This window comes from Tyto alba, unplaced genomic scaffold (assembly GCF_018691265.1).
Source record: "Tyto alba isolate M040663 unplaced genomic scaffold, T.alba_DEE_v4.0 Super-Scaffold_13, whole genome shotgun sequence".
Taxonomy (NCBI): Eukaryota; Metazoa; Chordata; class Aves; order Strigiformes; family Tytonidae; genus Tyto; species Tyto alba.
The window spans coordinates 16,709,485-16,852,627 of NW_024881275.1; the positions used below are offsets into that span (position 1 = coordinate 16,709,485).

General features: G+C 46.1%; 3 protein-coding genes across 5 annotated transcripts; 1 reads left to right on the forward strand and 2 right to left on the reverse strand.

Annotated features, from left to right (window-relative positions):
• Positions 1–21,050: 21,050 nt before the first annotated feature.
• CORO2A (coronin 2A) lies at positions 21,051–82,900 on the reverse strand. The gene is made up of 12 exons (XM_042788086.1): positions 82,829–82,900; positions 42,994–43,194; positions 37,753–37,869; positions 32,920–33,069; positions 32,208–32,387; positions 31,406–31,522; positions 29,565–29,669; positions 29,122–29,218; positions 27,217–27,329; positions 26,017–26,107; positions 25,430–25,701; positions 21,051–24,095 (listed from the first exon to the last, which is right to left on the reverse strand). The coding sequence occupies exons 2-12, from the start codon at positions 43,192–43,194 to the stop codon at positions 23,964–23,966; spliced, it is 1,575 nt and encodes a 524-aa protein (XP_042644020.1). The 5' UTR covers positions 82,829–82,900; the 3' UTR covers positions 21,051–23,963.
• A 3,687-nt stretch (positions 82,901–86,587) lies between these two features.
• TBC1D2 (TBC1 domain family member 2) lies at positions 86,588–109,408 on the reverse strand. 3 transcript variants are annotated; one of them, XM_042787899.1, is made up of 15 exons: positions 109,360–109,408; positions 107,067–107,235; positions 104,841–105,346; positions 104,111–104,243; positions 103,072–103,210; positions 100,835–100,971; positions 100,027–100,214; positions 98,510–98,896; positions 97,538–97,648; positions 95,723–95,910; positions 94,063–94,533; positions 92,814–92,934; positions 90,619–90,804; positions 89,836–89,957; positions 86,588–89,153 (listed from the first exon to the last, which is right to left on the reverse strand). In XM_042787899.1, the coding sequence occupies exons 3-15, from the start codon at positions 105,246–105,248 to the stop codon at positions 88,952–88,954; spliced, it is 2,793 nt and encodes a 930-aa protein (XP_042643833.1). In that variant the 5' UTR covers positions 105,249–105,346; positions 107,067–107,235; positions 109,360–109,408; the 3' UTR covers positions 86,588–88,951. The 3 variants fall into 3 exon arrangements, with proteins under 3 accessions (XP_042643833.1, XP_032857626.1, XP_042643834.1); XM_033001735.2 differs by lacking the exon at positions 109,360–109,408 and adding an exon at positions 108,857–109,351; XM_042787900.1 differs by lacking the exon at positions 109,360–109,408 and adding an exon at positions 107,598–107,614.
• A 114-nt stretch (positions 109,409–109,522) lies between these two features.
• Positions 109,523–142,878, forward strand: ELP1 (elongator acetyltransferase complex subunit 1). Its single transcript, XM_033001734.2, has 36 exons — positions 109,523–109,736; positions 111,166–111,318; positions 113,039–113,120; positions 115,073–115,153; positions 115,498–115,583; positions 116,850–116,949; positions 117,834–117,924; positions 118,412–118,535; positions 119,174–119,264; positions 119,725–119,955; positions 120,254–120,424; positions 121,067–121,166; positions 121,862–122,044; positions 122,826–122,932; positions 123,431–123,534; positions 124,356–124,409; positions 124,508–124,613; positions 125,283–125,398; positions 126,138–126,211; positions 126,823–126,901; positions 127,144–127,223; positions 128,112–128,252; positions 129,350–129,435; positions 130,011–130,159; positions 130,978–131,101; positions 131,564–131,661; positions 132,867–133,068; positions 135,317–135,378; positions 135,880–135,942; positions 136,068–136,128; positions 138,015–138,128; positions 138,789–138,900; positions 140,034–140,161; positions 140,563–140,717; positions 141,727–141,805; positions 142,739–142,878. The coding sequence occupies exons 1-36, from the start codon at positions 109,587–109,589 to the stop codon at positions 142,804–142,806; spliced, it is 4,005 nt and encodes a 1,334-aa protein (XP_032857625.2). The 5' UTR covers positions 109,523–109,586; the 3' UTR covers positions 142,807–142,878.
• The last annotated feature ends 265 nt before the right edge of the window (positions 142,879–143,143 follow it).

Below are 143,143 nucleotides of genomic sequence, written 5' to 3' on the forward strand. Positions count from 1 at the left end.
AACCATGGCAGACCTGGCCCTGGGAGGGACCTCAGCAGGACAATGGCAGTTTATAACCTTAGTAGCAACTGCTCTGTGACCCTATCTTACTTCAACACTGAACGGAGATGCTAAATTTGGAGCCATATACTTCCATATCACAACCCACCTTCAAAATTTTCTCTCTCTTTGACCTGACTTTAGAGAAAGTACTGAGACTTAAGTCCCAGTTTGGATATCTCAACCCCCTTCCCAGTGTTAGGAATGATGGATCCAAGAAATGGTCTGATCCGTGCCATAGCACTGCAGTTGTGCTAACTGGCCCTTGACCATGCCATACGTACATGTTTTAAGGGAAGGAGATGGTGAAATTATTAACTGACCAAGGTATGTGTTACATGTTGGCAAAGTGCTCACTTAATGTGCATCTTACAAAGCTAGTGTGCTCATTCAATAGTCACTGTAGGGCAACATGCATTTTCACTGTTCGTGTTTTGCCAACACTGGAAATTCAGCATTGTTAATTCATCTCACAGCCACTCAGCTTACATGGGGCCTGATCAGAAAGCAAACCAAAGCTTTGCCTTTGACTTCAGCAGACTTTCATTTGGGTTGTTTCTCTGCTCTGTGCTCCTGGACCAAACTGTCATGCAGCACCTTTCAGACCAGAGTAAATGTTTTTATTGCAGTACTAGATTCTCCAGAGGAACAAGTTCTATAATAAAAGCACTGACACTGACCCTTAACTAAAACACAGCTTTAGATGCTGCTACTGCTCTACCTTAACAAGTCTCCTATCAGCTTCTCAGCAATAAAGAAAAAAAAAAAAAAAAGCCAAGTATTATGGTGCTGTCAGGGAGCATTTCAGTCATGATCTGCAGATACTATTTTTATTCAACCTATCTTTGCCAAATTTTAAAGTCTATTTCACACCCTCTCTGAATACATCTGCTATTGTCATGGTACTATAACTTCACTTGCTCTTTGAGCTACACAAGCCATTAGATTTATATCATCATTAATTTGCCTCTCTGCATACAGCTCAAAGACTGTTTTATAGCTTTAAAATAATTTCTGGTTATCAGCATCTAAGCCAATTTTATTCCAAAAACAAATCACAAAGAAGTCTGGCGTTTTCCTCTGTCCTAGGTAATTCCTATTCATGCCTATATGTGAATTAACTTTGCATAGCTCTGAGTGGCCAGGTCCTGAAGAAGTCTCACTTTCCTCACTTCTGCCACAGGTTTTGTTATTGCATGCATCTGAAAATTAAAGAATTGTGCAGATTTAAGCACATTATCCCTGGTCAAGATCAAGGATCAAGCCTATGATTCAACACACTGCCTGTGCTCGTCCATTATGTAGCACGAATAAAGCATGACAGAGAAGGTAGACTTTGAAAGCTCTGGATTTTTCAAGCATCTCCTGCCAGCCAGACTTCACTGCTGATCAATCATTTCACAGATGAAGCACTGCAGAGAGCTGTCAGTATTGCTATCACTATGATGAATGAGGCCACTAGCTACAACTTTCTCAAACAATATATTGAGTCCATCTATTGTTAGCATTTATAACACCCCTCTCCCAAGGCACTCCTGGGCAGCTACCACTTTACCAGTTGCTTTGTTTAATTGAACTTGCCAGAGGGGTTCTTGAGGTAAACACTTTATGATTGGAAATACAGGGAGTGGCTTATAGATAAGAAAATAGGCATAAGCATTTGTAGCAGTCATACAGCTATATAAAAAGATGCTTGGAGATCACATGCTCAGCTGTTTTAGTCATTGCAAACTCTATTTTAACTATTTTACCCAGTACTTACCTCTGGCATTGCAAAATATGCTAACCATAAAATTATATACATAACCAGGTTTTCTAAACTCCCTCATCATTGTGGTATCTGGTTCTGTGATTTGTTAAATTATTGGCTTCACTCTAGGACATGTTTAAAGTTTTTCCACTAGCTTACTGCTTTCATATGTCCACTTGTGGAATATTTAGTAAACTGGAAGAGCAAACTGATCCCAGTTCAAAACATAGGAGTTACCAAGCTGAAAATAATAATTGGACATTGGGGGCAGTTTCATATACATTTGTCCTGTGCCTATTTTCCTCTACACATCTGGTTTTGTCTACTACTGAAGACAAAACACTGCAATAAATAGACCTTTTGTCTGGTTCATTATGACCATATTTATAGTCTTCACAGTGAAGAGAATTATCTGCGCCCTTGCACACTTACACACTAGCTTGTGAGGTATATGTGTATGTTTATATAGTTTTATGGTGTTGTCAGCTGACATGCTGAAGCACTGATAAACTGATCACTATGGCTGAAATATTGAAGAGCTTTGAGCTTATGTGAACAGATACTTATTTCAATAAATTAATTTCTGCATATGTTGGTCCCTGAATATTTGTTGCAAGATATTTTGTTCAGGTAAGCGCAGTAAACACGTATTTATTACTTCTGTTTATAAATAACTTGCTTCAGAAAGAAACCTGAAATCGTTTAATGATATAATTCCAACTACAGAATAATAATATGTTGCATAATCCTAGGAGCTCAATGGCATAGCTCAGATCCCTTGACTCCACTGTAATGATCTCCCACAGCTGCTTTCAAATGCAGCCGTTAATCAGCAAGTACAAAATGTTAAGTGATGTATTTTGTCTTTTCTGTGGTTAAATGAGAGACAGAAAAAAAGGAAACTGCTCAACAGAAGGCTTGATTTACTAGTTATGAAGATAAGACAATGATAAAATTACCAGTAGCCAGCCTTCATTACTGTTCACATTTGTTTTTCAAAGGGAGATCCATAAATCTTCTGCTCCCGTGAATCATGGTACTGAGTACCTCGTTGAAAAACTTTTATGAGTCTGGAGAGGAAACAAGATGGTGACTGTTACCTGACTCACCCTTGTTCAGGCACATGTTTAAGCCACCTCTTCCTTCCCTACCTCAGACTGCATGCATGTTTTGGCCCAAGGAAAATCAAACCATGTAACTGCAAGCAGGAAAATGTATGAAGCCATTCTTCATGGAGAAAGGAAAATAAAAATGGACCAACCTTTTCTAGATCTCTAGAAGGTTATGAAAAGGACTTATGACTAAATACAGCTCAAAAACATGAAAACTTAGTCTGCCTGTATATAAGGTCTGCTCTGTTCAGGCTGGGATCACTGTCATTTTGTTTCAATTTACTGTAATATACCTGCCCCTGACCCTGGGAAAGCAGGTAGAAGACACACTGCCTATTCTCCTACCTCTCCAACTGCTGCTGGCAGCTGAAGGTCACAACATCTTAAACAGCTCTAGCATGAACTGCCAGAACTTCTCCAGAGGCATCCCTAGGACAATAAATTAGGCCTTTTCAAAATGCTAAGGAAAAAACCTCATGTAGCAGGCAAAGAAACACTAATGATGAATAACTGCCATGCTGATGAAATGAGGCCACAGGAATGGATGCCCCAGAAGGTGCTCTAAGGAAATAACAAAAGCCAATTAGCGCTGCATATGTCTTTTCATGGGTTTTTTTGCAAATCTGCAGTACCTATAGTGCCTTATTGTGATCTGTGAGAACCAACAGAGTCTTTGTCCTCAATAACTTCCTTTGAGGTAGGGAAAGAAAACTTCTCCAGTTGTGAGACTCAGACAGATTAGAGCTGAGAGTGATGTATCTAAATGACACCTCTGATGAATCTGTTAGGATCACTGTGACACTGTATTCAGGATCCCTGCACCATGTACAGATTTCATCATTTTGAGAAACCGACTCTTCCTTCCTAAGGCTAAAACCTCCTTCTTTGGAAACGGGATGCTCCTGCACTGACTCCACAGTTGGTGTTTCTTCGGTCTGGAGCTCAACGTATGCACACTAGGTGTCTACAGCTAAACAGGATGAAACCCCATCCCAAAGGCTGGCCCAACGTCACATAGTCACATATCTGTTGGAATAGCAGAGTAGAGAGTGGTGGTACAGCATGATCCTACCTGTTTATTCACTGTCATTCCACCCCAGCAAACACCCTGCCAGTGCTCCAGAATAAAACCCACAGGAGAGGCATGTAAGGTCTCTCCCCACCCACAGAACATTAAGATTTCTCTGAGAAACATTTGGCTAATTTTCCAGCCACCAATACTTTAAATACCCCCATGCCTTTTTAAATGTTCTGAGCGTGACAATTACCCTACAGACCTCATCCACCTGTTTACAGTCACAAGTGCTATTGCCTGCTCTAGTAGACAGGTTGGGTTTTCCTTTTGATGCCCATGGTGTTATCGCCTCAATGCAGTTTTAAAATTGCCAGTACCACTATAGTTCCTGAATAAGCCTAAGCTTGTATGGGTGTTGTCTCTTTTAAAGATCCCAAGGAAACAATATTCACAACCCTTCCTTGAGTCTATTCACTTCTGCCCTGGCTGCAACATGTTCCCTGACACAGTGCTCCTTCAGAGCAATGACAGGAGCTGTCTGTTCCCTCTGTCCTCCCTCATCCCTTGACACTTTGTCCATAAATCTGTTGGGAATTCTGTGCTTTTAGAAGAACATTTGCAATGTATCTTTTACTTTTCACTCTTAAGATTATTCTTTCCCTTTTCTTCCAAGAGTTTATCTGCATTCCACCTGCACTTTCACAAGCTTGCATTGATAGCTGTGCTATGTGTGGTACCTCTTCTAGAGTTAGTACACAACCCACCATCATCTTTTGTGGCAAGATTTACATTAAAACCCCAACAGGTAAGCTTTTTTGCATTTTTCTGATGGAACTTTGGAAAAAAGTTTCTCTGCTGGTCTATTAGAAGTGATTTGTAAAAATGTCCAACTGTTCTCTGATACTTTCCAGCCTTCAGTGGCATAGTGGCTGTTAAGTATATCAGACAGAAAAATAATGACAAGTCTATATATAACACACAGTGATACGCTTTCCTCTCCCATTTATCACCAAAGGGGATACATTTCTTGGTCACTGCCTTAAAGCAAGGAGAGCTGACACACCCTTCAGTGCTCTGCACATGCAGTTTCCCTGAAGTTTATTTCTAGTTGATGTGTTTCTTTCAATCATGTCATTCTTCACTACATGCAACTGAAACTCTAGTAGAAAGAGCTCCAGAAGTTTGCAAAACAGTCCTGCTTCAGGCTCAAACTCTTCTAGCAAGAAGAAAAAGCCCCAAAAGTGTTGCTTTTCCCTAGCACTGTGTTTCTGTCTGTGGCTGCTTGCCACTGACTTACACAAATAACACATCTCCACAGGGTAGTGTCCACCAAGGCAGGTTGGAGCTAGATCTGCCTCTTTTTATGACATGTCCTCTTCTACATCCAGTCTGATTATACTTGCTCTGTGATTCATCCCTTTGAGTCACAAGCACAACATTCGTCTCCCAGCCCCTACATAATATGCCTGGGATGTCTTATACATCCCAAATAACCACCCATCCCACCCTCACAATTCCAATTATTTGAGAAGCTCTCAGGAGCAACAAATAGATGTGTCTTTGGCTGGTATCTGTACTGTGCTTTACATTTGTCTTTTGACTGTCAGCCTCTCAAAGGGCCAGTGAAAGAGTACTGTAAGGTTATAAGTTAATAAGGATGCATAAATATTGTTGCAAGTGTCGATTGTGTTTCACATTTCAAAGAATAAGTCCACATAAGATCTATCTTCTTGTCATAGAGAGTCTGCAGCTTAAGAGTGATTTCTGTGTCTTAAGGAGGAAATAATGTCATATAGACTCTTACAGAACCATCTAAACAGCAGGTCCCCGGTATCCACATCAGCCCTGTCCCCACATCATCCCTGTCCCCATTGAAATAACTCCTATCCTGTGACTAATGCTGTCATTTTTGCATAGGACTAGGTATCCATCACTGTAGAGGAAATCAGTAAGGGTTGAAGACATGCAGTTACTGATGCTAATGTCGATGTGAAAGAGTATAGGTGCCATGAGGTAACCCAGCCAAGCAGCTATTTTGCACTAGTGGAAGGTAACACACACTAACTGCTGCTCGGGTTCAGATTCAAATTCCAGTGAAAGGAGTTAAAGAGGGATCTGATCACAGAAGGTAGAAATCATCTTTTCTCTGTTTGTTGGGACAAGGATAAAACCTGCCAGAAGATGCAGGACTTTGAAGGAGTTTCTGATGCCAAGAAAGCATCCATCTTTCCCTAACAATGTTCTGCATTTCTGTACAAAAAAGCTCACTCACTTGATTCAAAGAAAGGGCAGAAGCATAGGAACCCCCTGTGTTATGCTTTAGATTGCTTTGCTCCTCCTCACACACAATTATGCCAACATGAACAATTTTAATCAAAGGGTCTGACGTAGTTATTTGTTTGAGCTAAGAGATTTAAAGATCAGCTAACAGTCAGCAATTGTCTGAGTAGTCAACCCAACATATATGTTATACTTCTGTTGAATGCTTTGGGGAAACTGGCCTGGACAGTGATCAGAGCAGTGGTGAAGAAGAAAGGGTAGTTGGGACCCACACAGCCAGATGCCATTCTGCTTTAAAGAGGTAAAAAAAAATGCACACCAGCCAGGCTTCTTTGAAAGAAAAAAAAAAAAAAAAAAAAAAGTACAAAACTTCCTGTTGCTGACTGCTTCAGAAACAATGTAAACATGCTCCACTCCACAATGAAAGCAGTCTACTAGCAAGGCACTTACATACACATCAGCAGTAGTACAAGTTAGTGTGTGTGCATGTGCATATGCATGAGAGTATACATACATATGTCTATATGCATAAATTTTTATAGCTTTGTCACCCAATCAAGCATCTGCATTTCTCTGTGTGCTGTTAAGAGAAAGTTGACAAACCCTTGAACTGTATCACAGTAGAACTGTTCCTACACATTGTACAACCTACTGGACAGAGGCAGAATGAGAAGAAGGTAAGAGAACACAGAGATGAGAGGAGGAAAATAAAAACTGACATAACAATACCTCATCACAGTTCTGCAGTCATCAAAGGGATTGAAAGATCCTTCAGAAAGGATCTCACAAAGGGTAAAGATAATGGAGGACTAACACTCCTTAAGAACATGCAAGCCAGTGTCGCATAGACTGGCACCAAAGACTCAGCAGCCCTGCCTTCCCCAAGGCAGGAACTACAAGAATCTGGGCTTCCAGGGCCTATCAGAGTAGCATAAATCCGACGGTAGTTGAGAAGGTCAGCAAGAGCATAGAGAGTTGGAGGTGGACAGGTGGAAGTGAGAGGGCAGGTTACCAACCCTTGAAGAAGCAGACTGGCAAACAAGTCCCACACTGGTGTTACTGGCTCAGATCCTGAGTACATGGAAGTATGTAAACAATTCCTGAATAACGAATCCCCTGAAGGAGGTAAGTGTGATGGCAGTCAAGTGCTGAAGTACATGCTTAGTTCACAGGCATAGTGACTATTTAAGCATTTCCTTCCCTCTGTCCTACAGCATCATTACAAATTAGATTCATGCCCCCGAAACTGAAACAATAAAAGCCTCTGCTTTGCAATGTTATTCCAAGGAAGATGCAGAGAAATGGGTCATGACACCTTCAGCTGCAGAGCTAATCCATCATAACGCACCGTAGCTCCTACAAATTGCTGCCCCAGGCAGATAATGGCAGGCATTTCCAATCATCCCCAGATGGCTAATATGTGGCAATGGTTTGTAACCTGCATATGCTGGACCACCACAGCTGCTCCACTGAGTGATCTTGCAATATTGATGGATGCTCTTTCTGACCCAGAACATTGAACATGTTTAATAGAGAAGTATTGCCACCAAAATCTTTCCCTTCTCTTTCTTTCCTCCACATCCCCGATTCAAAGGTCAGAAGTAAAATCAAGCTCTATCAAAGCTGTCTGGTTTTCTCATTTTTGGAAGAGATATTTGGGCTTTCATCTGACAGCTCAGCTGATATATTCTGTCCTATGCCAATAGAAAGGATGGTTCTGCACATTAACAAGCAGTGCACAAGTGAAATGGCTCTCATACCCCTACCAGAAAGTGTATAGGTTCTCTTTGTGATGAGGTACACGTCTGCTGCTTTCTCTCTCCCCAAACCTAAGATCTGGCTTTTTTCTGAAGTACGAATACGGTTTACTTTTTTTTAAAAAAAAAAAAAAAAAAAAAAAAAAAAGAGTTGCTTCTTAATTTAATCTTTAAGAAAACACAGCTGCACAGAAAACAGCCAATCATTATCACCACACATAGTACTGTGTTATATCTTGTAATGTCTTTCTCTCATGGGCTGAAGTCAACCTCAGTTTCAAGTTCTTCAAAATTATTTAAAACAAAACAAACTTACTCCAATTACTTAAGTGTGTGTGTGTGTGTGTGTGTGTGTGTGTGTGTGTGTATACATATATTGTTGTATATACTCATGGTCACATATGAGTTATGGACAGTTTAAGAGTCCAGCCCATAGAGTTTTTAAATTTAGAGCAATCTTTCATCTGACTCTAGCAGACGGAGTTGAACCTTTAGTTTGTTATTCATCCTCCCCACCTCTAAAAGCCATGTTGCCTACCATTACTGAATTTGACCCACCATCTATGTTCCTTTTTAGCCTCCCTTCCACATTACTTGCCTTTGGTGTTGTTAACAGTCTGTATTCTCACTGATCTTTTGCTCGTTCATTGACTTCAAGGCTGAAGGGACAGTTAAATAGTCTGATTTGATCTCCTACATCACCCAGTCCATAAAATCTTACCCAGGTACTTTCACAATGGGCCCACTGACTCATATTTAGCTAAAATATTATCCAGTAAGCACCTCGTCATAATCTGAAGACATCACAGGACAGAGAATTCACCACGGTCTTTTTGTAATAGTGTCCTTTGGGTGTCTGTATTTTAGAAATGAGAAGGAAGACTTACTTCCATTTTGTTCTTTCCCACCTTCACATTCTGTCAGCACTTTCTGATTTTTCTCCAAAATTTTTGCATATTTGTAGTTTATACTTAATCTTCTTTCTTTTATGCAACTATGTTCAATACTACAGGAACACATAAGACTTTCCGCCTATACTGAAAATTCAAGAAAGGGGTCCCATTATGATGAAGAGATCCCGTTCTATGGTACCCTATATTCAGAGAGATCGTTCTCATACCCTCTACCAGGGAACACAATGTGGAGATATCGTCCTTTTATAAATGATTACAAGGGGATAGGAAGAAAGTAAAGTTTGAACCATATAGGCCTTCACCCAAATCCATGAACAATGTTGTTTTGTATCGTTGAGAAAGAATAACTGGACAGCTATTCATTGATTTCCACTAATAAAGACAGCTGGATTCCCAGCTATTGTTATTCAACATAGCACACTCTAACCTTCGGGAAAAAAATTTTCACCTGATGATTCCTGATGGCACACTGATGAAGTCCAACCTCTCATTCCTTTCTCCTCAGGCTTATTTTTATTCCAAGGTATTTAGAAAATACTTTTAACAAAGACAAGTGAAATACTACACATAGGCAGAAATCAGTACCAGAAAAATACAAGGAGGAAAGCACATAGTGCCTTTACAGGAAGGGAGGTCAGGATTACTGAGAATATATTGAACAAGATTTAATGCATTTCTGTAGGAAAGCATCGTACTTCAAAGGGCTGCAGCCAAGATAACCTGTGAATGCACCCTTGTCCTTTGGGAGTCTGTGTACAGTGTTGCATCACAAGATTTGAACACACCAGATTAAAAGGACCCAGAGTATCAGTGAGATGAATCCAGTGAGGAAGAAAAGAATGAACTGAGTGTAGTTGCACCTACAGAGGAGGAACATAGTGATCTTCAGCAGGGCAAAAATCTATTTCTGGAGAGAAAGGAATAGTCTGTTCTACAATTCCACAAAATAAGACAAAAAGTAACAGCCTTAAATTACTGAAAGGAAAAGCTATGTAAGACATTAGTGTAAATCCTGCTGATGGTGAAGATGGAAAAACATTGGCACAGGCTGCCTGAAGAGGATGCACATCTCCATCACTAGAGGCTTTTAATAGGCTAGACAAACCCCTGCCAGGAATGGTATGGGTGCATCTAATCCTGCACTGAGCAGAAAGATGGATCGATAACTCCTTTAGTCCTTTCTAGCTCTGCTCTATACATAACTGGAATCAAAAAAGCTAGCAAGGAAAAGACATTGGAGTTAACTATACTTAGTCTCCACAGTGAGTTCCAGATCACTTTTCCTTTATTTTGTAGGTCTGAAATGCATTTGTTTGATTGTATAGCAGAAGTATTTTGTACTGATAACTTAAAAAGCATTTCACATCATGGCAAATTACAGCTGTAAATGCAAATACAAGTAATATGTGGAGAAAGATTATAATATAGCCTCAAGCTATCATCTGGAGTCCTATCTGCTTAGCTTATTGACAAAAGATGAGCTACTCTAAACTGTCAGTGAAATGTCTTGCCACCTTAACTGCAAATTAAGCTGTGTTCTTTCTATTTGAAACATCATTGTCAATCATTAAAATTCAAGAGCTGGAATTTTTATTTGTTATTTTTTTGATGGTTCATAGGGCAAACCACCGTAGGTATCTTGTCACTGTGTCACTATTCCTAGGGAATATACAAGGAATGATGAATGAGGAGAAAAACAAAAGACAAAAAACATGTAAAATAGATATTATTATTTAGAAAACACAGAAAGAATAAGAACAAACTCATTACAAGTGGCCAAATTTATTTCTTCCCAGCCACAGACTGTAAAAAACAGTATAGCTCTACTGCAAATTGCAGTGTTGACCTACAGCATCTGAAAACATGTGCCACTGGTTTTATCTGGAGTTACCCAATAAATGAATTTAGCTTGTTGGTGATAACTGGAAGTCATTGTATGGTGTCTTAGCCACACTTAAATATGTTTCATCAGTTTTGGTTTTTGTCAGCAAGATGAACTGGTGGTAGCTATGCAAGAAAGCAGAGAAAGCCATACAAAATAGTTGCCAGCACCGGGCAACAAATTAGCAGGACGAGAGACAAAGCCACAAGGCTGACTTTATTGGTCTGAACGTATTATCTTGCTGTTTAGCAGCAGCAATGAGAATAATGGTGTGGTTTAACTGGCAAACCATTAATTGGAAGTTTATGTTAGCCCTCAGTTCTCTATTCAAATCTAATCACAGATATTTGCTAGTATCATTGTTGACAGTTCAGCAGACTTGCTTTCTCGTACTCACTAGTACTAGGGAGACCATATGAAGATATATTGTCCACATATTGTCCTGAAAAGAGTTAAAATAGCATTCACTCTTTTTTTCAATCCCAGACTATATACTCAGTCCCAGACTCCAAGCAAGTCGATAGTAGTTCGATGGTTTCATGTTGTGCCTTCACTTGGCACTCATTTGCATGATTTTATGCATGATGATAGGAACATGCAAAATATGTCAGGATACAAACATTTCATCTGATGTTGAACATACAGGCTAAAACCAGCATAGCTAAAGATGGAAGCATACCAACATCACTGAGCAGATTTAAGAAAGGAGCCCCTTCTCCAAAGACAAATATTAGCTACAAGAGGACTGGCTGTTAAATTATCTCAGCATATATTTACAAGAACTGAGTAATACAACAATAAATTAAAAAAAAAAAAAAAAATCACTCCCAGTAAGTTATTCTTGAAGAAACTAAGGCATTTATAACACCCAAGTTCTAAGTACCAGAGTGTTCATTTAAAGAAATCCTTGTGGGAAGGAAAACACTCCTCCTTTCTGATTTCTGGCAATGGCTTATAGCAGAAAGCTGCAAATGAAAGGATTCATTTTTTAATAGGGCATTTATTGTTCCCCAGAAAGGCTTAGACATTTAATAGAAAATCAGATTAAACCCAGGTATGCTACCAAAGTAACCTAATTAACATAATTTATCTCACATGCCAGAAAACAAGTAGTATCTCAGGTGTTCCTGTTCTATGATAAACAGTTCAATTTAACCTACATATTTTTACATAAATCACCAATGTAAGGATGCTCTAAAAGCAAAGATAGATGCAATTTGTATGCTCTGATCTTTTGTTGTTTTGTTAAAATCTCTAAACAGCTCAGTTTTCACACCTCTTCCTTCATTATCATTAGATAAGCCCATTTTCATCTCTACCGTAGAAGCTAGAATGTTTTCTAAACTATTTGCTTGGACTTGCCATACATGAAACAATAGTACCCTCTTCTGGACTGAGGTGATGTTGCACTTACTGCAGAGACACCACTGCAGAACAGAATTCCTGTTAATGTTTACTGAGGGTTTGAGGATTTTTCCTAATTAAACAACCTTACAGTAACAAGAAAGGCCTTAAGGTCTATACACAGGGAAGTCAAGCACATAAAGAAACAGGTGAAGTAATCAATGAGGTATTAGATTGTGGGTTTTTGCATTGAATTTCAGCTGAAGGCACTGATAGCTACAACAGCTGTAAGTAAGGATCTGCCACCATTTCAGTAATGAAACATGAATTCGCTGGAATGCATTGACTCCCAAACTCTCAGTGTTTTAAAAAACAACTGTACAAATCACTAAACTGGAAGGAGTTTATTTTAAACAACTGTTTAATTCAAATTCTTGTGCTTTTGGACTGGAGCATGGATTATATAACTAAAAAACAGCTGCAGACTAGATTAGAAATCAACACCCACTGAAGGAAGAAACACCAGACAAAGGAAATAAGGCAGAAAAATCTCAAGGGCCCAAATTCACAAAACAAAATGGCCCCTCAAAGACAGCAGTCCACATCTCCACTTTGGGCAGACCATTAGGAAACACATTTACAAGGGAGCACAAGCGTCTGAAACTAATTTCTGTTCACACCAAAGTTCCAGACCTTCATTTTCAAAACGCAGCACAGAAGAGTAAAGTATGCAATATGGAATAGCTGAAACATCTGAGGCACCTGCAGCTGAAGACAAATGGCAGCTACAGAGTCAATCCTGCAAACAGATGGTACTGAAACCCCCCTTGAACAACACATACAGGGGATTTCACGCTGCCAGCCTCGCTTTGCAGATCTCCATGATTCTTGCCTTGACTGGTAAGGAGACCCTGGGAAACTTGACAGCTTCCACAGATGTCTCCTTGTGCCCTGAGAAAAGTGGAGAACAGGAAGATATTAGAAGCACCACCATGGCTGTCATTCAGCTTCACCTCAGCCTGCTTTCCTCTGAAGGGCAAAGCAGGGAAAGGGTCTCTGGCAGGGACTACCTCTGTGGAGGTGCCAAGCAGCCAGACCCCGGGAGAAAGGCCAGCCAGGTGGCCTCAAAGGTGGGGCCAGCCCCTAGGGAGGGGAGAGCTTTCCACCCAGACTGTGGCAGGGTCTCCAGTGGACCCAGGGTGTGAAGGGACCCTGCTCCCCAAACAGACCTTCCTCCCTCAGGTGGGGGGCAGTGGCGGGGGCGAGGGGGCTTCAGGGTGCACAGACTTATAGGCTGAACTTCTGAAGTGCTCTGGGGGACACCGGGTCCCTGACCACTCCCACCAGCAAGACTCTGCAAAGGAGAAGGGGAGTCTGTCAAACACCACTCCTCTGCTGACAGCCATGCTGCCCCAGTGATGTCAGGGACAACAAAGGGTTGCTGTGGCAGAATTCACCTTCTCCACCTCATTCTCCTCTTCCTCCTTCACTTTCCCCTTCTCATTCCCCTTCTCCTCGACCATGGCCCAGGGAGGCAAGACCTCCTACCTACTCCAACCTGGTGCCTTTGGTTTGCACCAGGTACACAGACTGTGCACCCCCACAGTAAAAAGCCCTCTATCCTCCAGAAGTGGCACAAACAAAGGGTGTGTCACAGCTCAGGCAGCCTCTCTGGTGGCTCTAGTTACTACCTCTCACCCCCAAGGATGCTGCCTAGCACTCTTTCCCTGTGGAAGGTTCGTGAGAAAGCATTGGGGCATTGGGAGACGAGCGAGAGCCATGAGGTGCTGCAGGAGCCCAACAGCAGCCCCGGTGCCCCGCACATGCAGCAGCACTACTCACCTGTCCCGGAGAGCCACCTTCTCCCTGTTGTGTGTGACCAGCTTCATCATCTGGCAGTCGGGTGACGCAGCAGGGGTGCTTCTGGGCACCGCACAAGGGTGCACAGCTCCTGCCTCTCCTCTGGAGAGCAGCAGGGGCAGAGATCCTGCTTGCACTGCCTGCAGCAAAGCCATGGGTTATCCTGCCTGTGGCTGCAAGGAGCTGCAGAGGGACAGGAACTGCAGTGGCAGCGGCATCACCCCGTTCTGACTTGAGCCATCCCATTGCGAATGCTGCCAACCCCCTTCTGACTGCAGCTGAGAGACATGGGAGACATAGGTCTGTGGGTACCAAGAAGACACCATGTGGACTTTGTCCTTGGCAGCCATGGCACTGACAGCAGCTCTTCACCCCGGAGGCCATTACCCTAGGCTCTTGGCCGTGGGCAAAAGGGGATCTCACCCTGCAGAATCAAAACCTCAACCCTCCAACCAGAATCACTCGACAACTCTGCTCATCCACGTGGAAGGCCCACAGCAGAGTTAACGCAGGGTGCTGCCTACAGCCCTCACACATCCCGCACCCCACCACCCACATCCCGCCTCCCATGCCCATGACACCCCTACACCGCACACCCGCTGTCTTGCACCCTTTTCTGCTCCCCCAACACCAGCCTGCCCCTACCCAAGCACACCAGCCTCTTGTCCCTCCTCCTCCTCTATCTCCTGCACTATGCACAGCACCTCCAGCCCCACATCCACCCATCTGTGGCCACCTCCAACTGCACACAGGCAGGACCACCGTGGCCTCTGTCCTTCTGCCATGGTTCCCCATCCGTTGCTTCACTTCCTGACAACTTTTCCTCTGCTGTCAGAGCAGAAGTCCTAGTGCCGCTGCCAGGTGCCTTCTCAGGGCCTTGGAGTGTCACCAACATTACCCCAGGCTTTCTTGTGCTCCCTCGTGCTGCCCTGGTGCCTTTTGGAGACTCCTGCCTCCAAAGCAGCATCCCACTCCACATGGATAGTAAGCCTGTGCATGTCCACTCATCTTTATTCTGCTGCTCTCCTCACAGCCCTTGCTTGCCTACAGCCCAGGAAGACCGCACCTCCTACCTCCTCCAAACCGGTGCCTTTGGTTTGCACCAGGTACATGGACTGTGCACCCCCCAGCAAAAGGCCCTCCATCCTCTGGGTATGGTGGGAGTGGGAGGTGTGTCACAGCTCAGGAGGCCTCTCTGGCAGCTCCAGTCACCACCTTTTGCCCACTCTGCTCCAGGCCTCATCGGTCTTCACAGCATGCAGAGCCCAGTGCCCTCCCAGAAAGCACCTTCTCTTTGAAATAAAAGTACCCTATTGAAAGGGAAGAGTGAGACCCTCTGAAGGTTCACGTGGAGCTGGGGAGAGCAAAAACTGTAAATCCAAGTCCAGCCCCAGAGCCTATAATCCAGCAAATCAGTCTTTGTTAAATAAACATACTGTAAATATGTTGTAAAATATTTTGTAAAATAGAACTAGAAAGTTATATTAAAATATATTGTAAAATAAAACTAGAAAGTTTTATTAAAAACACTGTGAACTCCAAATGTTCACAATGTATTGGAAAACTTGTCCAGAGCCTGGGCAGATGCCAATATGTCCTTCTAGCTAGGCAGGCAAAAAAAGACAGATATACTTGTCTTCCATTTTTATTGTGCTTGATCGGTTTAATAACTAGCTGCAAAAAAACACTGAAAACTTTACCAGGGAACTGGGTGGTGGCCAATGTTTTCTGCTCTGAGGTCTAAAAGATACTGCTCAAAGAGATACCTACTCCCAAAGTTATTAACTCAGTGCTTGCTGCTGGGATAAAAAGCTCATTTCCACACATACAAAGGAGCCTGGGGCTACAACAGACCTGTGAGAAGACCATCTTCTGTAGCAACACAGTCAGTCACCCTTAGCTCACTGAAGAGCAAGGCTCAATTGTCGGGATATTGAGCTGCTCCCTCCTGGTCTTGAATTAAAATGAACAGCCAAACATGTCTGACACAGTTGGCTTCCAATGTGGGGAGAAGCAGATGTTTGGGTCAGGTGTTTCTTTGTATTATACTTCTAGGAAAGGATCTCAGATGCCTGTTCTATCACTGTAAAATGAAGCAGGCTAGAGGCAATGATTTTGCTCTTTTCCAGCAAGCAGTGGAACTAAAACTCAGCTTTTCTTCATCCTATATTATTGGCACTTTCACTGACTGCATCTTATTTTCATAACAGCTTTGTTTTTTTCTTTTTCTTTTTTTTTCCCCCTGAGCCTGTCTTCCTCATTTCCAGAGACTTGCAAAGTTTCCAAAAGAATCATGACATGCCTCTCCCCAAAGGCCAGGGCCAAAAACACTGTTAGTACCTGGGTATGAGCTGCTATGATTCATTTTAATGGCCCTAAAAACAACTAAATCCATTTCCACCACTCTTCTGAGACAAAAGGCAGATATTCTCATCTGCCCCTCACTTTTTCAGGCTCCTTCATCTCCTTAAAAGAGAGTGCTGTATTTAACTTGAGAAGGACTGCACTTTTAACTTCACCACCACCAAAAGCAATTGCAGTGTTGTGGGCAGTCAAAATTTATAGCTGTAGAAAACTGCGCAACACACCTCAGATCTGAGTGTGTCCAAGCCTTAAGAACACCAGTACATTCACAGTGTCTCCCCTGAATCTATTTTCAAGTAGTTTCAGCAGCAGTGGAAAGTAAAATCACCTCCTTATTTTGTAGCTCTCCATAAACACCACTACTTCCACCACTTTCAGACCCCAGCTGGGACAAAGCATCTTTGCTCAGTGTCCTTGTTCATTAAAATAGTGCTTGAGCATAATTTCACTCAAATCTTCCTAAAGAAGCTGCCTCACAAATCACAGTGGGTGTATTAAACGTTCTTTTTGTTAAAGGCTCATATAAACTCACATGAAAAATTCTGCAGGTACATCTTTGTGAAAATTGAAGAGAAGAATTCACAGTCCTGAACCCTGGCAGCAAAAGCTTCCCGCAATGATAAGGTTGAGTTAGAACTCTCCAGACTTATGCACACATGCTAGACTTGCTGCTAAAATGTACGTAAACATTTTGCATCACAAGAAGATACACATAAACTGACATAGAAATTAGTCTTTCCCATCTGCATTGAGTCAAAGAAGCTGATGGATTCTCTAAAGGCTATCAGTAGGGAGTAAGGTTTGATTCCAAACACATTACCTTCACATTTAAGTGATTTTACCCTACAGACTATCTCTCGGGTTTACACACCTGTATTTTCTGTTCCTTACTCAGGTTTGCTCACACGTCCATTTGTGTACTGACTCCTGCTGAGATAGGGAGCCAGTACAAAGATGTTACTTTGGCATGTAAAACATATAGACCTAAAGCTAAGCCAAGGTACTGCTGATATTTTCCCACAGACTTTTCAAGATCTGACCAAATATATCCATGTAGTTCAAGATGTAAGTATAATGCCTCAAATTAAACATAAAGCAGAAATACTCTGTAGCCAGAAGAACAGTCACCCACTATAATCCAGACGGAAGAATGTAACAGGCAACATTTAAAGTAGATGAAGGCCCAAGCTCTCTCCTATTAAAGGAAATAAATATTATACTGACTCAAGCCACCTCAAGTGCCCCTCACCCATGCCTTCCATATCTGATGGCTGAGTACTGGAAAAGATGCAAAACATGGAAAACTCCTTGTGTTGTTAAGCCCTCTCCTCTGTGGATCCTAAGGGGTGTTTGTGGTTGAATCAGAATTTATTGGATGTGCAAATTTCTGCTGAAGAAAAAACATGCAATAACAAGAGGAGATAAAATCAGAAGAGGAGACCATATTGACTTATGCATACACTCATTTTAAGAACTGGCTCGAACAGGTTACTGTGTATCATTTTGTTGCAAATAGGGGCTCAAAAAGAACTGGGCATACTGTTATTAGCCATGTTGTGACTCTTAAAAATGAAATTCAGAGACTTTTCTCCTGTAGTTTTGCACGAGGATCTTATTCAGGAGAGCTTGCTTTGCTGATGGAAGCAGGAATTGTCAGCAGCTCAGAGGAGCAGGGTTTTAACTGTGGTAGCTCCAGCCATGTGGCCTTGGTCCCAGCCTTGTCAGGGCCAACACAAAAGGGCTTCTCTTGTACATGTGAGCCACTCGGAACCACTGGAAGGAAGTGACAAGTGACAAGCAATAGTTAGAGGACACTACTGTAGAAGCCCCATTACCTGCCCACCGGATTTATCATCTACAGAGGTTTGCTGCTTGCCTGGGTTCTTGTTAAGGAGGCTGTGCAGAGGCCATCGCTGGCCCTCTACTACACAGTGCTGCTTTTACATGTGCGCACCAAAGATACTGCCAGGGGTGACCTGAGAAGTGTCAAGTGTGACTAGCAGGTTCTAGGGCAATGCTTAAGGATATGGGCACTGAAGTGTTGGTTTTCTCCTTCGTGCCTGAGGAGGACTCAACAGGCACTGTGTTGAACCACTGGTTGCACAGATGCTGTTCATAGGCAGATTTTGATTTCCACAAGCACAGTAGCCGTGGTGAGAATCTGAAGAGTTTCACATAGAACTAAGGACAGTGAAAGCTGGCAGAGAAAAATGGGTACCTTTGTGGTGGATATCTGTTGTATACCAGATTAGGGAGGACCAGAAGAGGGAGGACCAGGTTAGGGAGTACTTCAACACCCTGGATGTGCACAAATCCTTGGGGGCAGAAGGGTTGCACCCAAGAGAGCTGAGGGAGAAGGGTGATGGCCTTGCAAGGCCACCCTCAATGATCTTTGAAAGGTGGTGGCGACTGGGAAAGGTTGCAGATGATTTGTTCTTAGCCCTGTCTTCAGAACAGGCAAGAAGGAAGATGCGAGAACTACAGGCCAGTCAGCCTCATGCATTCCTTCAGAAGATGGTGGAGAAAATCCTCCTGGAAAGGATTTCCAAAGGCATGAAGAATCAGAAGATGCTCAGGAGTAGCCAGCCTTGATTTCTGAAGGGGAAATCAAAAACTGTTTCCAAAACTAATCCAAAGCTTTTGAAACTGTCCTTAGCAGCCTGCGGGATGGGACAGAGAACACCCTCAAGTTTGCAGAGCCCAGAAAAGTGTGAGGACTGACAGGTCCAGCAGATGGTTGTGCTGCCCTTCAGGGGGAACTCAACAGAAGAAATGCAGAACTGGGCAAGGAGGGAAGTGATGAAGCTCAGCAAGGTCAACTGCACTGTCCTACATCTGGGGAGGAGTAGTCCCATGCACCAGTACACACTGGGGACTGAGCAGCTTGCAGGAGGCTTTGCTCAAAAATTCCTTGAGATTCTGCTGACCAAGCTGAGCTTGAGCCAACAGTGCTGGCTCACTGTAAGAATGGCCAACAGTATCCTGAGATATATTTTAAAAAGCAATGCCAACAGGTTGAGGGAAATCATCCTTCCTCTCCCCTCAGTGCTGCGGAGGCCACATGTGGAGGAGTGCTGAGCCTGGTTCTGAGCTGCCCCGTATGGGCAAGTTGTGGACAGACTGGAGTAACCCCAGCACAGGCTCTGAGCTCCAGCTCCAAAAAGGTGAAGCAGTGTGCCCAAGAGGCTCCCTGCAGCTTGCAGCCACCCTGCCAGGGATGGATGCTGGCCAGTCCAGGGCCAGCAAGAGTGACATGCTGCTTCTCCCTGCAGGGCGAACAAGGGGACCTCACCTCCATGCCTGCTTCTGCTCACAGATCCTTGAGGACACCCACCCCTGGGTGGGAAACAGAATGACAACTATTGCACAGGTTTGAGTGGAGTTTATTTTGCAGTTGTCAGCTGGCCTGGAGTAGGCAGTGAAGATGTGATGTGTCGTGGCTCTAAATCCAACAGGCAAGTAACACTGCAGGGTTGTGTTTTGCTCGCTTTGTGGTTCAGTGGTCATAACCTCAAGACCGCAAAGGTGTTGGAGGATATTCCTCTGCCTCCCACACCAATCTGCCTGCTGCTGTCTCAGCGCCAGAGGAAGGACACAGTGCCCTGGCATGGGTCCCAGGGCAGCACCTGCCCAGCCACCCTCCCCAGCACAAGGTCCCTTATGAGACAGGGAGATCAGGAGGTCACAGTGCCCTGACTGCACAGCTGGTGCACAAAGTTCCCAGCATAGAAGTTCTCCAGTAACTTCCACCTTTTTTTTCCCTAACACTAGCCTAAAATATGTTTTATCAAATAGAAATTACATCCTGAGTGCAGCTGTGAACATTTCCAGGCTCAAAGCTGCGACTGATCAACAGACCCTTACAGTGGAAGGAGGCTCAGAGGAGATGGGCATAGGTGATGTGCTCAAGATTCTCAGGGAATACAGGAAGCCATCACAGTTGTAAAGAAAGCTGTATTTGCCTCGGTAGAGGGTGGCTTTTGTTTTAGATTAATTGCTGTCAGCTGAGTGACCTGAGTTAATCAAAAGGTGTGAATGTCTTCCTGAGTTAGTCAGACCAGCCTGAGGCCTAGCCTATCATAAAGCATAAAAACTGAGTAACAAACAAAACGAGCTTTGAAGAGAGCTAGAGCTACAGGCTTGAGCTGGCATCAACCCATGTATTTCATCCTGGTGATCTGAGATACCCAGCATCCTGATGGTGAGCATATAGAGACCATTAATGGGAATTTCGTTTGTATTGTGAGGATGTTTCAACTGCTATATTGTGATTGTTGCTTCAGTCTGCTAAGTCAAAATCCCATCTAACATAAAGTGTCTTTAAAAATTTGGTAATAACACATTAAACCCACCTTATGTGTAATATCTAAAAGAGCCTGGTCAGAGTGTATTGGACAGGAGAAGTGCTGATTGCAAGGTGAAGAGACACCTCACCATGGAGTATTCATCTCCAGAGGGGCTCGGTTTACTCAAGACAGCATACATGGCAGTGTAACACAGAACAGTTTGAAATGGCCACCCCTTTGTAGCATCAAGGGGAGATGGGAAAGTTGTAAGCAGACCCATGTGCGTAAGACTGTGTACAACCTGCCTACTAATGTAAGACCACAAGTTCATGCAAGCAAAAGAGACAGCAGGTGATACTCCTTTCTGACCTTGATTCAACTTAATTTTTAGTAGTTTTAACGATATAGTAAGAAACCAACAACATTGAATGTATCAGAAAGTATAACTCCAAATATATTTATTATTCAGTTACATTTGCTTTTCATTGCACAAATTTGGTATTTATCCCCATGTTTTACAGTTTTTTACAAAGCTGTTAGTTTCAGAAACTGTTAAAATGATCACTTGAATCTATTTAGGCACAGTTCATTAGCACATAATTCCATTTCCTCCGCTATTTTTCTCCGTGTGAAAGATTTACTGTTGCATTTAAGGTCCAAATTGAAATACATTTCACAGTCTATGCTTTTACAGGCATACTGTCCAAAAAACAACTTCTGATTAAATAGTCTCGCCTTATCAAATGTTGCTAGCAAAGCCTAAATGAAAGCAACTTCTTTTACAGAAATGCTGAAATCAACGCAACTCTAAAATAAGAACCATGGTGGCCAACCATTTTCTATGCTAGTCAGTCATAGGACAACAAATAGTCCTCAAGAGGATTTCAAAATCCCCTGAAAAAAAAATTACTCTAACTTGCAAATAATTTAAATAATTTATTCTGTATGAAAAATAAGCAAAAAAAAATCCAGCAAATAAAACACATATGGTGACAAGAAAGTGTCGTATCCCCTGGACTGCTGAGGCTGTGTCAAGCCCTCTCCCTTCTGATAATAGCTTGAAAACCAGAGTGTCATAACCCTGGGGCTACCCTCTGTGAAAATGGCTTTGAAGTTTGAAGCTGTCAGGCCTGTTTGACATGGCTGAAAAACTGTGAGCTTCTTGATTTCTATGTAGCTCTTCTCTTTGGTGAGAAAGCCTGACCACTTCTGGCGTTAAAATTCATGTGTTTGGATTAAAGCTCTGTACCTGGGGTGAGCTGCTTTTGCATGTAACTGCATACTGCAGAATGTTCCCAGGGCACAGGAAAGTCTTTCCTAGAGGATCTGAAATGAGCAGAAATTTGTCTCAACAACTTTGCTATTAATATATTATTTTTTACAAAAGAAGTAGTGTTAAGTAAGTGACTGATGCTAAAGCACTCTTCCTGAAGAAAATTAACAACTACCCCCTCTCTGTAATGCTGCGGAAAGAAACAGTATTTGTAACTTTTTAGCACCCACATCTGTTGTTGCTATTTAGAAATGAATGAAATATTTTTGAAAGCTGGGTGAAGTCTCTGAAGCAGAGCAAAAGGGATGCCAAAGTCTTTGTGTGATTCTCATATAAGAGTATTTAGTGCCCATGAGCTCCCTGCTGGCTATTGCTTTCAGGGATAACCAGAGGGGCATTTCACGTGAGCACAGGCAGTGCACAGCCTTTAGTTCCCTTGCTAAGGAGTCCTGTTTGAGGGAACTCCTGACTACAGAGATTTAATTTTTTATTTTAAACTTTTAGACTCAAGATCATTAAGCTTCAGCGAACTAGCAGGGCATAGTATTCATTCCTACAGGTGTCACAACAGGTGCAGTTACAGGTTCAACAGCGGTTGCTTGCTCTACTTGGGTTTAAGACATTTCTGTAAGCTCTGCATTTGGGACAAGGAAAAACATTCCCCCTCCAGTGCTGCTGCTGTGCTCAGTCACCAGGGCAGCTGACAGTCCACCCTCTTGCCCCGCACCTCGGAAACAAATGAGAGGAGTCCCCCAGGCAACTACGAGGCACGCCGGGCTGTGCACTCCCCCGGTGCTACTGCTGGCCCAGCTCTGCACATCGCTGGCAGGCTGCATAAAGCTGATCACGGGTGCCAGCCCTTAAAATAAGGATGGGACCTGCACCCTGCAGCTGCTCTTGCCCTAAGAAAAAGGGCTGGGGAAGGCAGTGAGCTGGAGAGCTGGTGCTGAAGGGCACAGATGAGTGTGGCTGCAGAATCTGGGAAGACGGGACAGCCCTGGAGGTTGTGGGAGGCTGGGCAAAACAGCTGGGAAGAGGGAGCCTGTAGCCACATGGGACAAGGCGCTGGCACCTGGGAGCTAAGGAAGCAGAAGCTGCAGGCACAAGGACAAGCAATATTCCAGCAACTAGGGAGGGCTGTTTGTGACTGGTCACAGTTCTGTGATCCTCCTGTGGCCAATACCACAGTGCTAGAACCATTGCTGAATGGTCTGCAGCAGATCGACTGTCCAACTCCTCCCTCGTCCTTTTAATCCCTCTTGGTAAACCACCCACTGCCAACACTGTGCAGCTTTAAATGTTGTCCTCATTTGTCTGATGAGCACCGCAGGACCACGGCCCCCAGTTGGATGCAGCTGGTCTTTGGTAGAAAGAGGGAAAGAAGGCAACTGACTCAAAGGGCCCAGAGACCTCTGCTGCACCTGCAGCTTCTCTGGTGAGAACCAGCCCACACCATCACCCCTTTTAAGCAGGACCCCCAAACACCAACCTTTACCTATCACAAAAGTGCTGGCCCTTAACAGCCCCAGTGCAGCCTCCCACCCAGAGGGGGACTATCCCCAGCACCAGGTCGGGGCAGCCACAGCTTTGCCTAGCCACCCAGCAGCAGGGCCAAGCTGTGAGGCAAGAGGGGTGCATGAGATCACTTTGGAGCTAGAGGTGCATCTGAAGCTCAGCTGCAGAGTAGTCTCCCAGGGCAGGACAGCGGACACAAGAATCCGCACTGCAGGATCCAGGGGTAGGAAAAGCTGGCAGCTGCATTCAGTCTCCCATCCTCATGTCATGTGGAGGGGCAGCGAAACTGTTTGTTCCTAGAGCTTAACAGGTTGCTTCTCCAGGACCAGAAGAGCAAGATTTTCCAAAGTCTCTCACTAGCATTAATGCATGAGCTTCTGACATGAGTGAGCGGGCAAGCAAGGGGAGCCTGAAGAAGCACAGCAAGTCCATCAATAACTGTCTGGTGACAATAAGGGAAATGTGACCGTGACAAGCCAGGGAAGTCCATCCTGCCTGAAGCATCGACCTTTCCCCCAGCAAAACCCTAGGAGGAGTTATCCACAGGAACTGGAGTCTCCAGACCAGCACCCTCAGTAAGTGCCTGTGTCTGTGCAGAGGTTTCTGAGGTCCAGCTCCAGCTGTTTAATTTGGACATCTCTCTGGTTTACTACCTCACGTAGTCTACGGATTTCTTCCTGTTGCCGGTAAAACATCTGCAAAAGCTGTAAGAAAAGTCACATTTTACTTCCTTTACACTAAGAAAACACACACTTAACTTGACAAATGCCACCAGTCCTGTCACATCACTTCTGAGAGAAGGCCTTCAACCAACAGACTGAACATCAGTAGTGCTTCTGCTGTCCACTAGCCTGAGCTGTGAGTGCAGGTGTTTCTCAGCACCATTCAGTGATGCTACATCTGCTTAATTCAATGGAAAAGATCAGAAAAAAATAGTCTTCATAACTCTGATCACTCAAAGAGAGGCTACACACAGCAAGTATTTGAAGTATAAATTCCTAGAACTGCCACATCTCCTGCTCTGTCATTGGGCAAGTCTTTTTACTTCTTTCTTGCTGTTGATCATGATCTACCCTCTCCAGCTGGAACTAACATGGCCTTTCACTGTGCATACAGCAGAGCATCCAGCCATGCAAGGGCTGCTTCTGTGATCTTGGGGTGCCAGCTCAGGAACATGCATAGAATATCCTTTTTCACACCACAGGGAAATTCAGCTGTGGAAATTACTGCCCCATCAAGCTGCAGATGCTAAAATCTTGCAGAGCTAAAAAGGGAACCTGAGCACAACTGTGGGAAGGAAATCCCTCCAGGGTTCCTAAAAGCAAACAAGCTGCATGTACTCAAACGTGTCCCTGAGCTGCCAAGGGGCTTGCAAATCACCACAGAGATCTACCACTGTGCAAGCTGTGGTTACTATACAGGGAGGGGGTTGGCCACAACTGAAGACAGATGATGGAGCTGCGAGGACCTTTTCTAGAGCCATTCCCAGGAGCAGGCTGCAAGCAGCAGCCAGCCTCAATGGCACTGCGCTGCCAAGGCAGGGGCAGAGCCAACCCCCCTTCCCATGTCACTGTCCACAATACAATTAGGTGCTTAATACTATATGGGTGTGCCATGGGCCAAGGGAGCAGGGTACACCCACTCCTTCCACAGATGTCCCTGTTGCCTCACTGGGCTCTCTGAGTGCAGCTCTCATAGAAGGGTTACACTGCAAAACCACCCTTTTCTTCTCCAGAACCTCCTTGTCCCCAGCCAGCCACCCAGCAGGCCTGTGCCACAAGAATGCTTAAGAAGTTGGAATACTGATTGCTCCCTCCCTCCCCGCCTCCTTCAGCTGGGGTGCTGCTGGGCCACATTTCTTCCTCCCGTGTGGCAGACTGGGCATGCAGAACTTCTGCTACCCCAAAGAATGAAAAGTTCATATTGGCCCAGGTCTGCAAAATAAACCCTCCCTGGGTTCTTGTGAACAGCACCCTTTTGTCAGCTGACACTGGGCTTTCTCCCCACAGCCCCAACCCTTCACCCCAGACATTCACACCTCATTTTCAGTTTTTGGTGGTGGACACTCAAATATGTCAAAGCCATTGGAGAGGCACATTTGATCATTTTTCTTCAATTTCTCCTCCACTTTCAGCTGTTTTCTGCTGTCTTCGATCTCAGTTGGCTTCTGCAGGTCCTCCAGTGGCTTCCTTTCTCCCCGACCCTGATGCTGGCTCTGGTCAGTAGTTTTCATGAGTGGCTCTGGCTCAAGACACTGTGGTAAGGAATTCACAGCTCCAGAGCCTGGTCTCAAGGATACTAAGAGAGGCCCTAGGGAAGGAGGCAGGCAGTGGGTTAGCACTTACAAATCACACTCAGAAATCAGCTGTAAGCAATTAATTCAAACAACCTGCAGGCTTAAACATGGAGGCACTTGACTGGAGCGACTTCTAGAATTCACAACAGCGAGTATTTTAGCCACCAAATTATTTTAGCTACTGAATTATTTTAGCTTACAGCCATATTTGTTATGTCTTTTCTTTTCCTGCCTTCCTCTTTCTCTGGCAGTTAACAGGCCAGAGAGCCAGCAACAGCCTGCCCAAACCCTGGGGAGTTGAAGGGCTGGGGACCTCCCCATATGCTGACCTTTGTTAACTCCGTTCAGCCACTCTTGTGCTGTCAGTGCTGGCTGGGCTCCTGTGGTCAAGGGGTAGATGTCTTCCTGGTATGACTCTGACTGCAAGCAAACAGAAGTCCAGAGTCACTATGTCAGTGAGGTTTTGGCTTAGAGGGACCATACTGGATTGTGGTGAAGAAAGAATTGTGTTCCACCTCAGCTCAGGCAGTGTCACGACCACTCACTGGCATGGACATAAAATCTTCTCACCTCACTCTCTCCTTCTCACCCTAGCTCAGAAGAACTGCACACAAAGGCCTATTTTAATTCATGACAGTAAGGTTATTACACATACAGACAGCAGACTGGGGGAGGTTGGTGACACAGGCCAACCCAACTCTCATGAACTCAGCGCTCCTGAGGAGGAAGGAGTGGATATGAAGGATAAACACAAGTCACAAATCATCAGCTGATCATCAGCTGACAGAAATCGGTCAAGGAAGTGATGTTGGAAGAACATGCCTGATTGGTAGTTGCAACAAGCATTAGCTCTGCTGCTTTTCTGAATTCAAGGTACTCATACCTTCCAAAGTTACTGGAAGTACAGGGCACAGTGCTGACACACAGTCACATGGGAGATACCTTGGCTAGCTATAGATTCATGACCTGGGTCATTCTCTAGCCACACCAGCTCTGAGGCTTACTTCTACATCACTCTCAATGCAATGCATTGTCTCTCACATGCTGTAGAACAACTGTCTGTAACACAACTGCACCCACTGGGTAGAAACCTGGGAACTTATTGTTGCCTTTTTCCTGGGGTGATTCTTCCTCCTTCCACGAGGAGATTTTCATGTCACCCAACAAAATCCCCTATATCTCTCTCTTGCTTTTGTCAGTATGTCAAACAGATGCCACAGACTGAAGAAGTTTACAGCCAGCTAGTCGACCTGACAGTCAGAGAGACCTCTTGTTGCACCCAAGCAGAGAAGACCAGTGAGCATGTCTTAGAAAGTTAGCCATTACACAGAGACCCAACTCTTGAGTTACCCAGCCAGGGTTTGTTGGCATAGCTGCCCCACAAACTTACCAGATTTGTCCCTTAGACAAGGAGATAGAAAATCCCTTGTTCTACATACTCTCCTGCCCCCACGAGTCAGAGAGGAGACACTGCCCTCTTTTTCACTGATACTTGTCCCAGACATGAACATGACCTGAGGTTAACTTACCCGTCGAGGCACAATCATGGAGATGGGCTCAATCAGGCTTTTAGTCGGAATCAGCTTGTAGAAACGGAAAATCTCACAAGCTGATACTTCAAGGCCTCTCTTTGGCATCATTCCTGGTGGGACAGTATGAAATAAAAGGGGTAATGTCATCCACCATGGAACAAAGTTCACCAAAAACTAAAAGGAGTCACAGCATCAGCTCCACAGCACCATGGTCTGAAATCTGCACCCAAAACTGGCTCAGTGGCACAAATGACAAGACTAAATATTTTTTTTTCTGTCAGACCACCAAGTTACACATAACATCTGTGGTTTTCATGCTAAGTCTCCTGTTCCTTATTTATTCTCATCAGTTGTAAACAGAGTGACGACTGTGCAGAACTCACAGGTGATGCCACAGGATTTGACTATCGGGATCACCAGGAAGGGATTTCAGGACACCTAAACAACACCAGAATAGCTACATGGATCAGGCTGAAAGCCCTTCCAGCCCAGTATCTTTCCCCCAACACTGTCCCAAAGCAGAATGAAGCATGAGAAAGGTGTGCACATCTACTCTGTCAGACAGCACCATTTGTGTTTGAGGGACTGGCTAAGCCACACAAAGTCTCTAAGTACCCAGTAACCTTAGAGGATTTCTCTCCCATGAGCTTGTACATCCCAAAGCCTACAACCATGTCAATTCCCTTAACAAAAGAGATTGCCTCTCCTTATAGACCTTGCTCCATGGTGTCCTACAGAAGCTTTGTTTTCTGCTAATACCGAATGACTTCATTAAACAGTAGATTCTACGTGAAGGACTATTGCTCCTTACATTATTAATTCACCTAAATGTGAATCCAAACTCCACTCCTCTGGATTGTATTCTGTTTTGGCAATATTGGGTAAGACCTTTTTGTGCAATAATCAGCAGCATGTTTGATGAGCAGAACAGATCAGGTTAGAGAAGTAGATTTGATTCACTCAGGCCTTTTAAAAACACTTCTACACTTCTATTTCATGGGATGCTTTCTAAAGAGACTATGACAACATAAAATCGGGATGCTATACACCGGAAGGATTATAAAGGCTGAACAACAGAGAGATCTTCCAGTTAAGTTTTGAAAAATTTATTCCTTTCTAATAACAGATTTTTGAAGGAGATCTGCAGGCACAAAATCCAGTGCTACTAAATATCTGTAGCAACGTCCTGAAAGAATGTGAGTGTCCACAGGTAGTGTGGAGGGGTGGCAAATGGTCCTAAAAAGACATCAGTCTATAGAGGAATATGGCTTACAGGGTAGACTGGAGAATATTCAAGAAAGGGCTACCAATAGAGTCTGGGAGCTGAAAGTCAAATTCCGTAGTTTGATTGAATTAAACAGTGGGTAGTATGCGGACAGGTTAATAAACAAGGGTCTCCAATAGAGGAGAGGTGACCTAATCACAGCAGGTCTATCTCTAAATTGGAAATGTCAGTACAGGAGAAGGCAGGCAAGTGAAGGCATTAAGATGTGAAGCACCCATTACCAGAGAAATCCCAGAGTAGAAACAATGTCAAGAGTTCAATGCCAAAAATCTTGAAGCAGATTCACAAAGGGCAAGGAACATTTTCCACCTTTAAATTCAGACTATCCTCCTTTCCACCTTGACCAGGTCTGTGAGAGGGGATGCAGTGACTGGTAAAGCTGCTCAGCACACTCCCTGCTGGTCAAAAGGGACCCCTCCAAGCTGGGACCCTGTAATACCACCTGTGATATATAGGTGAGCTGTGCCATGCTGACCGTTGCAATCTGTAAACCTGAATGGAGACTGGAATCTGACCCACTCTCTTTTCTAAATTATATTTTCAATAGTCCTGGACTCAATCTCTAAAACAAAGAAGCCACCATCCTTCTGTAACATTAGACATACGCTGCCACTCACCAATTCCCTTCTGTGGTAAATGAGAATGATATTCCATCAGGTAGTTCAGGTACGGTTTCTCAGGGCTTATCTCATAGTACCGTATATTTCCATCACCCTAAAGGCAAAGAAAATCAACATAAGCCAGGCTCTGCTCTTCAGCCTGAGGGTCTGAGAAGAATGCCTGGCCCTAGAAGTCATGTAGGGTCAATAAGGGGCCAAATATTTACCACAAGATTCCTGTGTGGGAAGGTTAGGGCTCTGCAGTGCACTTCCCCACAGTAAACGTGGTACGTCTGCAGTGGCAAATGTGGCCTGATGCTGCAGTGCCCTCAGGCTTCATCCCATCAGACAATATCCTTAGGTTAATATGCTTCAGGAGCAACTGTGACTTCAGCCTGACACAACACAGGTCAGGAGAAGAATCAGACAGGTCAGAATTGGCTGATATGGAAAGCACTTACCTTTCCCACCACGTAAAGCATGTGTGTGTCTGAGTCATAGAAGGGAAACAGGAGTCCTGAGGAACCATCCAGATCCTCCTCCAGTAAAGGCACAGAAAGGTCATTCTGGGCAGGACACAGAAAAAACAAACGGCTGCGATCACCCATCAGTCACCTCAAGTCCAGGACACCTTACCTGAACCCCGCCTGGCAGCAGCATGTGAGTGCAGCTCTACAATGACCCTAGGCCATGGCCAAATGTCCTGAGCAGAGGGCCATGCACAGACTTCTTCAAAGCTCTATGGGTGGGAAATGGGTGCTCTATCCCTGGATCTTGACTGGGTGCAACATCTCAGGACATCAGTTCCTACCACCTCAGGCACCTGATGACATTTCAGGGTAAGATATGGTAAGAAACACTGCCTCCCTCAATGTGGGCCACCAGATTCAGGGAGGTGGAGGGCCTTCAGGGCATGTCTGTATTGCACACTGATTTACTCATGTTCCCTCACTACCTCCAGTCAAGGCAATACCTGCAGACTAGTGCACCACCCACCAAAAGATCAGCCTATATCAGCCAAGCAGTCTCCACACTGCACGGTGGGAAGGTGCCCACTGCAAGGGAAGAAGCTCCCATTGGCCTTTTGCAGGCAAGCCATGTAGAAGGACATAGCACACCACTCCATACACAAGGCTGGCATGTCTTATACAAAACTACCCCTGCACTGCTGAAGGCAGTAATATTGGGATGACCAATAGGGCAGGGTATAGAATGCCCTGGCTGCCATTGTGGCTACTGTCACATAAATATGTATTTAGCATAGGGTTAATACATACTTTGTCCTGCAGAACTGCCCAGCTGCAGGCTTGGAAGTCAGAGTTTCTGTTTAGATGCAGTGATGACAAGGGTGGACACAGACCTCAGAAAGATGCCTGCTGGGTTGGTCCTGTGCCAATGCCTGTCCCTAAGGAGGCTGCATGCACTTGGTCTCACAGGCCTTCTCACTATGTTCTCAAACTAGGTGTGGCCAGCTCCTCCAGCAGCTCTGAAGGCAGTGAAACCCTGATGTGAGATCCATGATATGTCAGAGCACTGCTCAGCCTTGTGGAAAGTCTTCAGGAAGCAGCACAGTGCTTTGCCTCTCACATATGCAAAGAAGCCATGTCCAAACATAGCCAAATGGCAAATCGTAGACCTGGTCTACCAGCTTTGTCTGGTACAAAGGGTGAAAGCACAAGAAAGAGGCAAAAGATCGTGCTGCAAGGTAGTTGACACAGGGGAACAAAGCGAGATGCTGAGAAAGGAAAAGCATCTCACTGCATATGAGAAGGGTAGAGGAGAGCAGGGTTTCATAAAGCTAGCAGCTGTCATAGAAAATCATGTCTTGGAAGTGACCAGTAAATGCTATCTCAATACTCTACTGTCAGGAATTGTCAGAAATCAAAAACACCCTACACCTTTTTCTCCACTGAGGGCTTCACCTGAGTAGGCTCTGTCTAGAGCTCATTTCTCTTTCCAGTACCAGTAACAATTTGCCACTAAGACCAGTATGAGCTGCTTTTAAGTCAGAGCTACAGTGACCACCCAAAGGTCCTTTGAATGATTTCCCCCTGTAGTGGGCACAGAATTCTCTTTGTTCTGGTGGTTTATGTGCTGAAAGCTTTGAGAGCTTCTTCAGAAACTCATACTCAGTTAACAGTGTCATAGCAGTAAGACTGATCACCCATATAGAATTTGACAGGTTACTTTTGAATTGATGTTATAAACCGATTATGGGGTATTTGGCAGGTGGAAAAGTTAAAGTGACATCAAAAGAGAGAAAACTGAACGTGGAACGGTTAAGATTGCTGGTCCAACTCACTTGATCCCATAATGCAATTTGCCTATTATTCCACCGAGATGTTCCAGTAGAGAACAGCTTTTTCACATTTCCAAGGAACAAGACTTTATTGACTCTGTGAGACTTGTAGTTGGCTTCCTATAGGAAGAGAAAGGACACTGCGTGAATAAGAGACAGCACCTGTTGCATAGCTACATTTCATGTTACATGAGACCTCTGATTCAGTCACATCTGAAAGATCTGCTCAGCCTAGCTGAACTACAATGAACGGGATTTCATGGGCATCCAAGAAAGGTGGCCTAAAGTCTTCAGGACAATTCCCAAAAGCCCAGTGAATCTCTCTAACTATTGATTCACACATTTACTAGAGAGCAATCCCTATTAGTCGTAAGCAGGATTTTCTGTGTACACAAATCTGTGCAAATGCCTACAAAATGCAGTCAGCTTCACTTACCAAGAGATACAAAGCACAGGCAACAAGAGCAACACTGGCAGTGGGACAAATGTACATTCACATCCACCTATTCACCTGATTTCTACAAGCCCTTGCAAGGCATCCCACAAAGGACTGCAGCAGGGAGCTATGTAAACAGTGCACATCAAGAAGGGTTTCACGGAGTAAGGACTATGGTAGCACGATGCAGAAACCCTGTTTTCAACAATGACAGCGTTCCAAGAAAAGTAGAAGGCAATAGCACCATCTGGTGCCTTGGGCAATGTAGGGCAAAGATGCATCTTCTTTAATGGCAATGAAACTACCCAGAAGAGGAAACACTCCAAGGGGTGAGATCAGCTGGACCACAAACTTCTAAACCCAACCTACTTGTAGGACTGTTCCTGCACGAGGGTCTATCAGACGTATCTTTCTGTCCCGGCAGGCTGTGGCAAGAAGACTGCCATCTGTGTTGAATGACATGGAGAGGACCACATCTTCATGAACACTGAGGATCTTCACTGGGTTCGAGATGACAGCATCCTTGGTGTCAAGGTTCCAGATCATTATCTGCAGCAAAAGAACAAAAAAAATCAGCTCTTGGTTGACTGACCAACTGCGGACTTTGTGTACCCTACTCCCTTCTTCCTCTCTTCTCTACATGTATAGGTCTTACCATCGTAAGTGGTTATTCTCCAGCATTTAAAATAATTCCTTGTACTCACAGCAATATATCAGGGACACAGTGTCTGCTCAAAATGTCCAATATTCTAATTTCCTTGCAACCACATTTTATACATAAAAAGGGCCAGAATCAGTGCTGATATTTGCACTAACACAAGAATGAAGCCAAACAAAAGTGCATTACATTGCATATTGTATCCAATACAGTAAAGAAGTACATCAGAAGACTGGAAAATTAGCAAGTCCTTCTGAGCTTGTAGCAATGTCCTTTTGCCTTTGGCATCACCATGGAATTTCCCACTGAAGAAGGTTTCTGAACTCTTCAGTATTATCTTACAGCTTGAAATTAAAATAAATTTCAAAACACCCTGCCTAACAGGGTGTCCCAGGAGGACAGCTCCACAGAGAACAGACCCACCTTGTAGTCATAGCCAGAGCTGAAGAGGATGTTATTAGCAGTGGGATGCCATTCAATGAGGCCCACTCTTCGAACATGCCCAAGAAGTTCCTTCTTCGGACTGGTAATGTTTCTTGTTAGCAAGTGCTTGGGGATGTCCCAGATTTTAACCTGAATGGCACAGGATGGGTCTTTGTGAGATTACTGAGTAAGGAGCTAATTTGAAACTCACCAATAACTATTACTCCTTTGGTATTATAATTCTCTTGGTAGTGAATATGAATGTTCCTGGCTTTATTGAATGCCAGTCCTTTAAATTAGCATATTTCATTTTCTGTGAGCCTGAAGACTCCTCTTCACCCTCTATCTTTAGCCAGCAGTTCTACCAGTTTGTTTTAACTTGGCAATCCAACCTTCCCACCCATCCAAGATGTCAGCACAATTACAAAAAGCTATTCCCAAGGGGAAGAAGTAAACCACAGATCTTGCAGACCTTGCCTCCTAACAAACTTTGAGCGGGATCAAGGAAATCTGAAATAAACTTCAGCAAAGAGTCCGCGAAGATATTATAGCAGTGATTGATCCAAGCAGTCATCCACTCAACACAATCTGGTAAAAGAACTGAGAACTCCCCTGGACAGATGACAGCTATATTACTGTTTGTCCCATAGAAAAATGCACCAGTGCCAAATGCTTTGCGAATGACACAGACATTTGTCAAAGTACACAGAAGCCCACCTATGTGGGCACACAACAGATGCCCTGAGCAGAGAGACTGGGCAGCACCACACTGAACACGCAACACTGGGAGTGTGCTGTCTTATAACACATCTACCAGCAACAATGGGTTCTCGAAGGATGCTGCATGAAGACAAATCCTCTGTCCTCCTGGGGACAATAGAGGAAACCTGCAAAAGGGGCTGAACCTATGCAGGTAAAATGAAAGAGTCTTTCTCATACTAACCCTAGAAGCACAAGTATTTAGGATGTTGACAGATGACTAACCCCTTGGCTCAGTGAAAACTACTATGCTTGTCATAATTTTTCTAGGACTTAGCTTGAAGCAAAAGGGAAATGCTCTTTGAAGCAGAGAGTTCATGGAAATTAGCCACACCTGCCCAAGTCTCCCACTGTTTGGCTGATGAGGATCACACCTTTCTAAGCCAAAGGAGGAGAGGCACAAATTCTGGAAGCTGGTGGGAAAAATCACGAGCACCCTTGTAAAGAGTGTTTTATCCCGCTGAGGAATCAAGCCCATCAGAAACCTAAGGACGGTGGGATTCAGTAGCCTCCAGATGAACTTCTACAGCTGTAAGAGAAAGCACCACACTCTACAGCTTCAACAGTCAACACTAAAGAAATTGGGCTGAGAGAGTAAGAAAGTGAAAAATAGATTGTGTTCACATTGAGATGAATTGTCTAGAATGACCCATTCGCTCCCCATGCTATGTAATGGTTGTTGGTAAAATCAGGGAAAAGTCCCTGGCTGGAATCTCAGGATGCATTAAATGGCAGAAATTGCCAGTGCTTACTGTGCAGAAGAAGCAGGTCTTGGAGCCAGTCCTCCCAGGACAATCAGGGACAATCCACAAGCTGTCTACCCTGCTGCATCTTGAAGAAAACCTGACAAAGCAAAGTAGCAGGGACAGGGCTGCCCCTCTAACCACAAGGGAGATCTTCAGCAAGCTGAATTCATATGTGCCCGACAATTTGCCAAAAGGAACAGAAGGGGTAGGAAGATAAGCCCCATACTATTCAAACTCTCAGCCCCTGGCTACTTGCATTGGCCTCAGTTCTAAGCCTGTCTGAAGCAGCAGTGGGAACTGGGAAGAGCACTGGGTATTCACATAGACTCTCCATCTGTGCCCAGAAGTGCCACTCTAGATGCTGCAGTTACACTCCATATACAATAGCTGTGCCATACACAATAGCTGTGGTACTACTAAGGCAAACTCCACGAAGGCTGGTTAATGGCCAAGAAACCTCCGAGGAATGTGGGTGGTGGGCTATTTCCACCACCTACACAGAAGCTTTCAGCCTTCCTCAAAAGTTCCAGGGAGACCCAGCCCAGTAAGAGCAATCAGATACAACCTTGCACATAAGCCAGAACAGTGGCTTATGCTTATGCTCAGAAATGGCAGAGAGCACCAGGCCTTTAACAAGACTGCAAGGAATGCTCTTGCTCTGATGTCCAGCCCAGTAGAAGTGGTGGACACGTCTAGGACCCCAAAAAACTTCCCCAGACTTCTCTCAGGACAGAGAAAATGTTGCTGTGGAGGTGTCCCAGCAGTATGTCCAATCTGAGCTTTCCAGTACAGGCCAGGACAAGTAAGACAGATGTTGACCCCATGGAGTGAGTCCAACAGCAACCACTGAGATGAGGAGGGAATGAGAGCACAGCAAATCTGAGAAGAGCTAAAAAGAAAATAATTTGTTCAGTTCAGAAGTGAGAAGGCAAAGGTGAGCTCTTCTGGCTACCCTTCAACATTGCAGGAAGGCACAGAGAAGATGGATCCAGACTCATCGGAGTTGCACAAGGAGACCACCAAACGCAATGGACACAAATGGCAATATGGGCACTCCCTGAAGATCAGAGAAGACCTATTTTCCCTAGAAGGGTACTCAACCCCTGGAAGAAGGGCCCACTGAGGCCACAGGATCTGTAGCCTTGGAGATCTTCCCAACTCATCTGGACAAGGCTTGGAGCAATCTGATTCAACTGACCTGCTAAGTGATCTCCACAGGTCCAGCTACCAGGTACCAGGAAAGACAGTCACACTAAGAAACAGTCTGCTGTCCTCACTACTTAGCGGGGAGGGAAGAGGTGTCCCTACACTGTGTCACTATGCAGGGGACCCCTAAGATCCCATTTCCTGGTACCAGGATGATGATGGGAGGGTAGCACAAAAAAAAAGAGAGTACAGTCACAAATAGCAAGACTTCTTAGAACAACTTTTGGTACTGAGACCAGTGACAAGCTCAGTGTTTCTATTTTCAAGCCTGGAGAATGACCCAGTGCCAAGTTTCAGTAGGAAACCAGAAAAGAAAGCTGACAGAGAGCAGCCCTTCTGCATAGGCCCCGGGGTCCTGGTGGACAATAGAATAAATATGACCCAGCAGTATGCCCTGGCAGGGATGAAAGCTAGCAACATCCTGGTCTGAAACAACAGGAAGATAGCCACTAGATCAAGTGAAGTGATTTTGCCCTTTACTCAGCAATCATGAAACAAGAGCTGAAATACTGCATCCAGTTTTGCAGCTCCCACTGCAAGAAAGATTCTGATAAACTTAAGTGAATCCAGTGGAGGCCACCAGGATGCTCAGGAGTCTGCAGCACTTGACTTGTGAGGAGAAGCTGAGGGAGACAGGCTTGCTCAGCCTCGGGAAGAGACAGCTTCAGGGAAAACTGATAGAAGCCTTCAATACTGACAAGACCACTCAGAAAATAGAGCCAGGCTCTGTCTTGAAGTCCAGGGTGGGAGGATGAGATACTGCGGTCACTAGCTACACCAGGGAGGTTCTGGCTGTATATAAGGTAAAAAAATTCCCCATGGGAGTGGTGAAGAACAGGAACAGGTTGCCCAGAGAGGTGGTGAAATCTCCATCCATGGAGGTTTTCAAGACTCAGCTCCACAGACCTGCACAAGAGGTGGTGGTAGAGACCACTCAACCTCCCTTTCAAAACAAATGGTTCTGTGGTTCTATAACTGCAGCAGGAAGCTCCAAAGCTTGTGCTCATTTCTCATCTGAGGCTCAAAATAGAGGTCATGATGATGCCTTCCTGCCACAAGTCCTTTCTGAAATAGCATGAAAACCTGGCATACAGGTTGGAAGATAAAATAAAACCCTCACAGGCAGCCCAGAAATTGAAAGAAGCCTTCAAAAGAGGCATGAATATCCAGAGAAGCAAAGGCAAGTCACTAAACAGGAAGGACAATTCAAAGACCCTAGATTTCCAACTCAGGAATGATTTTTGACAGAGATGAAATGGCAGAGGATGTGCACCGAGCCAGGGCTGGAGGAAATGACATGGGAAACCTCCTTGATGCTATGTGGCAGAGGGTGAATATACCCAGTGAGAGAAAACACATGTGGAATCTCTAGCAAAAAGCACACTAGTTAGTCAGATGTCCTCACTACCACAGAAGTCAACATCATGCTTTTGACAGGACATGGAAAGCAACTTTTCAGTGGTACATATGGGCTAAACTGTCCCTTACAAACATGAATTGAATCTTTCAATTCCTAGTAACTAGTCTGAAGCTACACTGGAGTGAAATATGTGACTGCAACTTAATTATACTAACTTCAGCCAAACCACTTATTGCAGAATAGTATGACACAGATTCCTCAGCTACCCCATAACTGATCCAGCATGACTTTACAGAGTAACTGAATGCAGTAACAAGCTCAAACCTGCTCTGCAGGGAGTTGATCTGAAATAGCTGTTCCAGATTACGTTGTGTTGAAGCTTTTATTCTGAAGTAAAGGAAGACTTTCATAGCAATTAAACTTGAATAGTCATTCCACTTTAAATTCATATTATGTTTTTCTCATGCAAACATTGCATCTCATGCAAACTCACTGCACCCAAAAAGATGCAAGTCCCCACAAAACCGATCTTTATCCTCACAATGATTTTGGTATGTCACCTGAAAGAGACCACACAGGTCTAACCTCAAGAGAAATAAAGGAATCTTACTCTTTCATGATTTTTTTATATATATATATATATATATATATATATATATGCTTTCACATCTCATCCATGGGCCTTTTAGTTTCTTTTTTACTTCTTTTCCCAAAAAGCACATTAGCCAGGTAATAACGCAGAGTACAACCTGGTAAACTTACTGTGGCATCTTCTGAACACGAAGCTATCACAAAGTCATTGAATGGGTTCCACTTGATGTCCAGAACATTCCCTTTGTGCCCACATATTTTGGGATAATGTGGATCAAGCTTACCTGTCTGGAAAAAAACAAGTATCATCAAAACTAAGGTGAGCCATGGAATTACAGGACATTTTCAAGGAAAATCCAAGCCAGCTCCAGCAAGAAACCTCTTTCTGCTTGTTATGCTCCAAATGCCCTGGGTGTTCTCTATCTGTTGAGAATGGGCTCTTGCTGTCCCTGAAAGGCAAGTCTTGATGATATCATCAAAAATAAAGGAAAGAATTGTTCAGGCCTTCTTAAGTACACACTACGATCAAGAAATCTGTACACATGCAGCAATAAAGACTGCTGAAGTTAGAAGACAGTATTTGGTTCAGACACCAGAATAAAACTTAAGAGGGGAAACACTTATGAGTGAGTTGAATCTTCCATATTTTTTAAAGATCCTGGGAAACAAACAAAAACAAACAAACAAAAACAAACAAACAAACAAACAAACCAAAACAAAACAACACACACAAAAAAACAAAAAAACAAAAAAACAAAAAATAAATTTCTTTCAGAACATATTTCTTATAAGCAGGAAAAAAATGGTTTAGCATGTATTTTTTTTCCTCAACAGCTAGCATTTATTTTATTTTTTAAGCAAAAAGACATTTGTAACACAAACTACAAATGCAGTTTTTCTTTCAAGTTATCTATTTCTCTCTGGGTGTGTTCAAATCCAGTCATTCACCAGATTCAATCAGCATTCCAGACAGTCCAAAAAAATGCCATGTTTGGATGGCATCTTCCCTCATAAAAATCTTGCACAGCTACTAAGGAGTATTGAGGGCCTTGTGCCACATGGAGGCTGTGTCGCATCAGGATAAACCCATACTGCAGGCACAGTAGCTACAAAGTCGATATTTCTATTACGTAGTAGGAAGGGTGCTGGTGATTTCATCAACATTGGAGCCGCACTTTTTTCTCCCTGTCAGGAGCAGGAGTAGTATGGGGAGCTCCAGGACCCACCTTACATCCCAGACATTGGTCATTGGTCCAAATGCAAAGGTCAGTCACCTAAGGAGAGAGACACGGTGGCAAGCTGGTGATGCTTACCTGCTTGCTTTTATCCCACCTGGAAGAATTGTAAATCACAAAGAATGCAAATGCATGCTCTCCTGGAAAGCAGACACTTCTGCTGGTGTGCTCCCTGCACCTCTCCAAAGGTGGGCCTTAAGAGTACACAGCAGAAGGGAATCAGTGCTGGCCCTAACCTGGATGTGTCTAGGATGTAATTTTCCCAACCTTGAAAATTTGTACATTTTTGAATGCAGAACATGCGATGATGTGTAACTATTCTGGCTTCATTGGAAAGTTTGTCCCATAGACTGGGACTAACCTGATTTAAATTGAACACCCAGGGGGCTTTGAAATGTAAAAGACTGTGCTTTTTTAGACTAGTCTAAAACAATTCCCTTTTATAACAGCGACAATGCAAAGTGACTTGGGAAGGCAGGAGAGAGATAAAAGGCCTTTAATAAGCAGCGTTCCCCCGCCCACGGTGTCCTTTTGTAGGCTTCAGGGCTTGGTTTCAAGCTGGCAACTCAATGGGCTGGGCAGCCAGCTCCGCAGGGATCCCTTGATCCCTGTGGGAACTCTGTCACCTCCCAGAGCTGGCTGCCTGTCTCCTCCCCACACCATTTGGGAGACTTCCAGGCTGCCAACAAACATATGTGACAGGTAGATCTGTTGGTCTCAGACACACATCTGCATGTGGAAGTGAAGCTCTTCACGGGCCGGGGGAAATTTCATTCTACAGATCAAAAACTATTTCAGTAACTAGATGTGTTGTCATTCATGCAGAGGTACCTGACCCACAGTTTCATGCAGAGCTTGAAAATGAGTAATTTTTCAACTACTTGCTTTCTAAACTCCCAGCATTTTTGCAAAGTAGCTAGAGTTCCTTGATGAAAACCACTTCTAATGGAACAGCTGTTAAAACTCTCCCAGCAGATTTGTACAGGGTAGATTACCATGAGATGGGTCAGCCCTACTTCTCAGGTGTTCTCCAAAGGGTACTAACACACCTTGTCGTCACATCATAGCACTCACATATGGCATCAGTTAAGTAAGGACTGAGGGGTCATCACAGGTTTCATTTCACAGTCCTTGCCCACAGAGTGAAGGAACAGGGGTTTGTGTCTCAGAGGTCTACACAACCACAGGTGTTCTTCCTTTCACACCTGGTGCTGACACACTGAAAGACTGGAGACTGCAAAGACCTGGACACAAATATCTCCCTGTCTCTCGGGACTTTGTTCTCATTTTGCTATCCCTTTGCTTTATGCTGCAAAGGAAGAGACAGATGCAGTCTCAACTAATTCTGGTCATCAGAGAAGGAAAAAGGCAGGCCTTGGTCTTTCAAAGGAAAGCCACAAAATTGTGCTGAGTCAAGATCCTTCCTTGGCATGCGGTGCATGCATTTGCCCAGCACATCTGTGTCAGACACCAATCCACACCCAGGCCATGCTAGGGGAAAGCAGCTCATATCAGTTATAGTCATTGAGCCTGTGTCTCCTCATATTTGCAAGATTTACAAAGGTATTCAGTCTGTTCTGGGCATCAGGCAGCCCCTGTGGCCACAGACACTTCCCTCCCTGGTGAGATGTGCTGCCATTCCACCCAGCTGGCTTCAGCAGCACATCTCCATGAGGACCTAACTGACACATCCTGCAACAGAAGACCATTTTCCAAGTGGTGGGAAATATTCAACTAATTCCTCCTCAGGTTGAATGCAAAGGCCTGCTGAAAGGAGGCTGTCTAGGGCAAAGAGCATATTCCCTATATAACCTCTGCTGCTCCCAGCCCTACCTCACCCTCAGGCTCTCAGAGAGGAAGAATGGTGCAGAAGGCAATAATGGCATTTATTCAAGGAGAGATGGAGAGAGCTGTGTGTCCATGACACCACAGGAGAGGAGCACAGCAAACAAGCAAGGAGGTATGGTTAAATGGAGAAAGGTTGAGCCTGTGTTCGAGCACATCACGAGGCAGGCAGCCCCTCTGGTGGCACATGCAGAATTAACTCAAAAAAGCATTGGAGGGACAAGAGCAACTCCCTGAACAGGTTGTTCATCCTCCCCGGAAAGTGCAGCTTTCCCTGTCCCAGCTACTCTCTCCTGCTTTGGCTAAACATGACATCCTGGCTCTTGGACTCTTCCTCCAGACTGTGGCATGCTTGGGATGTGGCTGCTCCCTATGAAACCAATCAAAAGTAACCACGGATCAGTTTTCCATCATGAGAGGGCAATACCACCCCAGGCAGATATCTCCCTCCAGACCAGGCTTCCTTCAGTGCCCTGGCAGGTGAGGGCACAAGCCAAGATGCTAGTACGCTTCTACCATGGGTCATCATCACAGGAGGAGGTGGTAGTGACAAATACCACCACCAACACAAGTCAAAAGCTGCTACTTTTCACCAGGTGGCACGAGTTTGGAAGCATATAATGAAAAAAAGTAACTGATACCACAGCCCTCCGACTCAAGGAACCCCTCTCTGTGGCTGGCTGAGGCTGCTGTGCCCCCACAGCATGGGTCAGGAACAAGTATTCAGAGAATGGCTGTATGAAGTGCAGCATGTACAGATTGTTTCCCTGATCCACCACCAAAGGTCAACGCTCAAGGGACTTCATGAACTAGGGGACCTGCATCTGAACAAACACAGTTTGTAAACCAACTCCTCTTCCTAACTCTGTCCTGTTTGGAACCCCTTAATTCTTCCAAGCTTGTCAGTACCCAGAACAGGGAGCTCTGCATCTGAACTGCAGAAGTGTTCCCATCTGCTGCTAACAGTCTGCTCCCTGGTCTCCAGGATCCCCTTCCCTTCACCACACAAATCAAGAAGAATTGCTCCTTATGCTTCTTCCCCATGCTTTTCACAGTTTTATATATCTTGCTCATTTGTCCTCCCAGACTGACTGAGGACTAACCTGCAAAGCCTTTTCTCACATGAAAGCAATTTCACATCTGCATTGATGTACTTTAATTATTCTTTTCTGTATCTTCTAGTTCTACCATGTCTTAGACTTCTGCAAGCAATATTTCAGATCTGGGTACAGTATCTGAGCAGGTGTTAACAATGGAAGAATTTCTACTAAAGACTAGCCAGGCTGAGAAGAGGTGAGAAGACAGAATTAATAGCAAGCAGTGCAAACACCTTCAGCTCATTTTGCCAACACTTTGAAAGCTGGGTCCCACCCCATGTCCCACAGTCACCAGCTGCCTGCTTATAGATGCAACTCTGTGATAAAAGACAAGTTCTTCAGCCTCAAGAGATGATGGTTGAGGGGGCAGAAGTGACTCAGTCAAGAAAAACAGGGTGGTGGTTATGTTTAGAAGGATCGTCTCTGAACAGCACCAGTGGTGAAGGAGCTGAATAAACAAAGTCTAGAAGGGCCTGGAACTGTCCTAGGATCTTCAAGAATAGCCAGTTCACTTTCATCCTTAGCAGCTATATATATTGAAAAAGTCACATTGCAATAACACCATCAATTAACTTTTAATTAAAGGCTGAACTTTTGTCTTTCATCTGTTCTGCCCTGATTCCAGAGAACTCATAATCTCATACTGAAGTTAATCCACATTAGTGCATGCCTAATTTTTCTGAAGCAATAAACATCAGATGGCCAGCTTCTCCCTCCCATCAGATCCCTAAGTCATCAAAACCCATAAACATGGGATTTGTTCCTGAAAGGGAAGTTTTTCCAGCATCAGTGCTTGAAGTTCAAGAGCTTCATTTACCTGCTAGCCGTGCCTCCATTCTTTCACGAAGGAGATCGTAGAGCAAAACATACCATATTCTCCTTTGATCACTGCTGAAGTCACGCCACTAAAGCACCTTTCAGTTTTTGCTCTTTGTATCTACTAACTGCTTTTTTATTCACAATTTGTCCTAGGAGACAAACATCTGAACAGCACAGTTCCTGCTGATTATACAAGAAAGGCAAATGAGATATGAAATTAAGGAAGGTGTTAAAAATCTGCAAGCAGCAAGGTACACACATCCCAGGAATCATCTGCCAGGGCATCTGGGGCCCCTTCCATCATTTTGCAATTCGGGCAACAGCATTAACTGAACATCCTCTGTGCAATCTAGCTCCTTAGAAAGCCCAGCTCTCCTCCAGCCTCTCGAAAGCCGGCTCACCTTGGCGGAGCTTACCTGGTGGATGGGAATGACAAGGAAGGCCCCTCCACCCGCGCACTCAGTCACCACCGCAATGAAGTGGGGGTTCACGGCGCAGAAGTGGTTGTCGTGGACGTTGCGGGTGATGGGCACGCAGTCGTAGCACTTCTCCTTGCTGGCAGCTTTGCCGTACACATGGCGGAACTTAGAGCTGCGGTACTGTGGGTGCCATGACATCTGCAAGGAAAGAAACACAATGCCCCATGACATAAGGATTGGCTGTCCCAGCAAGGCTTGCAGAGCCCCACTTCCCTCTCCCCAGCACAGGCTCACCCTCCCCATTTGGGCTCCACGCTATCAACTCTCAGCCAGCAAGCAGTAGCTGTGTTTTTCTCTGCTGGTCTTCACCCCTTTGGCATGACCCATCTCTGCACTCAGTGCACATCTCTGATGGAGAGAGGAGAGCACAGGAGAGAAAAGACAGCTCTCTCCCTCACCATCCAGCTGGGCTGTGTGTACATCAGCAGTCCCTATCGCTGGGGCAGGGCCATATGGCAGCAAGTTTAATAGGAGATGAATCCTAGTAGCACAGAGATCAGGAAGCATGAAAGATACAACATCTTGGGTGAGGAAAGCCTGAAAGACGGAAAGTAACTAAGCCAGTCTGGATGCATGCTTCATTTAGCCCTCAGACGGTTCACGACCAAAAACAAGTCTAAATTTTGCTGGCATGAAGGGAAAAAAAGAGGTGTGACAGATCATAGAAATAGCTACAGTTACCTGTTGGGGTTTTTTCCACTGACAACAAGGTTCAGCATGTCTGGTTTGTAACTGCACCACAGCCCTCTGAGAGACAGCATTTTAAATGGTGTTTAAATGAGATACATAAAGCATGCTATACACAGGAATCCCTTCCCACAGAGAGCAGTGAAACTTAATAGAACTGGTACAACAGATTTCAAATAGGAAACTATCACTGTTGGGCAGAAAAGGCAATTCAGACTACTAACTCCTGCTTTTTCCACAAGACCCAGACAGTAAAAGGCACATGGTGGGGATGGTGAGAAGATCCTACTGCCCAAAGGACAAGAAATGCAGATCAGGCAAGAAGGTTATGGGTGAAAGAGAGCCCCACACAGTCAGCTGGGAGTATGGACAAAGACCGTGACAGGTCTTGATTTTGCCCCATATAGATCTGTTTAATGTGCTTTTGGTGAGTGGTATTATCAGTGATGCTGAGTGGGGAACCCAACCAAGCAGCTCTTGAGTTACAGCAAGACTTAGATTGTTCACTCTCGTGGGTGTTTGAAAGGAAGCATGCACTCAATGGCCAGAAGCCAGGTGCATCATAACCTGACAAACAGGGGCCCAAGTGCTTCTAAACCAAAATGTCTGTGTTGCTGGCATGGTATTGCATCCTGCTGGGATGACTGTTAAATGCTAGGAATCTGTATTGCTTGATCCTGGGCAGTCAAACCTGGAGATTTGTAAACACCCATCAACACAAAGATCCACAAAGCTCACATTCCACATCACACTGGAAGATCTGGGCTGTGAATAGTGCTAGGACACAAGTCCTGTCCTATTGCCTGCCTTCTCCCAACATACTGGCACAGCTCAGAGCCAACCCCATCTCAGACAAATACACAGGCCTGTAAAAATCAGTCCTGGCAGATCACCAGTTGCTTTTGTTGCTCACTTTTACCTTGGCATGTTTTACCTATGTTAACCCTGCATTTGTCCACACTCTTAGCTGATTAAATTTTTTGTACAGAAAATATTAGGTGCAAATGATCTCTGATACAGTAACGGCTACCTACCCCAAACAAAACCAAAGAAATGCAAGTTTTTTGAAAAAGAAAGCAGTGATCCCAGGAAGCTAATCTTGAAAGAAGGGATGTTCACAGGCAGAAAGAAAACTGAGATTATATGCAACTGGCTAGCTCCCCAAACAGTCCCAGAGGCACAGCGTTCTTGAACAACTCCATGCTCATTACAGCTTTAGTGGTTAGGTTTACTCACACCAAAGGAAAAAAAAAAATAATCACTGTAATGTCTGGATGCAGCAGTTCCTTCTTAGAGCAGAACATTATCTTTCCAAAAGTAAATTAACAGCCTCACTCCAAGAAACTTCTAGCTAAACTACTCTTGAGGTGGGAGAGAGTGTGTGGTCTGGAGGTTCAAGGCTCCTCTGCAGAAAGGATTTGCCAAGCATACAGGAGATATTAATTATTGCTATACCGTTCCTATGGAGAGCAGGAACACACAGCGAGATACTGACATCCCATGCAGACTACCTGTAAAATGTTAACAGCGAATAAGGTATAAAGTAAGTAAAAGGAATTTAATGTTTGGACAGTGCTTAGGAAAGACAGCTCTCTCCTATTTCAACTTGTAGAATCAAGGTTCAGCTGTCATAGGAATGGACTTCAAAGCACCTGCAATTCAGACAGCAGGGCAAGATATGACTGTGAAGATCATAAAATTGGCAAAAACAATCCCAGTGACACAGTGTCCCTCTTGATACAACTGCAGCCACAGGAGAAAGCTCAGCACTAAAAGAAAGTACTCTTGGAGAAAATATGGCAAAAAACAGCTTGAGTTGGGGCAGCATCAGCAAACTGCATGTGGTACAGTGAGAGATGTTGATCCAAAATAAAGCAGACACATGGACATTAGGAAAAGCTAGTTTGCAAGGAGTGTGGAGGAGTGTTCTGCACTAGAGGTTGCTTGAGTGGTGATAGGTCTCCATCCCCGGAAATCTTTTCATGACTTGATTAGACAAAGTCATATCCTCCTTGATCTAATAATGTTCATAACAGTCCTGCTCTTAAGGAGAGGCTGAACTGGAGGAAACCAAGGGCACAGTGCTACCAAACCTTGTAATTTACAAGTGAAAAAGCCCACATCTTCGCTAAGTAAAATAAGCCCCTGTGTGTACAGCTTGTCTGCTACAAGGTGTGCAGAAGACAGGATGTGGTTCCTCCACAAAAGACTATCTTCCAACTGGATGTTTATGAGCACAGCATGGCCATGGCTCTGGCAGATCTCAGCTATTAGACAGTGCAAGTTACGTACAAGAAGATCCCTGCAGAGGAAAGAGGTCACCATCCCTAGAAGTTCTCCAACAGAGCTCTCAACATACCAAATGTTGTGTTATGCACAATGCATAATTGCATACGCACAGTGCATAATGCAGGCCCAATACTGGATGCAGAAGTGGGTGCATAGGTACTAAAAGGACTACAGAAACACTTATACTCCTAGCAGGTCCCCAGTGCAGTCTGCCTTCCCACAGCTTGCCCAGATCTGCCCTTCCACTGCTGTCAGGACAATGTAGGAACCAGTCACAGGCCACTGGTAGCCCTTTTCCATCAGCAGTCCTCGCCTAGCCTCTTTGCTCAGCTCCTGCGCTCTCATGGCAGGACAGAAGGGGCCTCAGCCTACAGCTAATAGTGTCCACCTTTTTTTTTTTTTGTAAAGCAGCAGGTTTTCCAATCACCACTTCTCCTCTCCTCCCTTTACCTTCCTGGATGGAAGACATTGTATTCACTCCTCATCTTCAGCCATCTTGACCAACCTCCACTCTTTGTTCTGCTAGATGCAATGTCATATTTATTCTGGGAAGAGACAATCTGACTGACTGCCATGTCCACCCTCCAGGGCTGAAGAGGGAGCAGGGAGACTAGCCCGGGGGAAGAGAGGCATCTCCACTCCTTCCTCTCAACAAGGAGAGCAGAAAGTATCACCATGAAGGCAGAGCTGAGCGAAAATGCTTATGGCCAGGCAAAGGAAAGACGCATGATCTTCACAGCATTTCCCATCCAGGGCTCAGAGAACCTGTTCTGGAGCAGCTGGCAAAAAGCTGGGCTTGCTTCCTTACACAGTGTCCTGGTTTTGGCTGGGATAGAGTTAATCTTCTTCCTAGTAGCTGGTACAGTGCTGTGTTTTGGATTTAGTGTGAGAATAATTTTGATAACACACTGCTGTTTCAGTTGTTGATAAAAAATGCTTCTCCTAAATGAACAATTTTCAGTCTCTCCGTGCTCTGACAGCGAGCAGGTGTAGAAGAAGCTGGGAGGGAGCCTGGCCAGGAGAGTTGTCCCAGACTAGCCAAAGGGATATGCTGTACCATAGAACACCATGCTCAGAATATAAACTGGGGGGACTTGGTTGAGGTGGGGGGATTGTTGCTCGGGCATCGGTCAGTGGGTGGTGAGCAACTGCGCTGTGCATCACTTACATTTTCTTGGGGTTTATTTCTCTCTATATATTTTTATTCTATTCATTTTCATTACTATTATTATTATTATATTTTATTGTTATTATTATTATGTTTTATTTTAGTAATTAAACTGTTCTTATCTCAACCCACAAGTTGAGATAAGTTTCTTCCAGTTCTCCCCATGCCGCTGGGAGCGGGAAGGAGTGAACAAGCAGCTGCGTGGCGCTTCAGTGCCGGCTGGGGTTAAACCACGATACACAGGTGCCAGAGACAGCATCTCTGAAAATGCTGTGTGGGAGACAAGGCTCTCCTTAGCTTACAAGCGCAAGAAGGTGCTTGTTACTGATATATCTCCTGCTCCCAGAAGGGGCTGCAGTGTGACCCGAAGTGGCATGAAACGCCTGCAATGCAAAAGTGCCAGATGCCACTTCTGAACACAGCTGCAGAGAGACACACAGAGAGCCAAGCAGCAGCCCAGATAGGGAAGCCAGGAAGAGCTGAGCTGGGCAAAACACTTCTCTACAGGGCTTGTACTTGTGCAGCTCCAGATTGCCTGTTTCGGAAGAACAACATAATGTTATCTGCTACACTTCTGTACCAGCCAGAGATAACTGGTCTTTCCTCTTTTATTCGCCATCCCTGCAAGATTGTCAGCTACTCAAAACAGCTTCCTGGCAGTGAGCAGAGACGGCTACTTGCTCCACCGGCAGCATTTCCCACCACTCACTCTTGGAGGCAAGACCAGCTTGAATTCTCTCCCACCCTGGGCAAGTCCTGCAGCAGGGCAGCCCCCCCACTTCTCTGTAAGGGCCTTTGAGCTCCCACATGACCCCCACATTCCACTTCAGCTAACTGCACTTCAAGCTAGTCGGTCCAAGCTGTGCCACATTGACACTTTTAAAAGTTCATCTCACCCTTTCCATGCCCCACCCTTGTCCACCACCGCAACATTAGGAGGCAGGTCCTCTGGGGGCAGGGGGACAGCCGGGGGGGCTGTAGCATCGTCAGAGCTGACTCCGTGGGCCACAGGGAGCTAGCTGCAAAGTCCTCCCTAGAGCAGGAGGCGGAGGCACCTCCATGGGATTCCCCTCTCTCCCATATTTCCATGGGAAGCAGGAGACCCTGGTGCATGAGTAACTTTTCACAGTTCTTCCAAAGCTGCTGCGGCTCTGGCTGCACTTTCCAACTACCTCCTCCCATTCAAGGCCCTACCACACTGCAGGACCTTCCCACCAACCTCATCCTGGACCCGGTCACAAAGGCTCCCACTTCCAGAGGAAAAGGGAGCTGGACGAGGAGATTCCAATAGTAGCAGGGCTATGGGTGCTCCCCCTCTGCCCACAGCCCCAGGCACAGCCCTGGGCATCCACTACCTCCCAGGGCCCATCCTGGGGTGGCTGGATATGCCAAGGCGCATTGCTCAGTGTTCTCTGCAGGGTCTTCTTTCCCATTTTTGAATGTTCACTTCCCCTTCTCTGTTTTCAGGTTTTGTCGTTCACAGTTATTTGGTTTCCTTCTAGGTTTCCTCACCTTCATCACCATCCATAATGCAGAATAATATAGAGAGACACCAGGCAGAACAAGGTGACCACTGTTCAAATATGCAGGGTTGGGCTTAGGAAAGCTAAAGCCCACCTTGAGTTGAGTCTGACAACGGATGTGAAGCTCAACAAGAAAGGTTCCTACAAGTACCACAGCAGTAAAATGGCAACGAGGGAACACATGGGCCTGCTGAAGAATGGGGCAGGAGCCCTTGTGACAAAGGACACAGAAAAGCCTGAGGCACTGAATGCCTTTTTCAGCTCAGCCTTTCCTGCTGAATTGGGTTTGCATGGAAGGTTTTGGTAGAGGGGGGGCGGGGGCAGGGGGGTGGCGATTAAAGGTGGTTTCTGTGGGAAGCTGCTAAAAGTTTGCCCTGAGTCTGACACAGCCAGCACCAGACAGCTCCAAGACGGACCTGCCACTGGCCAAGTCCAAGCCCATCAGCAACGGTGGCAGTGCCTCTTGGATAACATATTATAGAAGGGGAAAAAAAACTGCACAAGGAAACTGCAGCCAGGAAAGAATGAGAAGATGTGAATGAAACAACTCTGCAGACACCAAGGCCAGTGAAGAAGGAGGGGGAGGAGGTACTCCAGGTGCCAGAGCAGAGATTCCCTTGCAGCCCGTGGTGCAGCCCATGGTGAGGCAGGCTGTGCCCTGCACCCACGGAGGTCCACAGTGGAGCAGATCCCCACCTGCAGCCCAGGGAAGACCCCACGCCGGAGTAGGGGGATGCCCAAAGGATGCTGTGACACTGTGAGAAGCCCACACTGGAGCAGGTTTGCTGGCAGGACCCATGGACCCATGAAGAAAGGAGCGCACGCTAGAGCAGGTCTGCTGGCAGGACTTGTGACCCCGTGGGGGACCCACGCTGGAGCAGTCTGTTCCTGAGGGGCTGCAGCTCTGGAAGGGACCCACATTGGAGCAGTTTGTGAAGAATTGCAGCCCATGGGAAGGACCCACACTGGAGATGTTTCTGAAGGACTGTTCCCTGTGGGAGGGACCCCACACTGGAGCAGGAGAAGAGTGCGAACAGTCCTCCTCCTGAGGAGGAAGGAGCAGCAGAAACAAGATGTGATGGACTGACCACAATCCTCCCCATTCCCTATCCCCTGTGCCACTCAGGGGGACGAAGTAGAGGAAAATCAAGAGTAAAGTTAAGCCTGGGAAGAAGGGACGGGTGAGAGGAAAGTGCTTTTAAGATTTGGTTCTATTTCTCATTATCCAACTCTGATTTAACTGGTAATAAATGAATTTATTTTCCCCATGAAAACTGCTGTTTGGAGGGGCAACCATTTTCAAAACTGTGCAAATAGCAACTGATAAAAAGGATGAGGGGGAGAAAGTGAGGGAAAATACACCATCATTTGTCAACAAAACAGGACTGTTTTTTCATTGCAAAAACTTCCACTGTCACCTCCCAAAGAGGCATATTTGTGCATTTTATAGAGCACCAAAATTAAATGTTTTGCATTGTCTCTTAACAATATGTTGTCCCTGGATGTTTTTTAGGATTAATGGGGTTAGCTTTCTCCCTGCACTGGAGGGCTGGTCCCATTGCACAGAGGTTCTCTTCTTACACAGCCATGTCTGAGCAGGGTGAGCCAGCATGGGCAGACCCCAAGGTCATGAAAATCCTGGGTGTGCAGCACCAGGTAAGGCCTAAAGCCCCAGCTCAGGGATCCCCAGCTCACCTCACCTGGTTGTGGGGCACCAAGGAGCCAGGGAGCCCACAGCAGGGGCATGCAGACCATCCCTGCACACTGGGCAGTGCCCATGGGCAGCACAGACCCATCTTGAGAGGCAGATGGAGCTGAGGTCTGGGTCTCCTCATCTAGTCAGGGACATAGAAGATCCCTCCTGACTTGCTGCTCAGGGCTGTTGTGCCACTATCCCAGCACAGAGACTGATGCTGAATGACAGAAGGATGAAAGGGACTGATGAAGGGACCATCAGCCCTCTGCCAGCTTGGCACAGAGCCCCTTGCATCCTGGAGAAAGGGGGAAAGCAGCATAACCTTTGCAATCCAAGAATCAGCCTCCTGTCTTCCCTCCCCATCGTTCTGACCTAATTCCCAGTATCACCAGCCTCTCTGTGAGGGGAGGGGGCATTAGAATGGTGGGAGGCACTGCAGATTGTACCAGTGTTCATATGTTTCTAACCATACAGCTGATGCAAAGAATGTGTTTAGAACTATCCTCCCCTCCCCCAGCTCTCAAAGACCAAGTCCTGGGAGCTTGTGGCTGTCACTCCCACCTCTTCCAACAAAGAGCATTAAGGACATTTTTTTTCTGAAGCTGCCAGGAGATCCTGGCAGGATACAGAGATCCCTGCAGACAGTCCTCAGATCTCTGCTAACCAGGCTGCAGTGGGCAATCAGCACAAGCTTTTTCAGGCTGGACAGTGCTTCCTAGGCAGCTTTTGCCCGTTGAGATGTGCAACCCTAGCACTGGGAGCACTATCTCATGAAAGAATATGCAGTGCTCTATATGGAATTTTCTCCTTCATAGTTCCTCACTGCTGGCATAAACAGAAGAAGCAGCTCCTCTGCTTCTCTAAGCAGGATAATGCAACCGCAAGAGATACAGCAAGGACATAGAGGCAGTTTTAAATTATTCCCTGAAGCCTCCCATAACAGGCATTTCTGAGTGCTTGGCTCTGAGCTGAAAGGACACAGCATGGACTACCCTGAGAGACAGAACTGACTGCGTGGAGAGCCTCAACCACAGAGCAGAGGATTCTTCATGCAAGCTGGTCTCAGAATGTAAAAAGATCCTCATCTCTTGTCCAAGGTCTGGAATACAGCAGAAGGAGGCAGAGAAAGTGAGGTCATGACTGCAACTTCTCACACTGCTAAAATCCAAACTCTTTGACTGTGAAAACTTTGTCTGGTCCAGCCGCTCGCAAGCAGTAGGGATTTGGACAACTGGCAGAGAAACATCTGGAGATGTCATCAATGTGCAGCAGAGTGCAGGCTTTGCTGAAGAATGGGCCTGCAACTAGCTCTACTGTTTCTGTGTATGCACAGGTTAAGTCACAGATACAGCAAGCACAGTCAGCAACAGACCTAAAATTGATCTGTAAGTCTGCTGCTTGAAAGACCTTTTGTTCCTTTTTTTTTTTTTTTTTAAGACAGAGTCATATTGTTCCTGGCTCAGCAGTTGGGTCTGATATAATAAAACAGCAGAGCCATAGCAATTCTCAGACCTGTGCTCAGAACAGGTGGGATTCCTCTTCCTCACACCTGAAAAGGTACCCAGAAAAACAGTTGGGGTACTTTGTGATACCCTCAAGCACAGCCCTCTCACACTTACCAGATGTGAATGTGGAGATGCTTATGTGACCTCTAAAGAGCAGACAGTTAAAGATGCAGAATCCAGGTTCACCATTTGTCTTCAGAAACACGATGCAGCAGCACTGAAGGGACTTTGCTCTGCTTTAGCTCTAACTCATTTATGAGGTTGTTTATGAAAATTTAGCTTTTCATGACTCATCTGTGAAACCTGACTGCAAAGGACCTAGATCCTTGCCAGAGGTGCGAGGTCCTAAAAGCATTATGAAGTCTAGGGATGTCTGCAGCACTCAAAAGCAGTTTTGGGCAAACTATGCTGTGGTATATTTACTACTCTCCAGGAAATGTCAGACAGAACAAACAGGCATATGCACGTCCAACTGACTGAACATGTGCTTTACCATAAGGCCAGAATGTTCCCGCTTGCCCTATTGTATCCCACTTACCCCAGGATTACTGATTTGCCTGCACGGTGCATGAAATTTGTGAATTCTGGATAAATTTTTCTTGCTCCTGGACAAAATAACCACATGGAAAAAGTGAAATATGTTTGAGAAAACCCAGACATATGGTAGTCTAACCCACACCCGACTGAGAGTAATTTCTCATGTGGTGCACAGTATTCCGTGAGAGTCACAGTAGCCAGGTCAGCCCTAATAGTCTAGACACTCAAGTCATTGGCAGCACTTTATTCTGCCTTTGATATCCTTGGAATCAATAGTGCCAGGAGCTGGAGGACGTGCAGACAAGGAAGTTATTTTCCTTATAACCTGAGGAAGGCCTGAAAGAAGATTGATGGGCACCGTATCTCCCAGAAATACCAGCCCTTGGGTGTGGCTCCACACAGTTAGGAGCTGACCTCTCCAGCACACACTCCTGGCCTATCTGTGTGCTGGCACTTTCAGTCCCATCCATGAGCTGCTTTCTCTTGCTCAAGGAACAGAAGATTAAAGGGGGAGGGCAAATTTAAAAAACAAACAAGCAAACAAAAAATCCCCATAAAAAAACAGAACAAGGCGCTTGAGCAGAATCAGATCATAAAAGGTATCTGATGTGGGTCAAACAGAGCACAAATGGATGGCGGACACATCACAGCTGGAAGCAGAGGGAATTGGCATGTCTTTGGCAGTGATGAGATCCCCTCAGCTCACTCAAGGAACCACAGCCAGGTGGTGTGACAGTGTCACTCCGGGAAAGGTGTAGCTATGAGCCAGACCTTGTCTCATTCCCCTGTGAACAGGCATGCACACCTCCAGCAATGGCTGGACACACATTATGTGTTGTGCTGTACCCAGCTGGAGCAGGGAGGAATGGAGACTGCATCAGGGTCAGATGGGAGATGGGTTTGTAACCTGACCAAGAAGTTTGGGGGCAGGAAATCCCACCTATCATCACCAGCTCCTATATTGCATGCTTTTCGCTGCGTGCCAGCCTTCTGCTCTTTCCCAGTCACCAGGGACCAGCAAACTCTAAGGCACGCACCATCTGCCACCCAGCATCTCCCATCATGTCACACAAACAAAATGTAACGGTGGATCCCCACTGTGGATGGGGAGAGGTGACACCAGAAGACATGGGAGCCAGGACCTCCACACATCCCGCTGCTGGCTGCCAGGAAGGGCGCTCGCTTTCTAATTCCCAGGTGCACAGAGCAGAACTATCAGCTACCAAGCCTCCATCCGTCAAATGGACACCAAGGGCTAAGCGTGTATGATGCCTTCTGGAGCCAAGAGTGTCCACTGCCATCCAACCTGATTCAGCAAAAGGCTTAGTGTCAGCAACAATTTTCAACTGACTTTATGCAAGGGGAAAGGCTGAGAAATCCTGACATTTACCAACCTGTGTATTTTTTTTCTTTCCCTGCTCTAAAAATACAAGCAAGGAATAAGGCAGACTGGCTCTGCGCTGAACTACTTAACTGTGGCATGAGCTACCTATATTTCCAGGAAAAAAACGATACACAGCAAAGGTGCACAGAGGACGATGCTGGACTGTGTGCTCCTGCCCCACTCCACATGCCTGCACTGGGCTCTCAGTTCAGCTTGCGCTTCCCATCATCAGCAACACAAACACCAGACAAGTGACTTCAGCTCTGGGCACTGCTCTCAGGAAAGGTGCCAGACAGTTACAGGAGAATTCAGTGGAGAGTGGTACAGAACAGTGATCAAAAGGTGTGTGACCTGCTAAGAAATCCTAAAAGCTTCACAGTGGAGATGATGGGGGGAAGCCATGACAGTAGGCTTCAAACACGGAAAAAGTTGCTACAAAGAGGATATAAATCATCTGCTTTCAAAGTCTAGGGGAGACAGAGAGCCGAAAAAACATGTGTTTTAACCACATCAGAGGAGTCTCCAATTAGACAGCAGTAAAATTTTATAACAGTCACTGGAGTGGGATAGGCATGAATCTCCATCAGCAGCATTTCCCAAGCAGACTTGATAAAAGCCTGGCAGTAATGACAGAGCTACAGCTGATCCTGATTTGTACAGGAGACAGACTCACAGAGCTGAAACAGAGAAATCACATAATGCTGTGATTTCATGTGCAGTAAGCCTGATATGTCCAGAGTGTGGCAGGGCTACACCCACTCACACTGGCTGCACTAACCCCCTCAGCAAGGCACCCAATACCTCCGTTTTAAGCAATTTGCAGTGGCAATACTTAATGTCAGAATTGCAATTCTTAACATCCAGGGCAAAACAGCTGCATCAAATAGAGCTACTGCAGAACAATCTGTTTCATTGTGGTATCAAGAGCTGTGCTGGAAGCCAAGCTGTTGAGCAATGGTCATCACTCCTGCCATTAACAGGTCAGAGTAGCTCCTTTCAAATCTGTCACTGTTCAGAGTCACTGTTAAGAGTGGTATAAAGGTAGATGAAAGGCAAAAGTTTTATTTGAGTTCATCTGCTTGATGCAGCATTTGAGCTGAAACCTTCTCTACTGCCCTTGTGAAAACAAGCAGACCCTGTTTCCCTGAGATTAACCTTAACAACTGTATGGGACTGCAAAAAGGATGGATAGGGGGAAGAGACCATCCTATCCCAATTCAGAGCTGAAGATGATGGTGAGCAAAAGGGGTGGTGCCTTCAGAAGCAGAGATCACATGACACCACAGAAAAGGAAGGAAAAGGCACAAAAACATTCAAAGCAGCACAAAATGGCATCTGGAGAACTCACAGGAGTCGAACAACACCAGTGGGCACAAGAAACTTCTCCTTTTGGGTAGGCTACTTGGAGCTCCTTCAGGGAAGGTGTCTGAGTTGTCTGGCTACAGAAAGTTTCTCAGGCTAACCAGGCTGGAAACAACCTCCCTGTTTGCAAAGACCCAGCTCTCTGTGCCCAGAGCTGCCCCCAGGCCACCCCAGAACCCATCTCTTGTGGGACCAGGCTGCAGACATGAACTAAGCCATTCTCTCCACTTTTGTGCACAGCGCATCCAGGGGCCTGGCAGTACCCAGCATGCATCACCCAGTATGTACCCTAAGACAAAAGTCCTTGGCCCCTTCTGTCCCCACACCAACACATATTAACATTTCACTGACTCAAGGCTGTAGAGGGAGGAGGCGTGATGCTAACACCAGTGATACAAATGAGCATCCTCCTCCACCAGCTATAAGATCACATTTATTCAAAGCCTTTTTTTACAAGTTTCATCCAAACTAAGCCTGTGCAAACACAAGATCACTGCCTGTAGAGCATCACATTAGATGCATTAGAGCATCACAAGACTGTATTACAACCCTGCTACAGAAGTAGGGCACATAAAGGCTGGATGGTCTGTAGAAGCAGCACTTAATTCAGCCAATGCAGAATTTACAGGCCAAATAACAGTTTGTAAGCTCTAACTGAAAGCTTTCCAGCTCTGCCTGCCTTCAGGTAAGCAAGGAAAGAACAGACTGCCTGTCTCTGCCCCTGATCTCAGGACTATTCCAGTGATTAGGGGATAGCCTGAGTTCTTCTGGAGACCAGAATCCAGCACAGCACCTCCTGAGGGGACAGGCTTGTACCCTCTCCCCATCCAAACACACAGAGATGCTCACGCTCCTCAGAACACCCCATGCCTGGGCTGAGAGACATCATGTGCAATGTGGATGGTACATGCCCCTCACCAAATAGTTGCTTTCTGTTTTCTTGTGCTGGTCACCTCTGAGCAATAGTTTGAAAAGCAGAGTGACCAACAGAAAAAAAAGAAAAAAATTAACCCTCATTCCTTCTCTCACATTCAGGGTCAAAAAGAGATAATAAAGGGAGTAAGAAAGGAGCTAATCAGGGGGACTTTGAAAGTTACAATTAACATTTCAATTTGAAGTGCCATGAAAACTTCTGATTTCCCTTCTCATTTTCTCATTTGGAATGCTAAGCTTGTATTGCACAGGTAACACCATTTCCCTTTCAACCTCATTATTTTTAGATGATGTTTCTGTGGCCAAAAAAACACATAGGCCAGCCTTGCTAGTCTCTTGATAGCACTGTTTGCAGATATCCAAGGATAGTGCCACAAGAGATTCAAACTTCCAACTCCATGCAAATCAGCAGACTGGCACAAGGATGCACAGCTAGAAGACTCCAGAGAAGACACGCATCCTCTTCTTGGTCCTGTACCAACAAACAATGAAATAAAATCTTTACAGGCACTCAGCTCTAAGTAATAAAATTGAACAACAGCAAAAATCACTGGCCTTCCCAAAATCTGCCTAGGCCCATAATTTTCTCTGGCCTCTTCTCTCCTACTGTCTTCAACCCGGTTTCATTCATCTTATCGTTCTCCTCTCCTGCTAAACCCTCTCTCCTCTCCTGCCTGTCCTTTTCTTCCACACAGCTGATCATCTCAAAATTCACCCCTCCCCATTCAAAAATTAATAATGTAATGTGCTGCCATAAGACAAGAAGAGTCACTCTGGGAGTCTCAAAAATCCCTTTCAGCTACCTTGTCTCTGCCAATGGCAACTAGATAATGCTTACAGCCAGGTGACAAGAAAAGATGTACATGAAGTCAGCTTCAACACTGCACTACACTGTACACCAAGCTGTGCATGGGAAATAGGAGAGACATTCCCATTCCCAGTACCCCAGGACTTGTAGAAAGGAGGCAGTTAAATACATGATTTTAAACAAGGCAATTAAATAAAATTAAATACGGCTAGCTTTCTGCCTGAGAGTCAGCTACATGCACTGTAAATTTCATGACATGACTGCATACAGGGAAGGCTGTACAAGATAGCTCCATAAAAAGTACTCCCCCTCTTCTCACTCTGCTGTCCCCACAATAGTTTTATATTGAAGCAGGAAGACATCTGATACCTGCTCCCAAGCTAGGCTTGTGCAAGCTTCACACAGGCACAAGGCCTTGATTTCAGTGTCTCCACTTTAGTGAGACTGTTGGCCCATCTTCTGATCAGAGAGAGGCATGCTTCTTGCTGCATCTTGCTTCTTGCTGAACCTCAGCAGAGGAACAGCTGTGGAGCAGGCTGCTCCAAAACTTTCTGCTCTTACATAGCCAGCACCAGGGCACAGGTGGGGAGCAGTGCAGTACATACATCAGGTCAGCAAGGTCAGTATTTCTCACATTTCCTGCAGAAGACATCTGTCACCTGGATGCGGTACACGAGCAAGACTCACACACAAGCACTTTCACTGGGAAACGGTTGCTGTCTTACCAGTTGACTAACCAACCAAGCCAAATAAGTCCCAGGTCCACCCATCTAGACTGGAGGTTTTGGCAAAGACAAATACATCACATTGTTATATTTACTCTGAATAATGCTACTGATGCTTTTCCCACAGGGCAAAGATCTCTCTCCCTGAGAGGCAGTACTGCAGGCCATGTTCTCCAATACACCCTGCCCCTGTGGTTAAACAAGAGCATTCAGAGTGACAGGCATTGAAAAAAAACAGCATGCAGAGGAACTTCTCACTTCCAGATGGCTTTAAAACTTCCAACCTCACACCACTCCACATGCACTTCTCACTCTTTCTTCTTGCCTTATGCAGAGAAAAGGCTGTTGGCTGCAACCCTGATAGAAGCACAGTGATCACAAAACAAGCAAGCAGCCAGAAAGGTGTCTGCTTGTACTAGTCTGCAGGTGACACTTTCTAGCTACAAGCAACCAGCGCTTGGGTTTCAACTTCCCATCCCATGTGCCCTTGTTTTCCACCAGCTTTCATGGCAGCGAAAAGGGTTTCATTAGAAACAGGAGAGTGGGCAAACATGTCCCTCTTGCTAAATCAAATATTGTAATAAGATACAGTTTTCTGCAAGTAGCACACACTCATCCCAGGAGGATTTTGGAAGACAGAACAGACTCTCTCATGCTAACACAGACCAGACTCGGGCATGAGCAGTCAGCCCATTGGAGCACAGTCTGGTTCAGCCACCATTTGCCCTACCCCACATAAATATTATTCCCAGGTGATTTCACCAGAGCAGTCAGCTCTTTACATCACACCCTGTTCCCACCTTCTCTTTCCCCTTTCATCAGAAGCAGCAGTAAGGGACAGTGAACAATCCTCTGGCTCAGAACAAGGCCACCCCCGGTGACACATCAGTAGTATGGCTGCAGCTTTCTCCAGCTGTGCCTTGCAAACCCTCAGGAGGGAGACTCCCTCACTCTCCTGGTGCCCTGCACCACCCTCTTTAGGTTGACCTCCCCCAGAGACTTCTGCTCACAGAGACTTCTGCTCCATGCATGGCCTGGAGAACCAGTAGAGCTGGGAATACTTTCTGAGACACCCACCTCCTGCCCCAGAGAAGACTTGCTAGAAGCCTCAGGGAAGCCTGCTGTGTTGGGCTTGTAAATCTCTTAATGACAGGGTCACTAATGATATGAGTGTACTCATAAACACCAAGACCTGTGCACCACCAGGCAGATGGAGAGGCAGTCCCTGGTTTGTAGCCCGCAAAGAAACTAGGAGATGCCTCAAAATGCCAAGGGAATTACTGCGCTGTTGGACTACTGCAGGAGCACATGGGGGCTCTGTGAATACGCTCCTTTTCTCCATTGGTTTGGGACCATCCCCATCTCATCCTATTAGCAGCTCCTGCTTCCACACGATGAAGGTCCTTCTCACAAAGGCAAATGCTCCTCTCTTCTGTGCTCTCCTGATCAGTGACACCTCATGTGTGACAAGATTTTCCTGAGAGAGTATACATCAATAAATCAAAGCCAAACCCTCATACAGCCATAGAATTATATCATGGAATGGTCTAGGTTAGAACGGACCTTAAAGATCATCTAGTTCCAACCCCCCTGCCACAGGCAGGGACATCTTCCACTAGACCAGGTTGCTCAAAGCCCCGTCCAACCTGGCCTTGAACCCTTCCAGAGAGGGGGCAGCCACAGCTTCTCTGAGCAACGTATGCCAGGGTCTCACCACCCTCACCATGAAGAATTTCTTCCCTATATCCAATCTAAATCTACCGTCTTTCAGTTTAAAAATGTTACCCCTTGTCCTATCCCTACAGCCCCTGATAAAGGATCCTCCCCATCTTTCCTGTAGTCCCCTTTGAGAACTGGAACGCCGCTCTAAGTTCTCCCTGGAGCCTTCTTTTCCAGGCTGAACAACCTCAACTCTCTCAGCCTGTCATTACAGGGGAGGTGCTCCAGCGCCCTGATCATCTTTGTGTCCCTTCTCTGCACTCACTCCAACAGGCCCATGTCCTTCTTATATTGAGGCCCCAGAACTGGATGCAGTATTGCAGGTGGGGTCTCACAAGAGTTGAGTAGACCCCTCCTCAACCTGCTGGCCACACTTCTCTTGATGCAGCCCATGATACAGTTGGCCTTCTGGGCTGTGAGCACATGTTGCTGGCTCATAGTCAGGTTTCCATCCACTACTACTCCCAAGTCCTTCTCCATAGAGCTGCTCTCAATCCACTCATCACCCAGCCTGTAACTGTGCTTGGGATTTCCCTGACCCATGCAGAGGACTTTGCACTTGGCCTTGTTGAGCTTCATAAGGTTTGCATGGGCCCACCTCAAGCCTGTCAAGGTCCCTCTGGATGGCATCCCTTCCCTCCAGCGTGTCACCAAACCACACAGCTTGATGTCATTGGCAAACTTGCTGAGGGTGCACTCAATCCCACTGTGCATGTCTCCAGCAAAGAAGTTAAACAGCACTGGTCCCCATATGGACCCCTGAGGAACGGCACTCGTCACTGCTTTCCACTTGTACCAAGCTGTTGACCACAACTCTTTGAGTGCAACCATCCAGCCAATTCCTTATCCACCAAGCGGTATATCCATCAAATCCGTGTCTCTCCAATTTAGAGAAAAGGATGTCGTGTGGGACAGTTTCAAATTCTTTGCACAAGCCCAGGTAGATGATGTCAATTGCCCTTCCCTTACCCATCTAAACCTTGCATTGAAAAGGTCATGCTGTCCTTTCTCATTTTAAGCATTCGGTGTCTTGAGGTGTAAAAGGTTTTGGGTAAAGCTGTATGAAATACACTGCTGTCACTACAGAGGAAATATTGCGAAGAACTGATCATAGAGATGAACATTTAAGTGGTTATCTTGTCCCCAGCAACTGCCAACAGCAGGCAGTGGTACTGTACAGGCCATCTTTCAGTCCTCTGGTACCTAGGAGGCTGCTCACTGGAACACCAGGAAGATGCAGGTGTCGTAACAGATCTCCAGCATGTCAGCTCTTTTCTTAAAGGAAATGTAAACCTTTACTTTTGCCCAGAGAACACAGAAAGCCCAAACACTAACTGTAATAGTGTTTTGGCTCAGGAGGTAGTTTTAAGAACAAATGAGGAAGCTTGTTGCAGAAGAACTATAGAAGAAGCAGCTAAAATAGTTAAATCCTTGCAGGTGGCATAGAAATATTCAAGCACATTATACTGGGAGAAAAAGAGGTTAAAGTTGCAGCCAAATTAAGAAAACAGAAAGGGACTCATAATTTTAGGCAGATTGAATATTAAAAAGCGCAACTAAGGAGATGAGGAACAATTATGCAATGGCACAAAAGCTACTGAAATCTTTCTCAAGCACAACTACAGCAGGATTTTCAAGGTTCACCCCCTTTGAGTTCATAATGGTCCATCCCAAAATGCAACAAAACAAACAAAGGCAGCATGACACCTGTATGGATGAACCAGGACATCCTCATAAAATTCATAACCATAAAAAGGATACACACAAGAGGTGGAAGCAAGGACAAGAGTCCTGGGAGGAATATGGAGATACTGTTCAAAGATGCAGGGCTGGACTTGGGAAGGTTAAAGCCCAGCTGGAGTTGAATCTGGCAAGGCATGTGAAGGGTAATAAGAAAGGTTTTGATCAGTACCTCATCACCAAAAAGACAACTAGGGAAAAAGTGGGCCTGTTGAGGAATGGGAATGGGGGATTGGTGAAAAAGGACATCGGAAAGGCTGAGGCATCAAATGCCTTCTTCACTTCAGCCTTTACTGCTGTGATCAGCCTTCAGGTATCCTGGGCCCCTGAGACCTGTGGAAAGTCCAAGGCAAGGAAGATTTACCCTTGGTGGAGGAGGATCAGGTCAGAAAACATTTAAACAGACTGAACGTGCACAAGGGTCTGACGGGATGCACCCACAGGAGCGGAAGAAGTTGGCCCATGTTATTGTAAGGTCATTCTTGTTTGCTCTGAAAGGTCATGGCTATCAGAAGATGTCCCTGATGACTGGAAGAAAGCAAAGGTCACCCTTATCTTCAAAAAGGGCAAGACAGGGGATCTTGGGAATGACAAGTCCTTCAGCCGGAGTTTGATCAGGTAGTTAAATGTAAGAAGGAACTTTTTTACTGTGAGGGTGGTCGAACACTGGCACAGGTTGCTGAGAGAGGCTGTAGAGTCTCCACCCTTAGAGATACTCAAACACCAACCAGACAATGACCTAAGGAACCTGCTGTAGGTGAACCTGCTTTGAGCTGGCAGTTGGACTAGATGATCACCAGAGGAGCCTCCACCCTCACCCATTCTGTGATCCCATGAAATCGAGCAGATATGGTGAAAGCAAACCAGAACTTTTTGTGTGCATTCAGCGTAAAGATGGGACAAATTCCCGTTACACAACACTGCCTGCCAGGGACTCATCAGACAGGCCATGCTCAGGGGAAAGTAAACAAGCAGCAACTCAACCAGCTGACTTAAAGCAACGACAGCTGGACTACAGTGTGCGCTCTCTCATTTAAATCCAACCATGAGGAAAGCAAAAAAAGCAATGTTAGAAGATTTTCAGGGGAGGCTGGGAAAAGAAAAATTACACCAAATAAATAAATAACAGAACAAAATTATCAGATATACAAATAAAAATGAGATAGATGGAGAGCTAGCACACCTTTTGTAAACCCTTGCCAGGCATCACAAGCCAAACTGCACTAACAAAAGTCAAAATCTCTGTGACACAGTGTACTCAGTTTCCAGTACTAGCATGGTTCCTCACTACAGTGATAAGGCAGCATGAATTTAGCAAGAAGGTACTCAAATGGATAAGTGGTTTGTGAAAAATGGGAAATACCTACTTTTTGAGTGCCACAAGCTTAAGTTCAAAGTAGACTCTCACCACCCTATTTATATGCCTACATGTCTTCCAGTAAGGATAAATTCATGGAACAGAGAAGATCATCACACATGATGGAACTCCATCTTTTCTCCCATTCTTCTTATTCATTTCTCTACATCTTTCCCTAAGGATCTTTTTCTAAAATTCTCCAGTAATGGATAGACCATCAACTTTCTGTGAAACTTAGCCCAACACTCAGCTGCCTTTACCATTACAAAGCTTTTCCCTACTTCCAAAATTAAATCTCCTTTTGTGCAATAAATGTCCCTTGTTTCTTGTCCTATTTAGCCAGATCACAGGAAAGACACTATTCCCTTCTTCCTGCAGCAAGCTTCCCTCTGCACCTGACACTTAGCTTTCTAGGCTTCTCCAATTTTTACCTCATTATCCTTCTGTCAGCCACATTTTCTCAACAGCTGATGAATTTGTTCTCCTCACTTCCACTCTCTTTGGCTGATCTATACTTTTCCAGAGGAGCTGCTCCTAAAACTGGCATACATCTATTTTACTAACATGGATGAAGAGATGCTTCCTTTATAATTAACCAGATACTCTTCTGTTAATATTCATCATTTTCTTACTACAGCATGTCACTGGGTCACACTCAGCCTGGAATGAACTGCAGCCCCTGGACACTTTTCTGCAGAACTGCACTCAGTCTGACAGTACTGCGCCATTTGAAGACCTAAACCTCCTACCACTGTACTACATCCTGATTTTCCCATGCTAATTTTTCAGCTCATCAAGGCAATTTCAAACCAGAACCCTGTTCTTCTGCAGGCTTCCTGCTCCTCCCAGTTTCCTGTTTATTATTTATTCCTTTGTCCTAATTACTAACAAAAATACCAAACATCATCAGATGGCAGGAAGAACCCTGCAAAACTCTTCTCAGTAAATCCTCACATTTTGATAATTAACTGTGACATAAGCTATCCCTGATAGTTCCCTCACCAGATTTACATGTACCTTATTACAGACAAGTGTATCTAGATCATATTCCCTTATCTTAATTGTGTGGGACAGCACTGAATATTTTCCTAAAGTCAAGATAAATGACATCTCCTGCTTCTCCACATCCACCAGGCTCACCACCCTTCGCAAGAAGAAATCAGAGTGTGTTGACATCACTGTGTTTGCCATGCTTATTCTGCCTCTTTCATCTAATTATTTCTTCCACATGTTCCGCTTTTTCTTGTTGTTCTGATATTCTCCCTATAGAAAGGCTCAAGCTCCCCTCCATCTAGAGTTCAGGAATCTCCACCCTCTACAGAATCCTCAAAGAAAACTTGCCAATTGCTCTGAGTTAATTTTGGATAGTTCCTGTGTCCTGCAGCCCGCACTGACTGGGGTCCCCACACAGATGCCATGAGCACCGCCCAACCTCACCTGCTGCATTGCAGCCCAAATTACCACTCATTTCTTCTTGCTGTTGCAGAATTTAGCCAGGTTGGGGAAGGGCTCTGCATTTGTCCCTCCAAGAAGCCAATATGATTGGAAATTGCTAGCCAAGAGTGTGCTGCTGGGTTGATCACAGGGCATGCCAAGCCTGTTAGGTGGCAATTCACTGGCTAAGCAACCAGTATCACAGTATCCGCTGAGCACTGGGATCCAGGGACTGGCGTGCATGCAGGACAGAAAACTTCTGCTTGTTCCTTCCAGTCTACCAGGGTACAAGTTCTTTGGGATCTCCAAGCTCTTGTTCTCATGGACCTTCAGAAAGAGGTTTTTGCAATACACAAGACTGAGCTACAGGTCCAGCACACCAAATGTCTATATTGTCAGCAGGTCACTCACAGAAAGTCTTCTCCACAGCAGGAGGAGAGCTTCTGTCTCACCTGTGACTGGAGATCTGGAGCAACACCCCAGAGTCCAAATTCATGATCAGTGAGCCAGTGTGCCTCCTGTCACAGCACAGCTTTTCAGGCTGCGCAGTCTTGCTGCTCCTACTGTGGAACGTCAGGCCCACAGCTCTGTGCATCCTCGCAGCTCTCTGCAGGACAGGCTGTCTCACACCACTGCCTGCGCTGGGTTTTGCTCAGCACACCAACAAATTCCCCTGTGCAGACATGCTTATCTACAGGCAAGATGGGGATGAAGAGCATTTTCACCTTTTGCCCTGTGAGAAGTACCCCTTTCAGATTAGTTTCTGCATGCCAAGGTGGACCAGCAACACTGTTGTGATTGTATTAACACAATGACAGGCTTTAGATTCTACTGAAAAAGTATTCGCGCATAAGTAGGCCTGGAAAGCCCAGAGGTAATAACAGGATAAGTAAAGGTGTCTGTGCTTTGCAGTACGTGGAAAGCAACAGCTCTAGAAATCCAGAGAGTGATCACAGCTCACACTTTACAGCTCAGCAGATAATGCTATCAATCTCATTTTCTTTTTTTCTTTATTACAGCCATAGCTCTTCAATTTCAAAATAGAAATTGACTTTTCCTGCACAGGAAAGGGGTGGGTGATAGCTCCTAGAGAACACTTTTTTCAGAAAATTTATGCATTTCTGCCAATTTGATTGCTTTTGCAAGTAAGTTATCATCCACCTCTTAGGTCCAGCATGCCTGACTGTTGCCAGTCATTTCCCTGCAGTCAGTATATGCACACAGTAGCTATGCTATGTGGCCCTGCTGCTCTACACTAGGCATTTCACTTGCCACCATGCGTGGATCTGCTGCAGCCATGTTACAGGTTGGCATGCTGGTTCCAACCCTCATCAAGGCAACATTTTTCACTAATTTGAGGCTCTCAGGTTTACGTTTTTGAGTTTGCATTGTTTTAAAAAAATCTACCCACATGCCTCCATCTTCAAAGTTTCAAAATGTAAGAAGAGCATGTCCTCAAAAAGGCAACCCTAAAGGCAACCAGATGAATGTCAGTGTTACCTGCAGTTTGTAAGACACAAACATGAAACAGCCTCTTGCCTTTTACAGATGTTTTATCAAAGTTTGTGTTGGCCTGCTTCTTCAAGACAAAATCAGAGCCCTCAGAACTTCATCATCAGCCTCCTGGGTTGGGTGCCAAATAAGCCAGACCATTTTGTTTCTGGTCCAGCTTCCCTCAAACCTGCCACGCCAAATGGATTGTGAGCCTCAGAGTTTAAGATGGGCTCCCCTCCAAGCCATGGATGCTCTCCTAGGCACACCTGCAGGGGAGCAGGTCATGCACCCCGGGATTTGCTGTCCAAATTCCACTTCTGCTGTGTAATAACACTATCAAGGAGAAAGTATCATTAATAAATTCCTTTGAATCCAAAGTCAACCAGACAACATGATTATGCAGCAACCCAGAGCTTTAAATACCATCTGTACATGCCATCTGAAACAATACTACAAGCTCAGAGGCTACAGATTTATTGTTATGAGAGTAATAAACACAGTTGTTACCTCTTCGTTCACAGATTGGTTCCACCTAATGCAGGGCAAACAAAGGCAATTGCCTCTTCCACAACTGTAGACTAGGAAGAAAAATGCAGCCTACAGGGATGTTGCCTTGGAGTGGAGGGTCCCCAGATGGATGACCTGACCACTGGACCATGGCCTTGACCATGTCACTTGACTGCCAGTTTCTAAAAGACAGTGAAGGGAGATACAGAAAGAGACATGTTCCCACACTGGCTTTTTATGCATTCCACCCACAGACTAGTGTAACTACAGTCAGTGGCCACAGCTTGGAAACAAAGTCTGCCTTTCTAACTCCAGCAAGGTTTGCTCACCATCAGATGTGGTGCAAGGAGGAAAAGTATTTCCCATGTTTGACTAGGGTTTGCAGTATAACCTCTTTCTGCAAGAAGCATACACTGCCAGTTGCCAGCAGCTCAAAAGAGGATTTCTGGGGTCTCAGGCACTCCAGGCACCAGCATGCATGCTGCAGTTGTGTCTCTTCCCACAAAAAGAGGGACCCATATCTCAGAGCCCATGCTTGATGATGGCCCACTGTATCAGCATGCAGAAACGCAGGATCTGTCTCCCACAGCCTTGCTGCTGGTCGTGGGTGCCCCCGCAACTACATTCAACAGCGGGAATCTCCATGGATAACACTACTGAATATGTATTAATAGAGGCTCCAACCTGGCGCACGGTTATTGCAGACGCTTGGTTTTCAAACGCTCGGTTTTCAAACCACGTGTTGGCATGCATACCGCATCTCAAACACTTGAGCCCTGTCAGGGAAGCAGTTTAAGTTGGTGCCACAAGAAAACTGAGTTCCGGGTGAAGTCTCACAAACATGACCAGTCTAGCAAGCTGTTTTGTATGAATAATGCATTCCAAAAAAAAAAAAAAACATATGTGGGAATAGTTTGTAAACAAGAAAGGAGGTGGAGAGTCATTAGCTAAGTGATCTTGCATTCCTAGATTTGCTTTATCAACCTCAGTATTCAGAAAAAAAGCTTAAGAGCAGTCCAGGCTCTCCAGTGAATCAACAAAACCACACAAAGGACTGTACCACTTCTCACAGCCTCCAGGCTGTGCATTAGCTTTTAGCAAAGGTATCTACCACATGAATAATGCAGTACGTCTTCCAGAGCATCTGTACTCCAATCAATCCACAGTAGCAAATAAAAACCTTTCAGCATGCCTTTCTATCAGGCAGCAGGACCTTTTTACAGCTGCTCAGAGGCATATCCTTGGAAAAACAACCCTATCTGCTACCAGAGCTGGAAGCCTTTTAAATCTGCCAGCTGGGAAACAGCCTTTTAAATCAGCCATCCTGTGATGGGCCTTGATTTTATCAATTGCCTTTCTTTGTCTTTTGTTCCTAAAGGATCCAAACCCACCGTTAAGAGGCTCAGATTAAGGAAGCTCAGACTAAGGTTTCAGTCCAGTTTCAGAAACAGACACGTGTCACCCCCCAAAAGCAGCCGCTCACAGCCTGCAGCCTGCCCAGGCACCCTCTCCTTCCCAAGAGGGACAAGGTAGCCCCACCAGCCACACATCACGTACACCACATCCCTCTCCTGCCCTGTAAACCAGCCTCGTAATCAAAGTACCCTTCCCCAGTGTGGGGAGTCTTCACCAAACCAAGCCTCAGTCATATGTATTTTCAGAGGCAAAGCAGGTAATAAAAAGCGGTGCTTTGTCCATTTCCATCACTAGCGCCATCCCTTCTCCTCGGCAGCCCATAGCGAGCTGTGGGAACTTCTGCCACCTCATTTCAGCAGCACAACCTGCAGGCTACTGGCCACCTGAGGGAAGATGTGCTGTTGGTGTGGATGGATTAGGATCTGTGGAAGTGGTGCGGGACAAAATTACAACAGTAAGCAAGATCTCAAAGGAGACCATATTCTAGAGATGTATCATCTTTCATCAGAAAATCCAGCTCTGAATAACACTCCAAAATATTTGCAGATCTCCAGCACAGCAAAGGAACTTAAATATAGTGCCGTGGAAAGCTGGTTGTGAAAAAACACATCTACCTGTAGTATAAACATTACACAAATACAGAGGACATGAAACAGGGGGTGAAGGTGTCACTGAAGATGGAAATTAGTTGATTTCCTCATCCACAAAAGAGCGAGGCTCGAACTGTTCTCTGAGTGGGCACAGCAGCCCCTCTTGCCCCTTGTTTTCAGCGCACGCTGGCCAGGACAGGATGTGAGCTCTCACGTGTGTCCCTGGAAGGAGGCATATCAGACCTTCCCCTTTGCTAGGAGTAAATCAAAGCTTATGCAGAGGATACTAGGTGGACATAGCCCCAGGAGAGGCGAGACAGTGACTCCTCTGCTGACACAGGCACCATCTGCTTGGACCACAAGCAGGAAGGCGTTCCAGTACTTTTGCCTCCCTCAAATATCCACTTGGGCCAGGGAAAGCAAACGTTGCATTGAGACCTGGACTGTACTGAACAGCAAGACTCCAGCAGCCCACTGCAGACCTGCACCCCACAAACATCATCACCAGCTGGTATCACATCATCTCAGAGCATCCTTCTAGTGAGGGACCCCAAAGCAGCTCACCAAGAGCCAAGGACATACCAAAGCCCCAGACTTGGCAAAACACACATTGTGCAAATTTTGTTCATGTTAGAAGATACACTAACTGTTGTGAATGTCAAAATAGTTTTAAGTACATATGTCCAAGGGCAGTCTAGTGCTGCCAGGAGTGAAACAAGACCACTCTCCTCCACAAGGCAAGGTTGAGACTGCAAAAATCCGGTGGCCATTCTAGATGGGCCTTCTGATTGCATTTGTGTTCAGTCAAAGTTGAAAATACAATGCATTTCCCAAGGCAGGCAGCAACACGCAGCGGGGTGCAGCATAAAAACTCCCTGATGGTGACACCTGCTCACCATACTGCCACATCCCCACCACCTGGTATTACTGCAAGGCTGTGCTCTTCTGTTACACTGGCACAGCAGGGAGATGTGCAGAGGAGCGTATATGCCTCACAAAAATAGCTCAGCCAGGTTATTTTTATCTGGGTCATCCCGGCACAGCCAGAGGCAACAGCCAGGAGCAGGGAAAATAGCAAAGAGAAAAACTGAAGAAGACCACAGCCTCAGGCAGCGGCCAAGAGGCTCAGACTCTCCTATCACCTGACCTGATGAGGAGCCCAAGACTGCGTTTTGGGTAGGACCCCCCAGAACACTGTAAAGCGAAGCCACATCATGAAATACTGTCTGAATTGTTACCGATTCTTTATTTTATTGCTGGGGTCACTTCCAAGCCTGACACTGAATGTGTACTTGAGTCCCTCCTGGGACAAGTAGGAGAAGCAAAAAGAAATTACAATAAAGCATACAGAATCACAGGAAAAAATTAGGCCAGAAGGCACTTCTGGAGGTTCCGAGTCCTATCCTCAGCCCCCAAGCAAAGCTCACTACAAAGGCAGGCAATGTTGCTCGGACTGTCCAGCTGAGTTTGGAAGACCAACGAGGTCAGAGATCCCACTCCCTCCTTGGGAAACCTGTCTTGCGGAGAAGCCCATGCTGCAGTTTGCCTGCAGGGCCTGCCAAGTTACCCCGATGATTCTGGTCAAACTTGCTGCCCACCAGGACCCTCGTGGCCTTCACTGAAGAGCTGCTCTCTTGCCGGTCAGACCTAGCCTGTGCCACAATAGGGAGCTGCTGAAATTCAGGGGCAGAAGTTGACATTTATCTTTACTGAAGTTCATGAGGGGCTGTTTTTCCCCTCATGAGAGGCATAAAGCAGGCTGGGAGCCTCCAGGTTGTTTAGGAAGCCCAGGGGCTGGGAAATGCCCACGGAGGGTCTGTTGCCAGACCTTGGACTTCCCTGCAGTGACAAACATCACTCTTCCCATGAACAAGCAAAGTGATTCACCCTAGAGCAAGGGAGCTTGAGGCACCTGTGGCACCATCACTGTCTCTCTTCTGCCAACAGTGCCTGGAGCTCCGCTTCCTGAAGGTTCACACCTCTCACTCGAGTATTGGGAGCGAAATACCACCTCACTACACAGGAATTCCCCCAGGCTGCAGTAGAAGTTGCTTCATGAATATTTCTAAGCCAGTTAAATTAAATTAAGCTAGAAATCAAGCTGAAGAGCACAGCCCACCCTCCAACGAGTGCAAAGAAACTTGTGCTCAGTCAATGCAAAGTCAGTTTGTGTGTCCCAGGAGGGAAGTCCTCCAGGGATGATCCCACATTCAGTGGCAGCACCATTTTCTGGCAGTTCAACCTGCCCCTTCACCACGTGTCCCATGTCGGCTTCAAGTGGTGCCCTTACTCTGCAAGAAAGACGATGCATTGAGGACACAAACAGCTTCAGCCAACACAGCCTTTAAGTAATACAGTAGTGGGTTAGGGGAGTGTGAAAGGCTGGCAAGACCCAAAATTACTCTGAAACTCAACTCAGTTTCATTAGGCTTATTAGAGCTCCCAGAAACAGTAGACCAAAGCAGAGGATGGGGCCACCCCAGCCTTTTTGGAGAGTGAGCCCCTCCTTCCCCTGGTTCACCTCCAGCTTTCCAAGATAGCCTGTGTACTCCGGCAGAAAGATAAAGCTGACTTGCCTGCATTCTCCAGAGACAATACCCTCTTTCATTCTGCTGGTTACCTGGGCAGCAAAGAAAATATTATTGCTTATCAACTTCCTTGTGAGTACTACTGTGCTTCTGAATTCAATGAGAGGGCAAATTCCACATTAGAGAGCTTTTCTACCCTGGCAAGATCTTGCTGTTATGAAAGAAAAGCAAATACAACAATCCCAGTTCAAATAACAATAAAAACTGGAAGCCTCCTCCATACTCCCACCCTGCAAAAACTCATTATAAAAAGGAAGTGGTGAAATGCACAAACTTTAAAAGGCATTGCCACATTTCTTGTCAGAAAGGCAGCCTTGAAAAACTCATTATCTGACCTTCAGCAAGCTCAGCAGTTTCTCCTGAAACCAGAACACCATGCTTTCGCTCTCCCATTTCACATGAAGAAGCTTCCTCCTATTCAAGGCCAAACCAGCTTCTGAGTTTCAGGAACCAAAGTTCAGCTCCCCATCGAAAAGATGCAGCTGGGTCTCAGTAGCCTGCCATGTTGTTCAGGAATATAGGGACACTTGGTCCCACTGATCCTTATCATGAGGTCTAAGCATGCCTGCAGACATCTGGCAGATGGGGTATCTCTGCTAAAGGCTACTGTACAGAAGGCTTTCCTTGCAGCAGAGCTGAGCATCACTGGTTTTAGGTGTTTGGCCACCTTCAAGGAATCCCAAAACCTTGGTTTAGTTGCCCACAAGAGTCCAAGTGGGGTCCACGGGGCTAGCCAGAGTTCTTCCCAAACCTCTTCTGCCTAGCTGAGGAGTTGTGACTCCCACCAGGACACAGATACATCAGGAAATATGAAGTGGCAGGCAGGATGGCAAGGCAGTGGAAATAGACCAAGTGTAGATGTCTCTCCTGAGTTCTGTGAAGGTTTGGAGGCTAGACACTTCACTTGCATGCCTGAAGATACAGCCTCCTACATCTAATGTGATCTAACGTAACCACACTGCCCCATGACTAAAGGTTTGTGCACTAACCAGCCGACAGGCTAGAATGGTTGCAGGACGTATGAGACTCTGTCCAGCAAGACCAAGCCTGGCCTTAGGATCTCATCTCTGAAGCTCCCTGGGGAAACCGCGAGTCTGATCAACTGAGTGAAAATGGAAACTGCTACAGAGCTGGGGCACTAACCAGGCTCTGACTGTCTGGGCAGGAAAGCACAAGCATGGATGCAAGGACATTATCTGGGGGACCTCGCCTCTGGTGGTCTCCAGCCTCAAGTGAACCTGCCCATAGCTCTAAATCAGGGCAGATGTGGAGCCTTCAAAACCCTCAAGGATGAAGGCCTCCACCTGCCTGGTCCCAGGGCTGCACTGCCCTCCTGGGGATGCTGCTTTCTCTAACATCTGACCTACTTCCCTACAGCTGCAGCTCATGTCCTTTTCTCCTTGTTACACTGTCACTGCTAAAGAGTCTGGCCCTGTAACTGCCCTTCCAGGAGTTGTATCCTGCTGTTAGTAAATCAGTTTATCTGCAAAAGGCCCTGGTACCTACTACGATGGACTAGAGAAAAATCAGCTGTGGGTTTCCCAGTTGTGAGCCAGGAGCAAAGGGAAACAGTTCCTGTCCTTCTGGGACCAATGACAGCAGGACCTCGTTCTTTGAAAGGTGGCAAGCAGTAACACGAGCTCTTCTCTGCAGCCCACAGCTACAGAGTTCTTCCACCTCTCTTTCAGCATCATCTGCATGGAAAAAACACTGAGAGGCCCACAGACACACCCATGCAGCACCAACAGAATTGCTTTATGATTCCAGTTGAGTCCTTTCTCTTTGAGTAGCTGATTAAATCAGAACTGACATCTCTCTGTTCTTCAGAAAACTCCCAACGCACCTCTGAGCTCTCTAACAGCAGGCCCCATTTATCTGATGCATGACAAGCCAGCAAGAGTGTGGCAATGGCGAGGGTTAGAGACATAAGAGCCACTGCCTTCTGCCTCATCACAAGTTTTAAAATTGGTTCACTATATAGAGAAGAGATAGTGAATTCAGTTTTGCTCTTTTTGGTTCTTAGTCTGGCTTTGATTGATGCTGACTAGGTGGGAGGATTACCCATGCTTCCCAGTCAGGGAAATGAGATTCTGTGCCCATTCATTCACGCGCTCTCTGGGCTTGGCAAATGCACAGTCTTTGGGAAACCAGTAGCATCACTCAGAACTAAATCTATCTGTGCAAGTGCAGTAGTGTTTGGTTCAGACTGGGAGCATGCTTTTGAAGCAAATCTCCTTATTGCTGCCATTTACTGCACTTCAGTTTGCACTGCAAAGCCATCTCGGAGCATGCATACAGGATTCCCTCCAGATGAAATTAAAATCATTCCAGGATCAGAACCCAATGCACTCCATCTGCTAATGGGACCGGCTGGGTCAAATTAAAACATCCAAAATGCCTGTGGATATCAAGTCCTGGTACCACGTCTTTCACTCCACAGGTCTACTCCGCTTGCACTGTAGATGTGGCGATAGTTAACAGAGAGTTCAGGTCAGTCACTGCCCAGGCCCTTTCACACACACATCCCTCTCCGTTTGACCTTCAGCCTTGCCTGTCTTCAGGCAGACTATTTTCTTTACCTCCTCTCCTCCAAGTATTGCTCTCTTATACTAGTTTTGGTTGTTCCTCCATCTCTGATCATTTTGTTCAGCATCACTGATCTCCTCTGTGACCAGTCCCTCTCTCCATATCTCTCATCTATCAGCAATGAAGATCAGCCTCTCCTCCCGTATAGTTGTTTATTTCCTACATACTTCATTCCTGCCAGCCTCTTTGCATACCTCCTCCAGCACGAGCTTTGATCATCTTCCAACTCTGTCCTTCTGAACCACCTCTCTCTCTAACCCTTCGAGATGGGGAGCACCCCTGGCAGAACCTCCATGTCCCAGCTGAGCTCCCTGCTACAGCCTCAGCATCTGTCCCTCTACCACTGCTACCTTCCATGCCAGCCTATTTCTTCAGCATAGCTGATATCCAACACCAACAAGCTGATCTTTTCTCTGCCTTTGAGTCAGCTCTGGGCATCTGTGCCTCAGGGACTTTTTGAGCCAAAGGCTTATCTGTCTGCTTAGCCACTCCTAATGGATTTTCCGCCTGCAGATTCATCTAATGGCTTTTCATGAACCACATCCCAAACATCCTGTGTCAATGAGTTCCACTGTTTATCTGTATCCTGTAGTTCCTGGGCAGTGATAAACAGAAGAACAATCACTCTCTATCTGAACTCTCCATCCCATCATCCTACCATACGTCAAAGGCCGTATGTCATATCCCTTTTCAGGCATACCTTTTCCAAGCTAAATAGCTGTCCCTCTCAGACCTCTCTTCTGCACTACCACGTCCTCCATGAGCAGCAGAAAGCTAGCATTGCATGAGGCATTCAAGACACAGCTGCACTGTAGATGTATCCAGACAGTATTGATCTTTTCACAGTCCCAGTGGGGAAAAAAAAAAAAAAAAAAAAAAAAGTAGCACAGCCCTTGAAGTCTGGCTGTGAATTTAAGCAGCATTTGAACTCCTGACATCATGTAGGCCAGGCAGCTTGGGCCACAGTTTCCATCACTTAGGCAGCAAAAACAAAGACTGTGTGTGAAGAAGAGTGAGAAGCACTGAGTAGGACACACTGGGCCACACGGCACCTGACAGAATATGAACTTTCTCTGGATATCTTAAATGCATTCATGAAATTACATCTGCATCTGCATCTACTGCTTTTCAGTACCAGAGAAAGTCTTCAGGCTCCAGGAAACTTCTGTAGACTGCTCAGAGCCAGAGGAGGGTCAGTGCCATGCTCCCAGATCTTGCTCAGCCAGAGATGACAGCAAGTGGGAACATCCCACAGAGGGGTCCCCGAGCAGGCTTGAGGGCTGCAGGTGAGTGCTACCACTCTCCTGCATGACAACCTTGGGTGCTTCGTGATGCCAGGGAACTCCAGGCACGGGAAGGACAGCAGGCAATGACACAGGCAGATATGGAAGTAAAGAAACAGAAAGGTTTTTAGAAAGAGCTCAAAATAAAGATCTGAATTTCCTGGTGAAGACTTGCCTTTGTGCAGGAGCTCAAGACACTTGCAAGTCACCAGATTTACAGACTAAGACACCATGCAATCATCTGCCTGTACTGCTAGTGGCCAGTGGCACCAGAACCCCACAACAGAGAAAGGTGTGTGAAACCCTTCTGGTGCCACTTATGGTGTCTGTGCCATTAATCTTTCAAACCCCCACAAACTGAGCTTGACTGCAAGACAGGGGGAAACAAGACTACAAACACCACTATTTTTTAAAATATGTAAGACACAAGCTATCATGAAGGCACAGAAAAGTTCCATGTTGCAAGTCATGCTGTCAGAGAAGGAAGAATAGGTAAGACACTGGAAAACTCTTCTGAAACACACAAAATCATACACAAGATAATGGCTGGTTTTACTGGTTTCTCAAAATTGAAAGAGAAGGTAGAGGAATTGTCACTTCAGTTCCCTCTTTACACATCAAACAGATCTACTCTCAGTTAAGCTTAAGTCCTGTTCCACTAACAGCCCACAAAGGGCTGGGCACCAAAACCAAGCTCTCAACACTAAGCGATTCCCCAAGCTAATAGCAAGACGAGCTTTATTGAAATGTTTTTTGAAACTTCAAGGATGGCCACTATATAATAAAGGACATCCTTTGATATTTTGCCTCCATCCAGTGGATGGATCCATAAAGCAGATATGTGTCCTGCAGCAGAAAGTTAGGGATTCTCATCATTCATGCAAGTTCAATACTCAGCATGAGCATTGGGAAAGAAGCATGGGAGATAGAGACAAAGGCAGACTTTCCAAGTGGTCTTTAGCTATGGGTTTACTTGGTGTAACTCCTTGGAACTCTGGTTCCTGGTATCATTACCAGGTTTTCATTTCTACTGTCATTGTAGAATCACAGGCAAATTTAGGCGGGAAGGGACCTCTGAGGGTCTATAGCCCAAACTCCTGGTTAAAGCAGGGTCAACCTCTAAGTCAGGCCAGGCTTCTTAGGGCCTTGTCCACAATAATTCTGAAAATCTCGGGTCCTGGTCTGGGCTGAAATAGAGTTAATATTCCTTTTTGGGAACTAGAAGAGTGCTGTGTTTTGGATTTAGCTTTGGGTTTGGTATGAGAAGAATGCTGATGGCACACTGATGTTTTCAGCTACTACTGAGACGTCAAGGACTCTCTGACTCCCCATGTCCTGCCCGTGCGCCAGGGCACAGGGAGCAGGGAGGGAGCACGGTCACAGCACCTGACCCAAACTGGCCAGTGAAATATTCCATATCACGGAATGTCATGCTCACTATATAGAGGAGGGGTGGTCGGGAAGGAGCGCTCTCGCTTCCGGGATTGCAATTACGGGATCTTGGTATTTTGGGATCGCTAGCCAGGAATGGGCTGGGTGTTGGTAAATGGATGGTGAGCAATTACATTGTGCATTGCCCATTTATATTTTTCTATTACTGTCATTGTTCTCGGTTTATTACCATATTAAACTGTTCCTATCTCAATCTGCAAGTCTCCCTTTACCCCTCCAATTCCCTCCCCCATTCCCAGGTGGTTGGGGGGGGGGGGAAGCGTGGGTGATCAGCTGTGGGGTGGTTGGCTGCCGACCAGGCTCAAACCACAACAACTCCAAAGGTGGAGATACTACAGGCAAGCAAACCGTCCTGATAAGCCCCTGTCTGGCTAATAACCGTGACCTCAGTCAGTCAATACACATCAGCCACAGAAGCAGCTATCAGTCCTACACAGTACTCTGCCTCCATGAGGATGAGTCACCTAGGTCTCCCACTCCAGATCTCCAGACAACAGAGTCAGTGAAGTCCATCTCCACCTACAACGTCCAACATGGCTCAGAGGACTCCTGCCTTCAAACTTTCATCCCTCCAGTAACCATAAAACAAAACTCAGGAGAGAAAGTTAGCTGTCATGTTGGGGAAAAAGAATACCACCTTGGCACACCAAAAGTAAAGCCCAGCAGAACATGCTGAGCGCTTGGAAAGAGGAGTGTATGCTCTCCATCATGGTGAGACAGGATGCTTTGGGGGTGACACGCCAGGATAAGAAACCTCTGCAGGATGCCATACAGCTGCTGTTCAGTTAATGGCAGGCTGAGAGGTGTCACCTACTTCCATAGAACCCTGCTGTCTGCACTGAGTGACACTATTTAGAAGATCATCCTGTTCAAGTTTCTAGCAATGCATCATCCCAGGAAGCTCTATCCATGATTCCGCCTCTTTGCTGCTAAAAACACAAGTGCCTTATTATTTTTCCAAATAATAATTTCTGCTTCCAGCTTCTGGCTCTTGTTCTGGTTTGTCAGCCAGTCTGAAGAATCCACTACCTCTAAAGATACAAGAGGCTTCTGATCTTTTCAATTCCACGGGAACCAAGAGTTCACCAAAACACAACCTGGACACCAAGAAAGATGAAAGTGTCAACTTTCCACTTGAGCTTTTACTTACAAAATATCACTGAGGGTTTGTCTGCTGCAAGACTTTGTTTGACTGGTAGGGTGCATCACACCTGTAGCTATTGCACAGGGCTTAATGTATGGCATGGGGCAGTAGCCTCAGATTAATGCAAGAGGCCATAAAGTCAACCCCTTCAATCCCTATTAAGCCTTTAAATGAGTGCCATGATTTTTAAAACTGTAAGACACTGAACTCCTATTGATTTCTATGGAAGCTGTCAGATGCCAGGCTATCATTGGCAAAATCAATCTTTTCAATTAAGACTTCAGGCATCAGTTACTGACATCAAGACCTTTGCAAATTCAGAGAGAAACATGAGCCACAGCCACGACCACAGGCAGGAGGGGTCAGAAGAGGGACTATGATCTTCCCTGACTGTAAGGAAAAGAGTGTCTTATACATAGGAGGAGCTGAATATTATGAGAGCAGGAACTTGGAGCAATGCTATTCTGATTTTGTTTTCTGTTCTTCTGTGTATGTATTTTGGTATTCAAATTAAATTAGAGAAAATGGCAGAGAAAAATAATGTGAACTAATTACATTTAAGTAGATGTTAGCAAAACAATCTCTGACTTCTTCTATTTGTCTATTGCAATTAAAGAGCTGTCTGGGTTCTCTGTGACTACTACCCTGCAATTTTGTTGCCAGCACAGGCTCCTTTTAGTGGCCAGATAGAATGGAAGAAACTACAGCATGGCAAGAAAGGTTGACCCCTTCCTGGCATCATTCACATTACCAGACAGTGTTCCCAATAACAATCAATGTGAGGTTCCTTAGAAAGGAGCACTGCAACCATGCCAGCAGTTCAGGCAAAATGGTAGCTACACTGTTCTGTGTTTTGTATTTTTCAAGATATGTGCATTCTTGCTCAGAGCAAACACTGTAAAATACTAGTTTAAATAACTGGGTTTAAATTATGTCACACGTAACCATGTGGAAGGTGCCTGAGAGCTGAATGGCACTGGCAGAGCCGAACATTCCACAGCCTGGAAGCAAAAGGCCAGAGATACCTGGAGGGAGAAGAACTGCTGTGCTACAGAGGGCAGTGAAAAGCCTATCGTTGGATTCAGTACAGATCAACGGTGTGACAATGACACTGGGTGGCATTCAGGGGCACCACCACTTCAAGGGTCCTTTTGGCAGACAGGCGAATGCGCTACATGCAAATGCTCCCTGGCTTAAACAAGACCCAGGCAAGGCTGGAGTAGGACAGGCAGCTTCAGGAGAGATCCACTGCTCTCAGTCCCACACTTGCACATGCTCTCTCGCTCGCCTGCTGCACCAGTCCACACCCCAATGCAGGGAGAGGGCAACGTTGGAGAAAAAGGCACTTGTCTACTGAGTACTACCCATGCACCCTGCCTGTGGTTCCCAGAAAAACCTGGGATGGGATCCAGAGCTTTCTGACTCTCCCAAAGAGGATTTCAGCCCTCTGAAATCACAGTGTCTGTAGAGCAAGGATTGCTTAATTTCTGCTCTGAGGAGTAGCCCCAATACTTGCCTTGGCTCCTGCCTGCACTTTTTTTCTGACCATCCCTGTTCTACTCTATGTAAAAGCTGGAGCCACAAGACTCCTGTTCACTTTAGTTGTGTAACCCTGAGCCTTGCTCAGCCACCTTTTCCTGAGAGGAGCTCTCCCCCAGTGTTGCTTCCTCTCCTGTTTAAGCACAGCTCCCAGAGCTGCACGAGGAAGAACAAGATGAAGTTTGGCCTCTTGTGCTTTTCTAGAAGCTATCTAATCGGTTTCCATGGACTTTGTCTCAATCTCAGTGATAAAAATATCACAAATGCTGGGAGTTCCTGCTGCTTTGTCTTCCTTATCATTTTCCTCAGTGACTTTTGTCCCACAGAGGGAGAGTGCAGAGTCATGGGTGAGAGAGCTCCTCTCTGCAGGTAGGGATGTCCGTGTTTCCTGGCACGGAGATAAAGAGCACAGCGACTCGCCCGACTGGAAAGAAACCCTTACACAAACCAGAGCCCAGAAGGATGCTCAGCAGAGAGAGGCCAAGCTGCTCTGGAAAACGTGAAACTGTGTGAAAGAACAGGGAGCAGGTCAACAGAGCAAGAGAGAATAGGGCTGGGAGCTGCACACAGTCATTGCTCCTACCATGGGCAGTTGCATGTCTCCAAGTTTTAGAAAGGGCTTTGCTTGGCTGAGGGTCAGAAAGTCCTATTTGTCAATTTCAAAGTGCTTTGGAAATAGTAAGCATCAGCATTACCCTAATAGAGCCCTGCAGGGTGTATTTTCAAAATGGCGAATTGCTGGCAAGCCTGTAATACCACAGAGGGGAAATCCCTGGAAATACTAGGCCAGTCTGGATACTACTTGCAAGCCAGTATAACCCTCTGAGTGTGAAACCCTCTCAGCCCATACAGCCTCCTGGATGATCTAAAGGTCTTTCCTGTTTCTCCCGCGGAGAGGCAGAAGGCACATCAGCATAATTGCTATGTGCTGCAGGCTGCTTGCCTCAATCATCTCTCTGCAGCCAGAGCAACTTAACATGCACTTAAGGGAAGCCCGGTAATCAGTGCATGTGAAGCACCTCACCGCATTATTGTGCTGGTGTCTTCTTGCCATGGGAGCAAGAGACCAGACCCTCTGTGGTCCTCCTGTGCACCAAGAGGCGGCCAGCCCCAGATGTTTCAAAGAGCAGCCGCTGTCCAGCCTCACCAGGGATGGGTACGCAGGTCCCCTTGGGTTTGAGCAGGAGGTTTAGCAGCAAGTTCCTCAGCAGCTGCCCAGACATCAGCCCACCAGCCAATTTTAATAGTGGCTATCATTTTATTGTCAAAAAAGACTGCTGCTGTTTATAACTGGCAGATGGGAATATGTGGATGAGGTGGTGGGTTTGGGTTGTTTTGTTTTGTTTTGTTTTTTTTAATTGAAGCAAACACTTCAAGCAAACTTTCTTGGAGAAGGTTTATTTATGAGAGTGGAGGGCAGGATCTGGCCATTAAGGATCAGGAATCTGCTGAGTTCCCCTTGGACCAACCAAGAGCAGAAGGTAGGGAACTGATCTGGTACAGTCTCCCTCCACCCTGTTTATTCACAGAAGGTCTCTGTCATATCCTGTCACAACCCCCCCTCCAACAGTTTCCCCATAGAAATCCCTGCTGTGGAAATCAGGGCCCACCAGGGTGGGATAAAGACTTCATGCTGCGCAGTCGCTGTGGGCAAAGGAATACAAAACATCAGAGGCAGCAAACTGACCACAACCTATGAGGAACCTGCAAGGTCATGCGCAAAATCTACCTTAGCTTGCCGCTGAGGCAGCTGTCTCTCACTCCAAGACATGCCTGAGCACCTGCAGCTCACAGCACAGGGGCCTGCTCTGCACTCAAGTGAACCCCCCCCCCCCCCCCCCAAAAACACAGTCCACGCAGCACTCTGCCATCTGGCAGTCCAGACAGCCCCCAGGCAAGGGAGAACTGCCCTTGCATAGGAACCACAAACCAGTTCCAGAGACCAGCAGCCTGCCCAGTGCCAACCGACCTAGAAAGAGACTCACAGAAACCTGCCACAGTCAGACAACCCAAAATCCACTCATTATCCAACTATTAACAAATGCAGCAGACACAGAAACATTCAAAAAATTATCCATTACTGACATTTTCTGAGAAAGAAATCTGCTCAGAGGGGACAAACCAACATACTCAAGAGACAGGCAGAAATTACCCGGGGAAAAATCCCGCCACATCTGGAGACACCCTGACCTGCAGTCAGGAAACCCACCTGCTGCGCAGAGACAGCCAGCACCCAGGCTGATCAGTGGGACGGAGGTGAGCAATGCTGCCGGCCCAGCTGATGCAGCTGGCGCCAAGAGGGCAGTGGTCTCCCTCTCCCACCCAGACTTGCAAAACTACAGCACTCACGCAGAGCAGATTTGCCCCCAAGGAAGCGAGGTCAGGAGGAGGTCAGGGCAGAACTGGGGTGCAGGCAGCAGAATTGTCTGGCTCTTTGTCCAAATGTCTCAAGTGCCTGGGCCTCACATTTTGAATGTCTATGGCAGCTCTAAGGAGATGACGGGGTTTGATTTGTTGCTATGGCCTAATGGATTGAATGAATTTGAAATACCTCTCACTGATGGGAGCTATAGCTTGTCTGCAATAATGCTAATTCACCAAACAACATCAGCACAGATGAAAACACCTCTGTTTTGCCTTGTCTCCAAGAAGCAACCAGCTTCCCCATATCCTGCCTCCCATAGCTTTGCACTAGAGTTTCCTGAAATGCTCACACCAAAACATGAACTCCCTGCGTGTCTCCACCAGTCACTCCCTATCTCTGATCAAACCAGGAGAGATCAGAGCTCTCCAAAGAGTGCACAGCCAGTGGGAGAACAAAGGGAACAGCAGGGCTACACAGGCTGCTCCTTTGTTAACCCACCGGGGAGCCTGTGTTGCGAAGGTTAAAAGGCAGCAGACACCCAACCTCTACCCAAGTGTTCCCCGAATCCTCTGCAGAAATCACTTCACTTGAGCACCCAAGAGGCGAGAAGAGGTTAAGCTTGTCCAGGCAAATTCCCTTTACAGGGACTGCAGCAAACACAGTGCCTTCTCAGGAGGTGTAAGTGAACAGGGGGGATCAGGAACAGCCAGGATGCTGCAGGGCTGTTTTTCCACAGTTTTTTCACACTCCAGAGCAAGACAAGGAGGGCACCACTCCCTGCAGGGTGAACAATGGATGTTCAGCCAGACACCGCACATAGCTGCCCTCCCCAGGCCACGGGGGACTTGTTTGCAAAGTGCTGTCATCATTACATATCCCTTCGCAAGGCCCTGTCTTCGTCCCTGATAGAGCTGTGGCACCAAAGCCAGACCCACGGGAAGAAGCAGTCCTCCAGAGCTGTGCTGCCTGGAAGTAAGCCCCCCTCCAAGGATTTGCCCTGAAGGGGGAACTTGCATCGCTGTCAGAGAGGATGGCCCAGATGTCGCGTATGTGGCTGTCATCGCGCTCCTGCGCAAGACGCGACCTGCCCTGACATCAGGCACCCCGCATCCCCACGACTCCAGCACAGCGGGGACAAATTCACCCACTCACACACAGACACGGCGACACCGATGAGGCTTCCCCCTGTACCATAAGCAAAGTTACACCGACGACAAGCCATGCCACCCGTCGGCACCGGCAGGCAGGGCTAGCCGGAGGCGGCACAGCCTTCCCGGGGAGGGTGGCACGATGCTGACCCCCGCCCGCCCCAACTCGGCAAGAGGGCCTGTTGCTCCGTGCACCGGCCGCGCACCGGAGAGCGGAGCCCGGCCCGCTGCAGACTCCCCCCGGGACGGCGGGCTCCTACTGAGGGCCGGCTGTCGGTCTGTCCCGCTCCGCACAGAAACACATTTCCACCCCACCCCCCCACCCCCCCCCCCCACGCCCCTGCAGTCACCTGCAGGAACAGCCCAAGGGCAGGGCGCTGCTGGGGAGACAGAATTCTGACCGGGGAGGGCGCGACCAGCCAGCGGCTGCCCCGACCGCGGCCAGCGGGGGAGCCCCGCTCCCTCTCCCGCTGCCCGCCGCACACGCCCGGGGGTGGATACCCGAGGCCCGCGGCACCGGGCGGCCGCCGCATCCCCACGGCCGCGGGTGGCGGCGGCTCCGCACAAAGCGGGGTGGGGCCGACGGGGGTTTGCGGCACCCCGAGCGCACGGGGTGGGGAAGGCACCCCCCCCACCCACCCACCCACCCTCCCTCCCTCCCTCCCTCCCTCCCCGGCACCGCCGAGCTCCGCAGGCCACAGGCTGTGGCAGGTGCCACGGCCGGCCCTGCCCACGCACGTCCCGGCCCCACGGCACCCCCCCCCCCCGCCCCCCGCCATCCCCGGACTCGTACCTTGCCGCTGGCCACGGGGGTCCGGCAGCGCGCAGAGAGAGCGGCGGGGAGCCGAGCCTCGCCTCCCGCCTCGCCGCGCCACCCCGGCCTGCCCGCGGTCCCCGCCCCGGCCCGCCCCCCGCGCCGCGCCCCGCAGCCGGGAGGTGCCGGCGGGGCTCGGGGGCTGCCCGGGCGCCCCCCGCCCCGCCTGAGCCCCCAGAGCTCCGGGGGTGCCGTCCCGAGGCGGGGTCCGGCAGCGCGGGCTGTGCCCAGCCCCTGGCCGCGGTCTGCCGGGGGGGTGGGGGGGGAAGCCGGGGCGGGGGGAGCGGTGTTTGCTCCGCCGGGGCCAGGAGAGCTGTCCCGAACTAGCCAAAGGGGTGTTCCGTACCACAGGACTTCATGCGCTGAATACAGACCGGGGGGAGTTAGCTGGAGGGTGGGATTGCTGCTCGGGCATCGGTCAGCGGGTGGTGAGCAACTGCGCTGTGCATCACTTGTATTTTCTTAGGTTTTATTTCTCTTTTTTTTTTAATACTGCTTTTCATTACGATAATTATTGTATTATTATTATTATTACATTTTACTTTTTAAACCATTCTTATCTCAACAAACAAGTTTTACTTTTTTTTTTTTTTTTCCAATTTTCCTCCTCATCCCACTGGGAGGGGGGAGGAGGAGTGAGCGTGTGGTGTGTAGTTTCCTGCTGGGGTTAAACCACAACAGCCCTGTAACTCTGCCATCCCACATCCTCAAGTGCCAGAAATCAGGCCAGAGGCAGGCCGGTGTCACCTCTGGACACCTCTTCCCAGCCTGCGCAAATTAATGAAAAGTGGAAAGCTACCACCGCAGACAGCAGAGTTCGTTGTGGGGGGGTGGGAGACTGAGGGCAGCACCATCCCACACCAGCGTGGGCCCACGGCTAGCCAGCAACCACACACAGCATTGCAACCTGCAGCAAGCTGCTGGGAAGAGCGGAACCGGCACTTTTTGTGGCTGCTCTGTGTTGCAGGAGCTACACTGATGTGGGCACATTCGTGGTACTTGTGCACCTCTCACCTGGCTGGGGGGCGGCTCCCAGGGAGCAGCTGCAGAGGTGGATGAGATGAGACGGAAGGAAAATAGCTTTCTGCTTGGTGATACGCCTTGCAACCCTAGGAAGGGCATGACCAGTTTGCAGACACAGTATCTGCAAGTCAATTTACTTTAAGGCTATGTCGCACCGGTGCACAGCCCAGTACATCTGCACTGAAGAGGAGGTGCACTGTACTCTGCTTTATCCCACTCTGCCGAGGACAAGGGGCCTGACATGCCCGTGGTAGGTTTTGATGGAGCCGTGTGAAGTATGCCACTGATTAGTTATACCCAATTAGCATCGTATTCAACAAGAACTTCCGTAGTTCCCACCCCTCCTGCTCTAATTATTTCCAGCCCTGCAAAGTTCAGTACCACTGACTGTGCCACATGGATGGGGGTGAGTGGCACCGGGGGGTAGGGTAGAAGCTGGGCCCACACAACACCCACCAGCTTCAGGGACTGATTTAAAATGCCGTTATGATGGCAGTGTCAAAACTGGAAGTCTTTTCAGAGTCTGTGGCGTCAGCATTCCCCCTCAACGTGCAGGAGCTTCTATCATGTTGAAAAATGTTAAATTATAGGAAGATGAAGCAAAAAATGTCAGTTGGTTTTAACTTCCTTTTGGAACTCTTCCTCCAGGCAAGATGCTGCCATAAACAATACTTCTGTACTAACAGAATCAATTTATAAAAGGAAAAATAGAGGTATTATTTTCAGCAGGAGGCTGTGATGTTCTGTGATGTTGGGCTGAGTACTATTTTTTCCCAAGGGACACTGAAACTGGATTTTACTTACCTTGGATGTTGCCTCAAAGCTTCCTACCAGCTTGACATCAAAACATGCGAAAGAGGTTCTGTGTTATGAAAATTAAGCTTAAAACCAGAGCAGCTACTGATCCACCAGCTGGAATCTCAAAGCCAGGTTTTGAACTTGGCAGGAAGACATCAGTTTGTATGAAAAAATAGGGACTTTGTCTCAATGGTAGTGGACCATGTGCCTAAAGCAAGCATCTGGCTGCAGAGGGACAGGGGACTACTCACCCCAAATGTCCTTGCCACAGTTAGCAACATCTCCTCTTCCACTAACTAACCTGGTGTGCTGTCCTCCTCTCTGGAGAGGTCCTGAGGCTGAGCAGAGAGCACACAGGAGCATTCTCACAATTTAGCATCTCAGTGCGGCCTTGCAGCCCCTCACTGAAATCCAGGAAAAGGGTTAAATTACCTCAGAGGGCATTAAGTTATATCAGCTCCACCACTATGGCCCTGGCATGGGAAAGCGGTTTGTCTTCTTGCACCTGGCACATGCGTAAGCCAGACAGCTAATATTCTGTAGAAAAGCTCTTAGCACTGAGAAATGGCTGGAGAGGTCCCAGCTTTGAGTCAGGCCACCAAAGTCAGCTCTTAAATGGGAGGAGAGCCAGCCCCGGGTCTTGTGTCTGTGACGGTGGCAGGAGGTTGCCCAGCCTGCAAGCTGGAGGAGAAACACAGCACTGTGGGATAACTCCAGCTACAGGGTGTTGTTGCTTCCCACTCATGTGCAATGCCTGGGCCCTCAGCTCTTTCCTTCACCCAGGATGAGAAGCTTGTGCTTGGGACAAACACTAACCCAACACCGCAGCACCCTCCCTGGAAATGCCTCTTTCTGGGGCAGCATGCCAGGATACAGGAGTGGATCGAGCGTCTCTGCTGCACACTAGCGCTTTTGCATGCAAGGGCTTAGCTGCAGCATATAGAGGTAATGGTGGTCCAGAACAAAGATCGTTCCAGCCCAATACCACCCAGGGCCAAAAAGGGGTGAAGAAGGGAATCCTCCCAGCCTCTGCCTGTTTGCAGCTCAGGGACTTAGTGAGCCAGCAGTGGCTTTCTGTGTGTTTGGCCACCACCCACCAATTTATCCTCCAAAAACCATATAAACTCTTGGTGGCCCCAAAGGCTGCAATGTGCTGATCTACAGATTAATTGCATGTTCTCGGGGGGTAGGGGCAGGAAGATCTAAACCATCCTTTTTAGGGTTCAAGCTGGTATCCCAAGGTTTAGATTAACGCAGAGACAGAATGCTTAATTTAACAAGTAATGTTATGCATACAGCAAAGCTCAGTGAAGGCTGACGCTGGGGTGGAAAGGCACCTGTTTTATCCACAGGCGCCAGGACAGGCAGAGGGAGCTACTGGGCAGTGCAACCAGGTCAAACTGTTTTCCAGCAACAACCGTTGGCTGTGGCAGCACAAATTACCCTTGTGCACTTCATGACGGGGTAACCTCTGTTCAAAATACCCCTGGCACTGACTGATATTCACTGCAGGTCTTGCAGAGGCCCAAGAGACTTGTGTAGGGCTAATCTAACCTCTGGGCGCAGCTGGCATCTTGTGACATGAGTTCACTGCTTTTCAGTAGCCCTGAAGTTTGTGGAGCAGAAGGGAAATGGAGTAGGGTCCATGAGACCATGCTAGCTTGGCTCCAAGATGCAGGTTTGCACAGGCCTTGCAGATATTCCTGCATCCGCCACATTTTAGTAAAGAATGACTGCAAGTGACTGGTTGGTAGTATGACCAAATGGCCCTCAGAGAATACACGTGGAGCAAAACCAAGAGCTGGTGAAGACACAACAGAAGAGAAACTTCTAACAGCCCTGAGATGTCCTTCCCTTCTGATTTCAATTAAAAATTATTTTCAGAATTTCCCATCAGGGACAAGAGCTTGGTCCTTATACCTTCTTCAGAAAAGTTTATTTTTTAACGGGTCATTATATACCACATATACAAATGTTTATTTATATGCTTGAGACATACATCAGGCTATGGTTTGGTCTAATAATGCACATTCCAAATGCCTTTTTCAAAAAACAAATGGGCAGGAAGGAAGAAAAAAATTGTAAGCCACTGCAAAAGGATCTAGGGAAAATACAACTGTAAGCATACTTCTAATTTCCATGGTTTTGATTTAAAAGATAATGCTTTTCAAAAGTCCGTAACAGTAGCAAAAATCTGCATTTGTGTGCACCCTTAACAGTATGAGTAAATTAGATTAGCAATATCATCTGTAAAGAAAAACCTTCTGCCTTTTGAGCTTCTCTAGCTAGGTAGCATCATTTTAAAAAATGGTGCATTTTTTCCAAGATATTGTGGTAAGACTCCAGTAACATTTTCTTCTCATCCTGCACTTTAACAGTGCGTATAGCTGTCAGTGACACACAGGGGTTCTATCTCACTCTTGTCCACCTATCCACTCTCCTCAAAACCTCATTTCCACTTTGATTACTTCCATACTGTCTGGTTGGCCACCACAGCTCTCTCCCAGCTCAGACTTTTATAGTTCTTTGAAACTGGCTGATCTGTCCAGTTGTGCCTGAGGCAGACCACGTGTCTCAGGTGAAGAGGCTGGTGCTGTTTCCACTGGAGTCTGTAATCTTGGCTACAGCCCACCTGGCTGAGAACAGTACGAGCTATGAATGCTTCTTTACCCTTCCTCTGCAAGCACTGACAACTTTATACCACAAGACATTTAAAGGAGCCATCATCCACTGAATGAGCTTGAGTTCAAGGTCAGTCTAAAGCTGTAGAGCAGAGCTCTCTTTACAGTGGGGTCTGCTGCATGCTGCCAGTGCCAGCACTACAGGCACACCTGGAATAAAGCACTGCTCAGCCGGAAAGCAGGGCAGCAGGATCTGGCACCATGCTAAGGAGAAGAAGTTGTATTTATCTGAAGCACTTGACCCATTCTGGGTCTCTGGAGAACTGAGTTGCACAGGCAAGACATCCAGCCCAGGGGATGGGTGAGCCTGGGAGGCAGGGGAGGTGGCTATCAGACCCCATTCTCGGAGGTAGGCAGGGCATCTCTGTGTGCTAGACCCATGGAGGCCAGCTCCTTGGTTCAGGGGAAAAATAGTATTTTTCCTAAAGAATAACAAGCCACCTTTTGTGACCTAGTCCAAGTGGTTTGCAGGTTCACCCCAGAGTGCCATATTGCATGGGTCAAACACCTTCAATATTGCAAACTCCTACAGAAAAGGCTTCCTTACGCCCGTTATGAATGGAAGTCAGACCGGGATATCAACATAGCAATCTGACACAGGAGGAGCATAACTGTGGGGCAGAGAGAGATGGCCCCACACTCATCCCGGGCAATTGTGAGGTGATCAGAAGACCCAGGGGTCCCCAGCAGTCAGAGTCTCCGTAACATTAGGCCCTGCCTGGAGCCAGGCTGTGGTTGGTTTCACACAGAGATGAGAGCTCCTCTATGGAACAAACACACCTCTGGAAGGCACAGTGCTGCCAGGGGCTGGCCAATCCATAGGTGGCTTTGCTCAAAACTAAACCAAGAGGAGAGGTAGCTCCCAGCATTTCCCAGCCAGGCAGGTAGCCATACCCTGTGCGTCCGTGGACTTCCACAGGAACCAAAATAAACTGGAGAGGCAACTCCACTCCCCCACACCCCATTTTATTTGTCACAACCTGAGATCGATGGAAGGATGTCCTCCAGCTCCCAGGACTTCCTCAGGCCCAACACTCATCTGGAGACAGTGTCATCACTCAGTAACTGCACGGTTAGACACACTGTCTCCTGGCAGATTAGCCACTCAGGGTACCAAGCCTCCAAAGAGCACGTTTTCTTCCTTATCAAATTCAGAAGCTTTAGGTACTAATGAGGGAGTGCTCTTAGTTCACTACTTCTGGTGATTTTACTTGTCTATAAAGATCTCTCTCAAGCCTCCAAGAGAAAAGGTAGAAAAGCCCCATCTGGCTGGGTCTCTTGCACCATGTCAACTTCTGCCGTGGTACCACAACTGGTATTTCCTATGGACCTGATTATATTCCTGTGTAATCCTGAACTGCACAGGACAGGGTTGGTTGAATGGGGAGAAGTATTGAAGAGGATAAACTATGACACCTTCCAATCCATTACAAAGTTTGGCTTGGTCCCCAAATGGTCCTCTACCTACAGCCTTACTTCCTGGGGCAGTTGACCTCCAGCTGTGACCACATTTCCCCCCCACTGCTCCATCTCTTACAGACAGTTGCTACTAAAGACCTTCTGCAAGGCAGGAGGGAAGTGATGAGGAATTCTGTTTTTGTTAAATCTCTTCTTCCTCTTCACTAACAACCTCCTCCAGGTCCTGAGGCCCCTGTTCTGCTCTCTCTTTCACATAGGCTGCTTTGATCGCCTCCAGCTCGCACAGCTCTGCCTCCAGCTCTTCCCTGTGCATTGACCGCCGGTTCCTCAGCAGTTTCATGGGGAAGGGGTTTAAGTCATTGAAGGCAATGTTCATCAGCTTCCTACAATGGAAAAAACAGGTTTGGTGAACCAATTTACTGGCTGGTAACACATGGTAACAGATAGGTCAAGTGCATCCTGGCAAGGAGTAGAGCCTCAGATTTCAGCTGTCTGAGCTCAAAAGTCAGGAAGCAGCAGTCTTAAATGAATCACAGGCAATTCCTTCTCACACAAACACCAATCCAAGCAACACTTTAAACAGCTTTACACCACACCACTTTTTTAAGGTACTGGTGTGAAGCCACCAGACAGGAGACAGTGGAGCAGATGACAATTCTGATGGCCCCTGGGGGAGGAATATTCCCAACATTGAGCTCTTCTGATCACAGAAATCTTCTTCTCAGACACATTGCCATTAAATGTTGTAAGTGGTGCTGTGTTCCCAAATACCCCAACTACAGCTGAGAGAAACCCAGCAAGTGGCAGCACAAGTTCCAGCTGCTGCAGAAAGGAGGCTGGCCCAGACTTTGTGGCCTGCTCTGCTGTAGCATGTCTTTGCCCAAGCCAAAAAGACTTTAAGTAACACCATAAAGGGAAAGTCAAAAAGAGACTGACCCGTGTCCCATGGACCATCCAACACACATGTATCTCTCAAAAGACTGGTCACAAGTCTTTTTAAGCTGACCTAACTGGCAAGCAAGTACAAACACAGGATGGAAGGTTGTCTACAACCCACAGTCCTACCTGCCATCCATGATCATTCTTGTGAAAAAGCGTAGATATTGGTAGATCTCCACACTGTCATGAATTCTTAGGATTTCTTCCTCATTGTACTTAAAAATTGCAAGAGCATAGCGGAAAATCACCTAGAAGGTTGAAAGGTATTTGAGTTGACAAAGTCTTAAGCAGTTGAGGGACCAGACCCTCCTGGTGGAGGCACATGGGGTGGGGCACACAGCACTGCAGTACACGCTGGACACTGGGCTTCTCTTGCTCTCAGCAGGCTGTGTTAGGGCAGGCCTAAAGAAGCACAGAGCTGATCCCATGAGAATGAACTTCTGTAAGCCAATTTACAAGCCCAGAGCATACCAGGTCCTCCAAAAGGACCCCACAGGGATTTTGCAAGGGTTCTCCAGTTCTCCCTATGCATGGGGGCAATGCAAGACTCATGTTTTCAGACACTAACTCTCTGCCCATCTTCTGCTCCCTGTATCTGTCATATTCTCAGCTGTGTCCGGGTCACAGAACAGAAAACACCATGGCCTGTCAGAAAGCCTTTTCACAGCAGGACTACCTGTTAAAACATGCCAGAGATACTGTGCACAGCATCAGGAACTAGGTCTGCCTATTGACAGTAAGCACACATACAACACCGGGGCTGGGAAGCATCAAGGCACCCCACAGAACAGGCAGGATAGGACAGGAGACTCAACCCTGTATCTCTCACACGTGCATACGTCCATCACCCTGCCATCATGTCAGAGAGGTGGTACAGGTGGGAGGAAGGCCTAGACTGAGAAGTTGTACCTTAGTTCCCTCGTACAAGAAGGCATCCCACACTCGCAGGAGGATATCGCTGACCAGGCTGTCCACAAAGGCCACCAAAAACCAGTTGAAGGTGATGAGTGAGACATCAATGTGATACTGCTCAAAATGAGCCATGAGGCGAGGCAGCTTCTCAGACAGGAAGTCTTTGAAGACTCTCTGATCTACCTAAAGTTGACAAAAAAAAAAAGACAATGAAGTCCTAGTCAAGAGCAGTCCTGGTATTGGAGGAGAGAAGCAGTGCAAGAGGACAGTGGTCCATGCATGACATGATAATCACTGGTGCTGCCTTCTAGCCTAACCACACCCTAGGACGAGCAGAGCATCCTTTGTATCCCAACTCTTCAAAATTACTGAGCAGTGTACTTGTACTTGTACGCTGTACACCGTGCAAGGTGTGGAGCTGAAACAGGGCCAAGATACAAGCAGAGATACATACATTCTTCTCACTTAAGAGGATCATATTCCTTTCCCAACCTCAAAGTCAAGAGGGAAAATGCTGCAACATCTTCCCACATCAGTCTCAATGGGATTTTCTGTGATGTCATTAGCATCCAGTTGTGTGACAACGATTAAAACCTGGCCAGGTCTGAATGACTGTACATGGCCCAACAGAATAAACACCTAGTATCCATCTGACTTTGCAAGCATAACCTGAACTTCTCAGTTACCTTCTCTTTGTGGTCTGAGTACTGTCTGTGCTCTGCTGGTTGCATGAGCCAAGACACAGGAATGCAGCTGGCGAGTTCCTTGACCCAGGTTTATAAAGGCTTCATCTCTGAGAAGCTGTGGCTTCATGAAGGGAAGTGCTAAGGAGCAAGATCACAGTTAGGTCTTCTCCTGTGCCCTGTCATACTACTGCTCCAGCTGTGCCAGTCCACTTAGCTGTGACAGTGGTACAATCCAGATGAGGGGATATGCTTGGTCTTTAAAATGTGCAAGAGCTAAATCTTAAGTTTTCCAGCCAACTCAGGACTTTCACTTTATCAAGCCAACCCACAAAGCATCACTGTAGACCTTCCTCTTTAAGTGGATCGTGGCTAGAATTTCAGAGACCAAAGGTAAGGTCAGGCTCCCTCAGATGACAGTCATTTCTCATCAAATGTAGGGGAGTCTCTGTGTCTTCAGTCTGCCATGTTTTCCCTGTCAATCACTCTTTGTCAAGTACAGAGCACTGCCTGTTGAATCTCACAGCTAACACTACCTGCTCTGGATAGACATTTTGCTATCTGCACAGTGATTTGACCGCTTCTCCAGCCTGTGGGGTTGGCCTCTCCACCAGCACACCATTGTCCCAGTAAACATTAGTCAACCAATTCAGTGGCACCATCAGTCACTCTCAGCTACTGATATCTGTAGCGTCATCTACTGTGGGCCCACAGATACAACCCTGTTCTCTCTGAAAGGATCACAGACAATAAAGACACCAAGGCCATGGCCAGGCTCACCAGACCAGGCACTGCTAGGTGTGGGCGGTATGGGCACACAATTACAATCCCATTGACCTCTATGGGATTTATCTTGGCTCTGTGTCTGCCTGGGAGGATGCAGTAGATCTGATACAACACATTTTGAAAACCTTGAAATCCAGTGACTTTGAACCAGGAAGGTAAGTTACTCACAGAACATTTTACAACAAACGGCCAGAGGGCTTTCTGATCTGCAGGGATCTCCAAAGCCAGAATTAACACTTGTATTTGATCATGAACTGAGGCAAGTACAGTGAATATAAAAATCTCTGTATTTTCTTACATCTGCCCAGGGCATTCCAAAGATAGGGTGAAGTTTCCAAAGAAACATCTGAAGGGCTGCAGTACAGTGCCTTCTTCATACATAGTACTACACGTCAGAGTTTGCTGCTTTACCTCTACCAGACCCTCCTTAAAATAAGTAACTGTGCAATTAATGGGCACCTTCCTTCTGATTAACCTGACCTTCAAGTGATTACTCAGGAGTGGTGCTCAATTTCCTAGTGCTGGAGATCAATTTTGCTGCTCCCCTGTGTGTAAAAACTTTGTACTCTCAAGTCTACAATACCTTTGCAATAGAAAGGATTGCGAGGTAGTATCACTGTCTTGTGAGAAACCAAACACACTGCGTGTTGACTGCTTGCTTTTAAACCTTTACTGTAAATCACTGTATCAGAATCCAAACAGATGTGAGGGTGCCCAGCTCACCTGTGACGTTATCAGTGTGTCACTGTAGTAGTCTGCTGGCATTAGGTTCTCCACAATATGGACTAGGCACCAGAAAGCACTTTCCTCATCTTCCAGGACCAGGAGGGCAACAGCTGCCAATCTGCAATGGACAAGACATGGCGAGGCAATGAATCACTGCAGGAGGAAACAGGCCAGCACAGGAACTAGAGAATCCAAGAATCCACCTGGCATGCCTCTAGCTCTGTGAGCATCTAAAATATCAAAGTGGCAGGACAGTTGGACAGAGAGGCAAGTGATCTGTTCTGCAGGTTTCTAAAGAAACCATAGGGCTGTGATTTTCTTTCCCGTATGCTTCTATCAACAGGAAGTATCAAATACAGAACTTGTGTGACAAAGCCAGATTCCCCAGCTAATGAGATGTTCTGTAGATCTGCTGAAGTTAGAAGTGTGCTGATTTTGGCTATTTCAATACAGGAAAGAGCTCAATCAGGGATACTCTGTATTAAGTGAAATATCTCACCTTCACATACATTCTTTTACAGCCCTTACCTGCTTCTGCTATGACATACCCCCTTTTAGCCTAATGTAAAGATAGTATCTAATACCAAGGGCTTTCTAGGGTACAAAATGCCTTTCTGAAGATCATCCAAAGAACAACCAGAATAGCTTACACAGACTTTCCTAATGTGAAATGGTCCAATCAGAAATTCCCCTCCTGCAACAAGTGCCTCTTTTACTTGGCAAAACACTTCTAAAAAGTCTGGTTTTATCTTTTCTATAGCCTTCTTTGGGAAGTGAAAGAAGCCTTTAGATTACCTGAACTTTCTCTTTTCCAGACAGAACCACCCCAGTTTCCTCAGCATGTCATTTGTTGCAACTCCCTCATCTCTTAACACTTCCCAACATTTTCTCCAACTCTTCTCAGCAAAAAAGGAAATCACCAGGGTGTTCTACTGCTGAGCACACTAAGGCTTGGAAATTCAGTCCCAGCCTCATGCTGTTATTCTGGGAGTGCCTCACTCTACCTCCTTTAGTTGCTCCTTTCTATTCTGTAACTATGGAGATGCTGAACAAGTGCATCGTGCCGCTTGCTTGATCCCAGCAACAGCACTGGCTGAAAAATGCACAATTTTACAGGAAAATACCTAGAGCCAGGACAGAACTCTAGAGAGGCAGGCACCTGGGGTTGCTTGAATCACAGCCTAGAGTATGTGTCTACACCTTCTCAGTGCTATCCAATGAAGCAGCAGCATACCTGGCTTCTCACCTGTTCAGTCCCTGGCAGTATCCAATGGCAGGATTGTGCCAGGAGAATGCCAGCAACACCCTCCGGAGCTTGGGGATGAGCTGGGAAGTGGGAGAGGAAAAATGTTTGTTGTTGGTCAGTGTGCGGGGCAGGTCGAGCTCAATTTGCCTGCAGGCAGGCTGCTCGGTGCTCCTGCTCTGCCGTAACAGCCGCTGGTAGTGGTCGGGCAGATGGCTGCAGTGCCGGCTGACAATCCACCTCCAGACCCGTTGCCGATGCTCCACTGGAATGCCACTTCGGATCAGGCTCTTCAGCTCTGCAGAGGGGCTCAGCTCTCCAACACTGTTCCACCTGTCACGGAGGGGCTTCTCCACTAATTCCTGGCTCCGCAGGTTGTTGGACTTTATCTCCAGGGCTTGGATTTTGGCCAGAAGTTTCCAGTCCTCAACTTCATACTCAGGTACAGTCATAAACCCATACTCATCATACTCACTGGAGGGACACAATGCAGAGGTTAGTTCAAAGGACAGTGCTGGTACCTGAAGCAAGGGCTGCTCACTGCTTGGGGCCATGCCAACTACAGCCCGATTCCAGGTTCCTGTCACCCATGCCAGAGCACAAGTACTCCTCCTTCACTTCTCTGGCAGATGAATGTAAGAGCCTGCCATGCTCACTGTTTCAGAGCCTTGAAGATAAATAACAGCCTGCACCAATGGCATACACACACAAACTCAGCTGTAACTTTTCTCTGAGCTACAACACAACCCCATCAGACCTCTCTCACCCTGCTTGCTCCCCTGATCCTAAGGCAGTATCTAGCTCAGCCTGTGTAGCTTCTCCCTACCATGTTCTAGTGCAGAGACAGTTCTGTATGGAGGCTTTGAGTCATCAGACCAAAGAACAGAGATCCATAGCCCCTTCTGATGTCTCCCTGTATGCAAATCTACTGATCAGAAAACACCAGGAATGCTGATAGTAGAGCTCGTTGAGGGTTTGTGCATCATCAGTCCACAGGCTGGGATACTTGTAAGATATCATTATATCCTGGACAGAGAGACCAAGCTTAGCCTTGGGGTCTTATCTCCAAAGTTACCTGGAGAACCTGCAAGTCTGACCAACCAGATGAAATGGAAACTGCTACAGACACGGGGCACTAACTGGGCAGGAAAGCATAAACACAAATGCAAGGACCCCAGCAGCGCTGGTGGCAAGGCTCTCTGTTAGTCTCCAGTCCAGCACCCCTTCACTGCAGCACTTCATTGTCCCCAGCACTAGAACAGTGCAACAACAGTTTTGTATGGCTGGGACTAGAAAACCTCAAAGGATGGGGATCCCGCACCTCCCCACATGACCTCCTCTCCTATAAAAGGAGTTTATCCTCATGTCCAGTGTTTACCTCCCAGGCACACCATGACTGTTGTCACCTGCCATACTGCCTGCCACCGACAAGAAAAGTTTAGGTGTACCACTTTTAACTTTCCCTTCCTACAGTGATTTGCTGTTATCAGATACTTGTGGTCTCCACACCATCAAACTAAACCAACTTCCTTAACCTCCACTCCTAGGTCATGGCTTTAAGTCCCTGCTACAGAAATGTGCCCTGATCTTCCTTGCCTGTGCATTCCCCTCCACAGCCAGACTCCTACAAGGGTGTGAATATCAACATGCTGTTGCCTCTTACCTTACAGGGTTCAGATTAAAACCTTCTTCTGCATCTTCCTTCACATCCCACTGGAGTGCTTCCTGGATGAGGTTCCTCACCAACTCAGCATGGGAACTGGGCAGACCAGGCAGAGCCTCCTGCAGCTTCCGCAAGACTGTCAGGTATTTGCTCTCCATCTGGCAGTTTCGTGCTTGCAGGCAGGCACACTGATGGGGAAACAAGAGGGAATGAGCTAGCTCATTGATGGTTCTTTCTGCATTGCACTGCTCTCTACTGGTGTGTCCTGCATATAAAGTGAAGACTCCTGAATAGCAAAGCCCCAGAAAACACATCCAGCAGTATTCTACAGTCAGTGGAACTGCAGCTGTGAATGAACCACCCTGGTCTATGAACAAGTACAAGCTGCAGTAGATAGCATGCAACAGAAGTTGCTTATTGAGTGTGAGACCTACTACAGCATCACCTAATTTAGCTACTGCATTGCATCGGTGGATGGCCATATCCCAGCCAGCTCGGCTCAGGACACAATCAAAGCTGCAGCTGAGTTCTCTGCAGGCTCCTCCCCTGCTCTTCAGACAAGTTATCTACCCTGCACTGAGCTGTATCCTGACAAAACACATCTATCCTGGGACTAAGCTATAACTATACCATTTTCAGAATCCATGGCAGCACCACGGGCGAGGTGACCGCGTGCCCCTCAGCAACCCTCATCCCATGGCACTCCTACACAACATTTCTCAAAGCACAGGAAGCCCAACTGAGTTCAAAGAGGAGGACAGTCCCTGCCACCATCATACTCTGGGGCATACAAAGCAAAAAAATGAATGAGGACTGTTATCCCCACTCCATAAGTGAGGAACTGAGGCCACACAGGTGACAAGACTCACCCAATGTCTCACCAGAAGCTCAGTGAAGACTCCTGCTCAGTGGGAAGCAGCAATTGAAAACAAAATCAAAATAGAAACCACAGAGAGAATTAGGCCACATATAAAGGGGACAAAAGGGAGTGTGGGATACTGTCAAACTACCGATTTAATCATCATTTTGCCTCACATTGAGCATGCTGGTCTGATTACTATCTTTCTGGAGGTTATAGCAGTTTGAGGATCAGAGAAGGGCAGTAAGTTAGGAGGTAGGCAGAGTTTCAAAGAACTAGAAAGCAAACAGATGTAGGAATAGCAGTAATACTTCAGAAACAGCTTTTTGCACTGCTCGCGTAATCCAAGACTGTGGAGACATACCTTAAAACCCAGGAAGTAAAACCCAGGGAAAACCCACAGAACAAATGCCAGCACAGACCACCAGCCTGGGGAAGCGGTTCAGGAGCAGAAGGCTGGATTAGACAAGTCTGAGAGTAACTAGGTTATGCATATTTACTAGGCTAGAAGTAAAAACAGAGTTGAAGAAAACATAAGAACTCTGATCTAGCTGTAGGACCCGAGAATGCTGCCCCCTTGCATTGCCAAGCCTGGTAGAAAAGTCAAGACTAGAGGAAGCCGAGGCTCAGTCAGTCTGCGACCTCTCAGGAAAATTTTCTGATTCCCTGCACCTGGTGTTTCTTTTTTATTTGTATCCAAAATCATAGTTGAATTTGTATTAAATTTCAACATCCTTAAGACTAAGCTTTGCAGGTATTTTACTTTTACTGAAGAATGAAAATGATCATGTCTAATCAGGGGGCAACACAAAGCAGGAAAAAGGTCAGACTGAAAAAACCACATTGGGAAGAAAGCTTATTCCTGGTGTGTTTTGGACCAAAATCCATTCCAGTGCCAACTTTGGGAAGAAATTAGTAACAGCTCTCACTTTTAAAAAAAAGTCATTCTGCCTTACCTTCATCAGAAGGGCTTTTTCCTTCTCAGCAATGCTTGTCCAGAGTCGAGTAACCTGGTGGATCTCCGAGTTGAGAAACTGGTTCTGGGTTTTGTATGCATCAATATCATCCTGTCACGAAGCAAAACAGTCACACAAGGAGTGTTCTTGAGGGGCTTGGAACCCCCTCCCACTTCAGGGATCTCAGGTGTGGATTGTGTTAAGGACAAGAAAATATCTCAAGAGTTTTGTGTTCTGGGGAGAGGACGGGACTCCCCAGGACAAATATTGCCTACAAAGGAAATCAAGTCATAACATTAAATATGAGTCAGGTATAGACAAGACACTTGAAAACGCTAAATGCACTGCACGTACATGCTTGGAAAACACAGAGACATCTGGGTGATATAAAGCTAGAGAAGCACCTAACTAAGATGAAGGATATATCTGTTTTGTTCTTTTTTTTTTTTTTTTTTTTTTTTTACTAAACTGACATAAACCTCTGCCCCATTGCTGGCAGCAAAAACAAACACTCTCCCACAACACAGTAAGTGGCTCTTTTGGCAATTCTCCACCCCATGCTAACTGGTCATTATAACTGTGCCTATAGCAACATAGAGCAGGCTGGATCTGAAAGAACCAGGATGTATTAGGAAACTGTTTGCAAGATGGAAACACAGAGGAACAAAGCTAGTGAAGGCAGCAGGTGAGACTGCAGCTGTGAAACAAAAGATGAGCGAGAAACAGGCAGGCACTGAATTGTGACATGAATTCAAACAAAATAGGCTCTGATCTGAACCTCAAACTGACCCAGATGATTTTGAGCATCCTGTTGGTATCAAGTGAGACCCTTCCAGCCTGCCTCTGGTTTGGAGACAGATGAAGCAACTAGCAGAGGTATATTCTGTGCTTCCTGCAAGGAACACCCTCCCACTGAACCAGAGTGCACAGAAATGGGAGCCGCTCCCAAATGGTACCTGACATCTCACACACCTTCAAGTGCTCAATCTCCTCCTGCTGCTTATACAAGGTCTCTGCAGTGATAGTGTTGGCTTCTTGCAGGGGGTCAGAGAGCTCATGGGCCATCTGCTCCGTCAAGGCCATGATCACTTCCTGTTTGGCGTGGTTCTTCTCCATCAGAAGCTGCACGTGCTCCTTGAGTTCCTGGATGTGGCTGTCTCTCAGAGCCAGTATCTGCTCCAGTTCCTTCTTTTCTTGCTCAAGAGCTTCCAGTCGACCAGTAAGATCTGCAATTTGTCTGACTTTGTGGCGCACCAGCTCCAGCCTGTCCTTATCTTCTGCTGCAGTGAGATACATACTAGATACTCGCTTCTCCTGCTGGGCTGCCTCCAGAGCTTTGTGCAGAAGTTTAACCAGCTCCTGGAAAGGGAATGCAAAGCCATCACATCACAGTGATGCCCAGGACAACAGCAGCACAGACAGCACAGACTCAACCAGTAATGAATGAACAGTGAAAGGTCCCCAGGATCTTGAAACTGACTCCTTTCAGAAGCAAAACTGAAGGCAGCAATCTTGGAAATCACAATGCCTCCCCGGTAGAGCAGCTCTGCTCTCAGAGCTGGGCTTGAAAGGTCTCTGTAGCAGGCCACAGGTGACTTGACTTTAGGTGGATTGCTAAGACAAGCTCCTGCTTACACTGTCTGAACTCTGGCTTTCTTAAATCTTTCTTGGGAGGCCCATCAGAGACCAAAGAAGCTGAAGATCTGGTCAGCAGTGTGGTAAACTGGGAAGGAACTAATGCAGTGTGCATCTATCTGTGCTACCAGAAGGGAAGTGCTATATCCATTTTAACCTTCCTCTGCCAGAGTCCTCCCTCACTCCATCCCACATGAAGGCACAAAAGCTTGCCCCAGCAACATGCTGCTGATTCGAGCTCTGCCATCTCGACCACTTAAGGAAGCCAATCAAGGATGCAGCTGATTGCCCACCATGGCACCTGGATCTCCTGCCTCTTCTGCTGGAAGGGTTACCTGCATCACTAGTGGAGAGCCTGGCATTGCTCCATGCATGTGAAGAAGTACAGTACCACTAGAAGAGGCAGCCCTTGCAGTGATCTGTGTGGTAACTTCTGCAGCCAAATCATCTCTTAATGGTAGATGACCGTTAAAAAAGAATGATCTACTGTTAACATGACTCAATCTGGCAGTTCCTGACAGTGTCATGGTACCTATTTAGGACTGTACTTCATACATTCACTGAGCAATAGAGATGCATGAGCAAGACAGCTCCAGAGCACACCTGAATTCGGTTTACCTTCTTTTTTCCCCAGACTGACAGCTGCACCTCCTAGCAACAGCTGATGGACAGCCCATTTCCCCTTGCATGGGGCAAAAGGTGGCACATACAAAGGGGTAACACCAGAAGCTTCAACTGGTCCCCAGTGAGTGGCTGCTGAGCACTTCTCAGCTTAATACCAAGGTATAAGGGAGTCCCTGTGACCAGTCTCAGGACCCTGCCCTTAAAAGCAGCAGACTTTTTGCCACACTCACCTTCTGTGACTTGACTTCCTCTGTGAGTGTCAGGATCTGTTGCTGTAGGACACTTATTTTATCCATTGGATTCCTCTCCCTGGACAGTTCTTCAGGCAAGCCTGGGAAGCCACTGTTCATCCACCTGGCTTTCCTAACCCAGTTCAGCCTGGGTTCCATCCTCCCATCCTCCGGGGTCCCCTCCTTAACTGAAGAGAAATAGGGTTAATTTACACAGAATTGGGTTACTACTATGAACTCTCGAGTCTTGCTATAGGGGGACTTGCAACAGTTCATCAAAGACTGACACAGAGGACAAGGAAAACTGACCTGCTGGGATCCACAGGCTTGAAGCACAGACAGTAGGGATCAGACACACGTAACACCAGAATAAACAAAGCTGTGACATTTTACAGTACCTGTTATTCCACCTTGCACCCTGCCCACCTATCTTGCATACCGCACATACAAGTTACCATCATGGAGAGGTAACTTCCCAAGCACGTAATACAGCTGCTGAGCTTAGCCTGTGACCGTGCAGAAATTAACTTGTACCTCAAAAAAATACCAGTATGGGTTGGCACCGTAGATGGTATTTTTGCTACTGCAGAAAGTTCCAGAGGTAGAGGAGATAGACAGATGCAGCCTGAGGCAGAGCCAAAAGAGTCAGTCTTGTGCCAGCAACCCAGGAGGGGGCCCAAGACAATGTGATAGTTTTCACATCCCATGACAACTTGCCACCCTTTTCCTCCCTTTCCTGCTACGTCTGACTCCCTGCTAGTAGAAGGCATCATACTCAGACCAGCTCACACAGCTCAGTAACAAGCACCTGTACACCCTGCTGCCACTTCTGCCTCTTGCTCCTCATCCGGGTTCTCAGAATGGTCCTGGAATTCACTGAAGCTAAAGACGTTCCCACTGTTTCCCCAGAGCTGCTTGGAGCCACAGATATTGTAGACAGTGTTTCTGAAACAAGAAGAGATCAAGACAGCCTAGTGAACAGGTGAAGTCATGATCACTGCAGCTAGGGAATACTCAAACTATTCAATGCCTTACCTCCCACCCCTCCTCTCAAAACCTCTCCTTCATGTGCTAATAAAATTAATTGTTCATATCACTAGCGGTCCTGAGGGGAGTAAGGTTGTAACTGTTGTAAATCATGAAGGTGCCACAAAATCAGTATGAGCACAGCAATGCAAATCAGCAGAAGATCTTTCCCAGTGCACTTGAGTCCTATACACAAACACATCAGGCTGAACAGAGGGATCAAAGGTAACAGTAGCCCAACCACATCCCTCCGTCCCTTCTTTCTTTCTTTCTTTTCCTTTTTTCCTTCCCTTTCCTTAGCTCACTTCAGAAATTCCCAGGTGGCCAAGAAAACCTCAGCTATCTAGAGCACAGCCAAAACTGCCACAATGATCACATCTGAAGCAGTCACAGGTCCTGTGTTCTGAACTGCATTTATAACCTTGCCACAACAAACTCAGTAGACTTTGATGCAGTAAGGATATTGAGGAACAAAATTGCAATCTGACCCAGAAGCAGTTTGTTACAGCTGCTGCTATCAGGTATTGCCAGAAGCATTATGAGATGACTTTACAGCATTATGCAGAATCGCAAATGCACAAGTATTTTCTGTAATACCTATACAAGAAGGTGAGACAGTAGCCTATTTGTAAAAAGGTCATTTCCCTTCTCCTCCCATGCTGTCCATCAACTAAACTAAAACAAGCCTGTTGTTTTGATGTCTACAAAAAACTCAGTGTCGGCTACTTCCTAACTGTAAATAAAGTTGGCATTTAGATATTGTTCTCCTTTTGCCTTGCTACTGTAAGGCTCCACAGCAGAAGAGCACACATATCTGACCTCAGAGAACATATTGCCACATAAGATCAGCAGACTTTCATTCCCTGTCATCTGCAGTCAGCAATCATTCAATGCAACTTTTATACTTTTCTCTACCTCATACTGCACTTTGTTTTTCCTCTGAGACAGCAGCTCATGGATCTGATGAACTTGGCTGAAATCTGACACGCTACACTCATGAAGTCATGAAGCCTGACAGTGATAGAGCCTGAAGAAATGTTCACAGAACCAGGGGAGCCACATAATTTGAAGCTGAAAAGAGGCAGTTGTTATTTAAGCTAAAAAAAACAAGGCTGGGGAGTGGGGAGGAGGAGATATGATCACATTATTTTTAACCAAAGTGAGGAGGAGAGAATGCATAGCCTGTAAAATAGTACAGCTGACGCTGATTCTCTTTGATCCCATAAGGGATCTTTCTTCCTATCAGCATCAGATTGTAGCCACAGTAGCAGTGGCAAAAAACTACAGCAAACTTCCCCACCAAAAACTTCTGGTAGGTGCCAGGCTACCTACCACATCTCTGGCCACTTACAAATTTTTGGTTATATGCAAGTAAGTGACTAAGACACACTTAAGAAGATGTTGATGAGGGTTGTCTTTGTGCAACTTTAACTGCCCAAGGCTTGTAACTTGTAGCCCTGATGGAGCTACATATTGCAACTGCAGAGAAGCATCTTTGTAGGCAGTGGGGGATTTTCACATACTTGAAACTCAGTAAAGAGTAGCAAGTTGGGCAGTGTCAAGTCATATTGCAGGCTGAAACACCTTTTGCTTGGAGTTCCTGCTTTAGAGAGTGCACTACATTCAAGATTCTTTGAAACCACTGGAAAGTGCTAATGGGCTTCTATCACTGGACTGCAGAGTCCAGCTCAATCTGCCCATGTGCCCTTCCAAGAGTGATGTGCAGATGCATCGCAGTAGGCATACAAACCTCTACCTACACCGAAGAAAGCTTAACCAAGTCCTGGGTCTGCCACTAGGATCTTTGCTAAGAGGGCTAGATGATGTGAAATGCATTGGAACAGGGGGATGTGAAAGACCCCCGGTAGGAAGCTTCTTTTTGCCTGGAATATCTTTCAAAAAGCTGCTTCATGGTTCTTCCACCTAGGCAAGAGTCCTGTTTCATACATGACAGGCAAGGAAGGCACAAAGTGGTAGGCCAACACGTCAACTGCACTGCAGCTCTCCTCATGCACTTACTGTATCTCTGTCCAAGGGTGCTTAAGGGAAATATTCTGCAAAGCAGTAGATGTTTGAGGTGCAGGCAAAGATGCTGCCTTTAAACCCACTGCTTCTGTTGGTGTTTTCACTGGAGGCAGAAAGTCTTCACTGTCAACACCTATGTAAAAACCAACCAGGACAGAGAAGAAGTGAGCAAGACAGAATTCCACTGGACTTTGTCTCCTTCACGTAACTTGAGAGCCACAGCATTTTACTACAGGTATATATTCCATGTTCAATTGTCAAAGTGGAACAAGGACAGCAAAGCAGGTTTCCTTAGTTTTAAGTCAAATTACAGAAGGTTCCATGTACAAATAGAGTCACCTGTTCAAGGACAATCAAGTGCCTTCAACCATTTATACAGGAGAATGACTAAGCCTAAACAATCAAACTTTAACCACCTAAAGGAAAAAGGGAGTTGTTACTGTTCTCTTCCCCCATTCCAAACAGTGCTTGATAGTTTTAATGTGCAGGTAATACTCCACAAACACAGTCTGTTACCAAATTATTGCTGTAGCAAAATGCCAGTGTACCCAGAACCTTTCAGAGCAGACACCTACTAGGGAGCTGGTTATGTGTTTCAAACAAAATGTTCACCCAGACATAACTAAACAGGTGAACACCCTGCTTGTGCCCTCCCCTGATCTACCCGCCTGTGTACTCCCACTGCTAGGAATACACACCTTCATCCCACCCCCACTGAAAAAACCCTTGGTTGCTCTAAATTTCACAGGGCTCTCAAGAGGAAAGGTATATACCAAATGTGCACACTTCACATGCATGAATAAAATCAAGAGGCAATTCATGATCATAATACACCTGAGCATCTCCAACCACATGCTGTGGATTAGAAGACAGTCCATTCACATTCATCCATAATAAGGCCAGATGTTTCAAACATCAATCAAGTATTGATAATTAGCACCTACATTTAAAAACCTGGCCACTTACAGATGAGGAACACCATTCATCACCGGAGGGCTGAAAGCAAAAGAAAGCTGACATATGCAACACCTACCTGTTCTGCCAGCCAAAGGATCATTCACAAACTGGGAGCTGCCCACAGGAAATCTGCTCTGAGCATTGCAAAATTCCCAACGTCTCATTTGTAGCTGTTGCAGCCAGTACATCATTGCCTGTTTGTTGATTGCCTAACATAACACAAAACAGGAAGGGAAGGGGAGTAATCATGAGACAGCCTGAAGGGCTGACCACCACTTCACTGCCCAAGTCAGCAGAAATAAAGGCCAGCTGTGTCAAGCCTATGCTATATCCTCTGCTCCTAACACTGAGCTGGGAGGACAGAGTAAATCTTAAGCATGGCTTTAGTAACAGAACCTCAGTGCACCACTGACCTCATTTTAAAAGTTTTTACTATGCTCCAAGCAGAAATGTCACAATTATTTCAGCCAGGAATCACCCACAGGTTCCTGCTGGAGCAACCATTTTAGGCAGGGGAGTTAATTTCTGTTCAGCAAATTACAAAAGGACTGCAGGGCTCCTCAATGATTCTAATTCAGCACTCAGTTTGGTTTTAACTCCTATTCTGTTAAACAACAGCCATCTCACAGGTAATGGAGTCCCAAACTTGCCAAAACAATGCAAGTAATTTAGGTCCAAGTGGTAACAGTTGAGGCTGGGAGGACTAAAATTAAACTCAAGCTAAGAGGTATCTTAACAGAGATGCGTCTGTCCTAATTGGACATGTTTTGTATCAGCCCCTCCCCTAAGAAGACCCTGTCTCTTACCTTCAAAGTAAAAACTCTGCTTGGTGTTCTGATCTCAAAAACCCCTTCCCCATTTTCCACCTTGCAGTCAAAGCTGGCGCTGGCAAGATCAATAGTCCCCAAAGGGTTGATGTCCTGTGCAGTTCTGTAGTATAGTAAATTACATTTGTTTTCATCATAAAAGAACCAACGAGACTTCCAGGTCTTGATTGGACCCTTAATGCCCAGCTTATTTAAATAGCCACAGAGCTTTTTCCTGGATGATTCTCTGCTGGGTTTCAGCTGTACATTTTCCAGTTGCCCAGAAGAGGAAGGCAAGTCTTTCTCTTTTGCTGAAGCTCCACTGCTGCTGCAATTATCCAGATCTGACTCCACTAAATTGCCTGGAGAGGCAAGGGGACAAGCTTCACTTTCTGGTCCTTTTTTCATCTCTTTCAGGAAATACACTCAGAATTGGATTGAAACAGGAAATTCTTTAAGTAAATAAGTAACAGCAAATCCCAACTATGTCATCATTGTTACAGAACCTGCAGCAAATGAAAAAGGAGGAATAAACTCAGGTCTGGCATACAATAAAAAACATTCCCTAGTTTTCAAACTGCCCAGCCAAGGTCTTTGACTTCTACTTTTGGTCACTGCTCCCTGCCTTGCTTGTCTCAAATGACTGCTGTATGTCTGTTTTCTCCCTTTTCCATTCCTAAATTAGTCTGGACTAGCAGCCAAGAAGCAATATCACAATCTCCTGAGTGAAAAATAAGTAGAGTCTGTGGGCATACCAAATCAATAGCAATAACCAGGGCATTTGAAGCTACAGACAACAATGTTAAGTGAAAGTTTCAGAAAATGTGGCAAGATAACAAGCTCGGGGGGGGGGGGGGTGGGGGGGGTGGGGGGTGTGCAGCACATACCTAGTTCAAGAGATTTCAGGCAAGTGTATCCTGGCATTTCCACCAAAAGTTCAGCTAATATTTTAAACAATGGTGTCTGGAGAATCCTTATAAATCATTTGTGTTAGCTAAGCATTGCTGTTAAAAAGCCTTCATGCCATGTGTTAGGTCTCCAATCAGTAGGCCTCAAATAATGGATTATGCACCAGAGAAAGTAATTCTGTGATCATTCCAAAAGAGACTTGGCTGCTCAGTGGCCAAAGTAACCTGCTGGGTTCTCAAGAAGAATGTAATGTGCAAGAGAGAAAAAAAAAATACAGCTGGAAGGGATCTGTGGAGACCTCAAATCCAACTTCCCTCTCAGAGAAGGGGCCAACTTCAAAGCCATAGCCAACTACTTAGATCCACATTCAGATGAATTTTGATCATATGCAAGGATGGCAATTCTGCCAAGTTTCTGGGCATTATTCTAAAAGCTTAACAATATGGAAGGTGTGATTTTTTGCTTAGAGCTAGATACCCATGGCCCTTGTACAGAAAAAGCTAACAACACTCCAGAAAAATACATATAAATAATTCCTTGCATTTTTTTAAGTAAAAACATAGCTTGAAGATCAATAAACTAAAAGACTACCAGACACTTCAGTTCAGATACAAACGTATCTGAAGCAAATAAACTGTTGCAATGTTAAGTTAGTGGGAATCCAACCACAGACAGAAAACTACTGAATACAATAGCCAGCTGTGTGACAAAATGTGAATGGAGACTAATACAGTGGAGCACACAAAGACGTTGCCCAAGCTCATGCCCTTACTAACGACTTATCCTCACGACTGAAAGAAGGCTTATGCATTCCACAGCTGGCCAAACCCCATCACATTTATTGCTGTCCCCTCCTGTTTCCACATTAGCTTTTTAGACAACTATAGAAAATGTTCACTCTTTTTGGAAAGCTACTGAGCTTCTTTTAGTTCACTTTCCTGACACCATGGATCCTGCCGCTGAATGCATTCACAGATGCCAGGAACAAGCACCCTTCATGAAGGTGTTGCCTCTGCTAAGTTTCTGAAACATTCAAAATCTCCATTTCCAAGCTAATTTTGCCTGGCACAAAGGAACCATCATCATAAGGAAGAAGCAGTCTCAACTCTCCCTAAGGGATCCTGGGGCTTTTATGGCAGTAGCAGCATAAGGACCTCCTGTACTATCTGAAGACTCCATCACACTCTACCTCTTGCTAGGATGATGGTCCATAGGTCCATATCATGAACAGGATCAAGTAAGCATTTTGGTTTCAAGCACGAAGTTAGACAGCTCATGTCAGATCTGCATTGCAAAGCACTCTAGAGAAAATCTCACCTCCTTAAGAGAAGCGGAGAGATACTCCTGGAAGTCACTGTCTGCTGGCATAGAGCAACTGCTGCAGGCACCACCAAGCAGGTAACCACAGCCTCCAAAACAAATCCAACAATGGAAAACGGGCTTCCGCCTGAAGTTTCCTTCATTCCAGTGGCTGCATGGGAACCGTCTGAAAGAGATACTCAGCTGAAAGCAGCTCTGACTGGCTCATCAATGAAAAGAGAAGACCAGGGTGAACACCACATAGACCTTTCCCGGAGCTGCTGCTGTGAGCATCACAAGGCAGACCCCCCTCCTCCCCCCGTGCCTCCCCCGGCGCCGAAGGAGCACCACCCAGCCCAGCTGCACCCCGCTAGGGCACAAGCAGAGGCTGCTGGAGCCTGGCACAGGGCTGCGCTGCCCGGCACGACGGAGGCCGGACCCTGGCACCACTTGCACCGCCCGGCCCAGGGCGGGGGGCACCGCGGGGCTGGGCGGGGTGGCGGTATCCGGGCAGCCGGCCGCAGGATGGCGGGGGGGGGGCGAGGGTACCTGGCTCCGGCCGCCGCCCCGGGCTTCCTGCCGGGCCGGTCTGGCGGCGGGGCGGGGCGGGGCGGGAGCAACGGGGGCGCGGAGCAAGAGGGCTGCGAGGCAGCAGAGGACAGCTGCAGCCACGGGGAGAAAAAAAAGAGGAGAAAAAAAAAAAAAAAAAAAAAAAAAAAAGGACATTTTAGCCATGTGACATTGAAAGCAAGCCCAGAGGGGAACAGCTCACGGGAGCTGCAGGGGACCAGCAGGTCCCATCTGCTAGGAGGGATGCGCCCCGAGACCGCAAAGCTGCCTGCCGGTGTGGGGGATGCAGACCCACTGCCCACGGGACCCCTCGGTGTGAGAGCCACAGCTGCGCAGTCAGCGGGGGCGAACTGCGCAACGCAAACGAATTTTTCAGGGTAAAAACGGTGGTACTCGGTGCCGCAAGAGGCTGGAGGCTGGTAGGCTCAAGTTGGGCCAAAGGGTCCAGACTGACCCCTGAAAAAGCCTCCAAAATAGGTAGTGCAGGGAACGGGAGTATCAGAGACCGCCCTAACCCAGCGGCGCAGGGCTGGGGGAGCACAGGGGGACAGGGGCAGGCTCCCTCGCTCACTGGCAGCTGCCTCTCCTCCCGCCAGCGCTGCCAGCTCAGCAGGCCCTGAACTGGCCTGGGAAGGCACTTCTTACGCCCTATCCCCAGGATAAGGAGTCTGTATGGTTTTGACTTTCTCTGCCCACAGTGACAGCTGAGCCTTGATGTGACTTGTTTCGGTTGGTCTCATGAAACCCCCAAGTTTAGCCAACTTCACCAACTTTTATCACTGACGCTAGCCTGCAGCGATAGCTGAGCCTTGGTGTGACTCATTTCCGTAGGTTTCAAGAAACCTCCAAGTTTAGCCAACTTATATCACCAACATTAGCCAAGTTTAGTACCTGAACAGCAAGAAGCAAAACTGTCCCAATGTCCAGCAGCCCATCCTTCCCCTGCCCTAAACCCCCAAACTGTAGAACACATGACTACAGCATGCAAGCTCTACGCATTTCTGTAGACAAAACCAATCTGATCCAGATTGGGCTTGCATGGCAGCTGGCCACTAGGCTTGATCAGTGCTGATGGTGCCTAGCTCGACTAGGCAAAAGCAGAAAGAGCGAAGGTTATACTTGCAGTTGCATGAAGTCCTTCTCCCCTCTGAAGCCTGCACTGCCTTCTTTCCCTTTCGCTGCAGCTGGAGGGAGATGACCAAGCGGGTCAAAAAGGGTGGTATCAGAGCAGCACTGACCTGTCTATGCATAGGCTGCTCTTAAAGTGCCTTAAGTCTCATCCGGACTTCAACTGGCTAGCACCAGCACGGCTGCAAAATAACCACCCCGATGCTGGCACAGGCATACAGAACCACACAAGGGACTGAACTGGTGAAGAGTCCAAGCATGGGTCGTCTTGTCCAAACGGCAACCCCACGCAGCTTCGAGGCCCAGCACGCACTGCATGACTCAGGGAGGGGACGGCAGCTGCAGGGCCGCCAGCAAAGGCAGCACGGAGGGGGGGGGTGTGTGTGGGGTGTGAGGGTGCCTGCCATGTAGCCATCACAGACCCGCCAGCTCTGCCGGAGTCCCAGTCCGACCCTGGTAAAGGTGCCAGCCGCGTCACTGGCGGCTGCACGGGGCGAAGGGCAGGCCAGGAGAGAGGGGACGGGCACAGCAAGAGTGGATCTGCACCGCACACGGGCGATACTGCCGGGCACAGCATTTTCCGGCGGCAGCCCACCCCCCCCCAAGCCCGCACCAGGAAGGCTCTGAGGCCTCGGGGAGCCCCTGGGAAGCAGCTGATGCGAGGCCACACTCCGGAGCTGGAAATGGCGGCTGCCCGGCGGGGGCGGGGGGGGAAGCAGGCTGCGCATGCGCACCCCTTCCCCCAGACCGCGCATGCGCGGTCACTGCCACCCGCCGTCCCGCCTTGGAGAAGATGGCGGCGCTGTGAGAGGCGAGGCGCTGCCCCGCATCCCCCTCGCCATGAGGAACCTGCGGCTGGTGCGGAGCGCTGGACGCCGCTTCGCTGCCGCCCCGGGCACCCCGCAGTGCTTCTGCCTCGGCGCCGATCCCGAGACGATCCTCGTGGGCTCCCAGCATGGCCTTTTTGAGCTGGGCCCCGCCGGTGACTCGGTGAGAGCCGCCGCTGGGCGCAGCGGGAGCCGCGCCCGTTTGTCTCCCTCACGCTCGGGACAAGGCTGTGGCTTCGGGGAAGGGTGCTGGTGCCTGTCGGCTCTCGTTGTGAGGGGCTGTGTGGGTCCGCCCGTTGCAGAGCTGGAATAAAGCCTCTGTGCCTCCGGCAGCGGGAGCGCATCGGTGCCCGCCGGGAGCTTGCCTCTGCCTTGTCGTACGGCTCTTTTTGTAACGGCGTTTGCGGGGTGTCAGAGCCTGCTGCCGCTCCTTGCCACCGCCCGCTGCTGCCGCGTGGTGCCTGGGAAGCGGGCGGTGAGGCTGCATTGCCATCTTGGTGGCTGAAGTGATTTGCAGTGCTTTTAAAATATTAAATCTGCCCCCAAGAGCGTGGCTGTAGCTGACATGGGCCATTCCTGTGGTTTAGTCTTAAGCATGATCTGGCGAACAGTGGCATCAGAGACATTCACAAAGCGGAAGCAAACAGGCAAAGGGATATTGAAGAGTACATGAGGATGCTTTTGAAACCATGCTCTAGTGAAAAGGAAAAAACCGTATCACTAAAGAAAAAAGAATGCTATTGAGCATTAATTCCTGTTAGAGCTGCGTTGCAGTGTCTTCTCTGGAAACAGTGCAACTCTAAGGCATCTAATTACTTCAGCATGTTCAATTCTGAAGTTAGTTGATAGAAGAGCTTTTGGGCTTTTCTGGGATGTAATTTTTAAAGAATAGTGTTTTCTGAAAATCTCCATTGTCTGTTTGTGAAGGCTATCAACTAAAATCTTTTTAGAATAAAAATTTGAAGCCTATCTTGAGTTGCTGAATGCATCAGCTTCCTTCTCTGTTGGGGGGAGGGGGCATTTTATTTCAGGTCTGTATTATATTACTGTGTACCCTTGTGACTGGATGTGTAAACTTTTATGCAACTAAGCTGGAGAGAACTATTTTAGCTAAAACTTTCCTGCTTTGCTGTACCTGAATGCACATCCAAATGCTTTTCCTTTGAAATTTTTTTTATGCAGTGTCTGTAAAGTCTGAATGACCCCTTAAAAGCATTGGGACACTTAGGCAATTATTTGCCTCTTAACATTGACCCTGTGTGGACAAGTGTGAAAAGGGTTTTGAAAGATGATTAGCAAGACAAATTGGAAGTTCTGGTATTGTCATTTTTTATTTTCCCCCCTTATGTAGGTTTTCTCATTGTCTGTCTAGCACTTTTAACATAAGAGGACCTTCACAGTTTCCTATGGGTAAGTGAAAATAAGTACCTGCACATTGGCTGTGTCCTGGTCCCATTATTGTGCTCACTTCTGCTGTGCAATGCTTTGTACAACTGCAGTAGGATGAAATATACCCCCGGATGTTATTCTGTCATTTCTGCAAAAATCGAGGTGATGTGTAGTTAATAAGTCATTGGCCTCTCTATGTCAAGGTGACAAGAGAACTTTCCTTGACTGTGGAGGGTTTCATGCCTGAGGATGGAAGTGGCTGCATCGTGGGTATCGAAGATCTTCCAGAGCAGGAGTGCGTGTGTGTTGCTACAGCAGCTGGAGACATCCTACTGTGCAATCTCAGCACAAAGCAGGTAACATATCAGGAAAGACACAACAATACTGAGGGATTTCAAATGAAAGAATGACACTGTTGTAATTTCTTCAGGGGGCAGTTGTATATTTATTCCATACTGAGATATGTTTAGTCCCTCTTTTCTGGACGGATGAGCTGATTTTTGTGGAAGCCTTGAACAGGATTAAGGACAGAATATAAACGCCATAAAAGAACTGGAACTGAAACAGTGGCTTGCCTGGCCACTGCCTTAGTCCTGTGTATTTGCTCAGGGGCCTGTTGGCACATGCCCAGCAGCACAGCATCCACTGAACAGTCTTACAGGAGTATTGCTGAGACTAGGTACAGAATAAAGTAATCCATTCATAACTCACAGTGTAGCTACCTTTTTATGGTTATCAGTCAATACAGAACATCATGCTGACATGGCTTAACTGAGGAAAGGAGAAAGTGTTGTGTGTTGTGTTTGAAAAACACTTGGAACAAAAGAGCCCTAGGAAACACTAAAGGGAAAATACCTTGGCTGAGTAAATATGACAGGAACTGAGATACTTGCTTTCTATCCCTTCCTCAGTGTCAGATTTGTACAGTCTTCAGCAAGACACTTAAATACCACAGCAGCACCCTCTGAAATCTGCATCAGTTCCCTCAGTACCAGCCCAGTGGTGCAGGTGTAGGTAGGCATGAGATGACGGTGGTCTGTCTGAGTTAGCTGTCAAGATTGTGGTTATTTGCAGCTCACCTGTTTTGGTTCTTGTTTGGGTTTGATTTGCAGATACCACTTAAGCATACAATATGGGACATCACAGTCCCATATTGCAACTTAAAACATGTCATAAGGAAGTAGAGATTAGCAAAAGATGTGATGCATGAGACTTTTCTTGCGCTGATGTATGGGGCAGAGTTGAAGTCTAGCTTTCAAGGCTTTTTGGTTTAGTTTCTCAGTTTTAAAGTTGTGTTCTTCTGTCACAGTCTGGGCACCAAGAAAAGTTTTAAAGGTTACACTGCTTGTTCTGAAACCTTTTGCATGTGAGTGATGGTTACTCTGCCCACCAGTGCTCAGTCCCACTTTGTTTCCCTGAAAAGATGGTGACACCCAAGTTTAATTACTTAAATGGCATCATCTTGCTGTTTATCACAGTTGTTCAGTTCCATGCCTTTGGCAAATCAGGGTAACAGTGCATGACAGTTCTCTGCCTGCTGCTGTTGCCGATATACTCCTGATGGTCCATTAAAACTGGCCCAGTTTTTCATAAACGTTTAAGTTAGTGCAGCTGTATAAAATTGTTAAGTTCAGCGTGCACAAGCTGATCAGAGTTTTAATTGATACAGTGTCCCTTAACTGCATGTTGGAATTCTCCAGGTAAGAACCATTATGTCTGTGTTCTATATTTTACTATGTTTGCCAATGTAACCACAGACCTGATCAAGCAATATTAGTATTAACACTATACGTGTTGATATAAGACTAAGAGTTGCAGAATAAAGCTCATATTAAAACTGTATATGGTAGAAAATGCTAGTCTCTAGGTTATCTGGGCTCTCATACATAAACATTCTGGAACCATCTTTGGTTAGAAATGTTTCTTTTGTTTCATTCGACACAAAGGGTAAAGAAAGACTTATAACTTTTTTTAAACAGGACAGGTTTTCCCTGCCTTGGTGACTCATTGCTTTTGTGCTACGATGGTGCTGCACTGGTGTTCCTGCACTTCTGTGATCTTATTTTGGTCTTGCAGGTGGAATGTGTTGGAATTGTGGACAGCGGTCTGAGTACCATGAGCTGGAGCCCTGACCAAGAGCTTGTTTTGCTTGCAACAGGTATCACAACAGCCTGTAAAGCTTCCTGTCTTTAGCAGTGAAACTCACTATAGCCAAAATGTAAAACATGGTTAAACTTAAGATGGAAGAAGCGAAATACAAAGTTAGGAAACTGGGACTAAGAGAGAGAAGAAAAACCCAACTGATCCTGTGTATGAAATTTCATTCCATGATCCATGAGGTGCTTTGGTGATCTAAGCAGAAGCTGTTCAGGGCTAGAAAGCTGAGTTTTATAGAACAGTAATTAATCTTTCACATCTTCCATGGAACTATATTTGATCATGCCTCTAAAACATAGAGAGTCCTGCTTTATATCCCGATTTGATTTCTTAGTAACAAAAACTGCTTCTTGTCCTTTAGTAGGAATTATGTGTGCCACAGGCTCAACTTAGCTACTGATGTGTCTCACCTAGAAAACATCCTCAAGCAAAACAGAATCACAGAAAGCTTGAGATTGAAAAGGAGCTCTGGAAATCACCTATTCCAACCTCCTTGCTCAAGGCAGGTTATCTGGAGCAAGTTGCTGGGAAACGTGCCCAGTCAGGTTTTGGATATCTCCAAGGATAGAGATCCCACAACCTCTGTAGGCACCCTATTCCCATCTGTGACCACCCTAGCAATAAAAAATTGATTTCTTATGTTTTAATGGAATTGCTGTGGTATAGTTTGTGACCATTGCCTCTTGTGCTGTCACTTGGCACCATTATCAGTCTGTCTGCTTTACTGTACCCCACCTCCCACATAAGATATTTATACACACTGATGATATTCACCTTCTCTCCAGAGCAGTCTGGCTTCTCTCAGCCTCCCCTTGTGTGCCATATTCTTCAAGCCCTTAATCATCTGTGTGATCCTTTGCTGGACTCATTCCAGTATGTCTGTGTCTGTATTGTACTGGGGGGCTGAAAACTGGAGCCGGTTTTCCACACGTGTCACCAGCACTGAGTAAAGGAGAAGAATCACTTCCATCAACCTACTGGCAACACTCCTAATGCGGTCCAGGATGCTGTTGGCCACCTATGCAGCAGGGACATACTGTTGGCTCATGTTCAACTTGGTGTCCCCCAAGAGACACAGGTCATTTCTTTGTCAAGCTGCTGTCCAGCCACTTGGCTCCCAAGTCTGTCCTGGTGTCTGAGATTATTATTTTTCAGGTGTGGGACGTGGCTTTTTCCCTTGTTGAGTTTTATGAGGTTCTTGAGAGCCCATCTCGCTTACATGACAAGATACCTGTGGACAGCAGTGCAACCTTCTGGTGTACCTGCTACTCCGCCCAGTTTTCTGTGATCTACCCCTGCGGTGTCCCATCTTCCAGGTCATTAATGAAGATGTTCAGCATTGGCCCAAGTGTCCAGGGACACACCACTGGTGACTGACCTCTAGCTGGGTTTTTTGGCACTGACAACAAGCTTTTCAGCTTGGCAGTTCAGCCATCTGGTTTTCAGTCCACTGTCTTCTTATCTATCCAGTCCTTGATCAGTTTGTCCATGATGGTGTTGTGGGAGACAGTGTCAGAAGCCTTATTAGAATCAAGATAAATTGCATCCACTGGTCTTCCCATATCTACGAGTTAGTCATCTCATGGTAGAAGGCTATCAGGATGGTCAGGCATGGTTTCCCTGTCATAAATCTATACCAGCTGCTCCCAATCACGTTCTTTATATCTCAAGAGAAAATGTTTGAGTGCCAGGTACTTACTTTGAAGGTAGAAAGAACTTGTTAAGGTTAGGCCAGGAAGCATGCTTTTGAAGAGAGAGACTTGAAAGTGTTCTTCTGTTCCAGTTTGAAATTTTCTGCTTTGAAGGATGTGTTCTCTTCAGTATCATACTACCATTAGAAATACTTCTGTATTCAAGGTTATGATGGAACAATAGAACAACACAGGAGAACATATGAGTTTTTATTTGCTGGAGCTACCATTACCAATAATGTATTTAATGTCTGTGCTGCAGGTCAGCAAACACTCATCATGATGACAAGGGATTTTGAACCAATTACTGAGAAGCAAATCCACCAAGATGAGTTTGGGGAAGGTGAGAGGTGCACTGAAACGAAGTTGTTCAAGCTGATGTCATTGGCATGTTGTAAGCATATGGAAAGTAAAGAAATGGAGCTGATCATTTTCGGGGCCCCAGGAGACATTTTAGACTGTAATGCTGCTGGGCAGCTGAAGGGTAATGCCAGTATTTTACTTGTCAGTGTAAAGTCAAGTAAGTTCCCTGTACTAGACGACTTCCTGCACTATGTACATTTCCTGCAGGTTTCTGTAATTAAACTTGGATGGAAGGTGTGGGTGGCTTGAAGTTGTGGTTGTGTTTACCATACTGTGCAAAGTAGTGCTGTAAATCTTGCGCTACAATGTTTGTTTCTTCTTCAGGAAAGTTTGTTGCTCTTGGCTGGGGTAAAAAGGAGACACAGTTCCATGGATCAGAGGGAAAACAGGCAGCGCATCGCAAACAGACGGTACTATACTAGTTCTCTTATGTTAGGCCCATGCTGTCTCTGGAAAAACGTGTATAAAGAGAGTTTTTGTTATTCCTATGGTTCCAGTTTGCCACTGCCTGTCTAGTAGTTGTCTTCATAGGCTTCTGTTTGTTTCTGTTGTTACCTGAAATCCAGTGTTTTTATCCTCTTCTGAATTCAAGACTGTAGCTGGGAGTACATAGGACTGTTCGTACAGAACTCAAAGCAAGATTTGCAAGTGCTAGTGCTTGCAGAGGTAAAGCCACCCTTAAATCAGCGTGACAGATTTTCTTGAATGAGTGCTATATACTAAAGTGTTTATATGACAAAGAGAAATATCATTCATTTTGGTTGAGAGAAGCAGAAATAACAGTAGTTTGAGCTCCCAGAAGGCAAGAGTAGAACAACAGGCTATTGAGCGTCATCAGTCATGTGAGGCAGCTCCATGTGGCTGCACATTTTAGTTCTTTCCTCTTTTAGCTGACACTTACTTGTTTGGGTTTTCTTTTCTCTGCTTTTTATTTGGTGAAAAGTCAGGTAGCTAAAATCACTGCACTGCTGGATTTTAATTCTTGTGTTTAAATTTCAAACTTAGAACTGTCTTGCTGAAACCTGGCAGACTAGAGTGCAGAGACATGAAACGTGTCCTGTTCCAGCTTTACTGTTAGGAGGGACAGGACAAGTCTTGTCTGTATCTGGGAAAATATGCCTAGTTTGATAAAGCTAAACCTTTGAACACTTGCCTCTTTGTGTATTCTGGTTGGTTTTCTTTTTCCTCTGTTGTTCTATGAAGAACCTGTTTGCCTCAAAGAATACTCCTTCTCATCCCAGCTTCTGTCTGCTACAGCTTCTGTCTGCTATATAGACTGCCTGGATGGCATGACTTTTTCACCTTTCACCTTCCAAGGGGTAGTGACTCCAGGCATCAGACATGAAGAAACCCTGATTCACCCTTGTGTCCAGCTTATGCACAGCTGATGTATAAGCAGAGACCCTGGTGGAGGGGAAGGATAGTGTGTGATCATGTGAATAGTCATATGCACTTGCAGGAGGAGCAGATTGAATTTACAGACAGTTTTAATTCTAGTATTGACTAAACTAACATTTTGAGTAACGAATTTTTAACTTTACAGCCTTAAAATTTTTTAATGGATTGATTTCATGACAAGGCTCTTGAAAGAGCTGGGTTAGCAATGCTGTCTGTTTAGACAAAGACAGCAGTTGCCTTCCCAAGCTTTGATGCAACTTTCTTTTGTGTAACTTCAGGAAGTGTCACCTACTTCGACCTGGGATGACAGCAGGCCTCGGGTGACGTGGAGAGGAGATGGGCAGTTTGTTGCAGTGAGTGCTGTCTGTCCAGAGACAGGTATGGGACCAAACTTCTTTGAAATACCAACGTGTATAAGAGGCTTCTTAAGCAGGAGCTGGGCAAAGCAAGATCTAGCTGGCATTTCTGATCTCTTGGCCACTTAAAGCAAGGGTGAGTTGAGCCAGTTAATTGCTCTTTCCTCTATTTTGTTTATCTTGGAGACACTTTATAGACACAGTCTTTTGAATACTTTGTTTGCAGTTTGGTTGTCAGTCCAGTGAAACCAAGAGAGGCTACTACTGAGTAGTTACTACCTGAACTGCTTCTTTCACCAGTGCTAAATCACCACTTAACCCTCTAAGCAATGGGATGGGCTCCCAGTGCCAAATGGATGAATGCGTTTGAGTTGCCATACACACTGTCTGTCATACGAGCAGTTTGGCCTTGCACACTTTCGTTTAAGTACTGGTAATACTTCCCTCTAGGTTTTGCCCTAAAGCCAAAGAGGTGATGAGCAAATACATTTCTTGTAAGACTGTAATTGATGTCTTCCATGGTAAATATTACTGAGCAATTTAAGTACATTGGTCAACATATTGAACTGCACCAAACTGCATTGCTTTTCCACTAGTTTTTACCTTCAGTACTTCAGATTAGGGAGGATCATGTATTTATAGGAAGATTTTGGCATGTCTGTGGTGAAAGTTGGAGAGGAAAATTTCTATGACTGAGCTACATCAGACTGAAATTCCTACTCAGTTCCTTTAGAGCAACTCAGTTACTATGGGAGAGCTGCCCAAGACAGAATAAGTTCTTACCTCTTAAAGTATACAAGAGAAATTCATGTGCATCAAAATTTGCTTTCCTGCCCTCATAAAATTAGACGAGTCTCTTCCCAGTGCTTCCTTACACCTTTGTCTTACTGCTCTCTCAACCTGTAGGTGCTCGGAAGGTCCGAGTATGGAACAGAGAGCTTGTGTTGCAGTCAACAAGTGAGCCTATCTCGGGATTAGAACAAGCCCTGTCCTGGAAGTGAGTAACAAAGCAGTCTGCATGCTGATAGCAGTGTGTTGCCTTTATTCCTTGGTCACAGTCTTTGATCAGCATCAATTTAATTTCTCCTGTGTTTGTTTATTTTTCCCAAAACTTGAAGAAAGCTTCCTTCTGATCCAGCATGAGAAAGAGTAGCCTTTTAAACCCTGAAAAGCCTAATACTTGCATTACATGTGGGAAGAAGGGTTAAATTCTCCACCATCTCAATGACAAGTGGTTTTGGACTCAACTGTATAAATAGGAATATTAGAGGTCCTTTTGCTGATGCATTTACTTGCTCACCAGAGGATGTCATGAACCCTGGAAAATGTGCTGGACCTATGACTTTATCTGAACAGTACTGAGGAAAACATATCCTCTGCTGCTCTTTTCTTCATGTCCCTGGAGAAAATGCAAGATGATTGCTGTGTAAAATGGCAGCTAGTGGTTATGTGAGCAAACATGTTTCATTTGGCTCTTTCTTAAGGCCCTCTGGAAACCTGATAGCATCCACACAGGAAAAACCCAACAGACATGATGTGGTTTTCTTGGAGAAGAATGGACTTCTTCATGGAGAGTTCACCCTCCCATTCCAGAAAGGGCAGGTCAAAGTAAGTGGTGTGTCTGGTTTCTTTGGTTAGAGCATGATGATGAGGAGGAATAGATCTTTTCCAGATTCTATGACCTGAAAAGAGAATGATAAAGATGACTGTGGAGAAGATGCAGTGCCCTCTGCAAGCCCATATTACAGAGAAAAGTACAGGGAGATTGTAACTCTGGAGTGCTTCCGGCCCCTGTATACTTTCTACCAGGCAGATTCTTCAAAAATGCTGTTCAGGTTGTCAGCTGTGGCAAGAGCTGTGCACTGAAATACTCACATTATCCCAAATAAGAGAAGTGAGGAGCTACTGCTGGGGTGTTACTTCAACTTCTGCCTTTGGATGCTGAGAGGTCTTTTGGAAGATGCTTCCTCATGGCCAAGGAAAACAACAAAGAGAACACTACTGTCATATTTGTGGTTTTATTGCCTCTTCAGCTCTGTGGAGCCACTGTGACGGGTTCTGTTTCAGGATGTTTTGCTCTAGCTGTTAGGAGCTTTTCAATACATGAGGGCTATGTTAGTATATTAACTGATGCATCTTACATTGTTAAAAATAAGGAGCAACTCATGGTCTTGTAAACGAGTTGGGAGCATACCCATCCTACACAGAAACAATAGTATCAGTAAGAGCTATGTTTGTTTCTGCAGGTTAATGAACTGCTTTGGAATGCTGATTCTACAGTCCTGGCTATATGGCTGGAAGATCTGAAGGTGGAAAACTCCAACCCAAAGAGTTATGGTGAGAGCACTGTGTGAAGCTCTGGCTCTTACACTTTCTGCAAATGTTGTTAGCAGTGGGTATTCCTCTGCAAATTAGGAGACACTGTGGAGGCTTACCTACAGCTTTGAGACCCCTGTGCAAGTCAGGAAGAACTGGAACTTCAGCCTGAGCTCGAAGTATCTTCCAGGCTGCTGTAACTGGCAGTGGTATTAATGGAATGCTAAAGATGTGAGTCCTTTGTAAAACATAGGATGCCTTCTCACAAGGGGACCTCAAAGAATTCTAGGATTGACTCTTTTGCACAGACTCTGTTGTTGAGTTTTCTTGTGCTGGGTGTTGTATGACACAGCCCATGGCCTGAAGGCTAGAACTATTATTTTCATTACATTTAACACACCCCTAGAAGAGCAGTGGTGGTGGGGAGGGTTTGAGATGGGTCTGAAGTGGTAGTCTGTGGTAACGGTTTGTTTTTCTATAGTTCAACTGTGGACCACAGGCAACTATCACTGGTACCTGAAGCAAAGTCTACATTTTGGTAGCTCGGAGGAAAATCAGTTGGTGTCACTGCTGTGGGACCGAGAGAACCCGTACAGACTGTATGTACTCTGCCAGGGTTGGCTTTACCTCTCCTATGACTGGCACTGGACCACAGACCGTGGGATGGGGGAGAATAGCCAGCATATGGCAAATGTGGCTGTCATAGATGGAGGTAAGGAGTGGGACTGCTTTGCAGCGCTAGGGTCAGAAGAGGTGATGTAGCCTTTTGGATGCAGGTTGGATGGAATTATGGTAATTCTGTTAGCTGCTGTTCCTACAAAGCTATTAGTGAGAGGGACCATGTAATTGGTGGAAACTTCAGAGGTGGTTCAGTGAAGTTTACCAGTAAGGGCACAGCAAGTGTATTTTCCTGTAACGTTGTTCCTGCTTTCCATAAAGAACCTAACGAGAGCCTCACTAACATTTGGACCGGGTTACTGGTTGTTTGTTTTTTGTCTTTTCTTCCACAGATAAAGTGCTTGTCACAGCGTTCCAGCATGCTGTGGTGCCTCCACCCATGTGTACCTATGAGCTCTGGCTCCAACAGGCAGTTAATCAGGTTGCATTTCACTCAGATCCCAAACATAGTGGAGACATGGCTGTCCTGGATGCTGATAACAAGATCTCTCTGTACAGATATGGTGAGAGCATGTTTCACTGTCTTGTTAAGCCCTCTGTTCCTGAGAGTGGTACTTTGTGGGGACTAGTAGGGTGATTGTCATTCAAGCCTTTAGTAATCAGGAGTGAGATATATCTGGTTCAACTGTGGGTCTGAGCTCAGTTGTCTCATCTCCAATAGTCTGGGTGGCACAGGAGCATTCTGGTGGTGCACTGGCTTCATGAGAAGGCAGTGTTCGTCACTTGGTTATGTGCTTATGCTGGTAATATCCCCCTGCCTAGCTTCAGCTTGAGTCGATTGTAGCAAATGGTATCTCATGTAAACTGTTCTGATGGTATGTTGCTACTTGGCAGTGTAAATGTCTGGGAATAGCTGCCTAGGCTCTGAGGCACCCAGCCATTCCCAGAGCACTGAATATACAGTGTAATATTCAGTGTACTGTGAGACAAGAGACTGGTGCTGCTGTCTCTGAGTTTTGTACTGTGCATTGAGGTAACTGTGTTCCTCGGGGTATGTGTTAATGAGAATTAGGTGATGTCTGTACATGTATGGGTGGTGTTTTCTTACTTTTACAATTTTCTGTAGCATCTACTTTTTGTTAAGATTGAAGATTGAAGGGGCTCTGGCAGGATCTCTAAACTCTGCTTTGTTTTGTGTTTTCTAGGACAGAGCACAATGAATGACTCCACTGTCAGGTTTGGAGCTGTGGGTGGAAATGGATTTAAAGCAGCTGTGGAAACACCATACCTGGATAAAACCTACAGGTAATCTAGTAATAGTACAGCTGTAGTGGGGAGAAAAGGGTAGTGCCTGGCAGGATGTTTTAGAGGTCATAGCTCTGACCACTTGTTTCAAGATTTTGAAGAGGTGATCACATAACTTGGTTTCATTGTGCTGACACTGTGGCTGCAACTAGTGCTAAGGATTGAGCTACACAGCGGGCAGTTTATCCTTAGAAATGCCCTTGACTGAAGTTTTGATCTGGAGGGAGCATTGACTGTCAGTGGCAGCACTGATACAGCCTTTACAGTGCCTGGTGCTCTTGGCATTATGATGCTGAACTTGGTGCTCCTGCTCCCAGAGTCAAAGGAATGGCAGTGCAGTGCCCAGGCCCGTGATCACAGCACACTGAGCAACAGAGCTGCTTGCATGGCAGGGACAATTACAAGGTAAAAAAAAAACCCACCCTGTTCTACATATGAACTCATACACAGTTGGTGTGGGAACAATACTGCATAGGGAAAATAAATGAGATTCCCTGGGTCTCATCCTTCATCTCCAGCGTAGCCTGTGGCAGGATTCATGCTTTGGCTGACTGTGTTTGTGCACTAGAGCCCTCCTAGCCATTCTGTGTGTCTGAACAGCCAGGTGGTGCCCAGGAATACTTTCACTGCTCCAGTGAGGTGACCTACTGAAATCAGGTTCTGTCTGCTTCCCAGTCTCTCTTATTTTGTGACAGGGTTGATGTGGGCAACAACAACAATGAAGCGATGAATCCTCTGGCGCTCCGATTTCTCACCTGGCTGCCAGATGACAGCTTCGTGGTGGTTGGTCAGGGTCAGCATGCTGCTCAATCTGTCCTTCACCATCTGAGTGCAGTGCCTCATGTGGCTGGAGCTAAAGAAGAGCGCCTGAATTTACGGTACTAGAGATCTGTCAGTTGTGGCTGAAGTCTGAGAGCACCTCTGGACAGTGCCTAGAAAGAATTAAGCCTCTCAGTAGACAAGTAACCTAGAGGCGGTGGGTTGGGGAATTTGGCTCTTTTCTTGCAGGATAACCAAACAGCTCATGAAGCTCATGATTAGCACTTGCCTGTAGTCCTAATGACTACACACAGCCTGACAACAGGGTGTAGGCTAGCATACCTTTGTCAGTACAGGGTAGCTCTGTTCCTTTGAATTCCAGGCCCCCGAGGAACTGAATTTCTCCATTCTACCTTTTGCCCACCATTATCAAGTTCCAGAAGAGGACTGATAGCCCTTGTTACTCCTGTCCTCCTCACCTGCTGAGCTTTGTGGGGTCAGTTGAACTAAAACCAGATCAAAAAAGGAAGCTACCTGAGGTACAGACTCTCCTTCCCAAAGGGATCCTGAGAATTGCTTTCTGCAGCACTCACACAGCAAAGACAGGCTGATTTGCATACAAACTGTAAATTAGAACAAAAGAATTGTGGGCTTTGCAGAGTGCTCTAAGTAGACAGACAGTGACTAGCACAGTTAGGCAAATGGCTGTTGGCTGGAGTTGCTGCTGCTCTGTGGTGCCAACGTCAGCTGACATAGGTGTGAAAAAACAGCAGAAGATCCTTACGTGAAGAAGGTATTTGTCCGTGCTGGAAATGTGCATCCTTACATCTGGCTACAAGAAGTGCAGGATCTAGCTGTTAAATGTATCCCCTGTAATTGATGTTCTGTGTCTTGCTCCAGGTTGTCTGTGCCTATAGATGGAGAAGTGATCAGCCTGTGCTGCAGCCCAGTGACGAAAACTGTAGCTCTACAGCTGGCTGATAGACAGATCCTGAAGTACCTCTGGGGTAAGCTGGGCCCTATTAAACTATCTGGTCTGAGGTGTAGTTATTACAGACTTCTCGAAACGTTTAATGAGGTGATTTGACTTTCAGGGACTTAGGTGACTTGCTGGTAGTTGGTCCCACCTTTCATGCTCCCTCTGCTCCCAGAAACGGGACAAAATTAGTGATTTCTGTCAGAAAGCAGTTAATGTTGTTGAGGATAATAGTTCAGACTTTATGATCTGAAAAGAAAACTACTGGTTTAGTGATTTCAGAAGTGCTGACTGACTGCCACATCCTCGGCACTCTTCTCTTGTTCCACAGAGGAATAAAGGTGCTGCTGAGCCCCTAGAAGTTACCACCTTGTCCGCTGTGTCCTGGACTTTTGTGTCAGCATTTTTCTTCTCTGTCAGATGGTGTAGCTTATTCCCAGCTCTAGTTTTCCTGAGATACATATCATGTGGTTGTAATCTCTGAATCTTTGATTAGATGGAAATGAGTTTGACCTTCTTTGCTCTTCAGAGGCTTCTACTCCAGTCCTTGAGCCCTGGCAGACTAGCAGTGGCTCTGCTGTTCAGTTTCCCTACCCTTGCATGCAGACATCTATCACAAGGATCAGCGGTGAAGTAAGTAAGACTGTGAACAGATTAAATTCCCTACCCAGTTGTTCTGTGTTAAATGTGCACCATGATCCTCTGCCCAGGGTCCAACGATACTTCTTAAGAGCATTCCTCATAAGGCCCTATGCAGGGCTGAGAGCCTATCTTTCCTTGTCTTCTAGAGCATTTCTGATGGCTTGCAGTTAACTCCCAATCTCCCTATTCTGTGCATACAGCGAATAATGTCAGTGAAGAGCAGGAAATTTCAGATTTAAAATTTCCAGCAGTCACTGCCCTGCTCTTTTTGAAAATGGCGTTTTGCTCTGTTCTTATCCTATTAGCAAATATGCCTGTGTTGAGTTACTGCAGATCTCCTACTACTGGTGTTTCCTATTAGTCATGGTTTCGTGATACTTAAACAGTTAAATGAATGACTAACTATTTTGCTGTAGTTTCAGGGTTTCTTTCCTTCAACATGCACTTGGGTGAATGCTGTATGGAGGTGCTTTGCTCTGCTCTGTACTAGTGCTTTTTCTCTGGTATTTTGGACCAAATTCTGCTGAATAAAAAACTAAATTATCTGGCATGGTTTCTGCTACTATTTGTTACTGTGCCATTTCTATTACAGGGTAGAGCAGGCTGGATTTCCAGCCAGAAGTGTTTAAAAACACTTAAGTAAGCCCTCCTTTATAGTGGTCGCATGACTTCCTGTCAAGCTTCTCTAAGTAATTCACATGAGGCAGTCAGTACCTAATTGTAAGGAACATTAATCCAGTGCTAGTCAGTGCTGTGAAACACTGGAGATTGTGACACTGATAGCTTATACTTGTCATCCCTTTTATTTACAGGAGGTGATCTTGGGCCTCACAGATCGATGCCGATTTTTTGTTAATGATACTGAGGTACCAAAGTTTTTGCCTGTCACTGTATCCCCTTTTCCTCTGCCAACAACAGCTTTCCTGTTCCGCTCTATACAGCAATAAACTTAATTTTTCTGCAGGTCGCTTCCAACATCACCTCATTTGCAACATACAATGAGTTTTTGTTGGTGACAACCAGCTCCCACACCTGTCAGTGCTTCTGCTTGAAGAACATATCTGTGAAAGGTAAATGCCAGCTCTGGCTGTCTGCTGCTGGCAGCTCATGGCCGTTGTCTTGGAACCACAAGATGTCCCCATTTTTTACATCCAAACCTTCAGTATTTCAGTGACTCAGAGCAACCGCTTAAGAGATTGAGGAAGAGAGCTGCTCTCAAAAATCTACCAGAGAGCAACGAGCACAGGGAACTGGCTTTGTATATCACATGCTCCTCCCAGAGAGCAAGATTTTCCTGTAGTCCCTTCACTGTTTTCAACAGCTTAGCCTTGCGTTCTCTTCCTCCCCTCCTAGTCCGAAAAAATAAAAGGTTATGTGTTATTTGAGGATTCGTGATAGAGAAGGGATCCCAGTAGAAAGAGTTTCTGGTGGCATCTGGCTATGGGAGGTATGAGGACCCTGAGGAAGGCAGGATAACATCTTTTTGGTCCTTTACATCTTTCAGTGCTCTTCTTGTCTCATCTGTTGAGCTCTGTGATCCTGTTGTGTAGAGGACATATCTGTACTTTGTGTACAGCAGTGCTTAGCACTAAGAAGTCCCCTTCCTATCTAGAACCATTGAAGATAACTGGTATATTGCTGACTTGGTCCAGAATGACCTTGCAGGGTTGCATAGGAAAGCCTGACTGGGGCACTGTGCCGAAGAGTGCCATGTGTGCTGATAAATATGCTGTCTTCAGCCCTTCAGGCTGGTCTGAGCAGTGCTGCTGCACTCAACAGTGAAACCCTGCGCAAGGTGGAAAGAGGTTCACGTATCATCACCATTGTGCCCCAGGACACAAAGGTTGTGCTGCAGGTCAGTGCTCTACCCGTGTCTGCTGAGGTCTTTCTTGGGGGTGTAGGGGGACCATCTCAGTGAGCAGCAAGCCAACTTGCAAACCACGTGCAGTGCTACAAAGCTCTTGCCCTGTAGTGCTGTAGCACAGCACCTCACAAATCTCCAGCTGCCTGGCTGGATGCGGAGGGATTTGGGGCATGCCTGTGGGAATTAGTTTCAGCACAGGCAGGTGGGTATGCACAGAACTGGGAAGGGCTATTCAAATTCCTAATGACTGAGGTAGCATAATTCTACATATTATGGCCTCAGTGAATATCAGGCTCACTTCTTAGAACTTTTTGTATTTGCTAGCAGCCCTCCATTAGCCTTGGCACTAAGTTTGTCTGAAGTACTGAGCTCACTCTTCAGAACCAGCAGAGGATCACAGAATGGAGAAGGATGTAAATTTAAAGGCACCTCTGAAGGTGTAGCTCAGAACCCTTCTCAAAACAGGACTAACCTGAAAGCTTGATCAGGTTGCCCTGGGTCTTGCCTGGTTGAGTGAAGTCCAGCCTCCTGAGCAAGGAATGTTTCTGAGCTGAAAGAATTTTCAGATATTTTTCCACAGTTGTTGAAATTGCATGTCCTTTGAAGTGAACGAACAGGCCCATGCACCTGCAAGTAGCAGGCGGGCCTAAAAAATTCACCAGTCCTCACTTTGCCTTCAATGTAGGCAGAGTAACCACAAATAAATGATTGTGTGGATCTTGTATTATAGATGCCAAGAGGAAATCTGGAGACTGTTCACCACCGAGCTCTGGTTCTTGCCCAGATTGAGAAGTGGCTAGACAGGTAAATGTCACTGGTGTATTCTTTTTGCCCCCAGTCTGAGCTCTTTAGAGCCTGGCTGGCCTGTTTTTGTTGTGCCAAAAAAGAGAGGGAGTCTAGACTCAGAGGAATTTACTTTGTTAGTGAGAATGAAAATTTCTGGGGCTACCAGCTAGAAGTCCAGCTTTCATCAGTTCAAGGTGCCTCTCACTGAGGGTGTACTCAGACTGTGTGGATGGGAGAAATTTTCGTCTGCTCTATTCTCCAGACTTAATCACCTCATGATGAAGCTTGCTGTTTTTCATGTTTTAGTTGCTTAACTGATTTACATTGAAGTTTGCTGAAACAGAAGTTGGCCCATTAAATTAAAATGTAGTTCTCTGTTTTAAGAGAGGAAAAAAATAATGCAAGTCCTGTATTTCTTCATTAATTTGGTTGCTGGTCTGCACCACTGCAGAGGCTGGCAATGAACAGGATTGACTTTGCATATTTTTTCTGGAAGGCAATCTACGTGGCTTATTGCCTAGTCTGTTCCCTTCCCAGGGGGTCTGTGCTTACCTCTGGTCAGTTGCCTTTATTTGCAGATATTGCCCCTATCCACTATGTAAACTAACCCACTTGACTCATTCCTCCAGGCTTATGTTCAAGGAAGCATTTCAATGTATGAGGAAGCTGCGAATCAACCTCAATCTTCTCTATGACCACAATCCCAAGGCAAGTGTGCCCAGTTCTGTTGTTTTCCATATCCATCTGGCCTGGAATCCATTGACATTGAACAGTGAGCTCAAAAGAGTAGGTGGTGCTGTCAGTTCTGCTTTCAGCAGAGATGGCTGCTCTGCACTGCTGCATCCTCATACAAGCAGATCAGATTTAGCATTTTCTCCATCTTGTGCATTTAAATTTATTCTTAATGTGCTTGTTCAGAGTAACAGTAGTAATACTCTTGTTCATTTCAGGTATTTCTGGAAAACGCAGAAACCTTTATCAGGCAGATAGATTCTGTGAGCTATATCAACTTGTTTTTCACAGAGCTGAAGTGAGTATAATTCTGCAAATGGAAGCATGCATGTTATCAGTGGTGATACATTATTTTGCCCAAATGTTGGCAGCTCTTCAAGGTGGATGCAAGGAGTTAGTCAGAAATCTGGCATATTGGGTCATAACAACTCAAGTAAGCTCAGTAGTTTCAGGAACAGCCAGTGTATCTTGTTGGGAATTGAAATTGCAGGCAGCCATTAGATTTTTCCAGCAAGGGATTAGTACATCGTTGACTGCTTTGACTTGTCTTCTGGTTTGCTGTACAGGGGTAAATGTGAACAGAGGAAGTTTTGTTCCTTCATAAAGAGAAGCAAGACAGCACTGCTTAGCTGGAGGTTGAGGCCAGGATACTTGCTTAGATTCCCAAATCAGGTCTCGTGACTTCTTTCTCAAAGGTAGTGTGACAGGAGGCCTTAAAGCATTGGTAGCTTCAGGACTTCTCAAGCTTGCTGAAGTAAATAATTGGAGCTATCACTTAGCTGTTCTTTTTTATTTTCAGTTTTGACCTGACCTTAACTCTTGTCTAGAAATAAAAGCACATGGCTTAACTTTCAGAAGTGCTCTCTGCTCAGCATCTCCGTAGTGGATTTAGTAGAAGACAGCTGTATCTTGAAACTCTTACCTTCTGATTTTTTGTGCAACTAAAGTAGTTGTTCTGACCAGTTGTTTTCATTGCTTCTCTTGTCTAAGAATCAGTTGAGATGGATGAGAGATGTTGGAGAGCTTTCTGATAGTGTGACAGCTTGTGTGTCAGTTCTGAATGACATATGAGCTATTTTGTTGAGTAGTTCTTTCCTACATGCATTTGTGTTTCTTAATGGTACTCTCTTTGTGCTGGGCTCTGTGATGGACCACTCAGGTATTCATGATATCTGTTTTTATTTAGAGAAGAAGATTTCACAAAGAGTATGTACCCATCTCTAAATGGTAGCATTAATTCTCAACTACACCATCATCCTGACCAGAAAAAAGTCAATGTCGTATGTGATGTGATGAGAGTTGCCATGGAACACATTGACCCTCAAAAGTGAGCATTTTCTTATTGTAGGTGAAGGATCCACTAGAGAGATTTCTAGTAAGTCATTTGCAAAAAGTAAGCTGCCTTTAACATCAGTTATTTTGCTTCAGATCCTCTTAAGGTAAGCCTGTGCTCCTCAAAACTTAGTAGCCGTACCTTCCATCTGCTGGGGATGCTATCCTGAAACCACAACATACAATAATTCCAAAGATAGCAAAACAACTTTTTACTACAAGAATTAAAGTAATCGATGCAGGATGCTTATAAGGGTTTAAGAAATACACTTAATTTATGAAGAGTCTGTGTGGCATAGGGGACAGATAGACATGAGCAAGATTGTCATTACAGGGAGATGCTGTCTTTTTGGAACAGCTGGCCTTTTGGAAAGATCTCAGTTGTTCCATTTAAGACAGTTACTTTTGTAAGATTTCACCTGCATATTTCTGAATGATTAACCTTTTGTAACCATCCTCCTTGGATGAATCACCACCAGACAAGAGTAAAGGGTGGGAAGGTAGGATAATAGCAGTGGTTAGTGAAGCAATGTTAAACCATTGGCAGCTTATATGGGAAACAGTGGATAGAGGGGTGACAGACACTGGGTTGCTGCTGAACCCTGCAAACGTAGACACTTTTCAGCAGTTTCAGAAAACAAAGCATCCCCTTAGCTGGGAAAGCTATTTCAAAATAATACATGTGAAATGTATGAAAGTGGAAATAACCTCCTAGAAAGCTTTCTGTTCATAAAACAGACCATTTTTGTGCCAAATTTGATTTGGAAAACTGTGTCCAGCTATATGAGCTTTCGGAGGGAGGTGTTTCCTCTCCATTATGCTGGCTGGCATGGTAAGGAAGCTCATTCTACTTGAAACACCCCTTCAGTCTTGTGACATGTTTGGGGAGACATGCTGAGTAGAAAAACCATTCTGGTATATTCTGTTCTTTTACCATTTTTCCTGCCTTCCTTCAAAAAGATTGAAATACCTTAGTAGTTTGGTGCTCTTTTACTAAAACATAGACTAGAACTTGCATAAGCTATGCTAAAATACGAATAAGCAATGTTTCTGCCTTCTCATTTTTTCATTTCCTGCTTCTGTTTTCTTCAGATACTGCCTATCAATACTGACAGCACATGTAAAGAAAAGTCCTCCAGAACTGGAAATTGCTCTCCAGAAGGTTCATGATCTGAGAGGTGATGCATGCAGAACTCAAAAGTTCTTAAAATGGGTGGTTTGCAGGAGCTTTTGTTGTTAGCGTGGTTCACCCTGAAAATTATTTTAAGGTCGCTGTTCATGGAGTCAGCCAGAAAACAGAAATGCACTTGAAACTAGCTGTGTGTTAATGGAACAGCAGCTGAGGTGCGCTGCTGTACATGCCCTCAGCTCATGCTTTTATCTAGGTATGTCAGCAAAGAGCCCGGAGTTGGAACTGTTTGCTCTTTCCAGTCAGAACTGTGATTCTCCCAGCATGGAATAGGAGGTTCCAATTCTGGATCCTGGTATCTCAAACTGGCAAACTTTGCTTTTATTCTGTGCTGATACTTCTTAGTTGTCATTGTTGCACACTTAACAAGTTACTATGCTTGAAGACTGGTCCTTGAAGTTGCCCATGAAAGGCAAAGAAACCCCTCCTGCAAGACAGAATGACCCATTAGTTTGATGGTCCCTATCTGGTGTCAAGGATGTGCTTGATAATGCATCCTTCCCTCAGTGCAGGGTTCCACTGCTGATAGTGTAACTGATCGTATGCTTCTTTATCTTGTTACAGAAAGCATTACTCCAGATGCCAAAGCTGTGAGTGCAGAAGAAGCACTGAAGTACCTGCTTTTCCTTGTGGATGTCAATGAGTTGTATGATTATTCCTTGGGGATGTATGACTTTGATTTAGTCATCATGGTGGCAGAAAAGTCTCAAAAGGTCTTAGCTTATAGTTCCAGTCAAGGAAGTATTTTTCTGCTTTCCCAAAGGTTCTTTGTGGATCAGCCCACATGCTTTATTAGTCATATCGGTCTACCCAGGCAGGATTCCAGTTGCTCAGAAGTCCTGTGTGTACTTGGGATGATGCTGGGAAGGTGGCATGTCTCTGCATCCCTTAGTACTTCTTGAGCACAACTTTGGAAACTTATTTGTGCTCAAGGTGAAACAGGGCTCTCTTTGAGCAGCACCGCAAAGTAGCTCTGGGGAAGGCAGGGACTGTGGTCTGAGGTGTTGTGACTGCATGCCTTACGTTCCCTGTTCTGTATGCTTTTGACTCTTGCTTATTTGGTGGTGGCCACAGTAATAGTCTGTATCTTCCAGCAGGTTTCATTTGAAATCTCTGTATGGAAATACTCAGGATCATCAGGGTTTCCTAATGTTACAACAGAGTCTGCTGTCCAACAATTTAAACACCCTATTAATGTTAACAGGTTTTATGACCTTTGTTGTGGGGGAAATTGATTAGCTTTACAGCTGCAAATTTATACATGATAATAGCTAATAGAAAGCAATACTTGATATGATACATAGCCCTGAATTTTATGTCACCAGTCTTTACATACTGCTAAAGTCCATGTGGGAGTACATATAAGAATTGATTCTTTAAGATGGCTTACATTAAAAAAAAAAAAAAATCATTTTTAGTGTATTAGCATACAATTTCACAATTTCAAGTATGGGACTGTCTGTGGTGAAGATAGGAGTAAATAATGATCTTACCAGATTAGCTGAACTGCAGCTTTTGTCATTCTTTGCAGGACCCAAAAGAATACTTGCCCTTCTTAAATACCCTCCAGAAAATGGAAACCAATTATCAGCGATATACAATAGATAGACACTTGAAGAGATACACAAAAGCTCTTGGGCATCTCAGGAAATGTGGTAGGTGTCCTGCACATGCAGTGTCTCTAAAGAAAAATTCTGTGGTTATACATTTCCATTTTGGAGAGCCTTTTGGGGGGAAACAGCTGAAGAAAGGGAGGGACTGCACAAGGTCATCTTCCCTGCTGGTAGTGCATGGTTAACTGCTACGTGGTTTTTTGTAGCGTAGCTTGGCACAGGGAGAATAAGATGAAAACATTTACTGCTTTGTGATCATGAAGCATAAGTCTTGTTCTGTTCCTGTTGTAGGTGACTTGTCCCTGGTTAATACTGCTGGCAAAAGTGGAACGAATCTCAAGGAAGGAAACACCTTGATTTTACAGTAGTAGAATAGGTGCTTTTGTGCTCTTCCACAGAACCATCTCTAGTTGCTTCTCAATGCAATGAACCCAAACTGGCTGGGATCCATGAGAGCCATGTGCTTTCTCTTTTATTGCTACAAAAAATAAATTGTTTCTGCAGGTCCCGAGCACTTCTCTGAATTTCTGAACTTGGTGAAGGACCAGAATCTGTATTGCGAAGCCCTGAAGCTGTACCCCTCTAGCACTCAGGAATACAAGGTGTGTAAGCATTCAAGCTTTCTATTTTCTCATGCATGTGTTTGCACATCCTCAGCATCTTGAGTGAGAGTGGAATGAGACAGCAGTTGCTTGAGTTCAAGTTCTGTAGGTCATTGCTATTCCTGTGTTGTCTGAGACCCTCCTCTGAGATAATAGCTGGAATAACTCTCAGTACTGATCCTGCGAGGTCTTGTCATCGAAGGAGTGGCTGTTATTTCTTGGTCCTGTGACTAGGAGAGCACCTGGGAGTCCGGTTTGTGCTGCACTATCTTGTGTGCTGGAGAACTCCTGTTACCACAGAAAGACTTTTCTTCCTGTCTTGACCTTTGTGATACCAGCTTTCTGTTTGGCACTTGCAGGTTGTGTGGGAATACTTTGTTATCTTTAAACTATTCTGAAGAATGCTAGAGAGCTTGAGGCACTTGTAGATGTGCTCTCTCCTAGTATGTAGTGTCCCTTGTTGGTTTCAGTATTACTGAAGAACTTTAGCTTGCCCAAGGCTGAGGTAAAATGTAAATTAATGCATTTAATATAATTTAATTCAGATATTGTAAATACACAATACAAAAGCCTTTGAAAAAGTAGGAGATTAAGAAGTAATGGGAAATACAGAAACTCGGTCTGTTTGCAACATGGTGAAAGCAGAAATTACTCTTTCCTCATGAGGTCTGTTCCTGGTTCTGGCTCACTGAGAGTCTTTCTTTATTCCTTCTGTGTTCTTCCAGTCAAATCCATCTCTCCCCAGATTCTTGATGGAGATCATGAGCTTTGAATAGCATAGTAAAGCTCAGGATATTGATTCACAGCAGCCTGTGCCTATAGAGTTACAGGCCTTGTATCCTCCCCTGTGCCAGTGTTTGACTCCTGGAGTAAGTTGGTAGAGGGAGACATTCTAACAAAAACCACTCATGTGAGTTGGGAAGAAGGGGCTGATTTTCTTCAGTATGTAGTTTACTCAGCCTTTGGCTTGGAGAGTTAAGTATGTCCCCATGTCTCTTGCTTTAGCTCTGTGAAATGTCTCCATGTGCTAATCATCAGCCCTTGACTTGATAAAAAGTTTGAAATGGGGTAGGAACATTGTGCCTGGAGGTTCCATGGGGGAAGGGAAATAAGCTTTTGTTGATGGACAAGTAATTTTTACTGATGGGGGACTGCTACTGACTCTACAGCTGATTTCTTACTTCTCTTTTGTCCCTTTCTTGCAGGATATCAGTGATGCATATGGGGAGTACTTGATTCAGAAGCAGCTATATGAACAGGCTGCATTGATATTTGCTCGTGCTGGCATCTTTGCAAAAGCACTTGATGCTTTTCAGAACAGTGGCAGCTGGCAGCAAGCACTGTGCATGGCGTCACGGCTTGGTTACACAAAGGATAAGCTGTCCAGCCTAGCACAGAGCATCGCAGGTAGGCCTTGAGGAGGTGGAAGTGTGCAGAGCAAAACTGGCTGCTGTTGGTTTTGGTTCATTTTGATTGTTCCTGAAATTTAGTGAAAACCTCAGTCTTCAGCAGCATCTTTTTTAAAGGGAGGACAAAGATCCCATGTTTACCGAGGGTTTGTGTGATTGCACATCACCCTTGTTTCTCAAAGGAACCAAAAGACATTGGAGCCGAGCTGGTGGGCATCTGGGAGTTGCCACGGCCCTGACCCTCCCATGCTAACTGCTTCTTGCATTTTTTCCTTGCACCTGGCCACTGAACTGCTATTCCAAATTGCCTCCTTGGTTAACCTCAGAGAATGGAGATTCTTTGAAGTGTCTGACATGACTGAGGACTCTAGACAACATTGACAGAAGTACTGTGTCTTGTCACAGACCATAAAGGCTATTGGATAATTCAGAGCTGCATCTTCATGCATACCTGGCATATATTTCAGCAAGAGAAGTGGAGCATCATCCTGACTTCTGCCTTACTAAGAGGCAGAGTTTATGAAGGGCCCACTTAAGGAGTGGCAGTATGGCTCCTAGGAGTATAGTCTTCCAGAGCTGGATGTCAGTATTTTCTTTTTCTGTCACTTAATGTGATTTGGATCCTTCATGTCTTGTCTTTAGTACTTTTTCTGGTGCTTCTTTTAAATCAGAACAGTGATTTAGCAAAAGGAGCAGACACAAGCTGTCTTGGATGAGATTGCTTCTTCTTTGGGTAATTTAATTATTTTTTCTGGTGTTGCGTATCACTTGCTCTCTTATATTGCATCCTAGCATACTAACCAGTGCCAAAGCTGGATCTGACTTTTAGGGGACTAGAAGCCCCAAATCCCACAAAGTTGACGATTGCTGTCCATACCACAGAGAGCAGGCAGCAAAGTGCTCCCTGCAGATAGCAAGGCTGTGGTACACTGAAGCTTTCAACAGAAATTTTCTTTTTACATCCTGGCCCCCTCTACCTAAGACACTCTTTACTATTTCTGTCTCAGACTGTAGGTGTCGTGGTTTGAGCCCAGAGGGCAGCTGAGCACCACACATCCGCTTGCTTACCCCTGAGGAATGGGAAGGAGAAAATAAAGCTAAAGGCTTGTGAATTGATACAAGCACAGGGAGGGATGACTCACCCATTACGGTCTTGAGCAAAAGACAGACTCATTAGGGAAAGAAAAAACCCATCAATTTCATTCAAACACCAACACCGCTTAACAGAGTAGGACAGTGAGAGGTATTACCATATCTTAGAAACACCTTCCCCCCAACTCTTCCTTCTTCCTAAGCTCAGCTTTGCTCCCAATATCTCTACCTCCTCCCCTCCCAGGTGGCACAGGGGTCAGGGAATGGGGGGTGCAGTCAGTGTCGCTGCTCCTTGCTCCTTGGGGGAGGCTTCTTCATGGTCTTCCCCTGCTCCAGCATGGGGTCCCTCACAGGAGACAGTCCTCCATGAACTTTCTCCAACATGAGTCCTTTCCACAGGCTGCAACTCTTCCTGAGCTGCTCCAGCATGGTTCCCTCACAGGTGTTGCGGTCCTCCTAGCACCAAACTACCAACAGCAGAGGCTCCCCAGAGTCCCAGCATTCTTTGGGTGCAGACGCCTGCTCCAGCGTGGGGTCTTCCACGGCCTGCAGCTTGGCATCTGCTCCACTGTTAACCTCCATGCGCTGCAGATCAATCTGCGCTCTCATCGTGGGCTGCAGGGGGTCTCTGCTCCAGCACACCTTCCCCCCGCTCCCCTTTCTTCCACTGATCAGGCTGTTCACACAGCTGTCCTCTTCACAACTCCTCCTTACAACTCCAACTCTTCCTCCCAGCTTCCCCTTCCTAAGTAAGTTATCGCAGAGGCACAGCCACCATCACTAATTGGCTTGGCCCTGTCCAGAGGCAGGTCCAACCTGTAGCTGGAGGAGCTTCAAGAAGCTTCTCACATGGGGCACAGCTGTAGCCCCCTCCTGTGCTACCAAAACCCCACCACACACACAAACCCAACACAGAGAAGAACACATTCATCAGATGGCCTTGAGGGATGTGTACCAGCAATTTCACAAGGAACTGGCTGATGATGTTGCAAAGTAATGAGTTCTTGGCATCAGGCAGCCCTTCTTTTTACTGGGCAGATTGAGTAAGTGTGTGAGGAGGTAGAAAGTGCCTCAGTAAGTGAAATTTTCTTTGTAGTTTTGTGGCACAGAAACCCATCTGCTTCTGAAATAATGAACACCACCTTTTCTTGTAGGAAAACTAGTTGAACAGAGGAAGCATGCAGAGGCAGCCATGCTCCTGGAGCAGTACACTCAGGTAATGTAATCACCCTCCTGCCTGTGCCATAGTAATAACCCCTGTCAGAGAGATATGCCATCTGTTTTCTGTGTTCTCTTGGGCTACATGTAACCCATGCATGTTGACAGCAAAACTGTGCCATGGGCTCTCTCGGAGAGGGCAAATCAGGTTCAGGTCATGCAATGAGTGGGATGGGATGAATGCTGTCTGAGTTTTTCCACTCATGAAGTTGCCTCTGCTTCAGTATGAAAAGATTTTGTCTCAGAGAGCTGAAGCATGAGGTCTGGAGTAAGGAAGACAGAGTTCCAGAGGGATTTCCCCTAAACATGGGAGAAGTAACATAGTTTGGTTTTGTTTGTTTTTTTTTTTTTTTATGTGAGCACTTCAAAGTACCTGGCACAGTAGTGCTTTCCTGTCCTGACTGTGATACTGCTGCTTAGAAACGTGTTTCTGAATAGGTGCTACCTGAATGTGTATTACCAGCAGCAGTAGCAGTACATAGCTGCTCTTTGTTTCTAGGACTATGAAGAGGCTGTTCTCCTGCTCTTAGAAGGGACTCTCTGGGAAGAGGCTTTAAGACTGGTAAGGCATTTCAGAGCACAAGAACCAGAGTAGAAATATTTCTTCAGAGTGCAAGAACAGAGGGATGGTATGTCAGATAGATCCATAAATAATACCTTTTATCTTGTTTCCCTTCCCTGATCCAGATTCACAAGTATGGTAGACTGGATATCTTGGAGACCAATTTCAAACCTGCTATTCTGGAAGGTGAATCTGTGCAAGAATCTAAGACTTCTGTGTTCTATAGAGGCTGAAGAAGGCCTTTACTGGGTCTGTGAGGAGTCACAGCACTCCAATACTGGAAGCTGTAAGGAAGGGTGCTTTGATTCTGCCAAACTGATGCTGCCCAGTTAGCTGCATTTGGCTGCACTCAATGCAGCTTGAAGCCCTGCAGTGTCATGGGCTCTTTTCAGCTTAGTCAAGCTCCTTAGCTCCTTTTGAGCTTTTCCAGACCTCACGGTCACAAACTGCAAAAGGGTCTGTGTCTGCATGTCCATGAACAAGCAGGACAGTCACTGTTCAAGAGCACATGTGTGCCAGCAGAGCTATGGACTAAGAGAATAGCTGGCTGTCCTATAAGCTTTTATGAGTAGTTTTTGAAAAATACTATTCTCCCTTCTATCCGGTAGGGATGGTTGGTTACTATTGGTTGTTTTTCCTTTTCATGCTATGGGCAGTAGGCTTTATCGGTTGAGGGATTTTTTTTCTTTAATTCAAACCTAATTAATGTAAAGAGATTTGGCCACAGAGCTTTGTGCTCTTCCTTGTTGTGGTTTAGGCCTGGTTGGCAGCCAACCACAATATGCAGCAGCTCTCTCTCCCTTCCCCTCCGGCAATGAGAAGGGACAGAGAGCCAGGCTTGGGGTTCAAGATAGGACTGGGATGGGGAAAAATCCCCCTTTTTGGATCACGAGCAAAAGGCAGACTCGTTAGGGGAAGAAAAATAAGAACACACATTTATTACAGACACTAACAACACATAACAGAGTAGGACAGTGAGAAGCATTGCCACATCTTGAGAACACCTTCCCCCCACCCCTCCCTTCTTCCCGGGCTCAGTTCTGCTCCCGATATCTCTACCTCCCCCAGTGGCGCAGGGGCAGGGAATGGGGGGTGCAGTCAGCGCTGCCACTTCCTTCATGTTTGGTGAGGGGAGTGTCCGAAACTTGTTTCTCCTGCTCCATCGTGGTCCCCCTCTCACAGGAGACAGTCCTCCACAAACTTTCTCCGACATGAGTCCTTCCCATGGGCCGCAGCGTTCCCCACACTGCTCCGTCATGGGTCACTAACTTCCTCCGACTGGATTCTCTCCCACGGCTGCAGCCCTTCCCGAGCTGCTCCGGCGTGGGACTCCCCCGCATGCTGCAATCCTCCCAGCACTGAATTACAGCAGCGGGGCTGCCTTTTCCCACGAGACCCCGGCCTTATTCGGGCACAGAACCTTGATCACCCGAGCAGGAACAACAGGCTGTAAATCAATGTCTGCTCCACCGTAGATCTCCATGGGTGGCAGGGGGGGGCCGCCCTGCTGTCTCCCCACAGGATACAGGGGGGTCTCTGCTCCGGCACACCTCCCCCCTCCTTTCTTCCTCCGTTCCTCCACTGACCTTGGTGTTCATGCAGCTGCAGCAACTCCTCCTCACCAGTCCAACTGCCCGTCACCACGTCCCTTCTTAAATACGTTATCGCAGAGGCGCAGTTGATTGGCTCAATTTCCCAAACAGAAGTGGAGCTGACGTGGAGCTGGGGGAGCTTCGAGAAGCTTCTCACAGGGGGCCGCCCCGATAGCCCCCTCCCCTGCCACCAAAAAACTCCACCACTCACTCAACCCAGGACATTCCTATATCAGAAACAGACTCTTGTTCTAGAAAATACTTGTCTGGCAGGTTAATCCACTCCACATCCAGGTGCACCTTGTTTGGTGGACTCCTGTACTAAAGCTTTGAAGTTCCTCCCCCTTGAGTCCTTTTGCATGCTTTCCACCTGACTTCAGAGCTTGCTGAAGGACTGTGCTCGTTCAGAGTTCTTGTGTAAAAAATGCTTTTCTGGTTCTGTTGGACAAATGTTCATATTCTGATTTTCTTACTGAGCAGCTCAGAAAGGTCAGCTGATCTTCCTAGATTCTCAGAAAACAGCATTTCTTCGCCATAAGAGTCGCCTGCAAGTGGTCCGAGAGCTGAAGGAGAAGGCTTGTGAAGGCCTGCAGGGTTTGTATTGAAATGCATAATTGTGATCATCTTTTTCTTTGTGGTTTACATTTGCCCTGGTGGAGCTGTGCTCTATTCTAGCTGCAGTGGTATCAACGACATTAGAGTAACATTCTTCTCACACCATACTTGGACTGTGATTGTTTGACCTTGCTCATTCTGTAAAGGCAGCTTTATTTTCAGTGCTATCTGTGTCACAGCTTTCATGAGATCAAAAATCACCTGAAAGCTCTTCAAAATGACACAGCATTGTCTCCACAGTGCCAGCTTGGCTGGGTCAGACAGTGCTCAGCATGTCCTTTGTTCTGAGTACCTACTAGACATATTCACCTGCCAGCTCACACAGACTCGGGGAGGTTTTCTGAATGCAGAGTGCTTTGTCCTGGTCCAGATTTGCTGCACTGAGGTTGTCATCCCTCTGACTGTGCTGTGTAATATCACAATCCTCATCAGGGCAGAGGAGCAGTGTTCTCACAACTGCTGTTACTTCTTGTGTGCTGGCTGAGTGGTGTTGAGAGCTGTAAGGCTTCAAAACACAGGCAGGTAGAATGAATCTGCCCAAGGAGCTTTTCCGGCAAGCTGTGTAGATTATCCAGAGAGGAAGCTTGGAATAACTGTGACCTTTTTCCATACTGTGACAGTCGTTAATATGTGTTGCAGATTATGAAATGCCAAATTTCCCAGAATTGGATCTTTTCTCTGAAACCAGTAGTGTTGTGACAGCCAGTGACATGACCAGCAAATATTCACACAGCAATTCAAGAATATCAGCGTAAGTATCTGTCTCCAAATTAGGTAGTGGCTGCCCTGGCATCAGCATTTAGGAGGGCAGCTTGCTCATGCTTGGCATGCTATTCCTCACAGCTGTGCATGCCTTGAAGCTGCTTTAATTACAGGCATTTCCTGGTTATTTTAACTCTTATTGGGAGGGAGAGAGCAGAAAATGCCAGAAGCTACGTCGTGCAACAGGAACTGAGTGCCTAGCGGAGGAGCTGTGAACACGGCCAGGAGCTGGCTCTGTGGGTGTTGGGCATGTTGCCAGAATAGCTGGCTTGTAGGAAGCTTCACACAGAAAATGGGCTGAGCTCCCCAAGCATTAACAGCTTCTGCACATGGCTTCTGCTCTTTGTCCTAGGCTTTGCACTTGATGGGTGGGGGTTGCTACTAAATCTCATACCGATGACTTCCCACAGTGGGCATCTGTGTTGCTTTTGAGTGCTCTTAAGAATGTGAGCTGCAGCGTGGGGTGGAAGGTGCTAGAAGCTGGTGTAGTCTGTGGGTCCACTTCTGAATTCCCTAACTGAAATGTGGGAAAAGTGTGGATTTTCTAGGGCAATTTCTGTGGCCCAGATGAAAAGAGGAAGACTATGCAACCTTAGTATTCAGCATACCTGTGTCAGAATGTGCTGATCATTTGGGGACATTGTGCCACTAGTACTGGCCTATGATGTGAAGCTACTTTCCTGTGATACAGCAGGAGCTGAGCTGTTTCAGTGCACAGCTTCTGGAGATGGAAGAAATGAGAATGTGCACAGGCAAGCACAGACCCTGGCCCCAGATTGTTTAAGTGGAGCTCAGCTTTGCCTGATAGTGAATACTGCCAAACAATTTACATTGCTTTGTTCTTAGAGCAATGCTTTAACCTTCCTGGAACACAGAGCAATCCTTTCTGTAGTAGAGAAACAGCCCAACTACTGAATTGTGTTTCAGACCACGAAGGTTGTCGGTTGAGTAGCATTGAAAACCCTGACAAAAAGATAGATAAGCTTACACGCAGTCCCCTCTCACTGGAAGGAGTAAAGACTTGTGTAACAAGTTTCACACACGCTGTTGATGTTCCTTCAGATTTACCCTGTTACAGCTGACCCTGTTGTGTGCACTATAAATAAGCATCCTCCTTTTCAGGCGATCCTCAAAGAACCAGCGCAAAGCTGAGCGCAAGAGATACAGCTTGAAGGAGGGGAGTCCTTTTGAAGATATGGCCCTTCTGGAAGTCCTGGGAGAAAACGTTCGTGCTGTTGAGACTGTGAAGGGTAGGACACTTGATGATCTTAATCCACCCTGTAGCTTGTGAAGACATCTGAGGCAGTGTGTGCCCTCTTGTTCTTAATGGGTGTTTCAGGGAGAGAAGCTGCCTGGTCCGTAAAACCACTTGTGTTGGACCTTGATTTTAGTTCATCTGCCTCTGCCTGGAAGACCATGTAATAGTGTGAGCTCTCCACATTTAAGTTTGGGAGCAAAGACATGAGGCCTTGTCAGTGCCATGACAGATTTGTCTCGCGTTTGTACTCGGTTACTGTAGGAGCTGGATAGGGACAGAACCAGTTCTGATTTGCTGCTCCCCTTCCTGTGCCCTGATACTAGAGAAATATACCTGTTTATTTAGCATACCTGTGTTAATTGCTATTGCTTGTGTTTCTGTTTCCTCCTGCAGCAGACATACACATCCTTCTGAAGCAACTTGTGCTGTTTGGTTATGATGAGCAAGCTCAGGCACTGCAGCAAGTCCTGGAAGAGGTTTTGGAGTTGATGGAGACCTCGATCCCAGAAATCTGGACTCCAGTCCTGCAGCAGAGTTCTGTCAACCCGGTCTGTGATGATCCACCATACCCATCACACCTGCTATACAGTACCAGTATCTTACATTCTCCAGCAAAGAGTCTGGAATCCTTCCCTGGCTTTCCAGATCTGCTTTTTCTCTCTAGAGGTCAAATAGCTATTCTGTGCAGTACCTGTCAAGTCAATACACTCTAGATGTGTACAACAGGTATAGCCTGCTGTGTCTCTTGCACTGAATGCCATGTTGGACATGATGAGGTCTTATAAGGCTGTGTTACCTTGTCGTAGGGGTGGCTTCTTTTCATAAGCTCTATTGTAAGCTATTTGTAGAACATAAGAACACTTTTATTTTTTAGGCCTGATGGTTGAAGTGTTAGCTTAGCTTTTATGTACTGGAGTAGTGGCTGTCTGACCTGGTGTTGTGAAGTGAAAAGCTACCAAGCTGGTCAATTTAGTCTGAACGAATATACCGTAAGGAGTATATTGCAAAAAGAAGGGTTATGTCAGGCTTCAAAGCTTCAGCGTAATGCAGAATAAGGAAATCACAAAGCCTGCACTGAATTGCCTTCCAAAGTAAAAGTTTATTTCTAAGAAGTAGTTTCTGAGTGTTCATGGTGAGCAATACTTCCCCAGTATCTTCTCCCTAAATACTAACTAGCAAGACTCTAAGGACAGATGCAAACTTTTACGTGACAGGGAGCTGAGGCTCTCAACTGAACTTTAAATATTGTTGGCACTATAATGAAAGTATGCCTGCCAAGTCATGGCACTTACAGTGCTGTGAAGTAGGTGCTGTGGTAAGGGTTCTGTGTCCTGAGAAGCTGTCCAAAAGCAGTTCTCTCTTTCTGCCTCTGTGTTAACTGTTCTGAGACTTTACTGGGCTTTGATCACATATTCCTGGTCCCATCGTACTGTGAGGTCTCCTGCAGGTAGCTGCTTCTGCTTTCGGAGTCCTAACAGCAAAGTTTTCTTTGGAGGTATCCCTGCTCGTAGCCTTGCTTTGTGCAGGTTGGAACATGGGTATCACTTCTTCCTACAGGTCCTGGGACCCAATTCAACTGCAAACAGCATTATGGCTGCCTATCAGCAGAAGAGGATGATGGCTCCTGTTGTACGAGGTTAGTTGAGGCTCTGAGTTAGGTGTGAGTGTGAAATGTCAGTAAGATCAGTAGGCTTTGAGGCTATCGAAGCATTGCTACCTGCCAACAGTTGTAGCATTTATTCAGTTGTAGGAGTTTCTTGCTTTTCTTTATGGTGTACCCTCCTGCCTTATGGCAAATTAGCAGCCTTCTTAATAAGGTTTTATTTGCTCTGAAGTCCTTTACTAAAACTATTGTCTGAACTGTGCTCCTGACTTCCTGTGTGTGTTGTCTGTCTGTTGTGAGGGAATTGGAAGTCTGATTTCTTAGGAAATGTGTTAAGCAATTCTACTTGTAACTTACCTGCTGAATTTTTCTGTCTGACTTTGTCAGCCAGGTCAGGCTCTTGACCAGGCCAGGCTAGTCTGTCATGGTGCTTTTCCATCTTTAAGTCCTTACAGCTAATACAAACCTAGAGCTGAGAGACCTAGCAAGGGCTGATCCCGTCTTCCCTCTTCCCCACTAGTCCTACGGTCTCTTCCCCTACTAGTCCTGGAATTGCCTGGAGAAATCCTCTAATAAACCTCTAGATGTGACCTGCTTATTGTCACTTGCCAGGGCTGGCTGCAGAGAAAAATCCTTGTGCCTTATTTCACTCTTAACAGAGCCACGTAGCGGTTGTGTACAATGTCCCAGTTACTGGTGAATGAATGGAGTTCTGCTTTCTGCCATAGATTGTTGCCTCCTTATTCTGAACGGTAACACTTCATGGAGAGGGGACATGATTTGCCGTTCTGCTGGGGGCACTCTTCCACGCAGGCTGGTGATCAGTCACTAAAGAGAGATACAGTGTGTCAGAGACTTCTCAGTGTCATCTGATGTAAAGAAAAGTAAACTGAGTAGTTGACAGCTCCTGAAGAAACCATATTGCTGTTGCCCTCCGTTCTGACACTTGTCCTTTTTGCTTTTCAGATCCAGAATTACTTATTCCACCAAAACTCAGTAAAAATCTACAGTGGAAACTGCATCTTCTCCAATAACTAAAAGCCAAGGAATCCCAGTATACTCTGAGCTGTAACTTCTCATAAAATTTCATTACATCTTTACCTAAACCATGGTTGTCCTGACATTTCTGTTACAGTATTCTTATGGCTGTACAAGTGAAGGGTCCCTCTGCCAGGTGCAGCTGTGACTGTGACCTGTATGGCATCACGCTAGTGGGGACAGCCACTCATGTCCCATGGCAGAGGTGGTTTGTGAGGTTGGGAAGTAACAGGGTTTGCAGCTCAGAACACTGCTGGTTGAATCCAGCATTTCCTGCCACTGTTACCTCCCTTCTGGATGAAGCAACCCCACCAGTGTTGGACAGGCTCCAGT

Bases quoted from the DNA above. Each gene is read 5' to 3' on its own strand.
- TBC1D2 (XM_042787899.1), bottom strand. From the start codon at position 105,248: ATGAAAAAAGGACCAGAAAGTGAAGCTTGTCCCCTTGCCTCTCCAGGC. The intron at 104,244-104,840 runs GTAAGAGACAGG...GTGTTATGTTAG, and splicing joins GCAGAGTTTTTACTTTGAAG to GCAATCAACAAACAGGCAAT. The intron at 90,805-92,813 runs GTGAGCTGGGCA...TGTCAACTTTAG, and splicing joins ACACACTGATAACGTCACAG to GTAGATCAGAGAGTCTTCAA.
- ELP1 (XM_033001734.2), top strand. From the start codon at position 109,587: ATGAGGAACCTGCGGCTGGTGCGGAGCGCTGGACGCCGCTTCGCTGCC. The intron at 124,614-125,282 runs GTAAATGCCAGC...TGCTGTCTTCAG, and splicing joins GAAGAACATATCTGTGAAAG to CCCTTCAGGCTGGTCTGAGC. The intron at 140,162-140,562 runs GTAGGACACTTG...TTCCTCCTGCAG, and splicing joins TGCTGTTGAGACTGTGAAGG to CAGACATACACATCCTTCTG.
- CORO2A (XM_042788086.1), bottom strand. From the start codon at position 43,194: ATGTCATGGCACCCACAGTACCGCAGCTCTAAGTTCCGCCATGTGTAC. The intron at 29,219-29,564 runs GTAAGTGCTTTC...CTTTGCCTTTAG, and splicing joins TGCTTTACGTGGTGGGAAAG to GGTGATGGAAATATACGGTA. The intron at 27,330-29,121 runs GTGAGTGGCAGC...CTGTCCCACCAG, and splicing joins TTTACCACAGAAGGGAATTG to GAATGATGCCAAAGAGAGGC.